The 119,058-nt window shown below is 42.2% G+C and overlaps 3 protein-coding genes across 4 annotated transcripts; 2 read left to right on the top strand and 1 right to left on the bottom strand.

Moving 5' to 3' along the window:
• The first annotated feature begins 244 nt into the window (after positions 1-244).
• Positions 245-28,814, top strand: dus1l (dihydrouridine synthase 1-like (S. cerevisiae)). The gene is made up of 14 exons (XM_055654172.1): positions 245-365; positions 3,711-4,002; positions 4,741-4,849; positions 7,607-7,657; positions 8,799-8,911; positions 10,712-10,794; positions 11,202-11,305; positions 12,754-12,898; positions 14,213-14,309; positions 15,952-16,040; positions 18,677-18,840; positions 22,237-22,274; positions 25,475-25,550; positions 26,730-28,814. The coding sequence occupies exons 2-14, from the start codon at positions 3,766-3,768 to the stop codon at positions 26,837-26,839; spliced, it is 1,416 nt and encodes a 471-aa protein (XP_055510147.1). The 5' UTR covers positions 245-365; positions 3,711-3,765; the 3' UTR covers positions 26,840-28,814.
• A 10,646-nt stretch (positions 28,815-39,460) lies between these two features.
• Positions 39,461-81,483, bottom strand: gps1 (G protein pathway suppressor 1). Its single transcript, XM_055654170.1, has 14 exons — positions 81,379-81,483; positions 71,636-71,728; positions 67,124-67,305; positions 59,996-60,160; positions 58,749-58,884; positions 56,062-56,139; positions 54,226-54,286; positions 53,650-53,735; positions 51,548-51,642; positions 50,368-50,473; positions 46,848-46,928; positions 45,689-45,826; positions 44,210-44,344; positions 39,461-40,685 (listed from the first exon to the last, which is right to left on the bottom strand). The coding sequence occupies exons 1-14, from the start codon at positions 81,421-81,423 to the stop codon at positions 40,611-40,613; spliced, it is 1,476 nt and encodes a 491-aa protein (XP_055510145.1). The 5' UTR covers positions 81,424-81,483; the 3' UTR covers positions 39,461-40,610.
• A 3,044-nt stretch (positions 81,484-84,527) lies between these two features.
• rfng (RFNG O-fucosylpeptide 3-beta-N-acetylglucosaminyltransferase) lies at positions 84,528-117,039 on the top strand. Of its 2 annotated transcripts, none has more exons than XM_055654169.1 (8): positions 84,528-85,927; positions 104,307-104,355; positions 105,839-105,941; positions 107,441-107,576; positions 109,369-109,454; positions 113,281-113,446; positions 114,584-114,669; positions 115,171-117,039. In XM_055654169.1, the coding sequence occupies exons 1-8, from the start codon at positions 85,424-85,426 to the stop codon at positions 115,232-115,234; spliced, it is 1,194 nt and encodes a 397-aa protein (XP_055510144.1). In that variant the 5' UTR covers positions 84,528-85,423; the 3' UTR covers positions 115,235-117,039. The 2 variants fall into 2 exon arrangements, with proteins under 2 accessions (XP_055510144.1, XP_055510143.1); XM_055654168.1 differs by having other exon boundaries at positions 84,533-85,927; positions 107,441-107,594.
• The last annotated feature ends 2,019 nt before the right edge of the window (positions 117,040-119,058 follow it).

Below are 119,058 nucleotides of genomic sequence, written 5' to 3'. Positions count from 1 at the left end.
CAGTTCATTGGCTATATTTAAGGGGGAGTTAGATGTGGCCCTTGTGGCTAAAGGGGATCAGAGCGTATGGAGAGAAGGCAGGTACGGGATACTGAGTTGGATGATCAGCCATGATCATATTGAATGGCGGTGCAGGCTCGAAGGGCCGAATGGCCTACTCCTGCACCTAATTTCTATGTTTCTATGTTTCTAAGGGTGAGGTTCACATCTGCAGGCGCTGCCTCCCTCGCCGATGCCGGGCGCGGCCACGGGCGGCGCTGCAGCTGGCGGACCCCCGCGTTCCGCCCGGAGAGGGAAGCGGACGGACCGGGCGGCGGCGGCGGTGGGCGAACGGGTTTGAGCGGCGGACACGAAGACAGCAGCGGGTAAGTGGTGTGGAGAACACATGGGGGTAAGGGGGAAGGAGGGAAGGAAGGAAGGAGGGAAGGATGGAGGGAAGGAAGGAAGGAGGGAAGGAAGGAGAGGGAGAGTGTGGGAGAGGAGGAAAGCAAGGTGGGAGGGAAGTGAAGGAGGGAGTAAAGGTATGGGAGAGTGAGGAGTGAGAGAGGACAGTGAAGAGGAAGAGAGCAGGGAAGTGGTGGGGAGGCAGAGGGGCTGGGGCAGTCGGAAAGAGAAAGGGCTGGGCTGTGTTAGAAACCAAAGCTTTTTTTAATTTAAATTGGTTTTACTTGGCTTCTTTCAGAGCAACCTGCCACCAGCTAAATCGTTTTTAAAGTATGAAACCTGTCATGAGGATAACACTTTTAATTCTAATGACGGAGATACAAGGAACTGCAGATGTGGGAATCGTGAGCAAAACACAAAGTGCTGGAGGAATACAGCAAGTCAGGCAGCATCCGTAGGGTCCGGCCCTGTCCGTTCCCTCCACCAGACGCTGTCTGTTCAGTTCCTCCAGCACTTTGTGTTTTGCCTTACATTGTCGAGGTGCTTTGTACAGTTTCTCTCAGCAAACTTAGAAATGACACGGAAGATAGGCATAAATGCTGGAGTAACTCAGTGAGACAGACAGCATCTCTGGAGAGAAGGAATGGGTGATGTTTTGGGTCGAGAGTCAGGGGAGAGGGCAACTAGAGATATGGAAGAGTAAGGTGTGAACACAACAGCTCAAAGCAGACAATGTTCATTGAAATATAGAATGATTCATTGTTAACTAAGGGGAAGATGATAACAAAGTGTACAAACAGTAATCAGGAGACATGGATGATTTATAGAAAACACTACATCTAAGTTCTCCAAAGAGAAAATACATTTTTATGCAGTCTAGATGGAAGCATTACACAACAAATAAACATTAAAAGTCTTATTGCAGGAAAATAGGAGATTCTGCAGTTTGGATTTGCAACCTATGGAACGGAAACGAAGAAACCATCAGTATTGGTCCAAACATAATTTGCTCAATGTTCATTAATTATTAAAATATCATGATGTGGAAAAATTACAGCTAATGGAAGTCTGGCTTTTTATCAAAGGACCAGAGTACAAGCAGATACAATATTTACTGTCCCTAATGAGAGATCAAGTGGGGTGTGCTATTCTGGGCGATTGGAGGGTAGACAGCAGAGATTTCCTGATATGATATCTGGATTCCAAGAGTTAAACTGAGGAAGGATGGCAGAAACTAAAGGTGTATTATGTGGAGTTTTAGCGAAAGGATGCTTTGACTGATCTTTTTAAGCAAACTAATATGACAAAGGTTGTGAGAGAGAGAGAGAGGGGAACTAATACTCTACCAGAATGCTGCCTGGGTTAGAATGTTTTTGCTATAAGAAGTTGGATAAACTTGCATTGTTTTTTCTGGAGTGCCGGAGGTTGAGGAGAGACCTGATAGCAGTTTATAAAATTATGAGAAGCATAGATAGCGCAGACAGTCAGACCTTTCTCCCAACTTTATTGTCGCATAAGCACAGAGGAAGCAGTGAGACCAGCCATCATTACATTCAGTGGCAGGCAGGTTGAGTGGTCTGGGGGCCTACTCCTGCTAGCGCCAGACTGGGTGTCTTGTCCAAAAATGAATAAAAAGGCTTTGAGGAGTGAAATTAGGAAAAACTCTGTGTGTAGACAAATTTGATCCTATCTCTGCAAATGACAGTTAATAATAGGTCAATATTTTAAATAGTTTTTTGATAACCATATTTATCGAGGGATTGGGGCAAGAGGCACGTACATGGAGTTAGGTTGCATATTCATCAAGATCACACTGAAAGGTAGAACAGATTCAAAAGACGAAGTCCTCCAGTCTTGTTCCTATTCTCCTGATGCCATGGAACCTTTTAAATTGAGAGCTTTGGATTAATGTCCCATTCATTTTAAGTTTATGTGACAATGAAGTACCATTGAGCCATTCATAACGAACAGAATACACTGTATCACCCCTTCAGTATAATACTGAATTGCTGGATTTCATATTTCAGTGCCTGGAGAGGCTTCAAACACAATCTTTGCCTCATCAATGAGAACATCATGTACCAACAGAACAAAAGGCAGGAAAAGTAGGAGAGAGTGAAATAACATTGAGAAAGACTAAGGAGTAAGGGGAGCTAAGTGGAAATTTACTGATGAGAATTTTCAAATCCAGCACATCTTTACACCGCAATGATTGCAGGTATTGCTGCTGGCAAATTCATTTCACTTGCACTTTATGTGCAATGTGACGAATAAAACCGTATTGTATTGTAGGTACTAGTTGGAGTTATATCAAAACTACAACACAAAGCTCTATGCCCAAACTAATTGTCTGCATGGGCTGCCTATGATGTGAACGATTTTTGTCCCTGAGCAGACTTGAAGGGTGTTTTCTAAATTTGGAACATTTAGGCAGAATAAATGCACAGCCACCATTAGTCGATGGATAATTAAAGAGACTGTGATGTAGGATTATCATTACTGGAATTTGTCCAGCCACTCAGCTCGGTAAATTACAAATGCCGCTGAACTTGGATGTTTGCAGACAGGGTGCTAGACTAGATGATCCCACATCTCTTTCCCTGCAAGTGCCACGCTATGTTGTGCTGGTGTCGCTGTCCATAATGAATTGGTGAAAGTGTTATAGGCTCTGACCCCCACGTTTTGCTATAAACTTATAAAAAGCACTGCAAAGTTTGATCTCAAGTTGCCACTAATAGAATGCCAATCCTCAATGTGGAACTGGACGGGTAAAAGCTGAGTGTTGGCGTGTGCAGGGATCCTGCCTCTGAACTGTTGATTCATGCAGAGTTCGGTTTGAGGAAAAATGTCACAAGCCATAACCAGAGTTTCATATTGCATATTCAATATTTGCAAATCTGGGAATAATGGAGGAAGGCATTTAGAGGAAAAACAAAGGAATTTTCAGGAACTGTGAAATGTGGGAAAATGTGACATTCTAGGTTGGGACCCTTCTTTAGACTTTGAAGTGGGTGGGGGGGGGGGGGGGGAGGGGGGGGGGGGATGGAGAGAGGTAATACAGGGCCTGGCAAGTGATAGGTGGGTACAGCTATGGGAGGTTTTGATTGGCAGATGGCTTGAGGAAGGCCAGAGATGTGAAGAAGACAAGAAGGAAGCAAGGTAAGGATAGAAGAGGATGGGATACAGGTAGAAGGGGACAGGGGAGAGGGGAAAAGGTGCCAGGATAATGGGAGCCTCCCACATTTTTTCACGCAGTTTCACTCTGTGACTATGATTTAATTTGACACAGATTCTGTTGACCATCACCTCTCGTTGACCTTTTGCAGGCTGTTGTTGGGATGTTTAAAAGTTCCGTGGTGCTACCCTTGCAGACAGGTCACAATGCCCAAACCTGAAGGGTTTGATTTCTGGAGGACGACGCTCAACGGTGCCCGTTATGTGGTTGCCCCCATGGTGGATCAGAGTGAGCTGGCATGGAGGTTGCTGAGCCGCCGACACGGTGCCCACCTCTGCTACACGCCCATGCTTCACGCCCAGGTGTTTGTGCGAGATGCCAACTACAGGAAGGAGAACCTCTACAACGAGACGAATGCAGAGGACCGACCACTCGTTGTTCAGGTATGGAGCATAGCAGGAATAGAGCAAAACAACACCTCGTTAACATTCAAACTTGGCCTTCTCACATTTAAACCCGTCAATTATATTATCGTTTGATTAAAAATAGATTGAGTATGTTAGTAGAAAATTCAGAACTAAAGTATTCACAATTAGTATAATGTTAATAACCCAGTAATTGTTGCCTCGTGTCCTAGTTACAATAATAGGAAGACTTCCTTGTGTTTCATTGGTATGCAGTAGCATCATCTGTATACAGAAGCGATTGGGCAGCTGGATCGCAAATTTAGTTTAGAGACACAACTTGAAAACAGGACCTTCGACCCAGTGAGTCCACGCTGACCATTGATCAACCGTTCACACCAGTTCTATATTATCCCACTTTCACATCCACTCCTTACACACTAGGGGCAATTTATAGAGGCCTATTAACCTACAGACCCGCACATCTTTGGGATATGGGAGGCAACCGGAACACTCAGAAGAAATCTATGCGGTCACGGGGAGAATGTGCAAACTCCACTCAGACAGCACCCCAGGTCAGGATCACTGTCTGGCATTGTGAGGCAGTGGCTCCACCCTCCACTGTGCCGTCCTGATCTGTTATTGACCCTGGTTTATGTTAATCCACTGTACATTGTAACCGGACCATTAATACTCCCAGGTTACAGAAACCATGAGAGATCAGGCTGGTTTTATAACATTTTTAACGTGTTTTGATGCCTTGTCTTTCTGTTTAAGTTCTGTGCAAATGACCCAGAAGTATTTGTCCAGGCCTGTCTACTTGCTCAGGATTACTGCAATGCTATTGATCTCAACCTGGGCTGTCCACAGATGATTGCAAAACGAGGTACCTGAGGCTTTTATTATTCTCCTGATGTATTAAATTGCAGTGATGCTGAAAGATAATAATCCACAGTTTTTTTAAAGTCAATTATACCATTACATTTGGTTATTATAGGGGTTAAAGCAATGCATCAGAAATTTCTGGTTGAATTGTCAGCAGTTTTTTTTATAAATGCTCAAATTGTTCGCAAAGAGACATTAAATATCTTGATATTTTACAAAATTTATTCGAGGATCTGAAACTCAATGCAAAACAAAATGTTGAAGAGTTAAAACCTAATGGTAAAAGGCTGTGATAATTGTAAAATGTGCTTGCTTTTGAGGTACTGGTAATATATGGTCGTTTTGTTCAAAATTGTACTTGGAATATTTTCTTTATTTAAGTGTTGCATTTATTTGTTAACTATCAGAACAATGGAACTGAGGGTTGTTAGTGCTTTTATAGACCATGCAAAGTTTATGAATGTTGCCTTATTTCTCGCATTTAGTTTTGAACCAATGGATTTGTAGGTGTGTAATACTGAAATCTAATAAATTCATGGTATAGGAGTACAATTTGGCCATTCTGCCCATCAAGTCTACTCCACCATTCAATCATGGTTGATCTACCTTTCCCTCTCAACACCATACTCCTCCGGCCTTCTCTCACATAACCGCTGACACCCTTACAAATCAAGAATCTGTCAATCTCCGCCTTTAAAATATCAATTGACTTGGCCTCCACAGCTATCTGTGTGGTCACAGTCAAAGATCCACCTCTCTCTCCCAAAGATCTTATAGCTCAGCTCTAAGATCTTTGCTCGCTCCCTCCCCCGGCTCAGCTCTAAGATCTTTGCTCGCTCCCTCCCCCGGCCCTACCCAACCCTCCTGCACCACCACTACCCCACTTGCACTACTCCCCTCCTCTCTCCCCGCTGCCCCGGGCCGCGCACCTCCCTCTCCCCGCTGCCCCGGGCCGTGCACCCCCTCTCCCCACTGCCCCAGGCCGCGCACTCCTTCTCCCTGCTGCCCCGGACCCCTTCTCCGCGCTGCCCCGGACCCCTTCTCCCCTCTGCCCCGGGCCGCGCACCCCCTCTCCCCGCCCAAGTCAAAGACCAAAGCGAAGATACGGGAGCGGAGGCGGAAGCAAAGATCCGATCTTTGGCTGGAAGCAAGATGGCGGAAACAAGATGGCGGAGGCTGGTTGCTAAAATGGGTCCTATAATCACCCATGAATCTGCCCATGACCGTACTACGTGTTTTGCGTAGGAGTAGGCCATCTTGCTCTGCTATAAGATCTTTGGTCACTGTATCAATCAGCAAAAACCATGAACCTGAATATAATGCTTCGGGTTGGTCACTAGGCAAGAAGCTGGTGAATATTCGTGGTTGAGTTGTGATGTCCTGTTATGTGTCGCACTATGTGGTCTAAGGTATTCTAAACATTTGCAGTTTGTCAAATGGAAGATTCTCACGGATTGTGTTCATTTGGTAGCATTAGTAGCTTGACTTGTTTCATTTTAACATAACAATTACAGAGGGTGGAATAGTTTGATTAAGATGATCAAGTTCAAGTGAGTTTATTGTCATGAGTCCCTGATAGGACAATGAAATTCTTGCTTTGCTTCAGCACAACAGAACATAGTAGGCATTGACTACAAAACAGATCAGTGTGTCCATACACCATTATATAAATATATACACACATGAATAAATAAACTGATCAAGTGCTAATAACAGATTCTTTACTAGGCATCTATATTCCTGGGATGGAGCTCCATCCAGTGAGTGATAGTGGGAATGCAGATGATGCTGCTACATATTTCTAAATAATAGAAGTAATCAACGAAGTGATATAAAATCATAAGAAATGATATTGAACTAAATGTTTTAATTGCAGAGACAAATCTCATTTAATCGAAGAAAAATAAGTTTCACTGGTATAAGGTGAAGCTACTTCTGAGCTACAGTTTCACATATTCTTATGAATGAATTAGCTACCAAACAGTTCATGTTTGAGTGGCTGAATCTTTCCTTGGAAGGTTAATCCTTTTCTATTTGAAAATTAGTGGCATTTTTTGGTGGGATGTAAGTAAACGTGAATACAATTAGAGAGACGTCATGGAGTTATTAATCACCATTAATAGGTCTTAATTGTTTTGTTTGCAATCACCTTAAAATATCTTATAAGCGAATTGAGCACTCTCCATTTTCCTATTATAATCACTTATCTACTTACATGAGTGTGTACAAAGAAAATAATTAAATTCAGGAATTTCTGGAATGCTGACATAACGTTCACTTGTTTACAGAGCTAATCTCTCAAACATTTGACTGTGATGATATGAGTATCATTTTCTATTCTCCTCATGTTTTCAAAAAGCTTTAATAATAATAATAGTATTTTAAATATTTTTTTATCAGCAGTAAACATCTTTTCTGATGCAATCGATCAATATATTTTTGACTTAAAAAACCCACCACTGATTAATTACTATAATGAATGGAAATATAAAGCCTCAATAGCAGTGAGGTGATGAGGAATCTGGAGGTGAGACTTGCACAACCTTTGATAAACATATATGAATGGGTGGAGAAATATTCACCTGTCTGCTTGAGTTCCTGCTGATGCTGAGAGCCACGCTCTTTACTGAGGTTGCCAAAAAAACATAATCTGAATCAGTAATACTTGAAAATAACAATCCTCTTTTAATTGGGCAGATACCTTTTTGTATGAGAATATACAATCTAGTGATGAACCTGTGCTTCCTCTTGTTCACAGGGCATTATGGAGCATTTCTACAGGACAAATGGGACTTGCTGCATAAAATGCGTGAGTTTTAGAATCAAAACATTCTTTGCAGGATCCCTGCAATTTCTTGGGGATGATTTATCATTTGTGTTTTAGTTATTGTGTATTATGTGCTTCAAGCTACAGAAACACATTCTGGGATATGCTTAGTTTGAGTGGATGCTACACAAAGAACATTTTTTCCTGTTTTAGCATTTGTCCCCACCTATAGTGAGGCAAATGAAAAATGATATCGGATGAAGAATGTTTATTTGAAAAAAACACTGGACGAAGTGATACCATCCTCTGATGGTCCGTATAACACGTAGAATCATACGCCATGGGAACGGGCCTTTCGCACAACTCATCCATGCTGACCAAGATGTCACATTTAAGCTAATCCTATTGCCTGGGTTTGGCCCCTATCCCTCGAAACCTTTCCTATCCATGTACCTGTCCAAATGTCTTTTAACTATTGTTCCTGTACCTGCCAAAACACTTCTAGCAACTTGATCCACATACCCACCTGTGTGAAAAGGTTGCCCTTCAGTCTCCTATTAAATCTTTCCACTCTCACTTTAAGCCTATGCCCACTGGTTCTTGATACCCCTACACTGGTGGAATAAAGCCTCTTGGCAGTCACCCTATCTATCCCCCTAAGATTTTGTACACCTCCATAAGATCACCCCTCAGCCTCCTGTACTCCAAGGAATAAGGTCCTAGGCTGCCCAATCTCTCCCTACAACTCAGGCCCTCGAGTCATGGCAACATTCTTGTAAATCTGCATTCTTACTCTGTAAGTACTCTGCAGTTTAAATCTGTTTAATAAAATCAGTCTGTTGCCAGCAACTAAAATGAACTGTCCAATTCACAAGCCACACGTCAGCTCAGGAGGTACAGCCAGTCGCTGACATGGAAAGGGGAAGTAAGGAACAATGATCTCTCTGATGTGGATAACTAGAAGGTGGAACTTTGTCTGGGCCACAATAATTATACGTTGATGAACTAACATTTCACAGATTAATAGAGAGCTTCTAAAGCTACTTGTATCCATCTGACAATTCCTGATTTTAGGAGAAAACTTAGATAAATGCAGCTGGGTGACTCTCCTGATGTATGGATTAAAGGGAAAGCCAAATAAGAACAGTAAATGTGTTACATTGAATGTATTCTGTTCTCTTAGTTTCTGAGGCACATAAGAGAATATCAGTTCCCATCACATGCAAAATCCGTGTCTTCCCCGAAGTCAGTAAAACTGTGCAATATGCAAAGATGCTGGAGAAGGCAGGCTGCCAGGTAATTAAATATTTATAGTTTGTTTTCTAATAATCTGAATGTTGCAGTGTGGCAAATATGTGACAAATGTTTAGCATCTATTGAGAGGTGAGAGGTTTTTGAGTAAGCGGTAGTGTTGCTGCCTCACAGCGCCAGAGACACAGGTTCGATTCTGGTTATGGATGTTGTCTGTATGGAGTTTGTACATTCTCCCTGTGACCGCGTGGGTTTTCTCTGTGTGACCTGATATCCAAAGACCTACAGGTTATAGGTCAATTGACTTCTGTAAATTACCCCTAGCATGTAGGCTAGATATAGTGTACGGGTGATCACTGGTCAGCACGGACTCGGTGGGCTGAAGGGCCTGTTTCCATGCTGTGTCTCTAAACTAAAAACTAAAGTTGTTAGTTTAGTTCAGTCATCAGTGCCACACCCACTCGAGAACATTGCTTTCAAACACATTATGATGAATGCGTCAGAGTTCCAGTCCTCTAGAGTACTTTATGACCAATTCAACAGAATATACATTGCTTATTCTCCCTGTATTCCCCTTGCTGGGGAAGATTCAAACAAGAGGACATGACTTCAGAATTAAGGGACAGAAGTTTAGGGGTAATATGAGGGGGAACTTCTTTACGCAGAGAGTGGTGGCGGTGTGGAATGAGCTCCCAGTGGAAGTGGTGGAGGCAGGTTCATTGGTATCATTTAAAAATAAATTGGATAGGCATATGGATGAGAAGGGAATGGAGGGTTATGGTACGAGTGCAGGCAGGTGGGACTAAGGGGAACAAAATTTGTTCGGCATGGACTTGTAGGGCCGAGATGGCCTGTTTCCGTGCTGTAATTGTTATATGGTTATATGGTTATTCCTTTACTACATAATCTTTGGAGCCACTTATTAGTCAATAATACAATCAACAATAATGTAAATTGGAAGTCCATATGTAACTGCTTAAATGTAGGGTGTATATTTAAACGTATAATTAATTTTTACAGTTTGCAAGAGGAAAAATTTAAGCATTTATCCTTTGCGCAATTAATGACTTATCCATACTCAGTGTATTAAATGATACCGATATGCTCCATTATTCATTTCAACTAAAGGTTCAGATGGTTCATTTAAGCAATGGGTGATTTTATAAATGACCTAACCACGCACACTGCAAAACAAATATGTTTTATTTTAGATATTATAAAACATTACTGAAAAACAAATTTTATTATTTTTATTAACGACTAGTCATTTTGAATTCTGAATCACGCAAAATTAAAAAGCCTTGTGCCCTACACTGAATTTTAAATATTTTCCCCTGGTGTAAAAGCTGTGACATTATTGCATGGTTTATTATATTAACTGTTTAAGGAAAAGATTGATACAACTTCTTTGGGGCAGATATTAAAATCAAGATTAAACCAACATGATTAAATTCAGGTTTCTATGTATTAGGCGCCCGATGATAAATTTGTATTCATTCTGCTCATTTTGTACAGTTATGGATTCCAAACACAAAATAACTATTTTAAACCTATTAAAATTTGGTGGAGTCCTGAATTTGTTTAAACTCTCTTTAGAAAAGTAGCACCTTTTGAAAATATGGAAGGTGAGGATTATTCCTTTTGCATTCATTATCCCGAATATTCACTGTAGTCAACTTAAATACAAAACTTTTAACGGAATAAAGAGAATGGCTTGTTTTTAGTTTCAACAAACATGTTATATTTAGTAGTTAAGCAAAAGAGTTCTATTGTTTGTTATATCCTTTCCAAATGTTTTGGTTTTATTATGCAAATACAATGCAAAAAAAATCTGATCCATTTCAGCTGTTGACTGTTCACGGTCGTACAAAGGAGCAGAAAGGGCCCCTGACTGGAATCGCTGATTGGGAACACATAAAAGCTGTGAGGTAAGAAGCCAGGAAGACTGGACATGATGCAGGTGACAAATGCATCATCAGTGGTAATAGAAGTCCCACTGGGCTCTCAGTGACGGGGCTCCAGTAGTCTGACCTGGTGTCAGGGCAGTGATGTCAATGGGGGACAAACCCTTACTCGGGTGTAGCGGACCACCGGCAATAACGGACACGCACCCCCCCCCCCCCCCCCCCCCCCCCCCCCCCCCCCCGTCACATCTTTCACTCCTGGGGTTATTTCTCACAGAGTAATGCTTGGTTGTCTTTCAATAAGAATAATGGGAGAATACATTCAAATTAACAGTTTCAACTTAAATTTAAACCTTCAAATAGTTGATATTAATGGATATCAGCTTGTTAACATTTTTTTTTAAATAAATGAAAATTCTGTTTTGACACAGGAACGAAGTGAACATTCCAGTTTTTGCCAATGGCAATATCCAATATCTAACCGATGTGGACCGATGCCTTCGGGAGACTGATGTACAAGGTGTAATGAGTGCAGGTATATGGTCACAGAAGATTTTCTTAGCCTTATTTCTAATTGGCCTTATTTATTTTTGCTCTTAAGTCCCCATTTCTTATTATAATACATCTCTCTGTGTACCCTGATTGTACATCCAGTTAGTTGACAAAACCTAACTCCCCTTGTAAAGATTTACAATTCTAAATTGCTTTCCCCATGTTTCTAATGGAAGTTGATGATTTAAGTACAGCTGCCACCTTGTCCATGCCGACCAAGTTGGCATATTGGGCTGGTCCCATGCTTGCATTTGGCCACAGACCTCCATTGTTCTCGCTTACCACAGTCTGGTACATTCATTGAATACCCTCTCCTGGTGAAAGTAACATGGAAGGTAATCGGGAAGAAGGTACAGGAGCCTGAAGATATGACCACCAGGTTCGAGAAGAGCTGCATTCCAGCAATCATTCGGCTCTTGAACACTGCACAACATTAACGTCAGCAACTGTGATCTTCTATGGACTGTGTCTTTGGTTGCACTACGGACCTCAGTTTACAATTAAGGTTCAGAAGTTTCAAAGGTCTTTTATTGTCACATGTACTAATTAAGGTACAGTTATATGCGAATTGCCATACAGAAAAAAAAAGCAACAAGACACACAACTACATAAAAGTTAACATAAACATCCACCACAGCGGATTCCCCACATTCCTCACTGTGATGGAAGGCAAAAAAGTCCAACCTCCTTCCTCGTTATTCTCCTGCGGTTGGGGCAGTTTAACTATCCGTCGGGGTGATCAAAGCTCCCTCGTTGGGGCGATCGAAACTCCCGCGTCGGGGCGGTTGAAACTCCCACGGCTTGGAGTTCCCGAAATCTGTCTCAGGCCCGAGAATGTGGCCTCCGTGATGTTAAAGCCTGTGTGCACCCACGGTTGGAGTTCCAAGATCGATCCCTGGCAAAGGGATTGCGGGCTCCGCAATGTTAAAGTCCCATAGGCTCCCCGCGGTGGAGCCCTCAAAAATCGGTCTCCAGCAAAGGCTGCCAACTCCTCGATGTTAGGCCGCAGTGCAGACGGAGAAACGATACGAAAAAAAGGTAAGAGATTAGAATAATAATAATAATAATAAGAAGAAGAAAAAGTTTCCCCCCCCCCCCCCCCCTCCTCATACCCCTGACATAAAACAAGCTAAAGCATACTAAAAACATACATTTAACACATACTATTAAAACACAAAGAAGGAAAGGACAGGCAGACTGTTGGCGAGGCAGCCATTGCTGGCGCCACCCGGTGTTATAATTGATTATTGTTTCATTCATGTGTTATTGCAGTATTGGGCTTGTAAACATCTCATTGTTCTCTGGTCGGGGCAGATGATAATTAAACACTCTTGACACATTAGTCTGCATATCATGTAACCTTAAAGCATGTAATGTGGCATTGAAAGCTATAACTTTAGAGTCACTGGTTTCTGTGTCTTTTTCCGACAGAGGGTAATCTACACAACCCGGCCCTGTTTGAAGGTCGAAAGCCACCCGTGTGGGAGATGGCAGAAGAGTACTTGGACATCGTAAGCCAGTACCCTTGCCCACTTTCATTTGTCAGGGCTCACCTCTTCAAACTCTGGCATCACACGTGAGTTCACAAATGAATAATCTTCCATGTTGGCTTGTTGCTGTCAGGCTAAATGATCATGTTGCAATGAGCAGTGGTGACGGGATCCTCTGCATTTTTGCACAGTCGGGTAGAACTACTTCAGGTAAACAATAATTCCAGTGGTATATCATAAAACTGTAGAGAGTGTTATTTACATGTTATTATAAAGCCCCTGTCCCACTTCCACGACCTAATTGGTGACCTCTGCCGAGTTTGCCCTTGACTCATACTCGCAGCATGGTCGCCACGAGGTCGTAGGAGGTCTTCGTAACTCTTCCTCATGCTCGTGTGTGGTCTCCACGTACTCGTGGCCTCAAGTAGGTCGCGGCGTTTTTTCCAGCCTGATAAAAATGTCCACGAGTAAAAAAAAAGGTTGGCATGGAAAAAATTGATACTTTTTACTCGTAGGTAGGTCGTATGGTAGTCGTGATGGTAGTCGTAGGTGGTCGTAGGTCGGTAACTGGCCCGAGAAAAAAAAATGCAAACATGACATCATTTTTTCACGTGATCATTTTCCACTCGTAGCTAGTCGTAGTTGGTCTTAGTTGTGAAAGACTGAGGTCGAGGGGGGTCGTGGGAGATCGTAGAAGGTCATAGACATAGTCGTAGGAGGTCTTTTATTTCGGCGAGTCAACACGACCTTGACATTTTTATCGTCTAGGGTCTTCTAAACTTGTGGATTTGGTCGTCCAAGTGGGACAGGCCCTTAAGATTGGCCATTCGTGTAGGCAGTTCAGGAAGAAGTGAATTTCATAGATTGCCTATAGAAATCGCAGCAAGAAGAGGGCATGGCCAAGATGCCAGGAATCCTTGATGAATGAAGGATAATTGCTGGTTGGCGTGGACTCAGACGGCTGAATGGCCTGTTTCCATGCTATCCCTCTAAACTACACTAATCTGAGGCAAATCACTTCACACTTGTTATTCAGCCTCTAATTTTAGAAACCCAAAACCAAATAAACTACTCTCCCACGTGGAGGTGTACTTGCCGTTCACTGTGCCTTACAATGGCCCGCATGATTACATGTGGAGCTCCAAGTATTAGCAGTATCCCAGGGAGCTGCTGCTTTTTATAATAAGAACATACAGTACCATTGTATCGATTGTACCATTCACAACAAGGAAAGACTTTGAGGCTGTGCAGTATTTTTTATCTGTTTTCATTATCTTTAAAAGCTTTACAGTTGGACTAGCGAATACATTTTTAAATTGAAACATTTTTGTTGGAATGTCCTGTTTGTTATCAGGCACCCTAATGTAATTTTACTCAACAGAGGTCTTTGTTTTTCACAGGCTACAGGTTTACCATGAATTGAGAGAGGAATTAGCAAAAGTGAAAACTGTAGATGCCATTGTAGAAGTCAACAGAGAACTTAAACGGAGGTGCCAGGTATGCAAACTCAGTTACACTATCACTTTGACCTTTCTGGTGGGTCTCTTTGTCACCAGAAGAGAAATTATTTCAGAAGTATGTTAGGCCAGAGAGAAAATAGTTCAAGTGGCAAGTGCATTGGTTCTGGAGTTTGTTTATATGGTCATGAAAGGAAGACGTAACAATTAACCTGATTGTCTAGATTAAGTATTGCTGATTGATACAGGAACGTGAAGAACAACACTGTGTTTGTGTCACTCAACAGTACAGAATTGAAACAGGCCCTTTGCCCCATCTTCCCCGTTCTGACCCAGTTGGTATACTGGGTCAGTCTGCCTGCATTTGGTCAATATTTTTCAAAATCTTTCGTATCCACATATCTGTCCAAATGTATAAGAAAGAACTGCAGATGCTGGTTTAAATCGAAGATGGACACAAGATAGACACTCAGTGGGTGAGGCAGCATCTCTGGAGAGAAGGAATGGACGATGTTTCGGGTTGAGACTCTTCTTCTGTCCAAATGCATTTTGAAAGTCGCAATTATATCCACTGCTTTGGCAGTTCATTCCAGATACTGACCACCCTCTGATTAAAAATATTACCCCTGAGTTGCCCTTAATTCTCTCCTTTCACACCTTATCCCCATGCCCTCTAGTTTTCAAATCCTCTACTCAGGGAATTCTGACATTAGGATCAGGAAAAAAACGAAAACAATTTTGACGTCCAATTTGGGAATGTAACATCGTAGGGGGAGGGAAGAGTCATTTATGTTAGTATTGATGGGGAGTTGCTGCCCAAATATAGAGGGGTTATTGTGAAGATGTTTGTAAGTGTTTGTAAGTGGAGTGAACCTCACTCAATCAAGAGACAGATTTTAAGATTCAAGATTCAAGAGAGTTTATTGTCATGTGTCCCTGATAGGACAATGAAATTCTTGCTTTGCTTCAGCACAACATAACATAGTAGGCATTGGCTATAAAACAGATCAGTGTGTCCATATATTTTATATAAATATATACACACATGAATAAATAAACTGATAAAGTGCAAATAACAGATAATGGGCTATTAATGTTCAGAGTTTTGTCCGAGCCAGGTTTAATAGTCTGATGGCTGTGGGGAAGTAGCTATTCCTCAACCTGGTCGTTGCAGTCTTCAGGCTCCTGTACCTTCTACCTGAAGGTAGCAGGGAGATAAGTGTGTGGCCAGGATGGTGTGGTTTGATGATTGATTGATTGGTTTGATGATTGATTGATGATAGTGCCAGCCTTTTTGAGGCAGCGACTGCGATAAATCCCCTCGATGGAAGGGAGGTCAGAGCCGATGATGGACTGGGCAGCGTTTACTACTTTTTGTAGTCTTTTCCTCTCCAGGGCGCTCAAGTTGCCGAACCAAGCCACGATGCAACCGGTCAGCATGCACCGTGCACCTGTAGAAGTTAGAGAGAGTCCTCCTTGACAAACCGACTCCCCATAATCTTCTCAGTAGTAGAGGCGCTGATGTGATTTGCCCATTATAAATAGTCTAGTATTAGGATTCTATTAGCTTGTTTAGGAATAAGCACTTGCAGAATTTAAGGGTTTTTTTTCTTGCATTTGTTCTATGGAAAAATGTACGCAAGTAAATATTATTGTTTATAGTTATTTCCTGATTTCTGTAGGATGAAATATCTAATTTAAAGGAATCAGAAGCCAGAGAAAATCATTTGCCTCTTCCTCATTGGATTTGTCAACCATATGTTCGACCAGGGTGAGCAAGAAATTGTACTTAATTTACTTACACATTTGAGGATTATCTGTGAGTGTCTGTATCCAAGTTGAATAGCTTTGCTACATGTTTAGCGATGACACTGCCAGGCATGTTTATAGACACAAGGAACTGCAGATGCTGGAATCGTGAGCAAAACACAAAGTGCTGGAGGAACTCAGTGGGTCAGACAGCATCTTTTAGACTAATGGTTGTGCCTCTCACCTTCTCCACCTTTGAGTGTAGTCCCCTCGCCTCAGCCTCCTCACTAAAGATTCTCGAGCCAACAACTGGCACTTTACTCACCAAGGCACTTCACCTCAACAAGGCCACTCCGCTACAGCTGCACCTATTTGTATCTGCTACCTAATCAACTACTTTTGGAGTAATTTGTAAATGACTCGAACCTGGGCCTTTGACGCTCTTTTTAAATCTTCGTTCCCTCTGACATCTTCTTTCAGCCTATACTCACCCTCGCTGCTTCTGGCAGCTGCTTCTCTCCGATCTTCACGGTAAAAAATAAATTGATAGGCAGATGGAATCTGTTGTAGGTGAGGATAGGTGGGTTAAGTATGGGGGTGATGGCCAGATGGTTACAAAATTGGGGAACGAGATCTTGCGGGGGAGTTAGAGAAAGGATGTTGAGAGAAACTTGGTGGATTAGAAGGAGGGTGAATGGAATACAGGGTGTGGGTGACCTGAAAAGTCACCTATCCCTGATGTCCAGAGATGTTTCCTGACCCACTGAGGTACTCCAGCGTTTTGTGTATATCTTCACTAATCAAATACTTGTTCTCCTCTCTCACATCGAGTAGATGGTACAGAAGCTTGAAAAGGGGCACCACCAGACTCAGGAACATAATCTTCCTCTCTGCTATCAGGCTTCAGAATGGTCCTTCCATTAGCTAGGGTACTGTCTGATTCACCTCTACCCCATTGCAGACATTGGACTTTGTCTCTGGAACTGGTGCACTACGATGCTGAGAGTACTTGAGTTTGACTTGATTGTATTTATATATGGCATTATCTGATTGGATCGCATGCAAAACAAAGCATTTCACTGTAGCTCGGTACACGGACAATAATAAACCTCAACCTTAAATGTTTACTTGACTTTGTCATGAGGTGGACAACTGAGGTGTTTTATGGAAATGGGATCTAGTGAAATCAACAGCGTGCTGAATACCCATAAATTCTGCGTTTTTTTTAAACTGCTTTCTTCTCAATATTCTCCCTGTAATATATTTATTTTAGACACTATTTTGAACATATTTCACAAAGATTTAGGAATGTAGTTAATGGAATTTGCTGAGTAGAAAATGTTTGTTATTTAAATTAAAATATTGGTCTTTAACATGAAAGTTTTCAACAAAGAGCTATCAGTTTGTAACTCCTAACACGGTCACCTTTGTGGTCTCTGAGTGCGTAGGTTTTGTACTCGTGATGGTTTTCTATTTGTGTCTTATACCTACAAGCAGTTGAGTGCAGTGTGGGTCACCTTGCTGAGGTCTACAAGATCATGATGGGCATTGATAAAGTGCACACTCACAGTTGGGTCCCATGTTCACACGGGAGGGCTGGTCCCCCGACGCAATATTCCACCTCTCCACCAATTCCACCTCTCCACCAATTACTTCAATCCAAACAACCATTTGCAGTACATTTTTACTTCAACCCAAACAACCATTTGCAGGGCATTTTTACTTCAACCCAAACAACCATTTGCAGTGCATTTTTACTTCAAACCAACCATATTTTCATTTTCAAACCACATTAAGGGCACTCACAGTTGAGTAGACATGTGTTCAGTGTTATTCGGAGCTCAGAGAGACATGACCCTCTGGCTTCCTCCATCTTGCAGAGACTGAGTGAGGCACACCACTTCCTGGTTTTATAGTCCCTCCCCCTCCCTCCAGCAGGGGCAGCAGAGAGAATGGTTAATTTTAAAAAAAACATTAATATCTCTCTGATTTTTCATCGGCCCGGAAGGCGGCGGGGGGCTCTGAGTGAGGTGGCCAAAAATGACGGCCATAGGTGGTGGCGTTCTCTCAGAAATCGCAGCACAGTGAGCCAAAAGTGGTCAAGATCAGACTTTTAGTAATATAGATAAGTTTAAGGTGAGAGACTACCCGATTAGAGGGTAGTCCGTATCTGGAATGAGCTGTCAGAGGAAGTTACAGAAATGGATTCAATTACCAGAATATGGACAGGAAAGGCTTTGGGGGTTATGAGCCAAATGTCGGTTTCTTAAAGGAACTACAGATGCTGGTTTATAGATGTATTCAAGAGAGAGTCAGATATATCTCTTGGGGCTAACGGAATCAAGAGCTATGGGGGAAAAAGCAGGAATGGGGTATTGATTTTGGATGATCAGCCATGATTGAAGCGTTGAAGGACGGAATGGCCTACTCCTGTACCTATTTTCTATGTTTCTATACCAAAATAGATACCAAATGCTAGAGTAACTCAGCGGGTCAGGTAGTATTTCTGGAGAAAAGGAATATGCGACGTTTCAAGTCTGAAGTAGGTTCCTTGAATCTATGTTGTACACTGATGTTCTTGGTTATATTTAAGGGACAATCTCTTTAACATATGACTTAATAACTTAAAATAAGTGTTATTTTTGTTTTGCTTGACAGACCCAAGGATATTAACTCTCAGAATGGAGAACACCCAACTGGTGGGAAATCCACTGGGAAAAGAGCTCTGGAAGAGGAGGATGGAAACCTTGAATTCCTTTCAAAGAATAAACAAAAAAAGAAAGCTCGGAATCCCAAAAAAAACTTTGATACCTCAGTGAAACGTAAGTTTACTAATTTGGCAATTGTGGGAAAATGTGCTCAATTTTATAGATAAATGTGGTGAATGATCACACCGGCTATTGCCACCAGCCCAAGCGGAAAGCATTGATCAGAACACACTTCAAATTGGCTTATTCGTAGTCTGCAGTTACAGCACAAAACTCCATCAATATCCTATCAACAACAAGAGAGCAGTCCTGAGCTGCCATTTACCTCATTGGAGACCTTCGGTCTAGTGTTAATCAGACTTTACTGAACCTAATCTTGCATTAAATGTTATTCCCTTTATCATGTATCTGTACACTGTGGATGGCTCAATTGGAATCATGCTAACTAGTCTTTCCGCTGACTGGTTAGCATACAACAAAAGCTTTTCACTGTACCTCGGTACACATTACAATAAACTAAACTAAATAATATGTGTAGAAAGGAACTGCAGATGCTGGTTTATACCGAATATAGACACAAAATGGTGGAGTAACTCAGCGGGTTAGGCAGCATCTCTGGAGAAAAGGAATAGGTGGCGTTTCGGGTCGAGAAGAGGAGTCTGGGGTAGGGTCTCGAGCCAAAATGTCACCTATTCCCTTTCTCCAGAGATGCTGCCTAACCTGCTGAGTTATTCCAGCATTTGGTGTCTAAACTAAATAATATCTTGAGTTGGAGCAAATAAGCAAATGTTTGTTGCTTCCCAGTGTCGTGAGCACTAATCCTTGCTTGGCCCGACAGGTTGTTGTCCATTGAATCTATAAAGGATTTGACTGTATTTCCACACGTAATACATAGAAACATAGAAACTAGGTGCAGGAGGAGGCCATTCGGCCCTTCGAGCCAGCACCGCCATTCATTGTGATCATGGCCGATCGTCCCCTATCAATAACCCGTGCCTGCCTTCTCTCCATATCCCAATACATCCTGCTAAAGCATTTTAATTGCACAAAATATAAGATATCAGCCTTAAAGGAAGATAATGTAGTTCATTACGCTGTTCCAGCCTCATTACGTATCTCAGTCCTTTCTCATGCCACACGATTAAATATCATGGCACAGTAACATGGCAGCATGTCTGCTTTTAAGGGCCATTACTACAGATTCCAATGTCTGTAGTCTTAGAAACATAGAAAATAGGTGCAGGAGGAGGCCATTCAGCCCTTTGAGCCAGCACCGCCATTCATTGTGATCATGGCTGATCGTTCCCTATCTATAACCCGAGCCTGCCTTCTCCTCATATCCCTTGACTCCACTAGCTCCTAGAGCTCTATCTAACTCTCTCTTAAATCCATCCAGTGATTCGGCCTCCACTGCCCTCTGTGGCAGGGAATTCCAAAAATTCACAACTCTCTGGGTGAAAATTTTTTTATCTCACCTCAGTCTTAAATGACCTCCCCTTTATTCTAAGGCTGTGGCCCCTGGTTCTGAACTCGCCCAACATTCGGAACATTTTTCCTGCATCTAGCTTGTCCAGTCCTTTTATAATTTTATATGTTTCTATAAGATCCTTCTAAACTCCAATGAATACAAGCCTAGTCTTTTCAATCCTTCCTCATATGACAGTCCCGCCATCCCAGGGATCAATCTCGTGAACCTACGCTGCACTGCCTCAATCACAAGGATGTTCTTCCTCAAATTAGGAGACCAAAACTGTACACAATACTCACCAGAGCCCTATACAACTGCAGAAGAGCCTCTTTACTCCTATACTGAAATCCTCTTGTTATGAAGGCCAACATTCCATTAGCTTTCTTCACTGCCCGCTGTACCTGCACGCCAACTTTCAATGACCGGTGTACAAGGACACCCAGTTCTCGCTGCACCTCCCCCATACCTAACCTAACCCCATTGAGATAATAATCTGCTCCCTTGTTTTTGCCGTCAAAGTGGATAACTTGTGCCTCCCTGATATGAGGAGGTATTGGGTAGGCTAGGTTACTATACACTAGTGTTACAGAGAGGATCTTGGAGACTTCTTACTAATGTAGAGGGTTCAACAGCATAGATATTTCCACTTGTTAACAACTGGGGCGTATAGTACCAAAGAATACAGTTGGTGATGTACAATTGAAATCAAGAGAAATCTCCTCACTGAGGGTGGTGAATCTTTGGAACTCTTTGCACAAGAAACCTGAGGTGCCTTAGGAGTCATTGATTGCATTCAAAACTGAGATTGATACATTTCTGGATATTAGAAGAATCAAAGGATAGGACAAGAAACGGTTTGTTGAGGTGATTAACCATTATCTTACTGAATTGTGAAGTGGGCTTGAGAGGCCAATGAACTGCTATTACTTCTACCTATGCTCACTCCTTTCCCACCCCACTCTCCCTGCACTGCATCTTGCCAAGCTTTATCCTATTTCTAATGGGGTTTGCAAAACTGCAAATGCAGCCTCAGTGATATCCTGGACACATTCTTAACTAACTACCTGATTTTTATTTTGTACTTTCCTCCAGATGTTATAAAAGCCAAATTGATCTCTTGTTTTGAGCCTTTTTTCAATGGTCCCCATGGCCTGATTTTACAGCCACTGGCATTGTGATAACATTCAGCAGTAAACTCATTTCAAAGCTCCACATAGTCCTCATGAGTCCTGCCTGTGACAATGAGTGCTAGCCGGTGTGTCAATTTGAATGACCATAAAGTGGGATATCAAAGGAGTGATCAAAAATATATCTATACACAAAGTGAAAACAGTCGTTTGAACTGGACTTAGATTTTCCCTCAGACTATAATGACAGGTTGGTACTGTTCCACCTCAAAGTTCAAAATTCCAGCATCTGCAGTTTCTTGAGTCAGTTTCAAAATGGTTGGTTGAGTGTCTGACTAGAAGAAGGAGAGAAGGGGTGGGAGGTTACAACCTTCACGTGGTCCGCCCTGTTTCGGCGAATGCAATCAACCCGGCGTGCACAATCAAATAAGATCAAATAGAACAAGTTGTCGTACAACTTTAGGCTGTGCACGCCATACGCAAGAAGAAGAAGGAGAGAAGACAAAAGATAATGAATTTGATCTACCCAGTATTTATTTGCTGATTAATAACAGTGAATGCAATTAGCCTTGCCATCATTTGGACAAACCAAATATGTTTCACTGTACCACAGGATGTATTGTGTGCTGGAAGAGGAGGGATCTAACGTGATTAATATTTGGAATATTAATTATGGATTAGCAGATCCAGAATAGATTGCTTCTTTTCAAGCTGACACTGGATCATTATTGGGGAGGTGAAATGTAATGGAGATTTTATTTACACCATAGAATCGGAACTATAAATGTTATTGGAACTGCCCTAAAAATGCGTCTGTTTTAACACTGGGCAACCATATTGTCAAGAGTTCTGCTGAATTAGCGAAATGTCTGATGGAATACGGCTCCTTTTAACTTTATTTTTCTTAACTTTCAGCTAAATATGTGAAATGTGAACAGTGTGGGAATCCAAAGGTAAGATGTTCTCTTGTCCATTTTTCAAGGTGTGTGTATTCCTGGTGAGTTCATCTGTTGTTGGGTGTCTCTAGTTACCTTCATGAAGTTGGCTGTGGGCCACTGCACTGCTTCTAGTGATGGTGCTTCCATGAAACTGTTGGGACAGGTGATGGGACTGATGAAGAAGGAACTTGTATTTCTTCATGTTTAAGAAATAACTACAGATGCTGAAAAAATCGAAGGTAGACAAAAATGCTGGAGAAACTCAGTGGGTGAGGCAGTATCTATGGAGCAAAGGAATAGGTGACAGTCTGAAGAAGGATCTCGACCCAAAATGTCACCTATTCCTTTGCTCCATACATGCTGCCTCACCTGCTGAGTTTCTCCAGCATTTTTGTCTACCTTGTATTTCTTCATGCTCGAATGTGTCTGATCTGGAAGTGAACCTGCAGGTGGTAATGTCCCCAAAGACCCACTGCTCTTATCCGCATGGTGATAGATCACAAGTTTGAGTCAAGAAAGTTTAATTGCCATATATACTGGCAACAGAACAATAACATTCTTACTTGCTGCAGCGTTACGGGTCCTGGATGCAATAACATACAGATAATTATGTAATAATCAATAATACAGTAAACCATAATACCAGGTAACCATAATAGTGCAAAACCAAAGTCAGTAGTGCATAGAAGACCCAGTCCAGAGAAGATCACGGTTGCTGAGATTAGTTTTGTGCAGTGTTCAAGAGCCTGATGGTTGTGGGGAAGAAGCGGTTCCTGAATCTGGAGGTCACATTTTTCAGACTCCTGTTCCTTCTTCCCAGTGGTAGCAGCGCGATGGGAGTGTGGCCAGGGTGGTGTGGGGCTTTGTTGATTTAAGCTGCTGTTGGAGAGTGTTTGATTCTGTGCCCTAAAGGATTATAGCCAGAGCCTAACCAAATTGTTGCTCATTTATAATGTTCAAACCTGGGTGTTTCTCCCTTTTTGAAACTTATTATGATTTGATGCTTGTGCAGCTGTTTAAAATTTTTTAAAGAAAATGAATATGAAAAAAAATGTCCCATTTGCTTCACATATAGAATGAATGGTCATAAACTCATTAATTTGCAAACCCATATTTATTCTGGGCTTTCTAAAATAAACAGATTTAGATATGTTTTTCCTAAATTTAGTTTTCAAAATGTTAACTTGCTGTTTGCCACATTAATCGCACTTTTATACGTTACCTTGTTCTTCCATCCCCTTTCAAAATGTTACGGCACACAACATTTAATAAAGTGAACTTGAGGAAAATCTAAATCAAATACTGGTTAGTGGAGCGGGATACTTCCAACAACAAAACAGGTTGAATTGAATGATTAGTTTAATTTGATATCAATGCTTTGATAACAACCTCTTGGGCTTAGTAGTTCATTTTGTGAGATAATGAACGAGGTGTGGACTCTATTTCTACCTCCCTAATCCGGCTGATCACAGCAGGTGACTTGTGGATGGCTGCCGTTCATCTCTTGCCCCCTGATGAGGATAAGTAAAAGGTAAACGTGCCCAAGGGTCCAGCTATTGACCCACCAAGTGTAGACTCGCGACCGTTTTGCCAAACACTAGCATCGGTCTACCACGGCTGCTAACCATTTCAACTCCCATTTGCTTTCCCATACTGGCCTTTCTGTCCTGGGCCTCCTCCTCCATTGCCAGAATGAGGCCACTCGCAAACTGGAGGAACAGCACCTCACATTCTACTCGGTGCAACGGTATAAACTTTGAATTCTCCAATTTCATGTAATACACTGAAATAAAAATCAATTTTCTTGAAGGTTGAAAAGGTTTAACAATTCTGCAGCATGAACAGTGTGAAAACGGGTCGGTTGGTGCGGAGGTCACTTTTCCAGAATACTATGTTGTATTTTTTGATTTTGCTGAACTTTATAGACTGCATGATGATGTTTGTGGCATCATTACATCGGGACACTGATGAATCAAGAGACAGCTTTAAAGCTGACAAACGACCGCTGACTGTGCAATTAGGAAATAAAGCTGCACGCTGCTTCAATTCTCCAATCACTGCGGGTTGGAAACGTTGGGCTTTGCACATTGAGACTCCTGATTGGTCTCGGTTTTAAGAGTATTCCTTGCCAGCACTGCAGGCTCTTTTAAATCACTTCTCAGTATCATCATCAGTATTCCCATCCATAATGGTTGTGTCATAATAGCGAGTGATGAGAAAAGAAAGGCCGCTGATTGTGGTTGAAACCCTACTCTTAAAACTAAGCACACGGAATTACCCGATAGCAGATGTGTGAAGTTTCCTGCTGTGTCTGTGCAGTAGATAAATCATGTTAAAGTCTGTATTATATCCACAAGCAACAAAGTAAGTCATTTCTGACAGCTTAAAAAATTGACTTTGGCTCTTATTTTGGTCCAGTGTCCCTTCCATTTTACAGTTTTTTTTAATGTAACATCCAGGTTCAGGAAGTGTCTCCCTTCTTGGGGGCATTGGTTTTGTCTTTGTGCACTATTATTTTTTGTTTGGGCCTCACTTAACTTAATTTCTGAAAGGAACGGCCAATATGTAGAGTTCCGGGGAAAAACCTTAGGCAGTGGTTTACGGGATTCATTTCCAATCCTTGGGACTGTACATCCCCTTGATCGGATGTACCACTTACATTTAATTGTAACTGAACAAAATCTACTTTGTGAGTGACTGACTGAGTATTTGGGATTATACACTTCTTAAAAAATATATAATTTAATATCACTCCTATCTAGTGTACTTTACATCTCATTTAAATTCTTAGTTTGGCATATGGGCAAAGAATATAGAGCCAAAAATAGACACAAAGTGCTGAAGTAACTCATATCTGGAGAAAAAGGATGGGTAACATTTTGGGTCGGGACTCTTCCTCAATTTGAAGGAGGGTCCCAACCCGAAACATCACCTATATATTATGTCGGCTGTCACTGAATGCCTAAGTCACTCCTGTCACTGCAGCCCTACTGTCTTCCTTTGGTATAAACCAGCACCTACAGGACCGTGTTTCTGCGTTCTAACAGTAGGACAGTTGGGGATGAACATGTGTAATAGTTGTGTCGTATTTATGATGATGGTGATGGTGAGCCTTCAAGTGGAAATCAGGGCTAGTTATTTTGGTGTTTGCAGAACTTTGAATTTAATAAGTGAAATCAACCATTGACATTTCAATGTGTATTTTCTAAATCTAGGGAACAAAATGTATTTTCAACTTGTGTCGTGGATGCTGTAAGAAGAAAGCTTTCAAAGAGTTGGCTGACTGTGTAGGTGAGTAAACACTGAGGACTGTACAACCTGGTATAGAATTCACAAAGTGAAAATACATCAGATTAAGCAGCGCCTGTGAAGACAGACAGAGTTAACATTCCACGTCAAGGTAGAGATGTCTGGTCGCCCCCACCTCCTTCTATAAAAAATCATCAAAGTTACAATCATCCACTTTTCACATCTTCTTCTGCATTTTGAATTTGAAAGCTCTTTTCAGGGACCATAGAGTAAGTTGTATGTACAATTATGAAAGTCATAGATAGGGTAGACAGTTTCCTGTTTCCCCCCCAAGGTGGAAATGTCCCAGCACTAGAGGGCATAGCTATAAGGTGAGAGTGGGAAACTTTAATGGAGATGTGCATGGCAAGATTTTTGCACAGAGAGTGGTGGAGGCCAGGAACGCATGGCCAGGGGTGGTGGAGACAGATACTATAGTGGCGTTTAAGGGGCTTTTGCACTGGCACGTGTGTGAAGAGAACAGAGGGACATGGATCATGTACAGCCAGATGAGATCACTTTAACTTGGTATCACTCAGCACAGACATTGTGGGCCAAAGGGCCTGTTCCTGTGCTGTGCTGTTCTATATTCTAAAACAAAGTGTAGTAGGAACTCAGCAGGTCAGGCAGCATCTGTGGAGGGAATGGATAGATGATATTTCAGGTCAGGACCCTTTCAGTCTGATGGAATAGGCCGGAAATGAGAGGTGGTTGTGGGACAAAGCCCAGCCAGTGATACGAGTGTGAGTGGCTGATGGATGGAGTAAGTGACAAAGACTTTGTAGCTAGGAAACAGGAGGGCATTAACCCACAGAAAGTGAGGCCCTGGTGATAGCAGCCACCTGGTCTGTATGCTTCAGCCACCTGGTCTAGTGGTTAATAGTTTTAAATAGATCCATTAGCCCATCACCGGCAATAAATCTGCCTTCTTCCTCTTTAACCCTTCTCAAAGTCCACTTTTCACTGAACATTTGCATCTCCTTGTATGGCTTTGGTCTTGCCATCCATTTTGTTTCTGATCACTCCCTAAAAATATTTGCTTATGTGACGGACACTAAGTAAAGGGGAGACTTTTGATTATATTCGAGACAGATACACCAATTACAGTGACACCAGACACCAGATCGTGATCGTTCCATTACCAGAGTATGGTTTTTAATACATTTGTTTTTGGTTTATCAGGTCACGGGTTACTCTTCAAAACCAAACTCGAGAAGCGGTTGAAATGGAAATTAATGGAAGAGGGAATACGAGAGAATGGAGACAGAAAACATGAGTGTTTGGATTCGTGAATAGTTTGTCCGTCCGTCCCGTTGACTTCTCATGGGAATTTGATTTGCCCCCCTTGCACACACCTACATGTTTTATAGACAGGGCTCAAGGTTCATTCTTTCACCATTCAAGTATTGATTATTTTTGAACTATGCTGAGAAACATTTTTGTCAACTCTCCGCACTTATCCTGCTGCAATATTTGCACGGTACTCCCATGTCCCAGTTGACTAATCTGTAGAAGGGCCTCGACCCAAAACGTCACCTATCCATTTGCTGCAGAGATGCTGCCTGACTCGTTGAGTTACTCCTGCTTTTTGTGTCTATCATTCATTCATATAAACTTGGTCTCACTTGTCTGATAAGCAAATGAAAGTGATCATTTATCAGTAACTATTGAAGCCACCAGCAAAAATATACTTCCAATAAATACTTATCTTGCTGTAGTCTTTGGAGAATAAAATCCAAAAGAATGCTAAAATAATCGGTTTATTTCCAAATGTCACAAATTACCCCTAAAACCCCAACATCTGCTTATTTTCATTTCATCATCCTTAAAGTTTAAAGACGGTTTCAAGAAGGAAGTTTCCAGTGTGTAAATGTTATCCATGATAATCTGCTAAATATGCACCCATGACATTTGGAGCAAGTTAGATATCTTGATTCTGACGGAGGCCGCTGCCATGTCCTCGGAGTTGATCAACATTAAACGCTGGTGATGGAAACTGTGGTGACCTCTGCTGTACTGTTCACTTGAGCCTCGCTGCGCAAGACTTGCTAATTCAACAAACACTGCCAGCCAGGAACGCACAGCACCGTCTGCTGGAAGGCAATGCTCGAAGGTACTCTGATTCTGTCTCTTGCTGTTGGGGAGAGCGCTATGGAGACGACTGCCTGACATTGCCAGTTGCAATAATTGAGCAAATCTTTTAGGACTGAGCTTAAAAAATGAAATTCATTTCCTCAAAATTGAGTGGCATCAAATAAATTGATATGCCGTCTTAAAATGAGTACATAGTTAAATTATTGCTATTACAGTGATTGGAATATTTTACAAAATGGAATGCAATTAATTCCTGCAAAACAACTGCAATATATTTGCTAGATGGCAGCTGTGTGCATATGTAACTCTCAAATAACCTTTATGATGGAATAGGATGGAGCAGTTTACCTTTAAAGACTCGTCTTTATTCTGACTTATTTTCATTGTATAACATTGGTTGATTAATGACTGTATTGTATGGCTGGTTATAGGATTCACTGGGAGGTTCTCTGTACTGGAAGTGACTTCTTTGTAATGTAATTTAATGCATGCAGGTCAACGCTTCTCGCCTAAGCTTGTTTTTAATCCATTTGACCCTGAAGATTGGAGTGAATCACCACCAGTACAGAAGGATACAGCAATCATGTAGCTTAATTGAATTCATGTTATTAGAGGTTCTCTGATCACACGCTGTAGTTCTCACGAGGTTCTACAATAGTTTGTTTCTTGCCATTAAAATAACGAGCAACGTTAAACAAAAGTTGCTGGTATTTCCAGATGTAAGCATGTGCTCACAGTCCTTGACAGGGTGGATTTGATCAACAGTAATGCCAAATAATCATTTCTGATCTCCACCTAATTCCTCGTTTGCTTCTAACCCATTGTGCCTTGCGTGCCCATAATGTGCAATAGGTCTTTACTGTTCCTTACACTTTGGATCTGGGCAAATGCAACTGAGCATGAAGCCTTTGAGGAAGCTCAAGAGACTCTACTAAGACTGGGTCTGAGGTTTGATTTGATTTTTACGCAGGCTTTCAGTTACAGCCGCCATAAGGAAAGCTTAATTTGCTGAATTAAGGAATTTCTAAAAATAAGTTTTAAACAATATTTTCTGTGCAGACTTTAAAGGAAACAAATTGTTAGATTGGCAGAAATGTTTAATGATAAATTTGTAATATTGGTGACTGCTAATATTTTCCTTTGAATTATTTCATAAAATTTCGATTTTATGTATCATTGTTTCTTCCACAATTTGTTGCGAACCATTGAATGGGGCACCTGACTCCCACCATTTAGATCATCTCACATCCGATGTTTCCTGTCACAAAGGGCTTCATTAAAGCACCATTGTGAAAAACTGTTCTTTCACAACTTGAAATACTTCAGTCCAAATATAAATGTCATGTATTAAACAAAAATTGTCCTTGGTCAGCAAAGTCCAGGTAGGTCATGCAGTTGGAATGATCATCTCGAAGGACATAAGATCCAAGCTTCCCATTTTGCCATTAAACATAGTGCTTTTTACATTCCCATTTTCTACCTTGTCCGTTGTTCCTCTTGTTTTCCACTTTGTGTATGGAATATAACTGGAAACACAACGGTGAAGAAGAATGGAGGCAATGAAAGCTGCCCTGTACAACTTCCATGGCAACTGATGGTTTCCTGCAGCCAGCTGTGGAATTTTGCACCTGTATTAAGTTTGGGATCACAGACAAAATGAACAACACCCTCCATTAAATACCACAGTCCCTTAGTCTGTATCGCCCCTGGGTTCCTTGGCGGCCACATTTAGTGTCAGTGGGGTAAAAACTGTTTTTTAGTCTGTTCGTCCTTGTCCTTGTAGATCTGTACCGTCTGCCTGACGGCAACAGTTCAAACAGGGAGTGTCCTGGAGGTCCTTTATTAATGGCAGCGGGAACTGGATGGAGGTACAGAGGAACGTTGTCAATTGCATCTTCTTTCCTCTGAGCCGCAGCTGGTGTATCTGATGGTTGCATGGCAACTGATCTGTGGAATTTTGCACCTGTATTAAGTTTTCTGACAGTTTGGTAGTCAGGAATAACACTGCAAACAAGAGAAGCCCCTTGCATGCTAGTTGAAGGTGACAGTGTGAATAAGGGTAAAGGTTGCTAGTTGAAGGTGGTTGCCGGAGGTTGCAGGTGGTTGCCGGAGGTTGCAGGTGGTGGAAGGTAAGACCTTCAACTACCTGCAACCTCTGGCAACCACCTTCAACTAGCATCGCAACCGCCTTCGACTGAAAAATTACTGATTTTTAAAACGGCAACCTATTTATAGTCGCAGCCGGTTTTGAATTTTTTGAAATAATCGCCCGAACATAGAAGAAGCGAAAACCACTTTCGACCATTAGGGAGACTGACAAAAACCTCCGGGAACCTCACGGAAACCTTGGGTGGGGCGCAACATCTCCAGGGGTTTCCGTTCAGGTTTCCTAAGTGGGACAGGGGCATAACTATGCATGCCTACAAATGGCAATGTGGTTTGGACATGGTGATCGGGGAGAAGACGTGGACAAGACACTACCGGTCGTCCTGATCATAATCACGTGTAATCTTTTCGCTGACTGGATAGCACGCAACAGGTTTTTTCACTGTTTCTCAGTACACGTGACAATAATAAACAACTAAACATAATTGCACCATGGCTGCTTCTATGTGCAATCGAAATACCAAAACTAGTATCAGTCTAGTGTCTCAGCTGAGAAGCAACATCTCAACTGTGCAGCACTTCCTCAGTGTCAGCCCTGACCTGGGTAAAATTAAGAGACAATAATGGTATTCAGGAGCAAGATAATGGGGTTGAGAGGGAAAAAATAGATCAGTTATGATCAAATGGCCAAATAACCTGATTCTAATCCTGTCATGGTCCAGTGAGCAACAGTTGACTCCGTGTGATTCCAGCTCAAATTCAAGGCTCACTGCATTGTCCCAGAGAATTTCAGTAAAGCATACCATGCTCACAAGCATAGGATTAATATATAGTAAGTGAACATTTTTAATATACACTCAGAGAGCTGATCAGAAATTGTCATAGAATACAGAATGGCTAGAGCTCTGGAGAGATTAATTTCTGTCACATTGGGAAAGTGTCAAATTTATTTCTGACCTGGAGTCTATGCAATGAATTTAAAGTGCGTGCCCCTGTTGTGGAAGTCCATCGCATCAGTGAGCTCTGAAGTATCTCATGAAGTCTGAAAGTATAACACAGCATTTCCCGAGCAACAGAATAATGAGAGTGCCTCATTATGAAATTGTTATATAATAATTGAGAATTTGATATATAGGTAGAGTTCAACGTCTGAATCATTCGTTTAAGAAGCATCTGGACAGGTACATGGATCGGATAGGTTTAGAGGGAGATGGGACTAGTGTAGATGGGGCATGTTTTTTTGGTTTGGGCAAGTTGAGCCGTTTCCGCTCTGTATGTCACTTTTCGAGATCAAGAAAAGGCAACTTAATTTCAGGTAAAAAAATCACAAGTGTGAAGAGACTATAGCAGAAAAAGCAGTCAAAATAAAGCACCCTTTTCCTGGTGTATTTGTCTATTTATGAAGACTATTAGAATCTCAACGGAACTTTCACATGAAAATACTTAAATGAGGATTACATACTGTTTTCATACATTTTCCAGCAACTACAATATCTTAACTGTACATCTTCTGGACATAGGTTCAGAACCACTAGTCGTGGACAGTTCCATCAAAGTCAGGACTTTCTATTCAATCTCACACCACGGCTGTCATTCTTCTTGTGTATTATTTGTAAGTTAAGCTTTCAGCCTACAGTGCTGGCTGGGTGCCACCTTTCTCCAGGAATGCCATGCCCATGACACCAGGATTATCCAGGAATACCCTGCCAGGAATGGGGTATCCAGCATAGGTCCAGAATCTGGTCTGCTGCAAACAAGCTGAATTCCCTTCACTGCATTGGCTCAAATGATTCCTTATTTATATACTACTTCTGGCCATTAAAAAATGTGACTATATTTCAATAAATGGAAATTGGATGAGGTGTGTGTGGGTGTATAATGTAAGTGCAGTAATACTCAATGACAAATTATGTGCAGAGATTTCTTGTCAAGGTTGGCACAGGGTCAAACTTCTCTTACCAACTCTTGCTCCTCTCTCGGTTTTGATCTGCTGGGAATCAATCCTTGGAGTGCCGGACAATTTCCTAGCTGAAGGTACAGCTGGGTCTGTGGGGGTCTGACTGCATAATACTTCGGTGGAGGGAATGTCCCCCTCCCCCCTCCAGTGGAGTGAGGGCAATGATGTATCGATATTAGTGTGAGATGGGAGGCAGCTTACAGTGGAGCTACAGTGGACAATCTGAGTCAAAAAAATGAATGCTCCACGAAACCTTAAAGCCATAGGTAGACAAAAATGCTGGAGAAACTCAACGGGTGCAGCAGCATCTATGGAGCGAGGGAAATAGGCCGTTTCAGCCCGAAACGTTGCCTATTTCCCTCGCTCCATAGATGCTGCTGCACCCGCTGAGTTTCTCCAGCATTTTTGTCTACCTTCGATTTTCCAGCATCTGCAGTTCCTTCTTAAAAACCTTAAAGCCACGGTGTGTTATGTAGAGAATTGGCACAGCACATAATTCAACAGAGTGATGTGTAAACTGACAAACACAGACCGATGTGTAGGAAGGAACTGCAGATGCTGGTTTAAACCGAAAATGGACACAAATAGCTGGAGTAACTCAGCGGAGCAGACAGCATCTCGAGAAAAGGAATAGGCGACGTTTCGGGTGGAGACCTTTTTTCAGACTGTCAGGGGAAAGGGAAACAATACAGTAACTAGGCAGTGATATATAGATATATATAGAACAAATGAATGAGAGATTTGCAAAAATGTATCTATCTTCAGTGTAAAACTTCCTATGATTTAGCATCAAGCTATTCATCAAAAAACATTAGAATTACAAGTGACAAATACTGTATAAACAATTCTTGATCAGACATAAACTGAAGCACATTACTTGGTGCAGATATTCAATTATACACCACAATGTGCCTGTCAGTATCCAACATCATTACTGAAACAAACTTTTGTTTGGTTTAACTACATCGCATAAACAATTCTGGAAAGTGTGTACCTTGATTGACCCATCTACATTATCCAGAAATCATGTCCTTTTTTTTAACATTCTGATATATTATCACAGATTGATGTAGGAACGGTTCAGTTCATTGTCACGTGTAGCGAGGTGCGGTGAAAAGCACTGCAAGAAATTGCAGAGTTGTGGATGTAGCCCAGTCCATCCCAGTAGCCCATACCAGGCTTCCCACCATCGATCCCATCTACACTTCACGCTGCCTCGCGAAAGCAGCCAACATAATCAAAGACCACTCACACCCGTCAACCCATATAACCATATAACAATTACAGCACGGAAACAGGCCATCTCGACCCTTCTAGTCCGTGCCGAACACATATTCTCCCCTAGTCCCATATACCTGCGCTCAGATCATAACCCTTCCTTTCTCATCCAATAACTATCCAATAAATTATAAAAACGAACCTGCCTCCACCACCTTCACTGGAAGCTCATTCCACACAGCCACCACTCTCTGAGTAAAGAAGTTCCCCCTCATGTTACCCCTAAACTTCTGTCCCTTAATTCTCAAATCATGTCCTCTTGTTTGCATCTTCCCTACTATCAGTGGGAAAAACTTATCCACGTCAACTCTGTCTATCCCTCTCATCATTTTAAAGACCTCTATCAAGTCCCCCCTTGACCTTCTGCGCTCCAAAGAATAAAGCCCTAACTTGTTCAACCTTTCTCTGTAACCCGTCTCCCTGATGGGCAGAATATGCAGATACTTAAGCGCACATTGTAGCGGTGCCTGCTGGCGCACGCAGGTATCGAACCCGGCGTTCGGAAGCCGCGGTCACGTGACTCGGGAGGGGCTGCTTGTTCACCGTTGTGGCCAGACGTGTGAGAGAGCCTGTAAACTGAAGAGTGAATTTCCCAATTAAAATTTGTTTAAAAGTTCAGTTGTCGTACTTGCGACCACCAACACACACCACTAATTTCAGGAACAACTTCCTCCCCATTGTTATCAGACTCCTGAATGTTCCTCCCATAAGCGAGGGCGGAGCCCCAATCTTCTAACCTATCTCACTGCAGATGGTGAAAGTTTCTTTGTAACTGTAATGCTATTACACTACAGTATATTATGCACTCTGTGGCTTTTGTCTTTGCACAACCTGTTGTACATGTGTATGGTATAATTTGATTTGACCATGTATCTGAAACCTTTCCTTTGAGAAGATTCAACGAATAGCTCAGCCAAATATATTTGTAACCAATTCTTTGATAGTGGAAGTGATAATGGCATTCACCCTCTCTATTTCCCTCATGATTCTATTCACCTCAACAAGATCACTCCTCGGTCTCCTGTGCTGGAAGGAATAAAGTCCTCGCCTGCCCAACCTCTCCCAATAGCTCAGGCTCTCAAGTCCTGGCAACATATTCAACTCATTTAAGAAGTGTAGAACAAGGGGCCAGACCAAGATTGAATGAATGGTTCACGATAGTCAAAAGGACCTTCCTCAGTTAAGTATCACATCAATATGACTTATGCTTGTGTTTTATTTCCAGGGAAATAATCATTCACAAATTCTAATTCCAGAGGACCAGATCACATTATTAACATTTTGTATCGAAACCAAGAGACTTCTCATTTGCTTCATTTATGTATGATTACAAATTACTTTCAATGTTTTCACATTACTGTGGAACTTGTAAAACGAGTAGGGTGGAGGGGTGTGTGTAAGTGTAAGTTACTTAAAATTAGAGAATTCAATGTTCATTATATTCAATGAACATTGAATTCTCTAATTATTAGTAACTACATTCCCCTTCACTTTCCCCTCTCTCCAGCCTAATTATTTTACCAGTTCCCCATGTTGTTTTCCTCCTGAGATCACACCATCCCTAGCCAACAATGAGCACCATTATTAGGCACCACCCTATCTGTAGTCACTTGGGGCTGGCCTTGATAGGTCCTGGTCTTTTCTCGCCTCCAGCTCTTCACCCTGCCCCCTACTGTCAGCCTGAAGGGTCCCAATCTGAAACATCACCTATCCGTGTGCTCCAGAGATGCTGCCTGTCCCGCTGAGCTACTCCAGCACTTTGCATCTATCTTTGTTATAAACCAGCATCTGCAGTTCCTTGTTTCTTTACTTCTGATAGTCCCCATTACCGATACTTCTATTCCCGCAGCTTTCCACTTCACCTCTTTAAATTGTGACATACAAGGCAGTGTGATATACAAGACTAAATAAAACCTATTCCAGAATGTAGGACGACAACATTCAAAAGTTTCAACTGAAAAAAAGCGGAGGTAAGGAGTTAATTTTGTTCTATACAATGCAATCTATGATTTCATCTTTTCAAGATGCTGTTACACCAAATCCAGCTCTATGTTTTTGTAATCATGTGGAGTAACCAAATGGAATATTATCCTTCCAATAAGCAAGTTCATTTAATACGAGATAAGTACATATTTTGTTTTAAAAGCTGGGCCAATTAGTTCCTGGCCATGTTTATTGGGTCCGTTTATTAAATCGCATTTTTTGACACTTTTATTCATATTTCAGTATTTATGAGGCAAATATTAGAAAGATTTTCTGATGCATAATTCTTTGTATGCTAGAATTTAAATATTTAAAACCAACTTTCTGCCATAATCATGTCGCTTATAGCCCTCAACCAGTAAATTAATAGGGAAGAATAGTGAAATAACACTGTGGGTCAGGCAGCATCTCTGGAGAACATGGTTAGGTGACGTTTCAGGCCAGTCTATAGAAAGGTCCCAACCCAAACCGTCACTTATCCATGTTCTTCAGAGATGCTGCCTGACCTGTTGAGTTACCCCAGCACTTCGTGTCCTTTTGTGTAAACCAGCATCTACAGTTCCTTGTTTTTACAAATTAACAGGCATGTATGGCCTAGAAAGATAATGTCTTAGAATTTACACCAACGTTGACAATAGCTCTATTGGAACATTCAAAATCGTGAATAGTCTATGTGCATGAGTCACTAAAACTTACCAAATGTTAATATGCACAATGTGCGCCTCAGCAGGAGAGGTGTGATTTGGGAGAGGACACCATTACACCTACAGGGCGAGTCATTGATAAACTGGGACAAAGGATAAACACGTGACAGTGAGATAAACCTGGCTTTACAGAGCCCTCCATAATGTTTAGGACAAAGATCCTTCATTTATTTATTTGCCTCTGTACGCCACAATTTGAAATTTGTAATAGAAAAAAAAAATCACCTGGTTAAATCACCTGTCAGATTTTATTAAAGGGCATTTTTATACAATTTGGTTTCACCATGTAAAAATTACAGCTGTGTTTATACATAGATTCTCCCCCCCCAACCCCCCACCTCCATTTCAGGGCAACATAATGTTTGGACACAGGTGTTTGTAATAGCTCAAGTGTGTTTAAATGCCTCCTTAATGCAGGTATAAGAGAACTCTCAGCACCTAGTCTTTCCTCCAGTCTTTCCATCACCTTTGGAAACTTTTATCGCTGTTTATCAACATGAGAACCAAAGTTAATGCTAATGAAAGTCAAAGTAGCTATTATGAGACTGAGAAACAAGAATACAACTGTTAGAGACATCAGCCAAACCTTAGGCTTATCAAAATCAACTGTTTGGAACATCATTAAGAAGAAAGAGAGCACTGGTGAGCTTACTAATCGCAAAGGGACTGGCAGGCCAAGGAAGACCTCCACAGCTGATGACAGAAAAATTCTCTCTATAATAAAGAAAAATCCCCAAACACGTGTCCGACAGATCAGAAACACTCTTCAGGAGTCAGGTGTGGATTTGTCAATGACCACTGTCTGCAGAAGACTTCATGAACAGAAATACAGAGGCTACACTGCAAGATGCAAACCACTGGTTAGCCGCAAAAATAGGATGGCCAGGTTACAGTTTGCCAAGATGTATTTAAAAGAGCAATCAGTTCTCTAACTTCTACAGGTGCACAGTAGAGAGCATGCTGACCGGGTGCATCGTGGCTTGGTTCAGCAATTTGAGCGCCCTGGAGAGGAAAAGACTACAAAAAGTAGTAAACACTGCCCAGTCCATCATCGGCTCTGACCTTCCTTCCATCAAGGGGATTTATCGCAGTCGCTGCCTCAAAAAGGCTGGCAGTAGCATCAAATACCCACACCATCCTGGCCACACACTCATGTCCCTGCTACCTTCAGGTAGACGGTACAGGAGCCTGAAGACTGCAACAACCAGGTTCAGGAATAACTACTTCCCCACAGCCATCAGGCTATTAAACCCAACTGTGATTATTAATAACCCATTATCTGTTATTTGCACTTTATCAGTTTATTTGTTCATGTGTGTATATATTTATATTATGGTATATGGACACACTGATCTGTTTTGTAGTAAATGCCTACTATGTTCTGTGTGCTGAAGCAAAGCAAGAATATCATTGTCCTATCAGGGACACATGACAATAAACTCACTTGAACTTGAACTTGAGTTCTGGAAAAAGGTCTTGTGGACAGACAAGATTAACTTGTATCAGAGTGATGGCAAGAACAAAGTATGGAGAAGGAACTGCCCAAGATCCAAAGCATACCACCTCATCTGTGAAACATGGTGGTGGGGGTGTTATGGCTTGGGCATGTATGGCTGCTGAAGGTACTGCCTCACTCATCTTCATTGATGATACAATGTAATGAATTCTGAAGTGTATAGACACATCCTATCCGCTCAAGTTCAAACAAATGCCTCAAAACACATTGGCTGGTAGTTCATTCTACAGCAAGATAATGATCCCAAACATATTGCTAAAGCAGCAAAGGAGTTTTTCAAAGCTAAAAAATGATCAATTCTTGAGTGACCAAGTCTATCACTTAATCTGAACGCAATGGAGCATGTATTTTATATGCTGAAGAGAAAACTGAAGGGGACTAGCCCCCAAAACAAGCATAAGCTAAAGATGGCTACAATACAGGCCTGGCAGAGCATCACCAAAGACACCCAGCAACTGGCGATGTGCATGAATTGCAGACTTCAAGCAGTTTCAAGCATGTTTCAAGCAGTCATTGCATGCAAAGGATATGTAACAAAAATACTACTTTTATTTACATGACATTGTTGTCCCAAACGTTATGGTGCCCTGAAATGGGGGGACTATGTATACACACTGCTGCAATTTCTACATGGTGAAACCAAAATGTATAAAAATGGTCTTTATTAAACTCTGACAATGTGCATTTTAACTACATGTGATTTTTTCCTATTACAAATTTCAAATTGTGGAGTACAGAGGCAAATAAATAAATGACGGGCCTTTGTCCCAAACATTATGGAGGACACTGTATATGTGTTTGATCTGTTTAAAGACAGTCAAAATACTTCCAATGTAAATACTCATACATTTTAAATATCGTGCACTGATAAGTATAACCCAAATCATACCAAATACTTGAAAGTTATGTGTTAACTTTCATAAAGAGATGGGGCTGATTTTTTTGAGGTACCCGCACCCAACTAATTGCAGATTAGCTGATGTTTTGTGTTGTCAACACATTTTCTGTTAAATAGAAAGCCTCAAGAAAACAATCATGTTTTGCTCATCTTTTCCCCAACAATGTTTTGACTTATCAATATGTCATTTCCCTGAACATTACTCAGCCCAAAATACATTGGAATTAAATTGATCACTGTGTTGTGAAGAACTTACACTGCCAATGATCGACTCAAATAGCTGGAATTGTGTTGAAAATTTAGGCAGCACAGCTCAAACGTGACTGTCTGTCGATTTACGCTCTATGCACGGGGAAGCGGACGCAACTTTGGCTGAAAGAAAGAGCTACTTCTATTTCCTATCTGCAATATGTTGAACAAGACTGAGTCCAGATTGGCACAGTTCGACACCTGCATGCAAGGGATGAGGTCTATTTATTTTCCAGCACAAAGAGAGGAAAAGCAAAACAGTACACTAACCATAACTCAGTCCTAGCGACTGTAGTTGTAACGGAATAGCTGGAAACATCAAGATATTGTTGAAGGATATATATTTGCCCTAATGACCACTTTTGGGGTCAAGGAAAATGACTTCAGATAACTCTTTCAGTTTTTAAAAGTGATAACCAGGCCTCGATAACTTGAATATTGTACGTGTAATTATAAAATATGATTAAATTAGTGTGGAAAAGATTGCATTGTTGATGTGTAATGTATTACAGATTAACAAGAAATACCATTTCTTTTATTCTGACATGACAATGAGTCTGTCCTCATCACAATTAAAAAGGTACAGGAACAAAAAAAGTGAAACTTGTCACCATATTGCCCATAAACAGAACAGTTAAAAGATCAGGGGACAGAGTTTTCCTTCTTGCTGGTGATGTGCTTATTCTGTGTTCCAAAGACAATTTACATCTGTCAAAACCAAAACAATTATTTGCTATTGTAGTGCTTCAAGAAGAGTTTGAGGAGCGTGAGACTCCACAAAGCTAAGCACATCCAAAGAAGAAACTACATTTCTCATATGTAACAATGAAGTCCAAGAGTTTACTCACATTAAAGCAACTCAAATCCCACCAGAACTCTCATGTTACCATCTGTCACAATTGTAAAACAAACCTGTAGCTCACTGCTAACAGCAAGACAGTCACTCCATATAATCTGTATATTTCTATTTTTGTGTTTTACTACTACTGAAGAATTGTATTTAAATTTTCTTTTATTAAATAAAATAAACCATACTTTTATTTTGAATGTTGCTTGGGAGTGATGCCAGAGTTGAAGGGTTTGTATCATACATACAGAGCATTAAGGTTTAAACTAAGGATGAATTCATACTATTCGTTGTTTAATACTCGTAAGATTGAGCCAACAATTACTGCAGCAATCTAACAACCAATTATGGATCAACTATGACATCATACATTTTCATGGTAAAATTTGACACCAGTCAGTAACATTTAGGATAATGACATAAGGGAACGTTCCTTTCTATAGGCATTGTTGGAAAGTATTAGAATCTGAAAGTCAACAAAATTCAAACTGATAATTCAGGACAGATCTGGTGCTACAGCAGTCAATTGCCGGGATATATTTGAATTCTGTCCCCTGATGATGGTTGAACCTTGTTCTTGCCAAGCTAAGAAACACTACCAGCTAACTGTGGTGTGTCAGGGTGGTGGCGGGGAGAGGAGAGACGGGGACGGGGATGCAATGGAGAGATGAGAGAGGAATAGCAGTGGAAAAAGGAATGCGTTTCCAGGTCTGACTGTGCAAGGACATAAATCATCAACCAATTTTAAAGCATCAGAAAATGTTGCAATGTACAAATGTCTGGCACAGCCTTGGCTGAACGAAAGATGCGGCAATGGCAAAGAATAATATAGAAACCCAACTATGGACTTTTTATTTAATAAAACAGTGCAAATTACTATTTTACACCATTATGACAAATCTTTAAAAGTACTTTTCAACAATGCCTTTAGAATGAATAGAATATTGCACCAATGATCGTCACTGCTTTTACTTGCACGAGAGCTTCCATAACTTTCTTATTTGTCCCATTCCATAGACGTGGGCTTTTACCTCTCTGGGACTGACAGTAACATATTCCCTGGTACAATATCCTCCATTTATTATTCCAACACTCTTTTCACAGTTTTGTAGAAACTAAAACCTTGCCACTTGGCTGTTCAGAGCCCTCTCCCACATATCACAATTAGGATCCTGAAAAGAATTTAAAAAATGTTTTTTAAGTAAAGATTCAGATCCTGTAGCACACAGTTCATCATCTTCTTTAATCCAAAGGATTTTTTGTTTAACTTAAACAACAAAACTTTCTTCGTGCCCCCAAAAACAGCAGGATAGAGGTTCACTTCTACAATTGTTTCAATTTCTTTAAAGCCAAAGAAGCAGTTCTTTGTTGAAGAACTGTGGAAGGCAAAGCACACAGCACCGGTTCTTCTTCAACAGGGTCTTTATTTCTTTACATGTTGGTGCTCATTCGAGTTTGACTGTTTGCAGAATTAAGTTCACCTTGGCTTCCTTCTCTTGGAGGAGACTGTAAAGAAATTAAAAAAAAATTGACCATGAAGTTCTGCTTTCATCACCAGGAATGCCCGTTACTCTGTGCCCAAAACGCATTAAACTGCAATAAAACTAAAAGAACTTTAAATAAATGACAGATTAATTGAACGCAAGGTATCACATGACCATAAACTACAGTAAGCATAGTACAACTTATAAGGTGACTTGCTCCTACTCAAAACTGCCAGATCACAACAATGATGTGTTGTAAACATAATTTCAGCTTTGATTTATTTTGGCTTGGTTTTTTCTGGGGTGTGGGGGTAAATTTTAGGCCTCATCCAACTATGGATTGCTGATTTTTTTCCAGACTTGAGGCCCTGAAAGCTGCACTCAAATGTTGGCACAGTAACGTATGTGCTGTATAGTTCTCTGTTCAATCATCTTTCCCCCTCTATTCATCTTCACAATGGATCATTTAGAGGGACGAACAATATTTACTTTCCTCTTTATCTGCCCCTATTTCCCACAAAATAGCCGACTTTCTTCATTGTTTTTGTCGTGTAGTTTAAAAAGAACACGCATTAATTGGTGATTATGTAAAACTGACCTTCAAAATGTTCTCAAGTTCATTAAAATGCTTTCAAGTAAGGAAAAGCTATTTACCTAATTAATGCCATTCAAAAAATGGCAGACATCGAATTGAAATGCGGAATATCATACTGATGCATGCAAATAACTTTTCCATGTTTGAAAATTCAGACTGCAATACTCTGAAATGTTGCTGTCCTTCAGTGACTAAGTATATGTGCCATGCAGTCAAAAACTCAGTTCAGTCTCATAAGAAAATATTTTCATAAGCACAATTTTAGACCAAACCCATTCAGATGATTATTTTGTTTTGTTTTTATTACCTTACACATTGTTCAGTTATGGAGAATAGATCAAAAATATTTTCAAGTTAAATGATCTGACTGAAAGATTCAAACTGAAAATGACAATTCTTAAACTTCATAATGAGTTTAAAATGTGTGCGTGTTACTTGATCAATGATACATTTCCTGTCCATATAGTTGCAAGTTAATCTCATTTTCTATATTTAAATTGCAGCACAACATGAATGTAAATAAATTCTTCAAATATCCTTATTCAAATGGCTTGTAGATGTACAGATTATATAAAATGCATAAAATGCAACTTCACTGTGGCATACGATGTACCATTGTACAAAGAAAACGAGACAACGCTATATAAAACAGATACACAAATCTGCTCATTAAGGCTGAAATATAAATATAAAGGTAACTTAAATACTGTTTTAAAAAAAAAATCTGGTCAAGAGAGCAGAATCCTTATTTTGATTGTGCAAGAGTTATATGATAGCACCATTCCAATGGATCTAGTTTATGCTTCTTTGTACCTGTTTTCCACTGTGATAAGGAATATTAACATAGGGAGATGAAACGTTATTCAAGATCGTGGCAGATTTTGAGAGGGTGAATAGTGGACATGTATTACTGTGAATCAGGAAGGTCATCAGTGCACTAGAGGCTGTAAAAACATTGCTTTACTGCTTGACTTAATTAAGCTAGTCAATAATTCATTAGAAAAGGAATTAGAGATAAATGAAGCAAACACTAAAAGGTTAAAAGAAAAGGACAGCATTAAGAGACTTGGGGGCCAGCTGGATAGTTAGTACTGAATTAGGCACATTGAGCTGAATGGCATCTGCCTTTGTGATAAATGACTGGTGTATAGCATGCTTCTCAGAAGAGCAGTACATTTCTGAAGGTTTAATCCTACAGAGCCTGGTCACTTTAAAAAGCATTTCACATTCAGTGTGACATTAACTTGGCATTTAGGAGGCTTTTAGAAAGGCACATGGATATGCAGGGAAATGGAGGGGATACGAGATCTTGTTCGGTAAAGATATTGTGGGATGAAGGGCCTGTTCCTGTGCTGTGCTTTTATATGTTCGATGTTGCATGGTCTATGCACTAACGCCATTGAAATATTTCATAAAGTGGGAGAGAATGTGTTCTCCTTAGTGCTATTAAAAACATGGAGCACTAACATTATTAAATTATTTAAAAAGCTACTGATGTAAAGTTTTAAACTGTAGGATCTACAATGGAGCAAGTAGGGTTAGCAGGCAGAAACATGACAATGGCCAACTGTGGCACATGCCACCATTCAAATTTAAGCAGGACCTGGGGTTATGAGGAATTAACCCAGGCCATGATGACAAATTCAAGAGACTTTACACTGAGCTCAGTGATGCAGCCCAATTACAATGGGATGATCACAGTCAGATTTGATGCAGGTTCAAAACCCATTCATTATAACAGGGAGTCTAGGTCTGTAAGTCAAAGTGAAATCAATGTTTATGGTTTTACTTATAAATTAATTTGGCTTTAGTTTAGTTTTTAATAAGTTTGAGATATTTTTATATTGCTCCTGAGTATCTTTATTTATTTTCTGTTTATATATAATTTAAATTCACTTAAATTATAATAGATTTATTGGCTCCATGTCAGAGAAATACAATAACTACTAGACTAAGTGGGACCCGTTGGGTCCCAGCATCACACGGGAGGGCTGGTCCCCCAACGCAATATTCCACCTCTCCACCAATTCCAATATTGGTGGCCAGTGGGGGGGGGGGGGGGGGGGGGGGGGGGGGGGGCATCCACAGTGATTCACTCTAAGCATTCAGTAAATGAGCAAAAGTTTAGTTTAGTTTATCATCACGTGTACAGTGAAAAGCTTTTTTGTTGCATGCTATCCAGTCAGCGGAGAGACTACAAGATTACAATCAAGCTGTCCATAGTGTAGACACAGGACAAAATAACGTATAGTGCAAGATAAAGTCCAGCAACGTCCGATTAAAGATAGTCCGAGGGTCTCCAATGAGGTAGATGGTACATCAGGACCACTCGCTAGTTGATGAGAGGATGGTTCAGTTGCCTGATGACAACTGGGAAGAAACTGTTCCTGATTATGCATTTTCACACCTGCACTTCTTGCCTGATGGGAGAGGGGAGAAGAGGGAGAGACCACGGTGATGCTGGTCCTTCATTATGCTGGTGGCCTTGCTGAGGCAGCGTGAAGTGTAGATGGAGTCAATGGAAGGGAGGTTGGTACGTGTGCCATTGAACACAAATGTACTTGACATTTTTTGGTTTTGTTTTTGTTTATCAAACAATATTTTAACCTCACAACTAGCCACCAAAATGAATACTGTTTAAAATACAAGGAAATATAGGTAAATTAAATTTGAACATTTAAAATGGACTAGATTACATACTATCTCACCAACTCCATGGGAATAAAACATTTGCATCTCTCCAATATAACAATATTCTTTTTAGAAACAAGTCATGATTTTTCTAATAAAGGAACTAGCTCCAAGCTTTAAATTAGTGCAAAAACAAAATGGACATTGTGATCACCTGTTCAAATAAATAACATTTACAACTGATATCTGTATTTAACAATGAGGCTGACATTGAAGGCAGAACAATACCTTGAAAGATTTATCATTTAATGCCCAAGTACCTTAACGTGGATTTGATTGCGCAGAATAGCAGCTCGGAGTATCATGGCTTTTGCTCTTCTTTGGAACTCTTTGCCCATCTGCAAAGACTTTTCAAATGTTGTGCTGCGTTGATCTACATCTCGGGCATACAGAATCTGGAATCAAGAAATAAATAAACTGGTTTACATTTCCTCTTGCCCATGTTTGTTTCAGACACAGAACTGTGAAGCAAATAAATTATTCCACAATTTAAACATCAATATTCTGTTGGCTGACAAAGTAGATTAACTAAAACCAATAATTTGCCTCTCTGACTCAAAACTCAAGCTGTTTCAATTATTTTTGCTGTGTTAGATTTGCAATAAAGAAAATAAAAATTTAACATTAATTTTAAAGGAAATTATTTAATGTTGTCTCTTAAATCTTAATGCCACTTGTGTAATGAGTCGACTGCCCTGTAATCAAACATGATTCTATTATGAGAAATGAAAACCTTTGCCCGTGTTTTAGAAGTATCTAGTCTATTTTGCCTGCATTCTGGTCAGTATTTATTCCTCATTGAAGCCCAGCTGTGTGAAAATGTTATATTTTCTTCATTAAAACAAAGAATTAATTCCCCATAAAAGAAATCTAATTTACGATAAAATCATTTTGGACTATGAGATCATGATAGGTACCATATACAAGAGAAGTCCCTTTTTCTTTTTCTATTTAGAACCCCATTCCATGAACTACCGAGGTGAATGCAGATGTGGCCACAGAGAGTAATTCTGACTAGCATATCCCATGCTGAATGATCCAATCTATTATATTCAAGCACTGGGTGTATGGTGATCTAGCATTTATATTTACTTGTGTTCCAAGATCATATTTTCTACAGATCTGCCACAAGAACCCAATGCTGAATCTTCAAGCTGCTCCTGGAGCATTTCATTTTCGTGGTAATGTAATGGCTGTAGCTTTATTTTGTGCCTACACAAGGGGCTGTAAAGTAGGACAATATTAAACTATAATTACAGATGAATAATGATTGTGCAAACAATTGAACTTCTTCCGCCAGAAAGATCTTGCAGTTTTTCTGTACAGCAAGTCACTGTTTCTTTGACAATGTTTTTGTTTCCTTCCACTGCTCTATTTAGATGCCCATTCCATGAACCACAAAGGTGAATGCGGATGTGACCAAAGATAGTAGTTTTGAATAACAAATCCCAACAAGAATAATCCGGTCTATTATATTCAGTAAATATGCAAACGTTTATTGAGCAAACTGATTACTAAAATAATCCCAGTCTCCGTCCTACTCCTGCAACTTAACGGCTTATCTTTGACTTATTTATCAAGTGTCATCTAGTTTCCCTTTTGAGCACAGTAGATGTCACCTGCTGCATTTCAGCCCAGCTACCGACTGTGCAGAGGAGGTTCTGCTATTCTCAGCCTACTTTGTTTCACTGTACTGATTGTTGGGCCCACAACGGATGAAACTAACAGCTCACACTCACCTTGCTATGCGAATCAATTCTACCATTGATTAATCCTTCCAGGATAAGGTGCGTCAGCTCATCCTCCAGTGCACCAACTGTGGTGTTGAAAGAAATAGCCATCTTGTTCATGTCAGCAGAAACATATGGGCTGAAATACTAAAAATATACAGGGGCTTTGAGGCAAAATGTGACATTCAGATCTGTTCTACCAAAACATAATACTTGGGCTTAGTTTTCATGTCTATGTTTATTACTTTGAGATACAGCCGGACTGCAGACAATTTGATGAATTTCACAATTGATTGTATTTGAAGTCTACATAAAATAAATGTTTAAATAAAAATCTGAAATAGAGCAACTATAACACACAATGGTGTCATCTGAAATCACTCCACATGCTGCTTTCTTGTAAATACATGTCAGCAAAATAATGATTTTAGTTTCAAAGATCAAGACGTATTGCCTTGGTAAATAGAGAAAGAAGATTTATCAACAATGACAACTACAAATAATGTTGCATTTTTAACTTTACTAAAAATATCTGAAGGAACTGCACATGAGAACTAGCAAACAAAAACGGACTCCAAGAAATAAGTGAAGATTAAAATATAGAAGACCAAAGGCTCGACCAAAGACAGGTTTTAAGGGGTATATGAAAGGAGGAAAGAAAGATAGAAACGCTAAGAAAATTTGGGAATGTATTACAAAACCTGCAGCCTTGGTAGCATAAGATATGGCCCCGGTGGTGGAGGGAATGAATTTGAGGCACAGGATTGTCGATGTACTGGACATGGTCCAAGTCAGGGCAGCGTTTAGATCACATCAGGTTCATGGAGGATAGAACAAGGGAGCCCAGAGGTTTGTGAGAATAAGCAGGTTTAGAGGTTAAAAAAGTTGGATGCTTCAGGAAGATCATTCTGCATGGGATATGTTAGTCAGAATTACTATCTGTGGCCACATCTATGTGACAGTCTGAAGATTGTACAGGTTTAAAAATTACATTTCACAGTCTCAAATTAAGGTTAGTGCAGTCAGGAAGGATTGGCCCATTGCAAACACAAACAGTACAACTGCCACTAAAATAAATCATTTATTACAAAATGTTGAGTAATTTAAAACTTAGGAATAATTAAGTCATAGATAGCATGCAATACCGGGTGATATCTTCTCCACATACCTGAATGAGGGCTCTGTTCCTGATTTGTGTATAGAGTGTCTTAACATGTGGAGCTAGGTACATATCCAGCAGAAGGTTGTCCTGTGGAAATGGAGGGACGGGGAGGGCAAGAGGATATTTGGTAGGAGAGATGATAAAACACTTGAAAGAGGCAAATAAATAAATGACATTCCAGCAATTTCAGCTTTGAAAATTTAAAATAAATCTAATAACAGCATCCTTTGTGTAGTAGCTCCTGAATGCCCGGGGCCTAAAATCTTGCCATGCTTTAAATTAACGCAGGTAAATGTCCTCTCAGTAAATTCTGCACTGAAACATGTTTTAAATTCTTTTAAAGGGAGAGAGGGGGGGGGGGGTGGAGGGGGAGGGAGAAGGGGGGGGGGGGGGGGGGGGGGGAGGGAGGGGGGGAGAGAGAGAGAGAGAGGGAGAGAGGGAGAGAGAGGGAGAGAGAGAGAGAGGAGAGGGAGAGAGAGAGAGAGAGAGAGAGGAGAGAGAGAGAGAGAGAGAGAGAGAGAGGGGGAGAGAGAGAGAGAGAGAGAGCGAGAGAGAGGGGGAGAGAGAGGGGGAGAGGGAGGGGGAGAGAGAGAGAGGGGGAGAGAGAGAGCAAAATGCAACCGTGCGTCACGCGTTCAGAATGTTCTGAAAATTAAGCGTGCGAGTCTCATGAACGAAAGTGTCAGCAGCTCTATGGAATGCAGGGGAGGAGCCTGAAACAACAACACACACACACACACACACACACACACACTCACACTCAGATTTAAGCTGTCAATGAAGACAGCAATTTTTTTTTTCAATCTGTCTTTGAAAATAAAAGTTCATGTTAAGAATTAGTGATGTTAAGTGAGAAATAATTAAATTAAATTCGATGAAAAACAATGGAATCAACAACCTGGCAGGGGGGGGGGGGGGGGGGGGGGGGGGGGGGGGGGGGGGGGGGGGGGGGGCTGGAGGCAGGTGGGCCAGGTGCAAAGGCATTGTGAGGTCAGCGGGCAGGGCAAGCTGGCAGGCAGGGGGGGCGGGGCCTGGAGGCAGTTGGGCCGGATTCAAAGGCATTGTGAGGTCAGCAGCTGGGCAACCTCAATATTTTTTTTAAATGTCAGTTTGGTGAAAAATTATAGTAAATATCTCAGGAAATAATCGACCAAACTTAGAGGATTGGATTTTTGAAATCATAAGGAAATTTTCTACCAGAGGTTGTACAAATATCACTGTTATTGTAACGTCAGCAGCTGGGAAGCGGTCAGATTTAAAAAAAAGTCAGATTGGTCAACAATTTTAATAAAAAAGTCAGGAGAATAATGTACCAAAGGTACAGAGGAGTGGATTTCTAAACCCGCAAGGAAAATCTCTACTGAAATATGTAAAAACTTTCCCATTCCGGCATCTGATTTTTGAGGAGATACGTTTCACATGCAAGGGAGGGGGTAGAGGGCAGAGAGAGAGAGAGAGAGAGAAAGATGACCTGGCAGGCTGGGGTATGGGGCCAGGCGGGGCCAGGAAACAAGTGGGAGGGCAGGGTCAGGCGGGGCACACACACACACACTAACCACACACACACACACTAACCACACACACACACACTAACCACACACACACACACTAACCACACACACACACACTAACCACACACACACACTAACCACACACACACACACTAACCACACACACACACACTAACCACACACACACACTAACCACACACACACACACTAACCACACACACACACACTAACCACACCCACCCATACACCATACACACACACACACTACCCACACACACACACACTAACCCACACACACACACACACACGCACACACTAACCACACGCACACACTAACCACACACACACACTAACCACACACACACACTAACCACACACACACACACACACACACACACACACACACACCACACACACACACTAACCACACACACACACTAACCACACACACACACACACACACACTAACCACACACACACACTAACCACACACTAACCACACACACACACACACTAACCACACACACACACTAACACACACAGACCCACTCTCGCACACACACACGCTAACCACACACACACTAACCACACACACACTCACACACACACACACAAATACACACACACTAACCACACACACACTAACCACACACACACACACACACGCACACCTAACGCACACACACACTAACCACACACACACTAACCACACACACTTACCACACACACACTAACCACACACACTAACCACACACACACACACACACACACACACTAACCACACACACACACTAACCACCACACACACACTAACACCACACACACACACACACACACACACACACACACACACACACCCTAACACACACACACACACACACACACACACACTAACCACACACACACTAACCACACCCACACACACACTAACCACACACACACACTAACACACACACACACTCACACACACACACTAACACACACACACACACACCCACACCCACACACACACACACACACTAACACACACACACACACACACTAACCACACACACACACTAACCACACACACACACTAACCACACACACACACACTAACCACACACACACTAACCACACCCACACACTAACCACACCACCCACACACCACACACACACCACACCACACATACACATCCTCGGCGCTTCAGACCCCGAGTACGGGGGGGGGGGGGGGGGGGGGGGGGGGGGGGGGGGGAGTGGGCGTGATGCAGAGTGAGCTTGCGGGGCCCGCCAGCAAGGACAGCAAAAAGCAGTGGGGGGGGACCAGCCATCCGCCAGCGTGACGGAGCTGGCCGTGGGGGGGGGGGGGGGGGGGGGGGAGAGGAGAGCCAGGCGGCACCAGCTGTTATGGTCGCACGGAGCACGCGACGAGAAGGTGGCCAGCGGGAGGCAAAAACATGAATGAGTGGGGGGGGGGGGGGGGGGGGGGGAAGGATTTTATTTTAAATGTGTACAGAAAATGACTAAATTTAATGAGGGAATGTAAAAGTGAAATCGCTAGTGAAATGGTAAAAAATCTCGCCGTTTTTACGTCTGGTTTTCGCGGAGTAAAGAATCAAAGGCAAAATCAAAATGACACACACACACACACAGTTTTTTAAAATTATATAGATATGATATGATATTTTTGGATTGATGGTGGATTGCTTGGCATTGTTGGACCATTCTGCAAGAGACCTGCACCAATCTCCAGAAATTGTTGTTCACCAATATCAAAAGGTGCAGTTAACATCTTGAGAGCACATTCATACATAACACAACATTTCAATGTCCAAACATGATTTGTAGCCTATTTCCATAAAAATATACAATAAATTTATAAAAACGTATGTGGACCTGCTGAATAGTTTCGAGTAAGAAACTGTCAAATCGTATTCAAACAAGGAAGGGAAGATCCAGCATGATCGACTGACAGAAGCCACCCACCCAGGATCATGCAGTTTGCTTTGTGTTTTATTCAAATTCTGACTCACCTTCATTTCGTCTAGCATTTTCAAACAGGAAGCATATTTTGACTCATAAAACTTGAAGATGATATCCCGCACTTGTGGCTCCAATTCAAGAAATAACTTAAAAGAGCTTGTGGTGAAAGAAATGAATGCTCAGATCAGAGGTTGGTCTTAAGTTTCATCAGTTTACAAACAACACATTTCAGCGACAAATTTAATTTTACATTCCAAGAAAATATTTGAGAGTTTTGGTCTCTCTTGACCAATTTCCATTTCATTTATTCCAATTTGTTTTGGCCACATCAGATCAGCAGCAACACATTCTCTCATTGTATTTTGTCCACTGTTGTGCTGCTTACAGCATACGCCATTTATACGGATCAACAATATGCTGATGTTACCCAAAACAAACATGGAACTGACCGTTATAGCAGTCATGGGGCCCGATCTAGGGAATATCTAACACACAGCTTATCATTTACATTAATAATAGACCAAATATTAAAATGTAGCATACATCAGGTATAAAATTGCCTAGCAAAAAACAAGAAAATACCAATACCCAATACTCAGTCATGCAACATTCAATCAAGCATGTGCAACTGATTTTTGTAAAGGATTATTTTAATTAGCAGGCATATCCATTCCCCACGATTCTTCACATTTCTCCATTAGTTGAACTGCCAAAGAATACGTATGTAAAAAGATCAAACTTATCACATTTTAATGGTTATTTTACCCAAGTTTTAATAATCATGAAGGATTGGAGCAGGAGAGATTAGTAGACTACTGGTACAGTCATAGTTTTGTTCAAATACTGAAGGACTGAATTCAGTCCATCATAAAGCATTTAGAATGCTAATAAAATTACATTCTGGTGCATTGCGAGGAGCTAGGATACTTATCGTAGGTAAATAGGTCATGAGCTAATGCAGACATATTTGGCATAATCATGAATGATTAGCTGTTTTTTTCCCCATTTTCATAAATAAATCACATTCTTGGCAATCATAAAATCCCAAACTGCCTACTCAAGGGGTTGCTATTCAATCATTAAATTGCAAAGAATTTAATGTAGTTCTTCCAGCTTTCCCAAACTCAGTGAATGTAACTGAAGGTGATCATACCTCTTTCCTATACTAGCTTATGGTTTTAAACTAATGCCTAGTGCGCACAGTTGGAGAATGTATTAGATTATCTTCACCTGCTGGAGATGACATTCCTTTGAAGTTCTTGCCTATCAAAAGTGGCCAGTGCACAAAGTCCACCGTAAACTGCTACGTTGCTGGGAGACAGCAGCTGAAAAATAGCAATTAAATTACATCCAATGGGTGTTATTTTAAACCTGTGCCGTGATTTGTTTCACTATTTTAATAAGATTAGATCAACTTTTTAATAAGCAGGACGATAAACAAAACTTCAAAGAAAAATGTTTAAATTTAGAAAGTAAGTTTAAATGTAAAACATTTGCAATACATATTAGATTTCTCCCAAAATAGACTCAAAAAGCTGGAGTAACTCAGTGGGGTAGGCAGCATCTCTGGAGAAAAGGAATGTGTGACATTTTGGGTCGAGACCCTTCCTCAGACTAGTTAGGGGTAAGGGAAATGAGAGATGTAGCGGATGATGTAGAGAGATAAAGAACAATGAATGAAAGATATGCGAAAACATTAACAATGATAAAGGAAACAGGCGATTGTTAGCTGTTTATTGGGTGAAAACAAGAAGCTTGTGCGACTTGGATGGGGAGGGATAGAGACAGAGGGAATGCCGATACTACCTGAAGTTAGAGAAACCAATATTCATACCACTGGGCTCTAAGCTGCCCAAGTGAAATATGAGATAAAGATTTCTCCCTTTATGTTCTGAAAATTAGCAGAAATATATTATTTTCAGACTTCATGAAAGTAAATGCGACCACAGGCCATTAGGTAGATGTAAAGTGCAATACCTGCTGAAATTTGATATGTGGGCCTGTTAGTCTAACTAGCTTGGGACCTCAGAGGTGCCAGACCGGCAGATGTTATGGACTATCAGATGTATTCCAATGAATACTTTTAATCAAGTTGCATAGCAACTTGCACCACGGTATAATTTTTCCAGTGATCTCAGTAATTCTAAAGGGAGCACAGAGACAGGGACCGCTGTGCGTTTCCAAGGGAGCATGGAACCAAGTAACATTCTGAATTGTGTTCTATTAATCTGGAAATATAATGCAGCGTCAGCTTTGCTTCGTGGGTCTCTACAAATATATATTATTTGAGGCTTAAAACAGTGTCAATGAATATAATTTATACTTCTATTCTACCTGCTAACTGTACCACAACTCCCTCCTGATTTACAGCACCAACCCAAACATATCTTAATAATCTCAAAGTAGTATCATCTGTTTAAAGAGGAAAGTTCATTTTAAGTAAATGTTGCCTCACTTGGATCTCTATATTCCTTGTGGTAGTTGCTCAAAATGAATCGTCTCATTTAACATTACACCAATCTACTCAGCTGAAACCTTAGCAGTACATTATGTTAATACTCTTGGTGACTTTACAGACGCTAATTTCTTTCCTGGTAGCCGAGTGTGGCAAGAACTTTAAGCTTTTGTCTTTAACACCTGAAATTGAAACCTAATTTAAATTTTCATTCTCCAAATCACTTCCAAGGTTTCTATATTCTTCTAAGTTAGTACCCACACTAAACAATTTTCTCTGCAGTGGTGTGGATAAGGTGGATGGTCAATCACCCCCCACCCCATTTAAAACCGAGACAGTTACAAGATACATGAGGGTCAATTTTATCTGCACAGTGAGTGATGCATAAATGGAACGCGCTGTCAATAGAAGCTACAATTAGAACATTTAAAAGACATTTAGACAGGTGCATGAATAGGAAAGGTTTAGAGGGATACGGGCCAAATGGAGCCAAATAGGACCAGCCCGGATTGACACATTGGTTGGCAATTGAGTAGTTGCGGCAAGCCGCCGTTTTCCATGCTGCATAACTCTCTTTTTGTTAAAGATTTATTTGAGTATTGTCCATACTAATAATCATCTGATAATTGTAGTAAAAACAATGAAGAAAATAAGCTGCAATGTGGGAGTGAGTTACCTACTCACTTTCAGGTAGGATATGGCAGTATGACAAACTGATTATAAATGGTAAAACAAAGGGAAATTTGTATTAAATGGAAAAGCATCATGAAACATTGAGCTGCAGTTTCACACAAAACCATAGGCTTGGTCGTCACCTTGTAGCTTTTAACCAGTTTATACAATTCACATGTTAAAGTTACACTGAACTGAACCTTACCTCAGGAAAGTCACAGTGATCAAAAGAAGCCAGTAAGAAGCATTTGGCTGCTTGCTTGTATTTTCGTGTGGCTAACTCTGCTAGGCCTATGGATTTAACATTGTGTAAAATTCAGAATTAAGACATTTGATACCTAGCTCATTTTTGTACAAGTATGCAAGTATTTTATTGAGAGTGTCGGTTAAAACAATGGTGGTACTCTTGCCTCCATGTCAGAAGCAGAAGTTCAAATAGCACATTTCACCACAACATCAAAAAATACTGCATTGTCTGGGATTCTCTCAAATGAGACAATATCTGTTCCTTTTCAGATGGACCCAAAATATCTCACAACAATTTTTCTCATAGGTAATTCTCCTGTTCACCTTACAACATTCAATCTTCAATAATATCAACACATGTAATTTATCTCATCGTGCATAACAAAATCGAAAAAACAATAAAATATATTACAGAAAACGATGGTTTCTATGTTTCAAAAGTTTTATGTTTTAAAATATTCCAAGAATGTGAAAAGTGCAACATAAATGTATGTTTTATAGGAATGAGAGGATAGAAAACAATATTCTCACTAACCTGCTGCACATTTCAACTTGGTCAGCACGGCCTGATTCTGACTGTCCCTCTCGCCTCTTTGCTGTAAAAAAATATATTGTTTGAGTAAAAAGGAAATTGAAGCAACCATAATCAAATCTTTAAAGGGCCTGTCCCACTTTCACGACCCAATTCACGACCTCTGCCGAGTTTGCCCTGGACTCATACTCACCACAAGGTCGTAGGAGGTCGTAGGTAGGTCATGATGCTAGTCATAGGTACTCGTGGCATCAAGTAGGTCGAGGCGTTTTTCTAGCCCGATGAAAAATGTCCACGAGTAAAAAAGGTCGTGAATTAGGTCGTGAAAGTGGGACAGGCCCTTAAAGCACAACTAGTCTCGAGTCTGACTTCATCAAATAAGGTTAGATCACATTCTTATGATTATATGCATTTGTAAAATTGTGTGGACAATAAATCACAAAGCATTGTGAGGCAGCAAGTGGAGTTGCTTCCTCACAATGCCTTGAGACCCAGGTTTGATCCTGACTGTGTGGAGTTTGCATGTTCTCCCTGTGAGTGTGTGGGTTTCCTCCGGGTGCTCCGGTTTCAACTCACGATTGACAGCAAACAGTTTAGTTATATAAATAGTACAGCAGTAAGGAACTAAGTATGATGCAATGTATTGCTTACTTCCCAGTACCACAAAGCCTCGCCAACTAGATGCAAGTCTGGCAGAATCTCTCTGCTGTGATAAGTGAGATTCGAGAAATGCTACATAAGGAGGACAAGACAGTCAACTTCATTAAAATTCCACTCACTACCTTTAACATTCACTTCTACCACCATGGCACAAGGTAGCTGGTGTTTATAGCTTCTGCATGATGCACTGCAGCAAGTCACTAAGCATGGCAAAAATCCTTCCAAACCCGTGACATATATAATCTAGGATGAAAAGGGCAACAAGGGCGCAGGAACATCACGTATCCCAGGTTTGCCTCCAAGTCACACACAATCCAACGCTGGAAATATATTTCCAATGCTTCATCATCATTGCTTCAAAATCCTAGAAATGCCTAAGATATTTGGGGGGGGTCTTTCAAAACATGGATTGTTCAAGGTGGCTCCCACATACCATGGAAGAAAATAAATGACTGTAGTCAAAAGTATGATTAGAAAACTCAGACGATCCATATCTCTATATTTTATTAAGGTAGACTATGCGGCCATGTTGGCCCCTCAAGTCTATGCCGATTCACAAAGCAATCTAATCGTTCTGCAAATTCTTCCTGTAACTTATTCTGGTGATAGATTAGGGTTTTGCTAGTGCAATTTTATATTTCCTTAGCAATTTTAATGCATAAAACTGCAAATGTTCAAACTGTACCTTAATTGGTGCATGTGGCAATAAATGTGAACTTGACCTTGAAAGTAATATCGCTTGTTTAATGGGTTTCTAAAATTGTCAGTAACAATGGGACTGACTATTGGAACATATTGTAAAACCTTAATTTAATAATTAACAAAGATTTAGCATTTCTTTTAAAATGTAATTGGTTATTGCATTACAATTAATTATTACTAAAACAAATCAAATTAAAATCCCCGATGCTTTGCCTAGCAGAGAACAACTTTTGTACGTTTTTTTTAAAAAATCCATGGAAGTTTTAATACAAGAGTTTCTGTGCAAAATCCAGAACTGTCCAAGTATATATACACGAATAACTCATATCTGCTATTTGCTCAAAACAAAATGCTGCGATTCCAAAATTTGAAATGGGTAAAACTAAGTGCATTATTATGAGAATCTAATGCTTTGTTTGCATAATTCAATGGCAAATAAGGCAAATATGAATACAATGCTCGGATTAATTTACTGACCTCTGCAATCTCTGGAGTAGACTCTGCTTTGCTTACATAACTGAGAACATGAGACCAATTTTGGAGGTAGATACTGACCTGCAACAAGCAAATTATATATCATTTAAATATTCAACACAGATATCAGTCTTTAACTCAAATGCCCCATTCAGTGATCTTCCAAACTTCAATTAATGTTTCAAAATGACAACTTTACCTACAGTTTCATGGGTACCGGACAGGAAGAAATGCAACACAACCAAATAATTTGTAGCTATATTAGTGTTTCCACTCCAGCATTCCTCACAAAACAAGTTTAAACCGAGGCATTTTGTTCGTGATTTTGACTATACTGATATGGATGGAAAGTGTAGATCAGGCTTAGGTCAGACTGATGTTATCATCGGATCAGACAGAACATTAATCCACATGGGGAATGAGTGCAGGGATTCTGTGGCTTGCAGCTGGCAAAATTCAATATATTTACACAGAGGCACCAAACCAAGGCTATTAGTTAGCATGAGATAAGGTTCATGATTGAAATTAGTTAATGGCCACTGGTTTTAATGACTGGGCATCATGTTCAAAGCAAGTGTTATCTGCCATTTAAAACCATTTTGGACTTCTATGCTGGCTTTTTAAGATGCTAAAAGCATCTTAAAAATAGGCTCATGAAGCAAGCAGGGAATGGAGGGATATGGATGAACAGGCTGTTGAAGTAAGCAATACTGTTAGCACACTCATCGTGGGCTGAAGGGCCTGCTTCTGTACTGTTCTGTCATTATTGTGTTTAGGGCATTTGAATCGCGTGGGACGTGCTGCAAAATGATGGAAGTTTTTAGCTGGCATAGTTGTGGGTTAAGCAGCAGGATCAACACTATTGATTTCCCACGAGTTGACTTTGCCGCTTAAAAAATAACATTCCTCATGATTTATTCAACATACAGTGCCCTCCATAATGTGTGGGACAAAGACCCGTCATTTATTTATTTGCTTCTATAGTCCGCAATTTGAGATTTGTAATAGAAAAAAAAAAAAAAAAAAACACATGTGGTTATTGTGCACATTGTCAGACTTTAATAAAGGCCATTTTTATAAATGTTGGTTTCACCATGTAGAAATTACAGCAGTGTTTATACATAGTTCCCCCCATTTCAGGGCACCATATTATAAATCTCAAATTGTGGAGTACAGAGGCAAATAAATAAATGATGGGTCTTTGTCCCAAACATTATGAAGGGCACTGTATTATTGAATATGCAGGGTGCATTCGTGACAATTAAATATAACAGGCTAACTTACTATTTGCATATTAAACATGATAACATGATATTGGTGTTAAGTACAAAATATAAATAACAATAACTCTGTTAAATAAAGGGATGTGTGGATAGGATGTAGCAATTCTACACAGGTCAATTACAATCATTGCTGGTCTTTGTTTTCTATTTCTATTTCCAGGGTTGACCTAAAGGAAAATATTGAATGAAGCAGAGTAAAGGGCCTGTCCCACTTTCCCGAGTTATTCACGAATTCTCCTGAGTTATTCACGAATTTTCCCGAGTTTTCAAACTTACAGAATGTTCGTAACGAGTCTGTAGGAGTCCGTGAATATATCATAGTGGCTCGTTATGCCAGCCGTTGGTACTCGGGGCATTAAAAAAGTCGGGACGTTTTTTCAGCATGATGAAAAATGTCCACGAGTAATAAAATAACCCCGAGTACCTACGGCTGGCATAACGAGCCGCTACGATATATCCACAGACTCCTACGGACTCGTTACAAACATTCTGCGAGTTTGAAAACTCGGGAGAATTTGTGAATAACTCGGGAAAGTGGGACAGGCCCTTAAACAAGTATTTTTTTTAAATAAAACAACTTTAAACTATTTTTCACAAGATGATGGTCCTTGACTGGGAAAATAAATAATTGACAAAGGGGGATAAAAAAAAATTTAAAAAGTAACCAGTAAGACACATCTTTTTAACCAAATTCCCATCAGAATGAAATTATATCTGGTCTAAATAGTTCTAGCAAGGACAGAAAGTAATTTCAAAAAATTCTTGGTGCATAAATAAATGAAGTCTTTAATTTATTTTGAAAATATGATCAGAAAGTTCGACAAACAAATTGATGGCAATAAAAACATTTAAAACTAAGGTGAGAAACATTAATACAAGGATATTAAAAAAGCAACAACATTAAAATAACATTTTCACCCATTTCATCTGCCCATGGGGTTGAACATTTGCCTCTGACAGTTCCCATTTTCAATTATACAAATATTTAATACTTAAAATTCATTTTCTCAATTTGGACAAAAATCTCAGTCCTTACCTTGAGAACGAGTCAGTGTATCTTATAGGGGAAATATGTTTCTCACATCAAAGGAGAGGAAATAAGAAAATGGAGCTCGAGTTGATACACTGACGACCACAAAGCAGTGGAGAGTTTATACCAGCAAAGCAATTTAATGTCAATATTCACACAAAGAGCAAAATAATTCTGATAATTAGAAATTCTGGCTGATTTAGTTGGAATTCTGCAAGATTACTCAATATGGTACGTATTCTTATGTTTTTCAGTTCACAAAATAATGAATTGTCTAATTTGAATATACTATACGAATAGTTCCTGTTCCACTTGTTGTGGAATGGCAACATCAATACTAATGTAAGAATGTTATATAATTGACTTTTGCCACTTACCTTAATGACATTCAGACACATGTTGATGACGTGCTTTGCACTTGTGCAATAGTCTCTGGCTCGTGAGTAACATTTCAGTGCATTACTAAGATCCCCGCAGTCTAGGTAGTGATCACCCAGGTCATCATGCCCTCTCCTGAGATAAAATTAAAAACATTCCAATCACTTCAAAATTCACATCTTTAAACATGTCAACAGTTAAAACAAAGTCCAGTATCTTAAAGGCATGTGTTTGCTTCTGCCTGAGCTCATGGCAAATTATATTAATATGTATTTGGGGGGAAAAGATGAAAAGTGGACGAAAAGGCAAAAAAGCCAAAAATTCACAGCATAGTTTGTATTTCATTTATAATTTTAAGCCTCTAAAGTTTAGAAAATTTACATCCAACAGTCTGACTTCAAGTAATGAATGATAACACACGCACACACATTATTACCAGCCCTCATTTCCACATACATAGAAATTGCTCTCAGTGAACTGTGCAGAGATTATTTTGGGATGCTGAAACCTGACTTTTGGTAAACCCCTTCTGATGCCTTGGGATATTGACTCAAAAAGTAGCATCACAGTCTATTAAAGCAGTATAACTTTGGTTGTATCCAATACCTCTGCCAGTCAATTCTTGCTCTTTTACATTCGAGGAGAGCCACAAGAATACAAAATATAATCTCTGTGAGATTCTACATTCAGATCAATTCATAAATCAAACTTCCTGTGAAATCCCAATGTTTATGTAAAACAGACAATAAAAATGATAAGTACCTGTTTATTAACCATTCACTTTTTTTTGTTTCAGTGACTGCAATGGCACACAGAAATTTCTAATTTGCAAGGAGCTAAATCCCCAGTTAATCTGGAGTCTAGGAAACTCTGCATTGAATTTGATTATAGATCAAATGAAAAAAACAGCAGCCCTGGCATTTTAAACTTCCTTCAGTTGCACACTGATGTATTACCCTGGACAATTTCTAGCTAGGCCAAGTAGATAGAATTTATAGTGCAGAAGCATGTTGCTTGGCCCAACAGGTGATAATGATATGCCATGTATTAGATCTGTAGTCTGGCCTGGCTCAGACACAGACAACCTTTAATAAACAATTTTCAAATTGATTGTTATCATCAGCACAAAAACGAATGTACGGGTTCGAAGAAGAACTTGCTTGCAGCAGCATTACAAATTGAGAATGGAAGACATTTGCCATTGGGTATGGAAGATATATTCCATATCTTTTTGTAAGTATTGTACCTGATGCTTTCTTTGATGGAATTTCCCTTGTAATTCTTCAGATCAGTGTCTAATTTCTCCAGTTTCAGCAAAGCTTTCTTCCGTGTAGACTCTGCCCAAGCTGTGTCCAGTGTAGGGGGCTCCAGACCTGACTCTGGCACTGCATCTGGAACACCCTGAGTTTCCCTGCAGAAGTAACAGCTCAATTTATAAATTATTTAACTCATAAGTAAATTCAGAGTTACAGCACTTAAACCATAACTGGCAACATACCGCACATAGTCAACATAATATCAAAGAACCCAATCAAGAAGAAATTAAAATATAAAAAAGTAAAGAAGTACAATGCCCTGCATGATCAGCTTCTTTTTATCCATTAACATTCTGGAAGCATTGAATAGAATCTCTCTAACCCATTGTGTCTCACATTCATTTCCCATTCGCCTGATGTGATCTATTTGTAACCTACACTATCCGATTCAACTAGCAGCAATCACGAACAATCAATACAACAATTTCTCATTCTCCCAAGAGATTACAAGAGCTTTTTAAAAAAAAACTTTACAATTCTGCCAAAGAAACTTAAGCATATTGAATACTTAGGCATTTTTAAAGCATTTAGCTCAAACAATGAAAGTCACGAACTGCCTTCTGCTGCGAAAATATCCCGAAAAGGACATTCATTTTAGCCTACATTTGTTCGCTCCAATTAAAAAATTATGCATTAGCACGAAGGTTGAGACAGAGGCAAAAATATAAAGCAGGACAGTAAAAGCTTCTTTAGGTATGTGAAGAGGAAAAAATTAGTTAAGACCAAAGTTGGACCCTTGAAGACCGAAAAAGGTGAATTTATTATGGGGAACAAGGAAATGACAGATGAGTTGAACAGGTACTTTGGATCTAAGGAGGACACAAACAATCTTCCTGATATAGTAGTGGCCAGAGGATCTGGGGTGACGGAGGAACTGAAGGAAATCCACATTAGGCAGGAAATGGTGCTGGATAGACTGATGGGACTGAAGGCTGATCAATCCCCAAGGCCCTTAAGGAAGTGGCTTTAGAAATCGTGGATGCATTGGTGATAATTTTCCAATGTTCTATTGACTCAGGATCAGTTCCTGTGGATTGGAGGGTAGCTAATGTTATCCCACTTTTTAAGAAAGGTGGGAGAGAGAAAACAGGGAACCAGCTAGCCTGACATCGGTGGTGGGGAGGATGCTGGAGTCAATTATAAAAGATGAGATAGCCGAACATTTGGTTAGCAGTAGCAGGATCGGTCCGAGTCAGCATGGATTTACGAAGGGGAAATCATGCTCGACTAATCTTCTGGAATTTTTTGAAGATGTAACTAGGAAAATGGACAAGGGAGAGCCAGTGGATGTAGTGTACCTGGACTTTCAGAAAGCATTTGATTAGGTCCCACATAGGAGATAAGCGGGCAAAATTAGGGCACATGGTATTGGGGGTAGAGTGCTGACATAGATAGAGAAGTGGTTGGCAGACAGGAGACAAAGAGTAGGGATTAACATGTCCCTTTCAGAATGGCAGGCAGTGATTAGTGGGGTACCGCAAGGCTCGGTACTGGGACGCAGCTATTTACAATATACATCAATGATTTGAATGAAGGGATTCAAAGTAACATTAGCAAATTTGCAGATGACACAAAGCTGGGTGGCACTGTGAACTGTGAGGAGGGTGCTATGAGAGCGCAGGGTGACTTGGACAGGTTGGGGAGTGGGCAGATGCATGGCAGATGAAGTTCAATGTGGATAAATGTGAGGTTATCCACTTTGGTAGCAAAAACAGGAAGGCAGATTACTAACTAAATGGCATCAAGTTGGGAAAAGGGGAAGGACAACAGGATCTGGGGGTCCTTGTACATCAGTCTATGAAAGTAAGCATGCAGGTACAGCAGGCAGTGAAGAAAGCGAATAGCATGTTGGCCTTTATAACAAGAGGAATCGAATATAGGAGCAGAGGTCCTTCTGCAGTTGTACAGAGCCCTAGTGAGACCACATCTGGAGTATTGTGTACAGTTTTGGTCCCCTAATTTGAGAAAGGACATTCTTGCTATTGAGGGAGCGCAGCGTAGATTTACCAGATTTATTCCCAGGATGGCGGGACTGTCATATGCTGAGAGAATGGAGCAGCTGGGCTTGTACACTCTGGAGTTTAGAAGGATGAGAGGGTATCTCATTAAAACGTATAAGATTGTTACGGGTTTGTACACGCTAGAGGAAGGAACCATGTTCCCGATGTTGGGGGAGTCCAGAACCAGGGGCCACAGTTTAAGAATAAGGAGTAAGCCATTTAAAACGGAGACGAGGAAACACTTTTTCTCACAGAGAGTGGTGAGTCTGTGGAATTCTCTGCCTCAGAGGGCAGTGGAGGCGAGTTCTCTGGATGTTTTCAATGGAGAGCTAGATTGTGCTCTTAAAAATAGCCAGGGGATATGGGGAGAAGGCAGCAACGGGGTACTGATTGGGGATGATCAGCCATGATCACATTGAATGGCGGTGCTGGCTCAAAGGGCCGAATGGCCTACTCCTGCACCTATTGTCTATAGCCTATTGTTAGATAACTGGACTATTAATCTAGAGACTCTAAATAAAGACCTGAAGTCACATTTTCAAATCACTTCAGGACAAACCTCTAAGATGGTAATTGAAGGAAAATCTTGTTTAACAAATGGTTCCTGTTCAAGGTTACTTGTTGGATAAGGATTTAGGTTTATTGTTGTCACATGTAACGAAGTACAGTGAAAAGCATTGTTTCGCATGCTGTCTAATCATGTCATATAATACGCTACATCAATACAGTCAAGTCAAACTCAAGTACAACAGAGAGCAAAGGGGAAGCTACAGAGTGCAGCTTTGTTCAGAGTGCAGAGTTCTCAGCATTGTAACGTATCAATTCCAATGTCCGCAATGGGGTAGAGGTGAATATGACAGTACTCTAGCTTATGAAAGGACTGTTCAGAAGCCTGATAACAGAGAAGAAGCTGTTCCCAAGAGGAGTGGAGCATGCCTCCAAACGTCTGCATCGTCTGCCCAGTGTGTGTGAGGAGGAGGAATGACCAGGATAGGACATTACCTTAATAATTGTGGCCTTGTAAAAAGGAATTGTAAATTTATATAGCACGTTTGAATCGACTCACGTTGAAACCAAAGTGCTTTACATAAAAGAAATAATAAATTTTCCGTACATCCATAGAAAAATTAAAAATAAGAAAATGACACAACATATTATAGAATTGAACATGAATATCCCCCCACAACAGAATTAAAAAATTTCACTGTGGGGAAAGGCATCAAAAAGTTTAGTCCTCTTCCTCTGTGAAACACCCGAGGTCAGGGCATATTTGTGGCCTCCACAGCCATATAACCATATAACAATTACAGCACGGAAACAGGCCATCTCGACCCTTCTAGTCCGTGCCGAACACATAATCTCCCCTAGTCCCATATACCTGCGACCATAACCCTCCATTCCCTTCCCATCCATAAACTATCCAATTTATTTTTAAATGATAAAATCGAACCTGCCTCCACCACCTTCACTGGAAGCTCATTCCACACAGCTACCACTCTCTGAGTAAAGTAGTTCCCCCTCATGTTACCCCTAAACATAGAAATTAGGTGCAGGAGTAGGCCATTCGGCCCTTCGAGCCTGCACCGCCATTCAATATAATCATGGCTGATCATCCAACTCAGTATCCCGTACCTGCCTTCTCTCCATATCCCCTGATCCCCTTAGCCACAAGAGCCACATCTAACTCCCACTTAAATATAGCCAATGAACTGGCCTCAACTACCCTCTGTGGCAGAGAGTTCCAGAGATTCACCACTCTCTGTGTGAAAAAAGTTCTTCTCATCTCGGTTTTAAAGGATTTCCCCCTTAACCTTAAGCTGTGACCCCTTGTCCTGGACTTCCCTAACATCGGAAACAATCTTCCTGCATCTAGCCTGTCCAACCCCTTCAGAATTTTGATAGTTTCTATAAGATCCCCTCTCAATCTCCTAAACATTCATCAATGGGGATCTTGTTTGGAATTTTAACCTAACCCTAAATTCTAGAGAGTATAAACCAAGTCTATCCAGTCTTTCTTCATAAGACAGTCCTGACATCCCAGGAATCAGTCTGGTGAACCGTCTCTGCACTCCCTCTATGGCAATAATGTCCTTCCTCAGATTTGGAGACCAAAACTGTACGCAATACTCCAGGTGTGGTCTCACCAAGACCCTGTACAACTGCAGTAGAACCTCCCTGCTCCTATACTCAAATCCTTTTGCAATGAAAGCTAACATACCATTCGCTTTCTTTACTGCCTGCTGCACCTGCATGCCTACCTTCAATGACTGGTGCACCATGACACCCAGGTCTCGCTGCATCTCCCCCTTTCCCAATCGGCCACCATTCAGTCTTCAGTCCCTTAATTCTCAAGTCATGTCCCCTTGTTTGAATCTTCCCTACTCTCAGTGGGAAAAGCTTATCCACGTCAACTCTGTCTATCCCTCCCATCATTTTAAAAACCTCTATCAAGTCCCCCCTTAACCTTCTGCGCTCCAAAGAATAAAGCCCTAACTTGTTCAACCTTTCTCTGTAACTTAGTTGCTGAAACTCAGGCAACATTATAGTAAATCTCCTCTGTACTCTCTCTATTTTGTTGACATCCTTCCTATAATTAGGCGACCAAAATTGTACACCATACTCCAGAATTGGCCTCACCAATGCCTTGTACAATTTTAACATTACATCCCAACTTCTATACTCAATGCTCTGATTTATAAAGGCCAGCACACCAGAAGCTTTCTTTACCACCCTATCTACATGAGATTCTACTTTCAGGGAACTGTGCACAGTTATTCCCAGATCCCTCTGTTCACCTACATTCTTCAATTCCCTACCATTTACCATGTACGTCCTATTTTGATTTGTCCTGCCAAGATGTAGAACCTCACACTTATCAGCATTAAACTTCATCTGCCATCTTTCAGCCCACTCTTCCAACTGGCATAAATCTCTCTGTAGACTTTGAAACTCTACTTCATTACCCGCAACCCCACCTATCTTAGTATCATCTGCATACTTACTAATCCAATTTACCACACCATCATCCAGATCATTGATGTACATGACAAACAACAGTGGACCCAACACAGATCCCTGTGGCATCCCACTCGTCACTGGCCTCCAACCTGACAAACAACCATCCACCATTAATCTCTGGCATCTCCCATTGAGCCACTGTTGAATCCATCTTGCTACTCCACCATTAATACCCAACCATTGAACCTTCTTAACCAACCTTCCATGAGGAACCTTGTCAAAGGCCTTACTGAAGTCCATATACACAACATCCACTGCTTTACCCTCATCAATTTCCCGAGTAACATCTTCAAAAAATTCAAGAAGATTAGTTAAACATGACCTTCCAGGCACAAATCCATGTTGACTGTTCCTAATCAGACCCTGTTTATCCAGATGCTTATATATATTATCTCTAAGTATTCTTTCCATTAATTTGCCCACCACTGACGTCAAACTAACAGGTCTATAATTGCTAGGTTTACTCTTAGACCCCTTTTTAAACAATGGCACAACATGCACAGTACGCCAATCCTCCGGCACTATTCCCGTTTCTAATGACATTTGAAATATTTCTGCCATAGCCCCTGCTATTTCTACACTAACTTCCCTCAATGTCCTAGGGAATATCCTGTCCGGACCTGGAGACTTATCCAGTTTTATATTTTTCAAAAGTGTCAGTACTTCCTCTTCTTTGATCCTCATAGTTTCCATAGCTACTCTACTTGTTTCCCTTACCTCACATAATTCAATATCCTTCTCCTTGGTGAATACTGAAGAAAATAAACTGTTCAATATCTCCCCCATCTCTTTTGGCTCTGCAGATAGTTGTCCACTCTGACTCTCTAATGGACCAATTTTATCCCTCGTTATCCTTTTGCTATTAATATAGCGGTAGAAACCCTTCGGATTTACTTTTACCTTACTTGCCAAAGCAACCTCATATCTTCTTTTAGCTTTTCTAATTTCTTTCTTAAGATTCTTTTTACATTCTTTATACTCCTCAAGCACCTCATTTACTCCATGCTGCCTATAATTATTGTAGATCTCCCTCTTTTTCCGAACCAAGTGTCCAATTTCCCTTGAAAACCATGGCTCTTTACAATTTTTACGATTTCCTTTCAACCGAACAGGGACATAAAGATTCTGTACTCTTAAAATTTCACCTTTAAATGTACTCCATTTCTCTTCCACATATTTCCCATAAAACAAACTGTCCCAATTTACTCCTTTTAAATCCTTTCGCATCTCCTCAAAGTTAGCCTTTCTCCAATCATAAATCTCAACCCTAGGTCCAGTTTTGTCCCTCTCCATAATTATATTGAAACTAATGGTATTGTGATCACTGGACCCGAACTGTTCCCCAACGCATACCTCTGCCACCTGACCCATCTCATTTCGATGCCAGTCCGATGTTTTCAGGCCCTCTTTGCCGGAAAGCTGGAACTCCGGCTCAGCAGCTTGGAAAATGTTTGGAGCGGCCGCTTCCTCCCCGGAGACTGCGGCACCCGAAGTCCTCAGGTCACGTTGGTTGGAGCTCCGACTCTGGCGATCTCGGATCCCATGCTCCAAATCCAACGCCGCCCGCAGCAACAGCTCCGCTATGTTGGGAGTTGGCGGTCACAGCACTCTGGGGCATACCGCACGGCGATGCGATAAGGCATCGCCCTCTCCCTGATGGTGTCCCAGCGCTGTGCCGCCGCCGAAGCTGTAATCCCGGCCGGTCCCGACAGGAAACGCCGCTCCAGTTTCAATCGTAGACCGCGTGGAAGGGGCGAAGAAGCAGCTCGGAGGGAAGCCGCCTCTCCGACCAGGTAGGGACTAGGAAATAAAGTTTCCCCCTTCCCGTCCCCCACCATCCACATAAAAGGCCTCCAACTAACATTTGTTTTTGTTTTTTTAACAGGACTAAAAATATATGTATTAATACCTGAAGGTTAAAACCACCTTCAGAATGAGTAGGAAAGTGGCACTGGCTGGATTATGTTTAAGTGTAACTGTTTTGTGATCCTTATGTGCTGTGCTTTTGAATTATGCAACCACTTTTGGTTAAAGCCATACCTTGTGGCTTCTGTCAACTTGCGGTGGATTTCCTCATACATATCTACATTAAATGTTCTTTGAACAAAGGACAGTGCCATCTTCAGGGCTTCAATGCGTAGCTGCGGACAGTGTTCTGCTATAAACAGAAGCCTCTCAATTCGCATCAAACCACTGTAACTTGCTGCATATTGCTCCAGATCCTGTAAAACACACAATACATACAGATGAGCACTATTGTACCTGAAATATGCAGATTAGCTTCAATATACAGTGACTTTTTTCATTTACATGACATTGCTGCATTCCATACATTATGGTGCCCTGAAATGGGGGGACTGTATAAACACAGCTACATGGTGAAACCAAAATGTATAAAAATACCCTTTAATAAAATCTGACAATGTGCACTTTAACCACATGTGATTTTTTTTTCTATCACAAATCTCAAATTGTGGAGTACAGAGGCAAATAAATAAATGATGGGTCTATGTCCCAAACATTATGGAGGGCACTGTATGTAGAAACAACGACAAACAAAATCAGAAAAGGAGCGAAACATTGTTCTTTGAGCCTCATCGACCATGACCTTACTGAAAGGCAGGTCCTGCATCTCAACCATTCCTCTGCTCCGTTCATAGAGCTTTTAATTCATCCAACTTCCAGAAATCAGTTCTTGTTTTTGAAATGCAATAAGTTACTGAACTATGACAGTTCTACAGAACAGTTGAATAAGTGGAAACAAACTGAACATGCAGGATTTCTGAAGGAAGGCCTGCTTCAAAAAATCCATCATTGTACCAGTACCAAAAAATGCCTCCCCAGCCTGTCTGAATGACTACCGTCCGGTGGCCCTTACCTCAGTAGTCATGAAATACTTTTGAGAGGCTGGTGAAGAAACACATCTGCGCCTTCCTCCCTCGGAACATGGACCTGTTGCAGTTCGCATACCGTCCGAACAGATCCACGGACGATGCGGTCTCCCAGGTCTTGCACACCGCTCTCTCCCATCTGGACAGCCAGAAGGGGGGCTACATGAGGATGCTGTTCATAGACTACAGTTCAGCCTTCAACATGATAGTCCCCACCAGACTGGCCGGGAAGCTAATGGAATTGGGGCTCAACACCTCCCTGTGTGCCTGGGTCCTGGACTTTCTCACCGCCAGGCCCCAGGTAGTCAAGATGGGAGGGAATACATCGCAGTCCCTCACCCCGAGCACAGGATCGCCCCAGGGTTGCGTCCTCAGCCCCATATTGTACTCCCTGTACACACATGACTGTGTGGCTAGGTTCAGCTCCAACTCAATAATTAAGTTTGCTGATGACACTGTGGTGGTGGGCCTGATCTCAGACAACGACGAGAAGGCCTACCGGGAGGAGGTGGCTGATCTAGCACTCTGGTGCCAGGATAACAGCCTCCTCTTGAACATCAAAAAAAACGAAGGAGCTGATCATGGACTTTAGGAGGGCATATCATCCGAGGACATACACTCCATTGAGGATAAATGGTAATCCTGTGGATAGGGTGAACTGTTTTTAATATCTGGGAGTCCACATCTCCGAGGATATGACATGGGCATCACACGCCTCAGCACTCGTGAGTAAGGCAAGGCAGCGCCTTTACCACCTCAGGCAATTGAGGAAATTCAGAGTGTCTCCGAGGATCTTCCAGTGCTTCTACGTAGCGGCGGTGGAAAGCATCTTGTCCGGGAACATTACCATCTGGTTTGGGAATTGCTCTGCCAAGGACAAGAAGGCTCTGCAGAGAGTAGTGCTTTCGGCCGAACGCACTATGGGAACTTCACTCACCCCCCTGCAGGACCTATACATCAGGAGGTGCAACTCCAGAGCCAACAATATCATGAGACCCCTTCCACCCCTGCAACGGACTGTTCCAGCTGCTACGATCAGGCAAACTCCTCCGTTGCCATGCGGTGAGAACGGGGAGGTTGAGAAGGAGTTTCTTCCCAGAAGCCATTTGGACTGTAAACGCCTATCTCACCAGGGATTAACTCTACTGAACGTTTTTCCTTCCATTATTTATTATGTAAAAGAATATGTGTGTTATGATTGTGTTTATAGTTTGTTTGGTTGTTTGTCTTTTGCACAAAAGTCCGCGAGCATTGCCACTTTCATTTCACTGCACATCTCGTATGTGTATGTGACAAATAAACTTGACTTGACTTGAATGTCTCAGGTTTGCCATGTTGAAATCGGGACATTTATAACACACCCATATTATAAACTAGACTAAGTGGGACCCGTTGGGTTCCAGCATCACATGGGAGGGCTGGTCCCCCAACGCAACTCCAATATTGGTGGCCAGTGGGGGGGGAGGGCTTTCTGGAGCGCTAGTATAGGTGTTGTGGGCTGAAGGGACTGGTGTCCAGAGGACTAGTGCGGACATTGTGGGCTGAATGGATTCTTGGGCTGGCGGCTCAGTCACTCAAGCCTATTGTGCTGGCAGCTCACTCACTCACGGCTGGTGGGCTGGCAGTTGACTCACGGCTATTCCTTGAAATTCCATTTCAAGCAGGGTGCAAGGCCATCAAATTCAAGTGCAGTTTCATACCATTTCAAGCAGGGTGCAAGGTCGCTAGACAGCGAGTCGTGACCTCTCCCTCCTCCATCTGCACACTTCTAGGTTTTATAGTCCCTCCCAGCAGAAGGGCCGTGGCCTTCTTGACGTGATTGACAGGAGAATCTCATCATTTTTTAAACACTAATAACTCTTTTATTTTTCATCGATGAGAAAAATCCTCTTGTCCTGCGCAGTGGAGGGGGACTTATCTGAGTAAGATGGCCAAAAATTACAGCCGTAAGTGGCAGCGTTTTTTCTAAAATCAATATAAAGAACAACAGGAAGTGGTCAAGATCAGACTTTTAGTAATATAGATAATATGGTGTGTTATATTATTTTTGATGTGCCAAGCAATAATGGTTGTTAATAATAATAATTAATTAACAATTTTTTTTTAAATGCTAGTGATATAGGTGCCATCATGGCACACAAAATGCTGGAGTAACTCAGCAGGATAGTCAGCATCTCTGGAGAGAAGGAATGGGTAACGTTTCGGGTCGAGACCCTTCTTCCTTCTCTCCAGGGACTCCATCATTTTATGTCTATCTTCGGCTTAAATCAGCATCTGCAGTTCCTTCCTACACATTTGGTAGCTATCTTTCTTCAGCACTATTCCATAGATATGCAGTAAATAGGCAATATTTGTTTTCAAGGGGGTAGTAATTAAAATAGTCAAGAGACCATAATACTTTCAGGGATACCAACTGAGAGTTAACCAGTCAGAAGAATCACTTGGAACATGAAACATAGTAGAATAGTTAAATTTTTTAACTCCTTTCAAATCCTTTCGTTAGCTTTCATTGCAAAAGGATTTGAGTATAGGAGCAGAGAGGTTCTACTGCAGTTGTACAGGGTCTTGGTGAGACCACACCTGGAGTATTGCGTACAGTTTTGGTCTCCAAATCTGAGGAAGGACATTATTGCCATAGAGGGAGTGCAGAGACGGTTCACCAGACTGATTCCTGGGATGTCAGGACTGTCTTATGAAGAAAGACTGGATAGACTTGGTTTATACTCTCTAGAATTTAGAAGATTGAGAGGGGATCTTATAGAAACGTACAAAATTCTTAAGGGGTTGGACAGGCTAGATGCAGGAAGATTGTTCCCGATGTTAGGGAAGTCCAGGACAAGGGGTCACAGCTTAAGGATAAAGGGGAAATCCTTTAAAACCGAGATGAGAAGAACGTTTTTCACACAGAGAGTGGTGAATCTCTGGAATTCTCTGCCACAGAGGGTAGTTGAGGCGAGTTCATTGGCTATATTTAAGAGGGAGTTAGATGTGGCCCTTGTGGCTAAGGGGATCAGGGGGTATGGAGAGAAGGCAGGTACGGGATACTGAGTTGGATGATCAGCCATGATCATATTGAATGGCAGTGCAGGCTCGAAGGGCCGAATGGCCTACTCCTGCACCTAATTTCTATGTTTCTATGTTTCTGGACCAGCAGCCAAGAAATCTGGCCAATTGATCGAGAGATTTGTTTGAGTTTGACCAAGATATTTGGGGGAATTTCAATTCAAGCAATGAAGTAGGATTTGCAAATTTTAAAAAAGCCAGTCACAGTAATTATAACCATAAAACTATCAGATTGTCTCAAAGATTCACCTGGTTCACTAACATTCTTCAATGAAGGAAAATCCTTACCCAGTCAAGACAAAACAGGACTCCAGACTCACCAATGTGGTTGACCCTTAACTGCCTTCTTAGTTCAGGGGCAAGCAGGGTGGGTGGGGGGAGAAATAGATTACCAGTGACATTCCTATCTCACCAAAAACAAAAATCACTGCTGATGTTGAAAGAGTTACGAAACTGCTTCCGCTCATCCTTGAACCCCCCCTCAATTTAACTCTTTGCAACTATATTTTCTTTATTTAAATAACTTCCATCATTCACTTAGCTAGAACATCCAATATCACTGCAATTTGCTAGGTCAACAAAAACCTTTCTGACGTACCAGTGTGGGATTCTCCACAACATAGTTTGTGTCGGGTGCATTCTGCTGATCATCCTGAGGGTCAGCATCTATTTGCATTGGTTCCACTGCTCCCTACAGAGGCACAGAGAAAGGTGGGGACAAAGCGAACAGTTAGTGGTGATATTGGTCATGCTAATCCTTGTCACTAATTAATACCTTGAATTAAAATAAAAGCATATAGAAAATGAACAAAGGTGCATTTTTAATTATAAAATAAAATGCTACTTGAAAGAAAATATTAATTCGGAAAATGTTATATAATATTACTTAATGCTGTAACATACATCAACATTAAAATATTTTGGCCCGAAAAAAATATGCTTTTTCAACCATGCTCGTCTTTCATTAACCTGAAGAACCATCTACTGCTAGTGAAACATCTTCAGGCCAAATATTATTAGAGCATAACTGCTGAACTTGTTTAAAGCAATCTAAAGAATTGTTTTTCCACTCTCTAGTCACTTGTGGCCCAGCTAAATATTCCAGTGAAGTTTGTTGTTCAAGAAGGAACTGCAGATGCTGGAAAATCAAAGGTAGACAAAAATGCTGGAGAAACTCAGCAGGTGCAGCAGCATCTATGGAGCGAAGGAAATAGGCAATGTTTCGGGCCGAAACCCTTCTTCCTCTGTCAAAAGTGAAGAAGGATTTTGGCCTGAAACGTTGCCCATTTCCTTCGCTCCATAGATGCTGCTGCACCCGCTGAGTTTCTCCAACATTTTTGTCTACCTTCCAGTGAAGTTTGTTTTTGCTTAGGAAGAGTTAGTATAGAGAGCTCCCTAATTTCAATGTTAATCATTCAGTGCTGTAACCCTAACAAAACTGTAGAACAACAATGGAGCTATGAATATTGTCATCTCATGTGATGCCACAAAGTATGGCTACCGGAGGAAGTTCTCCTCAAAGTGGGCCCCCATTTTCAGGTAATTTAATTAAGGGGGAGCATACATATGAAAGTGAGGATGAATCAAAGTAAGATAATTGCGGGCCTATAGTGTGTTTGTGGAGGTAGTTCCCTTGCCCTTGCTGTCATTGGGAAACTGCTAGTGAAGCCAACACTGCACTGAATGAGACAATGAAATGAGAACAATGAAGGACTGAAGATGGAATAGAACATGAAATGGTACAGGATAGAACTGTATCATGCCTCCAATGTACACTTGCATTTTAGATTATGACTTTTCCAATATTTCAGCAGGGGAAGAAATCCCATTTTGAGAAATTTAGATGCAGAGTTCTGAGAAAGACAGACATGATTTGTGAGCAACAACATTAGACTGGAGATGGGATAGAGATGTTGAGAATTTATGAGTATTTCTCATCAGTTACGAAAGAACGAACAATATCAATGGGGGGGAAAAGAGAAAAATAGATAATGTTTATACCTTGAGTAGTTTACATTAATAACATGAATTGATTCATGTTAACATGCATTGATTCATGAAATAATACTGATGAATATGCTAAAGACAGCAAGAAGTTTGCAAAAGGTCAGAATTAAAAATTAATGCAAGCTAAATATGGTTGTTAAATTAGCGATTTTAATTAATACTACCTGTAAAATTCAACGATTGCAGTCCATTCAGCACTGTCCAATAACTCATTAACAAAATGGGGCGGCATGGTGACACAGATCTATTGCCATACAGTGCCAGAGACCCAGGTTCGATCCCGACTACGGGGTCTGTATGCAGTTAGTATGTTCTCCGTAACCTACATGGATTTTCTCCGGGATCTTTGGTTTCCTCCCACACTCCAAAGGCGTACAGGTTTGTAGGTTAATTGGCTTGGTATAAACGTAAATTGTCCCTAGTGTGTGCAGGATAGTATTAGTGTATCACTGGTCGGTGCGGACGGTGGGCCAAAGGGCGTGTTTCCGCGCTTTATCTATAAACTAAATTAAAAGAAGTATTTGTGGGTTCCAGAATTTCCAACATAAATTGCCGTTCCAAAGTAGAGCAATTAACCAAGAAAGCAAAGGTTTATGTTTTATTTCACCTTGAATGGAAATCTAAAAAAAAAAAATCAGAAATGCTACCTACCCACCCAATTATGCAAACAACATCCCATTCCTTAAGGTGTTAGCAAACTATCATTTATTTTTAAATGACATCCCTCACTGAAATATGGTTTCTATTCAAATCTATTGAAATCACTTTATTTATTGATATTCCAAAGTTTGCTCTATATATGAAATGTTACACGTTGATTAAAATAACCTTTGAAACTAAATATACTTTGATGAAAACCGAGTTATTGAAAAGGTCACATTTAAACAAAATGCCCTGTTCTTTCCATTATCAGTTAATCTAATCCACCCATTAGAATACAAGGTTAATAACTTTCAAAAGTAACTGATTATGTTCTGGAAACATAATTGTCATAATGAGGTGAAGAAAGGAACTACAGATGCTGGTTTATACCGGATACCCACAAAATACTGGAGTAACTCAGCGGGTTAGGCAGCATCTCTGGAGAAAAGGAATAGGTGACGTTTCGGGTCCGTCAGTCTGATGAAAGGTTCCGACCTGAAACGTCACCTATTCCTTTTTTCCAGAGATGCTACCTGATCCGCTGAGTAACTCCTCTATTGATTTTATTTTAATTGCTGCAAACGACTTGTGTGGCTACGATGCAGTCAACACCTAGAATTATAAAAGTTGCATGTTTTAAAACAGCGAAACAAATCTAAATCCGCCTGTAGATGCATTTAAGAGATCGACAATGCTGTTTTTAAATCTTGGGTGACTTTACAACATCTTCAACCATTATGACTGTAGCATATGCACTATCAAAATTCAAAAGCAGCATTGATGAGAGAAATTTAATTGGGTAGCAACCTTAAAACTAGAACCTCATGGGCATGCATGAATAGGCACAGTATAAATTGCTGATAATTGTTTCTGGGAACACTGAAAAATAGTATAACTGGTTTACAAAAGTGATCTCTGTGCAGTTCATTAACCCTTCTGAAATGGATCCACAGAATTCTTTCAGAGGGATATTACTGTGTATGCCAAGGGTGCAAAGAATCATTACCTAATGATAAAATAGGCCTTTTGATTTGCTGCGTGGTAAAGGATTTCAGTAAAGTTATTTTTGTCTGCATTTCAAATGCTTTTCCCGGATAACTTTAATAACATCCCCACATAATTTCAAAAATATTTATGTCCAAATTTGGTTTATGTTCCCAATGTGGGAATGCGGGACGACAGATGGCAAATGGGCTAAGTTTTCCCGGAATAACTTTAATTGGAGGCATACTGTCGTTGTGTCCTTGGGGCAGATACTTTTCAAAAATATGTTATGTCCAAATTTGGTCACTTTAATAAGTTTATGTTCCCAATGTGTTAATTAAATCAGGCTAATCATGTGAATGCTAAGGATGAACAGATTCTTAGCTCTGTTCCACTAATTACTAACCCAAAGTTCAGTATCAATGCAAAACCAATGGAACTTTGTTACTGCTTTACAAATAAATGTACAGAATAAGTAAAAGGAAAACAACATTTTTTAACCTATTCAATGTGCATACGAATTAACCAAAGGAAGCCCTGCTTCAGAAGTACGCCACTAATTATTCCAACGGTGCTGGATTAAAATGTATCGTATATCATAGAATTATTGGCTCCAATAGAATACTTAATGAAATAACTATTAATTTGGATTTCGAACACTAAAGTTTAGAATAGATTTGGTATTTCACCATCATCATCTTCAGACGATCCTCAAACTTTTTCCAGGACACTATCCCAGTTCCTTAGCTCAGGTGCAGGAATTCCTGGTATCCAAAAGGTCCAAGGAGGAGCTCAAATTTTCATCAATCACAAAGATGATAATGGTATTATCAAATGCATTCCCAGTACTAACACCAAAATATGAACATCAAAAATGTTGGGCATGCTCATCATATCAGGCAGCACCTTTGTTAAGAGAAACAGTTAACATTTTAGCTGTTTCTCTCTCCGCAGATTTTATCTGACGTGATTGCTTCTAGCATTTTCAATTTTTATTTCAGATTTCCAGCACCGTGGTACTTTGCACTTGGATAAAATGTAAACTAAAATATCTTCATATAAACAGTATGCTTCCCTATCTCAAACCAGATTAACGCCCATTGTCGAGCAGTATGCTTTCTTCATCAGATTTCCTGGTGATTGAGGTACCTCATAGAGCAGAGTGCAGGCTGACAAGCTGGCGCTAAGGCTGAAATCTCCTGCCGTGCTATGTAGAAACAAGTCTGATCTACTGCTGTGTGGTGTCAGGTAAAGGTCTGAGAGCGAAGAGGTGGCTGAGCTGGGAGTGGAGCTATCTCGACACCCTTCCTGACTATCTGCATTCCCTGCCCCTGACACAGTGCTTGCCTGGGAAAGAGGAACGAAATTCTGGTCAGTTATTGCAGTTCCATACGTGCTTAGAATTTAAAAGTTCTAGCTATACTAATTCAGATGCAAGCCTCCTAACAGTTCTAAAGTTATAATTATATTATTTATTACATAATTATCCATTAATTTAAAGTATGGATTATCGACCTCTTGCAAATTTCATATTTGCTTATTGTAAAACTTTTATATCACATTCCTTTCACTACAAAACAACATACCTTTTAATTCATCATAATCATTAAAACCTTTGTTCCATATAATGTACTATAGATAGCAGCAGAGAAAGCATGATTGGTATATACATTCTTAAATTTGAATGCAACAAATTCAATGCAATGCCAATTACATCGCCAGAACGCAAGAGAAAACGTCAATGGCATGAATACAAAATGCACCACTGGCTCTTTTGATAACAGAACATACTATCAAAATAAACCTGTTTTAAGAAGGGACTGGAAAATGTTGGGCAAATGTTGGGCTGGAAAATCAAAGGTAGACAGAAATGCTGGAGAAACTCAGCGGGTGAGGCAGCATCTATGGAGGGAAGGAAATAGGCAACATTTCGGGTCGAGAAGGGTCTCGGCCCGAAACTTTGCCCATTTCCTTCGCTCCAAAGATGCTGCCTCACCCGCTGAGTTTCTTCAGCACATTTGTCTACCATCAAAATAAACTTAAGCCTTTTGATAAATTTATGAATTTTTTTCTCAAAATCTCAAGTCTAAACCAAATGCACATACAACTAAAATATTAGGTATTAAAATGGCAGTGATTCAGTACAGCATCACTGTATAATGGTTGCGGCACCATCATAAATAATATTATTTAAACCAGCTGAACAAAAATGCTTGATTATTAAACATGTACTGATTTTGAACAATTGTATTTACACTATAATTGTCTTGCATTTAACTGTACTGATTACTCCTTAGCCTAATGACATACAAAATGTAAAGCAATTGATTAAATATCAAACTCCTGAAAAAGTCAAGAATTAAAAAGTCAAGATCACTGGAAGCACATTGCTTGTTAAATATATGTGCATTTTGATAACATATTAACTGTAAAACAGTATTTCTATAATTCTTGTACAATGTGATTCATTGTTGAGTTTTCAGTGATTTTGTGGAAGCTCACAAACCTATTGCAACACAATTTTTTAGATCTTGGTCAGATGGGCTGGTGTTAATTTCAATCCCTGAACATTCACCACATATCTGGCTGCTGCATTTTGATCACAAGCCCTAGTAACTTAAAGTGAATGGCGTTTGAAACTGGGAAATACAAACCCAGGCTGCTTTCTCGGCTAAATGCACTCGACTTGCTTATTTTATGCCTTTTCGGTGACCAAAATATTCAACTACAAAGACTGGTGCAAAAATTCATTGTAGTACATATAATAAAGAAATAATTAAGAAACATATATTAATGAGAATTTTGTAAAAGCATAATTCTTCACATTGTATGAAGAGTACAATTGTCACTTTCAGGCAATTGAACCATCCCACCAACAACTAGGGAGCAGACCTGAGCTATTATCTACCTCATTGGAGACCCTTGGACTATTTTTGAACAGACTTTACTGGACTTTATCTTGTACTAAATGTTATTCAAGTATTACCCTTGATCATGTATTTATACACTGTGGATGGCTTGATAGTAATTTGTATCGTCTTTTTGCTGACTGGTTTGCATGCAAAAGCTTTTTACTGTGCCTTGATACACGTGACAATAAACTAAACACACACTCAAACATTTTAAAGCCCACATTTTCCCATTTGCCACCTGGTAGATCCTATCGCCAATACATGTTCTCCAGAGGCGAGTTTCTCCAGAAATTGTTTTTTTTTTACATTGTATCTATAGTTCCTTGTGTCTCCATGAAGAGGGAAGAAATGGGGGGGGGGGGGGGGGGGGGGGGGGGGGCAGACAAGAATTATTATAAATGAAATCATTGGAGATCAGGTTGATAGGACATGAGGGTCTTCTTCACATGGTCAATCTGGCCATTTGGAGCTTGGAAGCTCTGAGGGCAGCAGGAAGGGCAGTCAGCTTTAGAAGTGACAAGCCACATGCAAGGATCTAAGTCACAGGACAATTGAGGTATGGTGAATATTACAAAGGTTGCAGAATTAAATTTACATTGTTTTGGTGATGGATACATTTTGGCTTTCAAGCCGAAAAGGTCAGAACTGCAAACTGCAAGGTCAGGACTGCAAACAGGGATATTGTTGAAAGTGATTTAGACTATGATACAGTCACCACAGTTGAAGATGGGGTCAATGGTGAGGGTGCCAAGGCAATGGCTGACGTATTGTCAAAGCTGACCTAAATTAAGTTTTAATTCTTCCAGCCTGCCAGACAAGCAGTCAAACAGCAGGAAAATGATCAAAACTGCTACCGTAACCAGCTTTGAGCATTATCTGTGCCAATCTTCCCTTAAATTTCTATGCTAATGTCCCTTTAAAAGCTGCTCCCCAGCTATCTGATAAGAGAAAACTAAGAATGATACTTGAAGATCTCAGGGATGACGATGCTAGAAGGGCAATAACATTAATAAGGAACCATGCAGGACAGCTTTATGTAGCTGGATGATGGGAGCGATATGAGAATGTCAACCATATTGAACAGTGAAAAGTCAAGGAGAGTAAACATAGAAACATAGAAATTAGGTGCAGGAGTAGGCCATTCGGCCCTTCGAGCCTGCACCACCATTCAATATGATCATGGCTGATCATCCAACTCAGTATCCCGTACCTGCCTTCTCTCCATACCCTCTGATCCCCTTGGCCACAAAGGCCACATCTAACTCCCTCTTAAATATAGCCAATGAACTGGCCTCAACTACCCTCTGTGGCAGAGAGTTCCAGAGATTCCCCACTCTCTGTGTGAAAAAAGTTCTCCTCATCTCGGTTTTAAAGGATTTCCCCCTTATCCTTAAGCTGTGACCCCTTGTCCTGGACTTCCCCAACATCAGGAACAATCTTCCTGCATCTAACCTATCCAACCCCTTAAGAATTTTGTAAGTTTCTATAAGATCCCCTCTCAATCTCCTAAACATTCATCAATGGGGATGTTGTTTGGAATTTTGGTGAAGGCTATTCTGGTGCTGTGGCAAAAGTAGGAGCCAACCCAGAGATTACAAATTTGAGAGGGAGATGACAATGGAAGGGCACACCAAATTAACAGAAAGGTTAGAAGTAATGGGAAAAGAAATGGTCAATGATGCCCAGGAAAATGCTTTAGCGCTGTTTTTATTTCCAAAAAATGGGAAGGATTTATTATTTAATAATACAGCAAAGACTTCCATCCCCCTTCAAACAAATTAATCAGAAGGCTTATCGAGGAAGACATTTTTAAATTGTTCAGGGCAGAGAAGCAAAGTTTTCTCTTCACTATTATTAAAGGCTAGAAGCATTAAATTCCAAAAATAAAGTCCAGCAAAAAATATATATCGAACTTCTGATGGGCTTAGAACATCTTCCTTTCTTCGTTAAATAAGGAACACACAAAAATGATAAAGTCATTAACTATATAAATATTCAATTTCAAACTGGATAGTTTCATTCCACGTTGACCAACATGTGTGATGCGTACAATATAAAAATCAAGGTTTTTAAATCTGTGTTGATCAAATTATTAACCTAAAATTGTATACACAAAAGTCATAACAAAGAGTCAGTTGCTCTCATGTCAGGAATACAAACATATTTTTTCAAAAACATATTTGTTATTGTATTGAATCACTTGTAATATCAGCATTTATAGTCTATCTCATGTGCACCAAAGTCAGGAGGCAGGTAAGAGTCACTCACATTGCCGAACCTGGAGGGACAGAGGTCTGACCAGCATGGAAAATTTCCTTCTCTTAATGCCAATCAGTAGCTACACGATCACCATCCCTGATGATTCTTTCCTTTCCAGTATTTAAAAACCTCTTTAAATTTTAATCCCCCTGGCTGCTACATCCAAATCAATGCTATTGCCCTCTATAAAGGATACTTGTAACTTAGCCAGCCGAACCTATCACCACCTAACATAAATCAGTGCAGTACAGGTACAGGTTCTAAAGCACACAAAGTCTGACCAAATAGGATGTCAAGATAAACTAATCCCCTTTGCCTGCACATGATGTATATCCCTCCATTCCCCTCAAATCCACGTGCCTACTTCCTACATTTCAAAGTATTTAATAAATACTAGAAATGCTGCTTGGTTTATGATCCAATGCACCCAAAACAAGGTTAATCAGAGAAATGTAATAAAACACTACTAGATTAAACACAGACCTTACGAAGCAGTAGGGAAATAGAAGCTTTAAAAGTGGGTGACTGGTCAAGCATCAGGAAGCCTGAGCTGTTAGGCCCATCAACAGGCATCAGTCTGCTGAGGCTCCATCTGTTCCAAATTCCTCCATCCCTTTTATATCCATCTGCACATCTAAACTTCTCAAATTTCAAAGTATTTAATAAATAGCAGATATTCAGCTTGGTTTATGATCCAAAATACCTGAATATGATATATTAGCAGTAATGTTATCAGAGACATTTGCAATAAAGCAGTATAGAATAGCAGTATTAAGAGTGTGTTGTTGGGAGGGTGACATGAGCCCAGCCAGCTAGCCCGAGTTGTTCGGCCCATCAGTTGGCATCACTGTGCTTAGGCTCCATCTGATCCATGTCCCTCCAGTCCTTACATGCCTATCTAAACTTCCCACATTTCATATTGTTTAATACCAGAAAATTTGTTCAGTTTATGATTAAAAACACTAAAATATATGTATGTTTGCAGAAATTAAATCAAACAAGTTATAAAACAATTAGATTACTGATCTGAAGACACATGCAGTAGGGAACATTGAGAGTGGACGCCTGGATAACAGTGTATTATCATAAACACATTAAATAAAGATATATTAATTATATCTAATTATAAACCACAATTAGATTATTGAACTGCAGACGCATTTTCTGTAAAGCAGTGGGGGATAGGAGTGTGTTGCTGGGCGGGTAGCAGGAAGCCTGAGCGGTTAGGCCCATCAGCGGCATCACTGTGCTCAGGCTGCGGGGAGAGCGAAAGGAGGAGGGGGAGGGGAGGTGGGGAGAGGGCGGTCCGGGGCGGGCGGTGAGGGCACAGGGCCGGGGTGGACCGGGCTCCCCGGGCGGGAGCGGCAGCCTTGGTAACAGGTTCACTCTGCCAGCCACCAACTGTCATGTTGGCCCGTCTAGCGCCGCATCGCGGCTCTGCTCCTCTGCTCCCCCGCGCCCACGGCCGGGTCACCCTCCCTCCCTCCCCCATCGCGCTGTAATCCGCCTTCTGATGAGGCAGCGGTCGCCACTTTACCTGAAAATTTAACACTTGAACGGGAAGGGGCATTTTCTCCCTCATTCAGCGACTCGAAGCGGCCACAGAGCAGCTCCGCATCCGGGCACTCTCATCACTGGGGGGGTGACAGGTCAACCTCCACAGGCGGGCACGCTGCAGCGTCGTGACGTACCAGCGGTGGACGATGCCCCGCAGAGTCTGCGTAAGTTGTGAAGCGTGCGGTGGGGAAAGAGCACTCTGCCACGCACAAAGATGGCGGCGGGGGATAGTGCGTCATGACGTCTACGTGAACGGTGAAGCGCGGGATGGACGGGGCAAGTTTCTGCCCCGCACAAAGATGGCGGGCAGAGGATGGAGCTTAGTGACGTCTGCGCGAATGGTGAAGCGCGGGATGGACGGGGCAAGTTTCTGCCCCGCACAAAGATGGTGGGTGGTCACATTGTGCTTGTGTAGAGGTGGAGGTTAGTTAACTTACATTATTTGACGTTTTATGCACAAGCTAGTTGTGATAAAGTAAATGATTTATACACAGACGAAGAGAAGGAGGAATTAATCCGTTGTGGAAAAAGTGTTTGTGAATTATGAATACAAATATCACAGTCACACCTGTTACTGATGTTGTGCAGTGCTGCATCAACATATGGAACAACTACATTCTTACATTGCAGCTTAAAAGCCCATTAATGAAATAACATAGATAATAATAAAAAATACAATAAATTAATAGCCATAACATTAGGTAACCACAATAGTGCAAACCCGAAGTCCGCAGTGCAACCAAAGACATAGAAGATCACAGTTGCTGAGATTAGTGTTGTGCAGTGTTCAAGCATGATGGTTGCTGGGAAGAAGCTGTTTATGAACCTCGTGGTAACGTTTTTCTGGCTCCTGTACCATTTTCACAATGGTAGCAGTGAGTTGAGAGCATAGCCAGTGTAGTTTGGGTCTTTGATGATATTGGCTGCCTTTTTTAGGATTCTCGAGGGTGGGGAGGTCAGTACCCACGATGGACCGAGCAGTGTCTACCCGTCTCTGTAGCCTCCTATATTCCTGGAAATAGTTGTACTCTAGTGGAATTATCTCAAATATAGCTCTACAGTTTAACTGTAGACCTGGATAATGAACCATCTAGAGTCTAGGAATGCAGATGTGGAGAGGATACTTCTTGCATCCTCTTGCATTCTTCTTGCTCTGGTGGACATGGAACGAACATTTGTAAAATTATATTAGTCACTTGGCAAAGGGCAGCATCACACTCTATTTATTAAGTCCTTGAGATATCGTTGTAAGTCTTAACAGTTTGAAAGCTTAATTATTTCCTTCTGGTTCCATGATAGAATATCCACTCATCCTATTCCAAGTTATTGTGCGTTCCATATATATAAATAAAATGTCAGGTTTGAATTTTGGTCAGATTTTATACAAATCGGTAGGGGGAAAAAATCTAAATCACTAAACTTCCAAAGAATATTGTGATGACAGGGGAAACCAAAATGAACACAGTCCAGCTAGATATGTTTTCCTTATTCTTTGTACAGTAAAATAATGTGTTGAAGAAGAATATACCAGAATAATATTTTGCATTAATAGACACAAGATTCTGGAGTAACTCAGCAGGTCAGACAACACCTCCGGAGAAAATGGATGTTTGATGTTTGAGTTGGGACTTTTTCTGACAGACCCGCTGAGTTACTCCAACACTTTGTGTCTTTCTTTGGTACAAAACAGCATCTGCAGTTTATTTTTATTATATAATATTTTGCATTATTTTGTTCAAAATGAATATGAGCCAAGATGAAATAATTATTTTGCTAGGTCATGAATACATTCCCTCTCTGTGTCTAATACTTCCAGCATAGCTTTATTCATCCGTTGTGTGCTTATCTGCAAGGACCATTTGTCCTGAATGGCTAGGTTTTCACATTGGATATTCTATGTAATATTTATAAATGTATTGCTTATGCCACGATGTACATGAATAATGATACAAAGCCAAGTAAGAAAATGAGTGGGACACCCAGCAGCTGCAAATTGTATTGTATTGTATTTTAATGACCACACAGCCAGGCTGGTGGAATTTTGGGTTGTCAGCAGCGATACAATAATAAAGAACACAAACCACAATAAAAAATGTAACACAAACATCCACCACAGCATTCAACAGTGTGGTGGAAGGCACAAAAATTTGGCCAATCCTCCTCCATTTCCCCTCCGTGGACAGTAGCAGTCCAGAGTCAGTCCAGGATCGGCTCTTCCTCACCGGAGACTGCGGCTTTAAGTTGTTACAGGCCGCAGGCCGGCAGTCCAGATTTAAAGTCTCCACCGCAGCCAGAAGCACCGTAGACTGCAGGGCCGGCAGTCGAAGCTCCCTCCAGGGGTGTTGGTAAGTCCATGCCGGCCCCGCGGTGGAAGTTGGCCGCGGGCCGGCAGTGATGGCTTCTTCTTCCCCCGGGTCCCCCACGAGGGATCCCGGGCTGTAGACGCGGCACCAGCTGGAGCTGTTCAGACCGCGACTTCAGGCCGCAACTTCAGGCTGCCGGCTGCCCCGGGCCAGCGAAACGGAGCGCTCCCCTCCAGCGAGCCGCTGCGAGGGCTCACCCGCTCCACGCCGAGAGTCCACGCTGCGCCCGCCGCTGAAGCCCCGGGCGCATCTCCGGGAAAGGCCACGCCGATCCTTGATGTTAGGCCACGGGGGAGGCGACCTGGAAAAAAGTCGCCTCTCCATGGAGGAGGCGACCGAAGCGGTTTCCCCCTTACCCCCCCACACCAACCCCCACACAAAACACACAAAATACATACTTTAAAACATACTAAAAAATAAGAAAAAGTTGAAAAAAAACCTGACGATAATAGATGATAGATAAAGTTCAGTGATTTAGATTATTTTGTTTTCTACCATATTGTATGAAATCTGACCAAAATTAAAACCTGACATTTTCAATAAACTTGTATAGGATTAGTGGACATTGCTATGGCTGGTTATGAGAGATGGAATAGAACAGATCCACTTTAATAGGAAGATTAAAATGCTGAATTTAAAAAAAAAGATGAAATGTAGCAAAATGATGGTATTTAAAGAGTCTGGGGCCTTCCTGTAAATGAATCAAATAAAAAATAACAGGACCCGAGCTATAGGGAGAGGTTGGGCAGGCTAAGGCTTTATTTTTTGGAATGCAGCAGGTTGAGATCATGGGGCTGTATTACATCATGACGAGAATAGATTGGGTAAATGCTCAGAATCTTTTACCCAGGGCAATTCAGACAAATTCAAATTGGTTTCTAAGTTAATTTGGGGGAGAAAATTTGTAAAGTTAAACAACAGGTTATAATGCAGAATTGTTGATTGCTTGGCCATAAATGCAAACAGTGCAGTAGAAAGTGAAAATCAGACTGCACTGTTAAAACGGAGAGGTGTAGACGCTCGAAACTGCAGATGATGTGTCTGAGATGTTGGTTGACCCACTGAATTACTTCAGCACTTTGTGTGTTTCTTTGTGTTAAACCGAGAGTCAAGACTGTTTTATTGTCAGCGGAGATATGTCCACAAGACAATTTCAATAAAAAACATAGACAATAATGCTGCTAAATTAAAAGTAATGCCCCCAAATCTATACTGTGCTGAGCCTATGTGGTTGTTGTAGTGTTTAGAAACTGCAGAAGGGTGTGAAGAAACGTCTCCTATCCATGTTTTCCAGCACTTTGTATGTTTTTTCTGTGTTAAAACAAACTCGGAATAAAGGGTCTGAAAAAGGGTCCCGACCCCAAATGTTGCCTGTGCATGTTCTCCAGAGATGCTGCTTGTCCTGCTGAATGACTGCAGCACATTGTGTGTTTCCCTGTGTGAAACAGACTTGGAACAAGCTAGTCCTCCACCCGAGGTGGCGATCCAATGTAACGCAAGGGCTGAACACGCCCGCAGCTTGTGGACTCTTGTTCGCTGGCTGGGTTCGTCTGCAAGGGGAGCAGCCCAGCGCTGGCAGCGGGCAGTGGTGACAGCCGGGGCTCGGCGATGGGTCCGGGCTGCGGCTCCTTCGCCCGCGGGGGCTCGGGCTAAGTTCGGACCATGCGTTTCCACGGCTCTGCCAACGTCCGGCTCTGCTTCCTGCTCGCCCTCAGTCTCTGCACCTCGCTGCTGCTGTTGGTGGGGCTCCAGCAATGGGCACGCCAGGACCTGCTAGCCTCCATCCCCTGGAGGTCCGGCAATGCCACCCGGCTCAGGAGCTCCTTGCACGGGCAGGGACTGGCTGCGACCTCCGCCGGGAGCTCCAGCACTCGTCCCAGCCCTATCCCAACAAGGGGACCCCCCTGGCACCAAGTGGCCGAGGCACTCAGAGGTTCCCAGAACAGCCTCGAGGAGAAGGAGCCTCCATGGAGAGAGAGGGCTGGGGTTACACCAGAGGAGGAGGCAGCTCTGCTGCTATGGGACACCCCCCTTCACCGCCCCGGCTCCGGAAAACACAACGTGAAACTCAGTGACATCTTTATTGCGGTGAAAACCACACGGAAGTATCACAAGGCCAGATTGGATCTGCTCTTTCAGACCTGGATATCTCTGGTCCAGAACCAGGTGAGGATTTGCCCGGGACTTTAAATGAAGTTCAAAATCTCCCCCCTGATGATGCTTAATAATGTAATGTTGATACTATAACTGCATTTTAAGGACACTTGGACAGGTACATGGATAGGAAAGGTGTGGGCCCATCGCGGGCAAATGGGACTAGTGGAAATGGGGCATCTTAATTGGCATGGGCGAGTTGGGCCGAAGGGCCTGTTTTCATGCTATGGGACTTTATGTCTTTAATCTCATACCTTGAGCCTTCTGTCATCTCACCTCTCTTGCATCCCTCTCCGAACAGGGATCATTTCATAGCGATCAATATTGGGCATCTATTTTCTACAGAGATGCTGCCTGGCTACACTGAGTTACGCCAGCACTTTGTGTCTATCATCAATATTGTTTGATTGATTGTTGAAAGATAAAGCATGGAAACAGGCCTTTCAATGACAATGTGCGCAGCGATAGAGCTGCTGCCTTATAGCTCCAGAGACCTGGGTTCAATCGTGACTACAGATGCTGTCTGTAGAGAGTTTGTACGTTCTCCCCATGACCTGCGTGGGTTTTCTCCGGGTGCTCTGGTTTCCTCCCACACTCTAAAGATGTGCAGGTTTGTAGGTTAATTGGTTTTGGTAAAAATTGTAAATGGGCCCTTGTGTGTGTAGGATAGTGTTAGTGTGCGGGGATAGCTGGTTGGTGTGGACAGTGGGCCGAAGGGCCTGTTTCCGTGCTGTATCTCTAAACTAAACTTTCAGCCCACTGAACCTGCGCCGACCATCGATCACCCGTTTACACTCGCTCTATGTTATCCTACTTATTATTCACGTGATCTTATTGATCTTATTTAATTGTGCACTCTGGGTTGATTGCATTCATCGAAACAGGGTGGACCACGTGAAGGTTGCAATCTTCCACCTCGGTAGAGTTGCTGCCTTACAGCGCCAGATACCCAGGGTCGATCCTGACTACGGGTGCTGTCGATACAAAGTTTGAATGCTTTCCCTGTGGAGTTTCTCTGGGTGCTCCGGTTTCTTCCCACATTCCAAAGACATGCCGGTTTGTAGGTTAATTGGCTTCTGTAAATTGTCTCTTGTGTGTCGGATAGTGTTAGTGTGTAGGAAGGAACTTCAGGTGCTGGTTTACACCGAAGATAGACACAAAGTGCTGGAGTAAGTCAACGGGACAGGCAGCATCTTTGGATAGAAGGAATGGGTGATGTTTCGGGTGGAGACCCTTATGTTAGTGTACAGGGTGATCACTGGTCGGCGTGGACTCAGTGGGCTGAAGGTCTTGTTTCCACGCTGTTTCTCTAAACCAAACTAAAAGCTACATTTAATCACATCCTTCTTGTAGCATAGCGACTAGAACTGTACATAGTATTCCAGAGAGTGTCCTCAATGTCCTATACTACTATAACATACTACTATAACATGAATGTCCCATCTCTGGTACTCTTGTTCGATGAAGGCAAACATGCTAAATGCCTTTTTCATCACCATGTCTACCGCCATTTCAGGAAATTATGTACTTGTACCCCCAGGACTCTAATTTACAACGCTCACCAGGGCCCTGTCATTTACTGTGGAAGTCCTGCCTTGGTTTAATTTTGCAAGTTGCATCACCTGAAATTTCATCTGCCATATGGTTTGTTTCCTCCAAATGTGATCTCCAATATGTAAAATTCTTATTATTTTGAAAGCGCATTTTCATTGTACAAGAATGTGTTAATATGTTGGAACAAACAAACTCCGTGTCACTGCTTCTATTATTGCTTATTTACAATAGTCGCTCAGAATTGTTTCATGATGTTTAGATTTTCTGATTGGAAGCACGCGTTTCCTTTTAATACTTTTCATATGTTACAGGTTTTCAAAACATGCTAACCACTTTAACAATGAACAAAATTGCTTTTCTGAGTCTGATGCATATTTGACCAGACAATTGATCCCTTGCTTTTATAATGACAATTGTCCATTTCCATTGCATTTATTTGTTTTACTGGGGTGAAACCTCAAGTGTGAAATCCTTCTTCAAGAAATCATTATTAATGAACATTGTCATCAGTATGACTATTTTTCAGATGCTGTATATTTCTGTAATCTTCACAATAACTGCATTTCCAGCAGCTTTAAATATTGCAATTCCTCACCAGAAATCTATGAGGGTGGCTCAGTGGCGCAGTGGTAGAGCTGCTGGCTCACGGCGCCAGAGACCCGCGATCGATCCTGACAACGGGTGCTGTCTATACAGAGTTTGTACGTTCTCCCCGTGATTGTGTGGGTTTTCTCCAGGATCTCCGATTTTCCTCTACACTCCAAAGACATACAGGTTTGTCAGCTAATTGGCTTTGTTTAATTGTAAATTATCCCTAGTGTGTGTAGTATAGCGTTAGTATGCAGGGATAGCTGGTTGGCGTGGACTCGGTGGACCGAAGGTCCTGTTTCCATGCTGTATCTCTAAACTAAACTAAACATGAGCTGGATATGGCTGAGGCTATACGTAACGTGTGAGTTTTTGAACCTGTCAAAGGTTACAAAAATATTTTCAAATGAGAAGGAGCCTTCTTTAAAATATTCAATAGTTTAACTTATTGTAGGGATAACTTTCATTGAGAAGTTACGCAGAAATGCTTCAGTAGAAACAACATTTCTAGTCGAGGTTATCAATTCGGTCCACCAAGTCCGCGCCGACCAGCGACCACCCCCGAACACTAGCATTGTCATGCACACTAGGGACAATTTATAATTTACAGAAGCCAATTAACCTACTAAGTCCCTGTAGGTCTTTGGAGTGTGGGATGAAACCAGAGCACCCAGGGAAAACCCACGCGGTCACAGGAAGAACGTACAAACTCTGTACAGACGGCACCCATAGTCAGGATTGAAACCGGGTCTCTGGCGCTGTAAAGAGCCTGTCCTACTGTACGAGGTCATTCAAGAGCTCTCCCGAGTTTAAAAAAATCAAACTCGTGGTGAGTATGTAGATTTCACGTAGTGGGTACGTCGGAGCTCGGGACGTCTCTTAGCGGCTCGTAACGCTAACGGCAGGTACTCCGGAAATGCGGTAAGCTCGTGAAGTTTTTTCAACATGTTGAAAAATGTCCACGAGAGCCCCGAGTACCTATGAATGGCCATTACCGTAATTCTCCGAGTTCGAATCAGGGCAAACTCGGGAGAACTCTTGAATTAGCTCGTACAGTGGGACAGGCCCTTAAGGCAGCAACTCTACCGCTGCACCACCTGTGCCGTCTCTCTGTAATTGAAGATTATGTTACTGACACCACTTCTTTCCTGGAGATTTCCAACCCTTTTACTTTAGTTGCTTTATGTAGAGGAGCCTTTCTGTGGAGCAACCAAATTAACATTTTAAGCTTTGGGCAACATGAGGTTTTGCAGTGCATTGAAGCATTAGTCTCAGAATATTGTACCCAAATGAAGAATAGAATTGAAAGCTGTGTGAGCCTCTTTGTAAATAAGTTCAGCACAAGTAAAGGATTTCCAAACTCAACACCGGTTTTATTTTTTTAATTATGAAGCCTTCACAGCCCCAGATCTGCATTATGAAACACTCACTGTTGTTAAATTGGATGCAGGGCCTGTAAAGTGGTTTGTGCAGTGATTTTTAAAATGCCTCATTGTTCTAAGTTTTTCTCTGCTCATTACTTTGTCCTCCCTCCAACCTCCACGCTACCCCCTCTGGTTTCTTTTTTAAATGAATACCAGATGTTAGTTTGCTGAAGACTGGAGGATAAACAGGCAGATTAAAGGTTCTGTGAACAGGATTGACACCAATACCACTGTAAAGTAGCACAGTGGAGAAGGTGAACTCAGTCCTAATTTAATCGCATTCTAGAAAATCGTTCAAAAGGGCAGATAGGTTTATGATGTGGTTCAATGGTTAAGTATTGTTTTAATCAGAGAAGAAATAGTTGTGGCTCCTTTGTTTTACTAATCTATAAAGAGAACATGACTAGCTTGATGGATAAGTGGGCTTGAGTTTGGATTTAGCAATTGACACAGAGTGTTCAATTCTGTGAAGATTTGTAGATGCAGTTTCCAATAACACAATAGACAATAGGTGCCGGAGTAGGCCATTCAGCCCTTTGAGCCAGCACTGCCATTCACTGTGATCATGGCTGATCATCCACAATCAGTACCCCGTTCCTGCCTTCTCCCTATATCCCCTGACTCCGCTATCTTTAAGAGCTCTTTCTAACTACCTCTTGAAAGCATCCAGAGAATTGGCCTCCACTGCCTTCTGAGGCAGAGAATTCCACAGATTCACAACCCTCTGTGTGAGAAAGTTTTTCCTCATCTCCATTCTAAATAGCTTGCCCCTTATTCATAAACTACCACCACAATTGTCTCCACTGGATGCAATACCACAATTGATGAATTGGATGAGAGATGGAGTCATGCATCATGGAAACAGGCGCTTCGGCTCAATTTGCCAATGCCCACCGAGATGTCCCATCTACCCTTGCCCACGTTTGGCCATATCTCTTTAAACCTTTCCTATCCGTCTCCCCGAAACGTCACCCATTCCTTCTCTCCAGAGATGCTACCTGTCCCGCCGAGTTATTCCAGCTTTTTGTGTCTATCTGCCTATAAATAAATGGGAGCATTTTGGTGAGGAATTCAGCGAGTAGAGGCAGCATCTGTGCAGGGAATGGATAGGCAACGTTTGTCAGTTTGAGGAAGGCACGCGGCCTGAAATCATAATCTAATTGAATCAATAATGAAAATATCGTTGAAAATTGGGTAATTCCAAAGGGATGAAAGCTAACGGGTTATTAGTAGAGGCAGATCAAACCTACAATGGAAGTAAACAGTAAGAGTTATAAAAGATTGAGAGATGAAGCAAAATAAGAAGACGAAACGTGTGAGGGGAAACTGCAGCAACATTATTGACTGAAAACCAAACATCATAAATAGTTGAGAGAACACAAAACACAGTGAGACAGGCCCTTAAGGCAGCAACTCTAGCGCTGCACCACCTGTGCCGTCTCTCTGTAATTGAAGATTATGTTAACACATTATGTGAAAACACAAAATGCTGGAGGAACTCTGTGAGTCAGACAGCATCTGTGGAGGGAATTGATGGGCAATGTTTGTCAGTCTGAAGGAGACTCAACCGGAAATCAGTCTGAAGAAGCGTCCTGACCTGAAACGTTGTCTGTCCTCTCCCTCCACAGGGTGTTGCTCCAGCACTCTGTGTGTTGCTGAAGATTCCAGCATCCACAGTTTCTTGTGTCTCCTTCATAAACTGTTAATATTAATGTAACTTGGGTGTTAACGTAATCTGGCAGAAATCTTCACTGTAGATTGGCCATGGGAATGGTAAATACTGCCCCTGCATTCATTGACATGACACTGAAACTCCTGACAAAGTTCAAGGAACTGAGGAAAATAAACCTCAAATAAATAACACATTTGTCCCCTGCCAGATTTGATGCCATGTGAATTCCAGTGGATCAGTGGATTCAATTTTAATTGTCATTACACACTCGATCAGCAAGCAAGGCACTTTTATCCCAATGTGTGATCTGTAAATTAGAGATATCACTGACTTAAGCCCCTATCCCACTTAGGAAACCTGAACGGAAACTTCTGGAGACTTTGTGCCCCACCCAAGGTTTCCGTGCAGTTCCTGGAGGTTGCAGGTGGTTGCCGGAGGTTGCAGGTAGTGGAAGCAGGTCGGGAGACTGACAAAAACCTTCGGGAACCTTGGGTGGGGCGCAAAGTCTCCAGGGGTTTCCGTTCAGGTTTCCTAAGTGGGACAGAGGCATAACTCTCTGCCATTTCAGTAACATCTCTGACGAAGGGTCTTACACCTGCAACGGGGCTAAGACCAGTTTCTCATTCCACAAATATCACCTGATCTTCTATGTATTTCCACCATTATCTGCTTTTATTTGTTTGTAATGTATGGCTGCAGAAACGTAATTTCGTTTGGACCTCAAGAGGTCCAAATGACAAATAAATTGTATCTTATCTTATCTTTATTTCAGATTTCTAGCATCTTCAGCTTTTCTTTGATTTCCATACCATTTTAGCTGTTTAAGAAAGCCAAATGAAAGCAAAAGAGGGAGATTGTGTGTGTGTGTGAGAGAGAGAGAGAGAGAGAGGATTGTGTGAGAGGGAGATTGAGAGAGTGAGGGATGGAATGAGGATTGGGAGAGAGATTACTCATTTCAATTAATTGTGCTTTTTGTAGCCTGTAAATAATCTTCAAACCCCAAAATATCCAGCTTCAGCTGAAAGGAAATAAACTAGATGCCTTCAAACTGCACCAAAAATTAAAAAGCAACAACTGTCTCTAGATTTGCACTGCTGAAGGAGGCTTCTTTCTGATCAGTGAATGGGCAGTCCTAGCTGCAATGTTAATCAGAATTTTGTGAATGGCTACAGGGAATAGTTCATGTTCCTTGCCAGCTTTTCGCTGCCTTGAAGGGAATTGGCTCACTCTGCATTTTTGAATCGTCACAGTCTGTAATACACTGGTCAGAAAGTACTAAAGAGGATTGGATGATGGATAGGAAAGGTTTAGGATATGGGCCAAATACAGGCGAATGGGACTAGCTTAGATGGGGCACCTTGGTTGGCATGGGCAAGTTGGACCAAAGGGCCTGTTTCTGTGCTGAATAAATAGGATACAAGTCATGTCTAAGCAATATATAGTCAAAGCCACCACGCCACCACAGAAGATAAATACATTCATGCATGTTCCCACAAAAGCTTTGTTTAATTCTAAAATGGTAGTGGTAGCTCGGGTTTTAGTTTATTTTATTTTTGAGATACAGCCTGGAAACAGGCCCATTGAGTCTGTGGCGTCCATGTTCACCCGTTCACAATAGTTCTATCGTACATACAAGGGACAATTTACAGAAGCCAGTTAACCTATAAACCTGAAGGTACACAAAATTGCTGGAGAAACTCAGCGGGTGCAGCAGCATCTATGGAGTGAAGAAAATAGGCGACGTTTCGGGCCGAAACCCTTCTTCAGACTGATGGGGGGTGGTAGGGGAGAAGGAAGGAAAAAGGGGAGGAGCAGGAGCCCGAGGGCGGGGGAGATGGGAGGAGACAGCTCAAGGGTTAAGGAAGGGAGGAGACAGCAATGGCTAACAAAATTGGGAGAATTCAACATTCATGCCATCAGGATGCAAGCTGCCCAGGTGGAATATGAGGTGCTGTTCCTCCAATTTCCGGTGTTGCTCACTCTGGCAATGGAGGAGACTCAAGACAGAGAGCTCGGATTGGAAATGGGAGGGGGAGTTGAAGTGCTGAGCCACCGGGAGTTCAGGTAGGTTATTGCGGACTTACCATACCAGGGCATCGGAAATGTCCTCGTTCTTCAGGGAACGGGGATTCCCCTCCACCACCATAGATGAGGCTCGCACCAGGGTCTCATCCATACCCCTCAACACTGCTCTCTCTCCCCATCCCCGCACTCGCAACAAGGGCAGAGTCCCCCTGGTCCTCACCTTTCACCCCACCAGCCGGCAAATACAACACATAATCCTCCGCCACCTCCAACGTGACCCCACCACTCGCCACATCTTCCCATCTCCCCCCCATGTCTGCCTTCCGCAAAGACCGCTCCCTCCGCAACTCCCTTGTCAATTCTTCCCTTCCCTCCCGTACCACCCCCTCCCCAGGCACTTTCCGTTGCAACCGCAAGAAATGCAACACCTGTCCCTTCACCTCCCCCCTCGACTCCATTCAAGGTCCCGACAAAGGTTCACCTGTATCTCCTCCAACCTCATCTACTGCATCCGCTGCTCTAGATGTCAGCTGATTTACATCGGGGAGACTAAGCGGAGGTTGGGCGATCGATTCGCCGAACACCTCCGCTCAGTCCGCAATAACCTACCTGAACTTCCGGTGGCTCAGCACTTCAACTCCCCCTCCCATTCCCAATCCGACCTCTCTGTCCTGGGTCTCCTCCATTGCCAGAGTGAGCAACACCGGAAATTGGAGGAAACAGCACCTCATATTCCGCCTGGGCAGCTTGCATCCTGATGGCATGAATGTTGAATTCTCCCAATTTTGCTAGCCCTTGCTGTCTCCTCCCCTTCCTTAACCCTCGAGCTGTCTCCTCCCATCCCCCCGCCCTTGGGCTCCTCCTCCTCCCCTTTTTCCTTCATTCTCCCCTCCCACCCCCCATCAGTCTGAAGAAGGGTTTCGGCCCGAAACGTCGCCTATTTTCTTCACTCCATAGATGCTGCTGCACCCGCTGAGTTTCTCCAACAGTTTTGTGTACCTTCGATCTTCCAGCATCTGCAGTTCCTTCTTGAACCTATAAACCTGAACGTTTTGGGAATATGGAAGGAAATGGAGAAAACCCACGCAGGTCACGGGGAGAACGTATAACCTCCGTGCAGGCCGCACCCGTGCTCTGCATCGAACCCATGTCTCGGGCACTTCTTGCGTATGGCATGCACAGCCTAAAGTTGTAGGACAACTTGTTCTATTTGATCTTATTTGATTGTGCACCGTGTTGATTGCATTTGTCGAAACAGGGTGGACCACGTGAAGGTTGCAATCTCCCACCCCTCTCTGGCACTGAGGCAGCAACTCTACCGCTGCACCACTGTGTGGTAAACCCTTTTGTTATGGGAGTGGATAGATTTGGTTAATCCTGTTTAATTATACTTCACAATTCATAATATTCCAATTTAATATTAGCTCTGAGTAATTATTCTTTTTTGAACAAATGTTTTTCTTTGTGTTTCTCAGTTATCCAGTTCACTCTGCAATTGTCACCTCATGGGTGTCGTTCATGTTGATATCTTGCACATAAGAAATAGAAGTAAGCCATTTGGTCCTTCCTTCCTTCTCTGCCATTCAATAAGAACATGCTTGTCTGATCTTGGCTTCCTGTTTCCTCCACTTTTCCTCCTGTTTTCCATAATCCCACAATGCAAACACTTAAACCTGGAGTATATTCACAAGTTGTTTGTGTTTTCACAGGTCTCTTGAGTAGAAAATTCCAAAGATTCAGGACCTTCTGAGAGAAGAAATTCCTTCTCGTCTCAGTCTTAAAGGACCTACTCCTTATTTGAAGACAATGCCCTCAATTTTAGATTCACTTACATCCTCTTAGTATTTTTCTTGTCTAACCCCCTCAGAATCTCATGTTTCAGCACATCAAGATTTTAATTATGTTCGCAGACATGTTTTTTTTCTGCAGTGAGTTTAACAAATTGTTTGAAACAGGTCAGTAGAGACTGGTGGTTTGCTTGGTGGTTTGAATTTGTATAAATTAGAATTTAGAGGCTGTGTTTTATCTCCTGGAAAGGAATGAGTCTAGCATCTGTTTGATCTAGTGTATACACTCGTACATCTGCTGTGCCACCCGTTAATCTTTGGAGCTATTCTTCGGTTACACATGCTGTGGGAATGAAGGGCTAGGAATCTGCACAGTCACACTGTAAATGTGCTGCTGAACATTGGATTAATTTAGGGTATACCATGTTTGAACGTACAGATCTCCAGATGTTTTGGCTTTGGACTTTAGAGATATAGCACGGAACCAGGCCTTTCGGCCCACCAAGTCCTCACGGATGAGCAATCACCCCGTACACTAACACTAGGGACAATTCTTTTTTTTTTACTTAAGCCAATTAACCTACAAACCTGTGGGAGGAAACCAGAACACCCGGCAAAACCCCACATGGTCCCAGGGAGAACGTACAAACTCCGTACAGACAGCACCCATAGTCTGGATGAAACCTAGATCTCTGTTGCTGTAAGGCAGCAACTCTACCGCTGCACCACTGTGCCATCCTGATGGGAAATTCTTCTTGTATATAGGCAGGATTTTAATTTTCCCCAGGCGATGTTTTATATAAAACTCCCCGAAAAGTAATTGACTGAAGGGCAATGTGCAAAATTCATCTGTAATTACGTTTTCTACATTTTTTTTTGAACAGCAGCTGCTCTTTCCTACACATAAAACAGTCACGTTTTTATGACTCCAGGAAATTGTGATATCTTTGTTCTCATCCCTTATGTGTCCTTTTGAGTCGGTTGGGGGCAATATGGGATCCACAGACTTTGCCAGAGGAGGTGTCCTGATGGGGCAGGCACAGGATGGCGTTCGGGGGGGCGGGGGTTGCAAACTGTCTGCTATCTACACTGGGTTTCTGTGTGGATTGATTAATGGATATACTATTCCCAATCCATCCTTATCACTCCTTCTCAACTTTAAACAGTCGTGGGCCAAGGATTCCTGTTAGTTAGTGCGCTGTGCTTCTTCAAGAAGGCATCCTTCAAACATTTAGGTTCCGGTTAATAGTTACCATGTGCCACAAGGTGCAGTGAAAAGCTTTGTTTTACATGCTATCCAAACAGATAAAATAGTAAGATTAACCGAGAACTTACCCGTTTGAAGTTTGATCTGTATTTTATGAGGAGTTACGATGAGGGATTATGTGAAGAACCCATCCAGCAGGCATGCGCGACATACTTCAAAGCAGCGGTGTGGAATCACAGAAATACACAGTAATTGGAATAAATATAGTAAAGAAAAAGGAGAGCTTAGATACCAGTTTGATCTCTATTATTGAGGGTAGGAGCGGAGGGCACGTAATCCCTCATCGTAACTCCTCATAAAATACAGATCAAACTTCAAACTGGTAAGTTCTCGTTTAATCTTACTATTTTACTTCGGAGTCACGTGAGTGACCACGTGAAGATTTTAAAGCTCTGTGATTTCAAACCGTGTAACAGTTCATACTTCACTCACTGCCGAAGTCATTTGAGGGAGGAAGTATGTTATCGTAATCGACCATGAATCTGTTTGTAAAAATCAATAATTGTGTTTATTAACAATAACAAAAAACAAATTGCTCCCCCGGGCTAAATTATATACTTGCAGATTGTAATATTTTCTCTGCTAATGAAGCAGGTTCTGCCAACGGCTTATTATAAAAAGTTTGGAACGTTCCTTCCCCAGACCACCCCGCTGTAGCCAGGATGTGGTCTATTGGTACGTCCATTCTCTTAGCCGCCGACGTGGATGCTGCCCTGGTGGAGTGAGATTTATACATGTTAGTATTTATACCAGCGGCTTTCAGCACCTGCTTGAGCCATCTTGAAATGGTTTGGCTCGTCACCCGACCATAAGGTTTCTTGTGGCTGACCCATAAGGCTTTTTCACTCCCTCGATGGATTTTAGTTGTGTCAATATAGTTCGGTAGGTGGATCATGGCACATAACCGTGGTTCTGGTGGGTAGGCCCGGAATTCCATGACTGGATTTGATGTTCCTGGCCTGCTCTGTTTGACCAGCCCCTGGATAGTAAATGAGACATGGTCTGGAGTTATGATCATGTTGTCCAGTCGTAATAAGTGAAGTGACTGGACTCTTTGTGCTGACACAAATGCCATCAGCATGACCGTCTTCATAGTTAATTGTTCCAGGGTGAGGGACCTGGCTGGTGACCATCCCCTGAGGTATGTCAGGACCACACTAACATCCCTGATATGGGTGTACCTTGGTCTAGGGGGGTTGGAGTTGAATATCCCCCATCAGTTTGACCACCAGCGGGTGGGATCCCATGGCCTGTTGTCCTGGTGCCTGTATTAAATAGGCAGGCAGAGCACTTCTGGCTGTGTTAATGGCGCTGTAGTTTAGTCCTTCATTGTGGTGAAGGCCTGCCAGGAACTCCAGTACATCGGTTACTGTTGTGGTTGAATAAGTGGTTCCTGTATCCGAACAGTATTTCTCCCACTTTTTGATACTTGATAATTATTGTTTCCTTGTGGATACACGGTGCGATGCTGTCATGGTGTTGATGGTGTTTTCTGACAATCCCAGGCCCAGCAGAGGCCTTTTCAAAATCTGCAACCCAGGAGTTTAATTATATCGTGGCGTGGGTGGGTTATGCCAGATACTGGGTGGGTTAGCAATTCTGGGCTACTGGGAAAAGTCATTGGGGTCTCGACGATCATGTCGAAGAGCACTGGGAACCATGGCTGTGTAGGCCAGTCGGCTACTATCAAAATACCTGAAGCAGAGTCCATTTGTATTTTGCGTAGTACCCGACTGATGAGGCAGAAGGGAGGAAATGCATAAAAGAAAAAATGTCCCCAGTCCAGCGCGAACGCATCTACCGCTGCTGCCTCAGGGTCTGGTTCCCAAGCGACATACATAGGAACCTGGTGATTTAGTCTGGATGCAAATAGATCGATATTTGGCGTGCCATATTGCTTGGTAATTTTAGCAAATACTTTGGGATTTAACATCCATTCGGTGTTATCATTGAATTTGCGTGAGCTGGTGTCTGCCGCTGTATTTAGCTTACCTGGCAGGTAAGTTGCTGATAGCCAGATATGTCTGTCGACACACCATTGCCAGATTGTGTTGACCAATTTGTCACATGATATCGATTTTATGCCGCCCATATGGTTAATATAGGCCACCACCGTAGTATTGTCTATTTGTTACCGAACATGCAAGTGATGCATATTTGTTGAATATGCTTTTAATCCATAAAATGCACCCAACATTTCTAGACAATTTATGCCCAGTGTAAGTAGTAACAATGACTCTAGGTTAGTCCATCTACCACCTGTGCTGGATATGGAATTAGTTCTGTTTTGTCTTTTGGCAAAGTTACAGACATGTGGACTGAGTTAATTGTGAAGCCCAGATAGTCCATGGTTGTGGATGGCTTCAACTTAGATTTATTTGGATGTAAGACAAATCCCAAGGTTTCAAACAATTGTTTGGTAGCTGACACAGCTGATATAGCCAATTCCATGGTTTTGCCTACTATTAAGATATCATCAAGATATGCCATGACAATATGTTTTTGTCTTCTTAATATTGCCAAGGCTGGTTTTAGAATCTTGGTGAATAATCTTGGGGCTGATGTTAACGCGTTAGGCAACGCTTTAAACTGCCATTGTTGCCCCATCCAGGTAATTTTCAGGTATCTGCGATGATCCTTATGAATGGGTACTGAATAGTAAGCGTCTTTAAGGTCGATGCTTGCCATGAAGTATCCTTTGGAAATCAGCTGTTTGGCAGTCACAAACGTTTCCATTTTGAAATGTATATACTTATCAAACATATTTAGTGAAGTTAAGTCAATGATGATGCGACATCCACCATCTTTTTTGGGTTTTAGTGAACATATTAGAGACAAATTCCAAGGGTTCATGTTTGGTTTTTTCAATGATACCCTTAGTGATTAGCCTCACCAGTTCAGCTTGTCCCTCTCGTTTTTCTTTAACTGAGAGGGAAAAGACCCTTTGGGGTGAGTGCTGAACTGGTGGCAAGTTTTCTAGAGTAAACTCTATTTTGTATCCACGAATGCTGTTGAGTATATACTTGTCATTCGTGATAGACTTCCATGCTTGCACAACAGATGTAATCTCCCCCCCTGTTAGTATAGAGCCCCCACTTTTTATATGCTGGTAGGAACCAGACCCACCTACCTCAATGGTTACGGGTGTTTCTTCTGTTTCTTTGTCGGGCGATGAGTCTTCTGATGTGTTGCTGGTTGGGGGTGGTGCATTTTCCATGGGGTCCGCTCTGGGCCTTGGCCTAAAAAAGGCTTCCGGTGGTGATGTGCGGACCCCGAGCTTTCACCAGTCCCATAGGGTTGACGTCGACTGGTGGACGCGGTGGGGTACTGCCGCTTGGGTTTAGTGAGTTTGCTCGTCCCATGAGGCCAAATGTTTTGGACTCCTCCTCCATGTCTTTTACTTTTTTGGAGAGGTCCTTGCCGAAGAGCAGGATTTCTGGCCCTGTGGTCGGCGTTTTGCACAAACCCGCGAATTTCGGGTTGAGGGCAGGTCTTATGATCCCCTTACGGAGGTTGTTAATTTCGAACTGGGTATTGCACAACAGTGCGAGTGTATCCTGCTGATTCGTGGTCATTTCCACCCCATCCACGGAACGAGCATAAGAAGTGATGGCTGACGTCAGGAGCCTGAGGATCCGCTGTAGTTTGAGCTCTTGATTGCGGATGTTTGGCCCAACGTGCCCCCAGATTTGGCTATTGACAGCCGGCACGTTGAACGAGGCACAATTCTTAGGGGCCGAATACAGCTCTAGGGCCTCATTAACTACCTGCTCCTGTAGGGGTTTGAAGGACAGGTAGTTAATGCTGGTCACCAGTTTTGGCTCTAATGGCCGTCCTGCATGTGGAGCTGCCACGTAGCGGTCTACCACGCCCAGCAGCTCTTCCTGGTCCTGTACCCCAAGCGTACTCCCGACATAGAAACATAGAAACATAGAAATTAGGTGCAGGAGTAGGCCATTCGGCCCTTCGAGCCTGCACCGCCATTCAATATGATCATGGCTGATCATCCAACTCAGTATCCCGTACCTGCCTTCTCTCCATACCCTCTGATCCCCTTGGCCACAAGGGCCACATCTAACTCCCTCTTAAATATAGCCAATGAACTGACCTCAACTACCCTCTGTGGCAGAGAGTTCCAGAGATTCACCACTCTCTGTGTGAAAAAAGTTCTCCTCATCTCGGTTTTAAAGGATTTCCCCCTTATCCTTAAGCTGTGACCCCTTGTCCTGGACTTCCCCAACATCGGGAGCAATCTTCCTGCATCTAGCCTGTCCAACCCCTTAAGAATTTTGTAAGTTTCTATAAGATCCCCTCTCAATCTCCTAAATTCTAGAGAGTATAAACCAAGTCTATCCAGTCTTTCTTCATAAGACAGTCCTGACATCCCAGGAATCAGTCTGGTGAACCTTCTCTGCACTCCCTCTATGGCAATAATGTCCTTCCTCAGATTTGGAGACCAAAACTGTACGCAATACTCCAGGTGTGGTCTCACCAAGACCCTGTACAACTGCAGTAGAACCTCCCTGCTCCTATACTCAAATCCTCTTGCTATGAAAACCAACATACCATTCGCTTTCTTTACTGCCTGCTGCACCTGCATGCTTACCTTCAATGACTGGTGTACCATGACACCCAGGTCTCGCTGCATCTCCCCCTTTCCCAATCGGCCACTATTTAGATAATAGTCTGCTTTCCCGTTTTTACCACCAAAATGGATAACCTCACATTTATCCACATTATACTGCATCTGCCAAACATTTGCCCACTCACCCAGCCTATCCAAGTCACCTTGCAGTCTCCTAGCATCCTCCTCACACCTAACACTGCCCCCCAGCTTAGTGTCATCTGCAAACTTGGAGATATTGCCTTCAATTCCCTCATCCAGATCATTAATATATATTGTAAATAGCTGGAGTCCCAGTACTGAGCCTTGCGGTACCCCACTAGTCACTGCCTGCCATTGTGAAAAGGACCCGTTTACTCCTACTCTTTGCTTCCTGTTTGCCAGCTAGTTCTCTATCCACATCAATACTGAACCCCCAATGCCGTGTGCTTTAAGTTTGTATACTAATCTCTTATGCGGGACCTTGTCGAAAGCCTTCTGGAAGTCCAGATACACCACATCCACTGGTTCTCCCCTATCCACGCTACTAGTTACATCCTCGAAGAATTCTATAAGATTCGTCAGACATGATTCACCTTTCGTAAATCCATGCTGACTTTGTCCAATGATTTCACCACTTTCCAAATGTGCTGCTATCCCATCTTTAATAACTGACTCTAGAAGTTTCCCCACTACCGATGTTAGACTAACTGGTCTGTAATTCCCCGTTTTCTCTCTCCCTCCCTTCTTAAAAAGTGGGGTTACGTTTGCTACCCGCCAATCCTCTGGAACTACTCCAGAATCTAAAGAGTTTTGAAAGATTATTACTAATGCATCCACTATTTCTGGAGCTACTTCCTTAAGTACTCTGGGATGCAGCCTATCTGGCCCTGGGGATTTATCGGCCTTTAATCCATTCAATTTACCCCAACAACACCACTTCCCAACTAACCTGGATTTCACTCAATTCCTCCAACTCCTTTGACCCACGGGCCCCTGCTATTTCCAGCAGGTTATTTATGGCTTCCTTAGTGAAGATGGAACGAAAGTAGTTATTCAATTGGTCCGCCATATCCTGGTTCCCCATTATCAACTCACCTGTTTCTGACTGCAAGGGACCTACATTTGTTTTAACTAATCTCTTTCTTTTCACATATCTATAAAAACTTTTGCAGTCAGTTTTTATGTTCCCTGCCAGTTTTCTTTCATAATCCATTTTTCCTTTCCTAATTAAGCCCTTCATCCTCCTCTGCTGGTCTCTGAATTTCTCCCAGTCCTCCGGTATGCTGCTTTTTCTGGCTAGTTTGTACGCATCATCCTTTGCTTTGATACTATCCCTGATTTCCCTTGTTATCCACGGATGCACTACCTTCCCTGATTTATTCTTTTGCCAAACTGGGATGAACAATTTTTGTAGTTCATCCATGCAGTCTTTAAATGCCTTCCATTGCATATCCACCGTCAACGCTTTTAGAATTAATTGCCAGTCAATCTTGGCCAATTCACGTCTCATACCCTCAAAGTTACCTTTCTTTAAGTTCAAAACCATTGTTTTTGAATTAACAATGTCACTCTCCATCCTAATGAAGAACTCAACCATATTATGGTCACTCTTGCCCAAGGGGCCACGCACAACAAGATTACTAACTAACCCTTCCTCATTACTCAATACCCAGTCTAAAATAGCCAGCTCTCTCGTTGGTTCCTCTACATGTTGATTTAGATAACTATCCCGCATACATTCCAAGAAATCCTCTTCCTCAGCACCCCTGCCAATTTGATTCACCCAATCTATATGTAGATTGAAGTCACCCATTATAACTGCCTTGCCTTTGTCGCAAGCATTTCTAATTTCCTGTTTGATACCATCTCCAACTTCACTACTACTGTTAAGTGGCCTGTGCACAACACCCACCAGCGTTTTCTGCCCCTTAGTGTTTCGCAGCTCTACCCATACCGATTCCACATCCTCCAAACTAATGTCCTTCCTTTCCATTGCGTTAATCTCCTCTCTAACCAGCAACACTACCCCACCTCCTTTTCCTTTCTCTCTATCCCTCCTGAATATTGAATATCCCTGGATGTTCAGCACCCAGCCTTGGTCACCCTGGAGCCATGTCTCCGTGATCCCAACTATATCATAATCATTAATAGCTATCTGTACGTTCAACTCATCCACCTTATTACGAATACTCCTTGCATTGAGACACAAAGCCTTCAGGCTTGTTTTTACAACGCTCTTACCCCTTATACAATTATGTTGAAAAATGGCCCTTTTTGATTTTTGCCCTGGTTTTGTCTGCCTGCCACTTTTACTTTTCACCTTGCTACCTATTGCCATCTTCGGCCAGTGACCCCTCTTCTTGACCAGCCCAGCCCTGGTCGCCAAAGCTGCCCTCGGATGAGGGGGAAGCGATGGCCAGTGTGTTGTGAGGCACTGTGGTGGGAGTGCCTGAACTCCCTTTGCGAGACTGCTCCTCTCGAAGCAAGTCTCGCTGGAGCATTTGCTCCACGAGCCGCTCCAAGCGGCTCAGGCGGCTGTCTCTGCCCCGCGCGGGCGGTGAGACGTCCTCGTCCGAAGAATCGGATACCACCGGCCGGTTGGTCTTCCGTGCTGCTTTACATCCAGTCCGCTGCTCAGGCTGCGCTAGCGAGACTGGGCTCGGCACGGTGTCGGGGATGGCGGATCGCTGGGTTAGCGGTCCTACCGCCTCTTGCCCCCCACTGATGGAACGCTCCTCCGTTGGAGTCGAACGGGGGGAGGATTTCTTGGTTTGTCTTGTTTTGCTCATGTTCTCCCTGGTGAGACAAAACAAAACACTTCTTTTTCGGAAAAAACGACCTCAGAATAAACTTACCTGACAGTCCGTCTTTTTTAAGCTGCAGCGGGAGCGCCTGATTCCCGCTACTTCGCTGTTGCACTGCGTGAACGCTCATGTCGCGCATGCATGCTGGACGGGTTCTTCACGTAGTCACTCACGTGAGTCCAAAGTGAAATATACTATACAGAAATACCATCGTCAAACTCAAGTACAATTGACAGAGCAAAGGGGAAGAAGCAGAGTGCAGAATATAGTGTCAGCGTTGCAGCGCACCAGTTCCATAGCTTTCCCTCAGCCTCTTGGGAATCCCTTGTTGCGGTGGACAGTCTGTTTTGTTTTTGGACATTGTGTTTTGCTCAAGTTTCCAGCATCTGCAGTTTCTTATGTCTCCAAATGTATTTTGCTTGTAGTTTTGCTAATCGATGTCCTGCCAGACAAATTGCACATTTCAGTAAGTTTTATATTTAAAATATAAACTTATCCATTCCATGAAACAGTTGAATTTGGGCATGCAAACTAATTAACCAGCGATGAATTAAATATACCAGACAGCCCCTTAATACTATTTTAAGAGATGCTGCCTGTTCTGCTGAGTTACTCTAGCATTTTGAGTCTGCCTTCCCTTAATACTCTTCTTTCTTTCCACAAGACATTTATATTCACGGATGGCGAGGATAAAGAATTGCGGGCAAAGGCTGGTGAGTACAGCAGTAAAAGTATTGTAGTGTGGACATTGACCAAGTGCTGGAGGTCCAGATGTGACTTGCTCCACGTGGAAGGAGAGTTGATGACCCCCAGCCTCTTGCTCGGTTGCACTGAGCGTTTCAATAAACCCATTCATTGAGTTTATCAACAAATTAGTTAGAAATCTTCAGAAACTCTTCATGCACCATTATAGTTTGTACCCCATGACTGCCACTGGCAAAATACATTAAGCAAATTATTTTGTGATGGATCTGGATATGTGCATTTAATTTGTGTCATGCCTTGTAACATGAAATTATGATATTTGATCGAAAGATACAACATGGAAACGGGCTCATCGGTCCACCAAGTCCATGCCGATCATCGATCACCCGTTCAATGATTCAATATTTTTATTGTCACGTGTGTAAACGCACAGTGAAATCCTTTTCTTACATACAGTCCAGTAAAGTATTGGCATACCTAAGCGCATCCACGATTAGCTTAGTGTACATAAATAGTCTACTACGCCCGCATGCAAGAGGCAGGTTTGATCCTGAGTCTGACCAAACTCTGTACAGGGTTTGTATGTTCCCACTGCGACCGCGCATGTTTCCTCCGGGTGCTCCGGTTTTCCACAACATCCCAAAGACGTGCAGGTTTGCAGGTTAATTGGCTTCTGTAAATTTCCTCTAGTGTGTAGAGAGTGGATGAGAAGGTGGGATAACTACTAGTGTGAGGAGGACCTGGTGGGCTGCAGCCTGCAGGGGGAGCCCGCCGAGCGGCCCGTGCTAGTTCCCCCGAAGACCAAAGGCGGGAGGATGGAACCAGTAATGACGGCAGATGCAAGGAGCGAAGCTGGTAGGAGAGGAGACCGGAGTCTGGCCTCAAGATCAGCTGCTGGAGGCCCTCCTGGGGCACAAAAGTGGACGGGTGAGAAGAGGGATGTCACGTCTAAGGGCGGCAATAGCTGGAGGCCCACAGCAGCCTGGGGCTTGCCTGGATCAGGCATCACTCAAAGACCTAGAGCGTGGACTGGACTTTGAAATTGGCGCCAAAACATAGTGCCTCTTTCCTTGCGGGCTCAGTAGACTATTTCTGTACACTTTGCTAATCGATAATGTGGTTGGGTATGCCAATATTTTGCTGTGGAGGGAATGGACAGGCAATGTTTCTGGTCAGGACCCTTCTTCAGACTCTCTTGAGCAAAATGCTAGAGGAATTCAGCAGGTCAGGCAGCATCTGAGGAGCAAATGAACATACAACGTTTCTGGTTGGGGCTTCTCTTCAGACTCACTGCATAGGCAATTGAAGGGTCTGAAGAAAGGCTATCATCTCTCAGTTCCTTCACAGATGCTGCCTAACCTACTGAGTTTCTCCAGCACTCTTTTTGCTCAGGATTCCAGCATCTGCCGTTTCTTGTGTCTACAAGTAAATAGATGTTATGGATGTTTTTCAAATGGTAAACCAACTCTGCACTTCTTTCTCTTTGTTTAGGAGGCAACATGATCAATACTAACTGCTCTGCTGCATATACACGCCAAGCACTTTGCTGTAAGATGTCTGTGGAGTATGACAAATTCATTGAATCTAAAAAAAAGTAAGCATGCTGAGTAAGTTATTATTAATATATAATTGTGTATTGATAGTCATAGAGTCATACAGTACGGACATAGACCTTTCGGCCCATATCGTACATGCCGACCATGTTGGCATATTGGACATCCCATTTTGCAGTGTTTGGCCCAAAGCCCTCTAACCCCTTCCCATCCACATATCTGTCCAAATGACTCCTAATTGTATTCAGTTCTTCTGCTTCTGACAGCTTATTCTAGAAATAGACTACCCTCTGGTTGCAAAATATGCCTTCACGGCCCCTGTTGAATCTCTCCCCTCACACCTTAACCCTTCTAGTTCTATCCTCAGAAAAGTACTGTGAGCATTCACTTTATCCATGCCCCTCACGATCCTATACACCTCAATAAGGTCACCCCTCAGCTTCTTATGCTCCAAAGAAAGAAATCCCAGCCTATCCAACCTTTCCCTATAACAAGCTTGCAACCCAGGTAACATCACAGTGATTCTCATCTCCACTCTTTCCAATTAATGACATCCTATCTACACGTGGATGACCACAACTGCACTCCCAGTATGGACTCACCAACAACTTGTACGGTTGCATCATTATGTTCTGATTTTTATATGCTTTTTATATCTAATTGGTCATTTACTAGTTTTGAGTCTGCAGTCCCAGATTCCATAACTTCTCTTCTACATTTACATTTTTACCTGTAATTTTTAACTTGCTTTTTATCTCAGGATTGTTGTATGGCAATTTCAATTCTCTGCGATGTTTTGGGTGGATAGGCTATTTCCTATCCAAAAGAAAACAATGAATGTCTTTATTCCAAAGATCTATCTGCGTGGTAAATTGCATGGTACACAAAAATGCTGGAGAAACTCAGCGGGTGCAGCAGCATCTATGGAGCGAAGGAAATAGGCGACGTTTCGGGCCAAAACCCTTCTTACAGCATTACTGTAGTGTTTCTTAAATTGAGACATTAGGGTGGCACAGCAGGTATAGCGGCTGCATCACAGCACCAGAAACCATGGGTTCGATCCTGACCTTGGGTGCTGTCTATGTGGAGTTTACACGTTCTCCCTGTGACCGCTGGGTTTCCTCCCACGTCCCAGTGACATGCGGGTTTGTCGTTTAATTGGACTCTGTAAATTGCTCCTGGGTGTAGGGAATGAATGAGGAATGCAAAATCTTCAAATGTAATATTTATGTTGGTAAGTGTATTTTTGGGATTGCAGTTTATTGGCAGCCAAAAGTTATGTAATAATGTTTAAATGTCCCTGGTGTACGACCAACTAGTACATTTTGGGATGTGGGAGAAGTTTGGAATATCTATGAGCAACGCACGCGGTCACAGGGTGAACATGCAAACTCCACGCAGACAACAGCAGACATCAGGATAAACCCAGGTCACTGGAGTTGTTGGACACAGCACCATCATGCGGTCCTGCAAAACATTTCCATTTAGTTTGGGGTTGACTAAAATATTAATTTTCTCCTTGTTATATGATGTTTTCTAGATGGTTTTGCCACTTTGATGATGATAATTATGTAAATATTCGAAGTCTGGTCCACCTGTTGTCCACATATTCGCACACCCAAGATGTTTATATTGGCAGACCAAGCCTTGATCACCCTGTTGAAGCTTTGGAGAGGGTAAGGAGTGGTGGGTCGGTAAGTGTTCCTAATTTACACCAACGTGAAGAATGAATGAAACAGCAGAAGAAATAAGGGCGACACAGGGGCACAACTGGGAGAGCTGCTCCATCGCAACACCAGAGACCAGGGTTCGATCCTGACCTCGGGTGCTGTCTCCGAAGTTTGCACCTTCCCCCTGTGTTTGGGTGGTCAATGGTCAGCATGATCTCGGTGGGGTGAAGACACACACTAGGGACAATTTACAGAAGCCAATTAGCCTACAAACCCGCACGTCTTGGGAATGAGGGAGGAAACGGAAGCATTCGGAGAAAACCCAGGCGGTTACAGTGAGAACATGCAAACTTGGTACAGACAGCACTCGTGGTCAGGATCAAACGTGGGTCTCTGGCACTGCAAGGCGGCAATGCTATCGCTGTGCCATTGTGGCCCGTCATTGGAATTTATCTGTTGTCCTGCTCACCAATATCTCTAGTGTTACATTATTTACCGGCATTTATTTCCTCCAGCATCTTTTTTCTCATTCCAACATGCTCACACACCCAAGATGTTTCATGGAAAAATGATAAGATAAGCAGTACTGCTTGTAAACAAAGATATCTGGGCACTGCCCAGGATGGGCAGTGCCCAGATATCTTTGTTTTCAAGCAGTACTACTTATCTTATCATTTTTTTTTCTCTCCAAGTTTTGAAAAGTTGGATTGTCAGGGATGTCCTGATGATTCTGGCACGGGTGATAACCACATTTCGAGTCATAGTTATGCAGCAAGGAAACAACTTCAGCCCAGCGCGCCCATGCCAACTAAGATGCCTCGTGTAAGCCGGTTCCATTTAGAGTCATAGAGTCATAACGTCTACGGTTGCCAACTTTCCTCATTCCCAAATAAGGGAAAAAAGGTCAAAATAAGGGACAAATTCCCCACGGCAATACGTTGACCGGGTCGACTGTGGCTGGGTGAATGATGAGTTGGCTCGGGTGGTGGACTGCACACAAAGCCCAGCCGGTGGGCCAGCGGAGGAGTTTTGGCCTGGGCGCCGGACTTTGCTGCCCGCGATGTTGCGCTCAAGGCCCAGCACCCCATCCAACTCATGAACCGATGATCAGCCATGAGAAGGGGGGGGTGGTGATGTTGGCAGTAAGCGAAGGTCGGACAGCTGGCCGGGCTGCCGACCGATGAGGCCACGGCGAGGTGCTGCTGCTGTGCTCCATGGGATGCACTACGTCAGGATGGGTGAGATGGGGCCAGACGCAGCACTACGACCCGACAGTCCCCTCGACCCGAGTAGTAGCAGTCAAATACGGGACACGAGCAGTCCCGTAAGGGATAAACTAATTTAGCCCAATATACGGGATGTCCCGGTTAATACGGGACAGTTGGCAATGCTAATAGGGTCGTACAGCATGGAAACAGGCCCTTCGACCTAACTTTCACATGCTGACCATGATGCTCCATCTGCACTAGTCTCACCCATATGCATTTAGCCCATATCTCTCTAATCCTTTCCTATGTCTGCTAAATGTTGCTATTGCTTCTAAATGTTGCTTCAATCACTTCCTCTGACAGCTCATTCCATGTCCAGCATTTACTGTGTGAAACAAGTTGCCCGTCAGGTTCCTTTGCCCTCAGCTTCTTGATTTCCCAACTCAGGGCAAAAAAAACCCACTGTGTTCATCATGTCTAATCCCCTCATGTGTAACTGGATGTTTTGATGAGAATACGACATAATGTGCTCATTTCTTTGGTTATTTTTATGAATGGTATGGACGAGTTGTGCTCTTTGTGTCCTTTAGACCTCTGTGAAGTTTTGGTTTGCTACGGGCGGTGCTGGCTTCTGCATCAGCCGTGGGCTGGCATTGAAAATGAGTCCCTGGGCCAGGTATTGTCTTTAACTGTTTATCCATTGGCTATTTAGTTTGGTGCATGCATCAGTCATTCTACTTGATCTGCCAAGTTTTCCCTCGATTCCCAGTAGCCATTTCCTTTACGTGTTTAAAATCATAATTTTAAGACCAGTGTCTATCTGATTTAGTTGACTTCAAAAGTCCTTCTATGGTTGTAATGCCACTGGTAATTACTCTGGACACTCAGACGCACAATGTAAAATGTAAATCTTCTTATAATTAATTGGGTCAATCTGATTGCAGCTGAAGAAACACTCAATTGTGACTGTGCCAGATAAGCTCATTGATATTGGTCCTGGCTCTGTTTCTAAATGCCCTGGTTCCAGCTGACTTCAGATTCTAAGCACTTGTTCCTGTGCTGTGCTAAAAAAACAACTGTCCTGTTGCTTAATGTTAAATCCTTCAGATGGAATGTAAAATCTCAAGTATAATGTATAATCGGAGTGGCGGCGCGGCTCTGGCTGCGGCGGCTCACCGGCAGTCCCGTTTGTTTGTGTTGTTTATTTTGTTTTGGTTAGTCTAGTTTTTGGTTTTTAGTTTGTGATTTGGGTGGGGTGGGGGTTGAAACGGGGTTTGCAGTCTCTCCCTGCGGGGGAATGCGACCTTTTTGTCGTATTACCCCTTCTCTGCCTCCGTCTGCGCTGAGGCCCAATGGAGCTGACGACCTCGAGGCTCCGGAGGCAGAGCCCGTCAGGACTCGCCCTGAGCTCGCTCCCGTGAGGGTGGTCCGGCTCGGGGCTGGAAGAGGTTGGGACGCTCCGGTGAGGGCGGCCAGCCCGAGGGTGGAACGAGGTTCCCGTCGGAGCGGCCGAGCTCGGGGAGGTGCGGCGCTCGCAGCCCGAGGGAGGTTCGGCGCCCATGTCGGGGCGGCCCAGCCCGAGGCTGAAGACGGTGCGGTACTCACGTAAGGGTGGCTGGGACGGTGTTCTGGCGGTGGTGGCCTGAGTCCGGGGTTCGGCCGCGGGCCAGCGGCTGCGTCTGCAGGACTGGTGGGCGGCAGCTTCGACCACCCCGGGCCGCGGTGTTTGAGCCGCGGGACTGGTTTATAACATCGCTCGGGGGGTATCGCCTCAGCACAGAGGGAGAAGAGGAGGGAAGAGACTGCAGACCTAAGACTTTTGCCACCATCACTGTGAGGAGATGCTGGGTGGACTCACTGTGGTGGATGTTAATATGTGTTTATTGTTGTTTTTATTGTATTATATGTATGACTGCTGCAATTTCGTTCAGACTTCGGTCTGAATGACAATAAAGGCTATCTAATCTAATCTAAAAGACCCTGCTACTTAAGCTTGTGTGACAGGAGCAAAATTAAGCCATTCAGCCCATCAAGTCTACTGCACCATTCAATCATGACGGATCTATCTTTCACTCTCAACCCCATTCTCCTGCCTTCTCCCCCATAACCCGTAGGACACTCTTACGAATCAAGAATCTATCAAAAGTGTCCATTGGCTTGGCCTTCACAGCCTTCTGTGGCAATGAATTCCACAGATTCCCCACTGCTTGCACCATCTCTTCAGGATAGAATGAGTACAAGGCTGAATGACCTGGTACTGTATTTTCTTATGGCATTGATAATTGAGTTTATATATTAAACATTAATTCCGCTTGTTACTGAACCATTTGCAAACTTGCAGGGAAATGAAATTCACTGATATCAACATGGACTATAAGTTGAATCCCTCAAGTACACACTCGGTTAATTCCATTGCACCATATTGCATTCTGCTCACACGCTTCAAGTGTAGATTTTCTCAGGAAACAAGGCTGAAACTGAACTAAGTAACTACTTGTAGCACATTAAAGATTCATCACATCACATAAGCTGGGATGTAATGTTAAAATTGTACAAGGCATTGGTGAGACCAAATCTGGAGTATGGTGTACAATTTTGGTCGCCCAATTATAGGAAGGATGTCAACAAAATAGAGAGAGTACAGAGGAGATTTACTAGAATGTTGCCTGGGTTTCAACAACTAAGTTACAAAGATAGGTTGAATAAGTTGGGTCTTTATTCTCTGGAGCGCAGAAGGTTAAGGGGGGACTTGATAGAGGTCTTTAAAATGATGAGAGGGATAGACAGAGTTGATGTGGACAAGCTTTTCCCTTTGAGAATAGGGAAGATTCAAACAAGAGGACATGACTTCAGAATTAAGGGACAGAAGTTTAGGGGTAACATGAGGGGGAACTTCTTTACTCAGAGAGTGGTAGCGGTGTGGAATGAGCTTCCAGTGGAAGTGGTGGAGGCAGGTTCGTTGGTATCATTTAAAAATAAATTGGATAGGCATATGGATGAGAAGGGAATGGAGGGTTATGGTATGAGTGCAGGCAGGTGGAACTAAGGGAAAAAAAGTTGTTCGGCACGGACTTGTAGGGCCGAGATGGCCTGTTTCCGTGCTGTTATGGTTATATGGTTATAACCATGATTTTCAACATTTATACATCATTATCTCAGCAAATACGTAAACAAAGTGGATAACATGCTGGAGGAAGTCAGCAGGTCAGGAAGCATCTGTGGAGGGAATATACAGATAACATTTTGGGCCAGGATCTTGTTCAGACTGATCCAAAATGTTGTCTGTCCATTCCCTCCACAGATGCTGCCTGACCCGCTGAGTTCCTCCAGTACTTTGCGTTTTACTCAGGATTCCTGTATCTGCAGCTCCTTGAACATTTGTGTGAAAATTGCATGTTGATGATCACTAAATGTTTTCTATAAGCTGATTGACATTAAATTTAAAAAAAAATCATCTGGATTAATGGATTGATACATTTCAGTCAGACTGAAAGGTATGAAAGCTGTTTACTATTTGGTCTTGAGGTGCAGAGTTTGATTGTATATTGCTTGGCTCCATGCTGATTCAAAATCAGCTCAAAAACATGACATGCTCATTCTCGCTCACTCTCTTTTTTTCTGTTGGCCTTTAGAGCCCTAAAAATAAACTGACATCTTTTTGTTTCTGCTGACTGCAGTCACTTCCACATTATTTGCTATCCAGTTAACCATATCCAAGCATTTTCTCTGGTTTGTTCAATTTTGCTAGACCACGCTGCTTCTTGAGTTCTGCAGCTGACTGATTCACATCTCCTTCCTGCAGGCCAGTCATGGTGTTATTTTTTAACTATCAGAAGCTGATTGGTACACCATGACATCCAACCCAAACCATTTACTATTGTGACGTTCATTATTAGCAATTAACATCAAATTCAGGAAGTCACATAACGGGGAATGTGTACAACTCAAAAGCCTATGCGTCTAACATATTCAGAGAAGATATAGTGGCGTTTAAGAGGCATTTGGATAGGCACGTGGATTTAAAGGGAGTGGAGGGTTATGGATTAAGTGCTGGCTGATAAAAATGTGTCTTGGCATCACGTTCAGCACAGACATAGTGGGCTGAAGGGCCTATTCCAATGCTGTACTGTTCTATGTTCTATCATCTTTTCTCCTTCCATCATTACTCTGATTAGATCTGCTCAAAATGGATAACGTCTAAGCAAATGACCAATAATGAGTTTTGAAATAAGAAACGATAATAGGACTGAGTTGGATGATCAGCCATGATCATATTGAATGGCGGTGCATGCTCAAAGGGCCGAATGGCCTACTCCTGCACCTAATTTCTATGTTTCTATGTTTCTATAACTGTACTGTCATCTGATTAGAGATACACTGTACACTCTTCAAAGCTAAATTTGAGCTGATTCTCTTGGTTCTAAAAATCAATGTGTTTCGATTGTAAATATGGATGAAAGTCCCAATCGGTATAAGAACCACATTTCCGTTTTGTTTAACAGTTTTGGGAACTTTATCAGCACGGCGGAGAAGATCCGTCTGCCAGACGACTGTACGATCGGCTACATCATCGAGGGCCTGCTGGAGGTGAAGATGATCCACAGTGACCTGTTCCACTCCCACCTGGAAAACCTGCAGCAGCTCCCTGCTCCCACCATCCTCAAACAGGTCGGTTCCCCGAACTTCACCCTACCTTCCTCTTTCCTCCACGCTTATAATCATGTATTGTCTTTCCACTGGTGACTGGTTAGCACGCAACAGAGCGGCACGGTGGCACAGCGGTAGAGTTGCTGACTTGGTGCTAGAGAGCCGGCTTCGATCCTGACTAATGGGTGCTGTCTGTACGGAGTTTACACGTTCTCCCCGTAACCTGTGTGGGTTTTCTCCGGGTGCTCAGGTTTCCTCCCACACTCCAAAGACTTACAGGTTTGTAGGTTCGTTGGCTTGGTATAAATGCAAATTGTCCCTAGTGTGTGTGTGTAGGATAGTGTTAGTGTGCGGGGATTGCTGGTCAGCGTGGACTCAGTGGGCCAAAGGGCCTTTCTCTAAACTAAACCAAACACTTTTCACTATAGCCGAGTACATGTGACAATATATTAAACTAAAAGCAATTGTAGGTGTTGGCAGTATTTATTTGTGACAATATAACATACCGACGACACCTCTGAAAAGTAAAAAAAAATAGATTTTCAAATTTTTTAATGTTACAAAAAGAGTAATAAAGTTTAAAATATAAGGTGTTAATTAAATTGGGCAGTCAGGCCCCCAAACAGCTGAAGCAGCTTATTGAATGAGCATTTGCATGGACACCAACAGCAAGGAAGGATATGTGCACTGCAAAGCCTTAAAGATGCTTTTATCAAAAAATGCAGTGGGTTATGTATGTGCCACCAGCATTTCACCCACGTGGGCAGTCCTCACGAGCCCAAGCAGTGAATGACAACAGATGATTTGACTAATTACTAATTAATCAGAAGCAAGTCTAATCATACCATGGAAAGACACAAACTGCTGGAGTAACTCAGCAGACCAGACAGCATCCCTGGTGAACATGGATAGGTGACGTTTCGAGTCAGAGGCCAATTGACCTACAAACCCTCACGTCTTTGGGATGTGGGAGTACACCGGAGCACGGAGGAAACCCACAAGGTCACTGAGCACGTGCAGACTCCACACAGACAGCACCCGAGATCATGATTGAACCCAGGCATCTGGTGTGTGTTGCTGAGGACCAAAGATAATCTTGATCCCCTTTTCCCAGGTTTCTATACGTGATACTTAACTTGTTAATCATAACTGTTTCAGGTTACCTTGAGTTACGGGAATTCAGACATGAAGCGGAACGTGCTGAGAGTCCAGGGCCCCTTCAGCCAGGTCGAGGACCCTTCAAGGTACCGTGACCCCTCTTATATCCTGAGACGTGTGGTGTGAGCTTTTGCCTGATAGGAGCAGGGAGAAGAAGGGATGACTGGGGTGGGACAAGTCTTTGATTATGTTGGTTGCTTTCTTTGGGTGGTGTGGATGGAGTTAGTGGTGGGGAGTCTGGTCTGTGTGATGGACTGAGCTACATCTACAACTCCCTGCAATCTCTTATGGTCTTGGGCAGAGCTGTTCCCAAACCAAGCTGTGATGCAACCCAGCTTTGCTTTCTATTAATGTCATAGAATTATAATAGTGTGCTTTCTCTTAGGGAACTTTCCAATTACAGTCAGTATATGAAGCCATCTGACTGTGTTCTGCTCCTCAAATTTACTGTCTTTCTGCTTATTGTGTGTAAAAAGAAACAAGTGTGTCTCAAATTAGAATTCAGTTATAAGTGGGACCTGCAAGTAAGAATTTCATTGTTCCGTTTAGGTAGATATGACAATAAAATACACTTTGTTTTGCTCCAGGTTCAAATCTATACACTGTCTCCTGTATCACGATGTCTGGTGTCCCCCAGAAGATGGAGAGTGATCGGCAGAACGAGTTGTGCCTCTTTTTTTTCCACCAGCTGATTTACTTTTGGAGAAACTTCCGTGGAGGGGGAATCGAAGGGCCTCCTTTTATTGGGAAGGAAAAGTGTGACGCTGCGGGAGGTGTGATGCAGGAATTGGACCAGAGATTATTCCTGGATGAGCTGCACATGTTCTGTAAAACAACTAAATCTTGATCTGCCAGAGACAAAATGTCATTTCTGTCCATTGGATTTGTGGACTAAAACGAACCGTGAGAAAGCTGAGTGCCAAAGTGCGAGACTTATCGCATCAAAACCGAACCTACTCTTCTGTGTGTGATGATGACTTGAAATTTGATCTCAATGCAATGACTTGGAGTCACTGAAGATCACCACTCCTCACATTTCTGTTTGCTGGGTACACAAATATCTGCTGCAAAATGTTGAAGACTTTTGCCAACCTGCTCACATTGGAAATGTAGACTCTGTTCACTCTGTGTGTTTGCTGTGTGCAATATGTTCAAGGATTTCAAATTGGCTGTGTTGGGCATGCAGTTCTCTGCTGTGTCAGTTATGCAGTACTCTGCAGTCAAACTCTGCATTTGCAGGGATGCATTGTTGTAACAGTTACATCTCCATGAGATGGTGGTTTCCTAGTGGTGAATATCACTGTGGCTTCACGGTGCCAAACAGTGTCATAATTTGAGGGATATTTGCCACTGAGTCGCTGAAATGAGCAGACTGACAAGGTAGCATTCAGTTCAAATGTGGACCTAAATTTGTACTGAGCAAACACAATTTTAGTTACTGAATGGTCAGGTAAAACGATTTGATTACTCCGGTAAAAAAATCGTCTTGCTTCTTAATGAAATGTGTTGACACTACCAGCACAGTATTACGGTACCACTGCAATTCTAAATAACTTGTTTAGTTCTCTGTTTCGCCTATCGAGCCAAAGACAAAACCTTGTTTTTAATGATTTGTTTAAAACAAAGTATGACTAATCCACACTGAACAATCATTTCCCTCTGGAATTACTTCAGCTCAGTAAGGGTGGAATCGTTTAAACAGAATTTATTTTTTGGATATACTATGATTTCTGAAATTGCAAGTAAAATAATTACTGGTACTTACTTTCCACCTTGAAATGATGAAGAGAAAGGACTGTGTATGCGGAACGATGCACAGAGCTATCTAAATATTCCCGAGGTTTCTCTAGTTTTTAAATTCTCATCTCAGTTAATCAGAAAAATGTAAAGTGATGGAGTAACTCAGCAGGTCAGGCAGCATCTCTGGAGAACATGGATTGGTGATATTTTGGATTGGGGCCCTTGCTTCTTTGCTCCCATAGATGTTGCCTGATCCACTGAGTTGCTCCAGCATTTTTTTTTGCTCCAGAATTATGCAGTCTTTTGTGTCTTCAATCACAGTTGTTTTGTCATCTGACCACCCTTGTTCCTTCACGATGTGGGTAGATTAATCCCACCACTCCTGGTATCAGTCCTCCACTATCATCGAACCAGAACTTCCAACTCTGGGTCGAAGATCATCTTGATGGAGCAAAATTGACCTTCCAGTTTCCAGCCACTAGTAGGTCCACTTATGTGTGACTCTGACAGTGACTCTCCTTGAATGCTACACCCCTGCAGCGAGACTGTAACTTCGGTAAGTACCAGCTGTAACCCACAAATATACGGACTTCAAGCCTTGGGGGTTGCAATGTCTACTCTGTTTCGGTAAAATACTGGGCTGAAGTTCACAGCTCGGGCGAGAAAGCTGCCGCTGTGGTAAACAACTTCATTTTGAATAAAGGGAACATTTCATATTCTGGCATTTGCCTGCATTACGTAATCCTATAAATGTGATTATAGTGCAGCTGGAAGCACTAGAAATTGTTGCATTGAATACACAAATGAGAAGCTGATGCCACATGTAGCTGGAGGCTGGAGGCTGGTGCAATCCCTTCAGTGTCTGTGCATCTGAATCTCAAGTTTACTTGTTCTCTTAACAGGTCACTGTGTCTTGAAACAAAATTTAATCTTTTGTACGTTAATTACAGTGTTATTTTATTGATATCACTGATTCCCAAAAAAACATGGTTACATTAGTTTATTCTCATGTACACTCGGGGGCAATCAAATTCCCCATTCACATGAATCACACAAAGCAAACTAGTGATAAATATCACAATAAATACTATGACAAGTGCAAAACAGCAGAATGATGCAAGATTGTAGCGCAAAATCTGTGGTTTAAAAGAATATTAAAGTGGAATAAATGGATAACGGAATGAGGTGGAGTTGAGAGTAAGAGTATGTGGCAGAACCTCGGGGAAGAGGTAGTGAAAGAGGTGATTGCTTCAGGAGTCTGATAGCAGTGGGGAAGAGACTGTTCTTGCGCCTGGATGGCCAAGTTTCCTAGCTCCTGTATCTTCTCCCAGGCGGTAGAGCTGAGAAGAGAGAATGGCTGGGGTGGCAGCATCATCGACAACACTTCTGGCCTTCCTGATGAGCCGCACCATGAAGATGGACAGGATGGAAGGAAGTGACGAGCCTGTGATGGGCTGGGCTGGGCTGTGTTTACCACTCTCTGCAGGTTCAGGCGGGCAGTTGCCAAACCAGCGCTGAGATGCATCTTGCCAGAACACTTTCTAAAGTATATTTTGCTTTAGATACACTAAAGCACCCAAAGTACTCTTTATTCTCGTTAGAATACTTTCTAAAGTGCAGCTGGAGATTTACGAGAGAATCCTTCTGGACATGCCAAATCTTCTCAGGGATCAGGTTTGTTTGCTGGTGACGTGGTTGCCCAGGAACATGCAGCTGTGACCATCTCTACAGCAGCTCCTGTTGCTGAGGGTAGGGGTGTGTTCGCCACTTTTGCTTCCTGAGGTCAACAACCAACTCTTTCGTCTTGCTAACATTAAGGGCTAGGTTATCCTCCTGACACCATGACACTAGGTTCTCCATCTCTATCCTGTACTTTCTCCCACTGCTGTTGTAAGTCTTGTTGACAACAGTGGTGTCATCGGCAGGCGTAAAGATAGAGTTGGTGTTGTACTTGGCTGCACAGCTGTGGGTGTACAGGGAGCAGAGCAGGAACTGAGCACACAAGCCTGAGAAACACCAATGGGTCAGGGGAGAGGAAATGTTCTGACCAATTCTGACAGATCAAGGTCTACCGGTCAGGAAGTTAATTAGAGACAAATGAACAGTCCGTATACTTTACTCTCCGAGCTGTCCTAAACACTACGTCTTCCCAACCTCACGATTCTTCTACCAAAATATTTATGTGGTGGACTTGTCAATTAGTCAAGAGTCAAGAGTCAATTTAATTGTCATTTGGACCCCTGGAGGTCCAAACGAAATGCCGTTTCTGCAGCCATACATTACACACAAATAGACCCCAGACACAACATAATTACAATTTTACATAAACATCCATCACATAGCCGTGATGGAAGGGCCAAAAAAACTTATCTCTCCACTGCACTCCCCCCCCCCCCGATGTCAGAGTCAAAGTCAAAGCCCCCGGCTGGCGATGGCGATTGTCCCGCGGCCATTGAAGCCACGCCGGGTGGTGCGAGGTCGCACACCGGGTCTTGGTGTTGGAGCCCCCAGTGTGCGCTCGCAAAGTCCCGCGGCCATTCCAGCCGCGCGGGGCAGTGGTGTCAGGCCCCGCTCCAGGAGCTCTTCAACCCCGCAACTCGGGCGGGAGAATTCGCCGTTGCAGGAGCCCCGAAAAGCGGTCTCCCTCCAGGGATCCGCGGGCTCCCGGTGCCGCCGTCCGCAGACCCGCAGTAGCAGCCTTCGCATCAGCAGCGGCATCGGCAGCAGCAGCAGCA

Source organism: Leucoraja erinacea, chromosome 23 (assembly GCF_028641065.1).
Source record: "Leucoraja erinacea ecotype New England chromosome 23, Leri_hhj_1, whole genome shotgun sequence".
Taxonomy (NCBI): domain Eukaryota; kingdom Metazoa; phylum Chordata; class Chondrichthyes; order Rajiformes; family Rajidae; genus Leucoraja; species Leucoraja erinaceus.
The sequence above is the reverse complement of the archived record's forward strand: the minus strand, read 5'-3'. Positions and strand labels throughout refer to the sequence as shown.

Coding starts and splice junctions, on each gene's coding strand:
- dus1l (XM_055654172.1), top strand. CDS start 3,766: ATGCCCAAACCTGAAGGGTTTGATTTCTGGAGGACGACGCTCAACGGT. Junction 7,658..8,798: donor GGACTTGCTGCATAAAATGC/GTGAGTTTTAGA, acceptor CTGTTCTCTTAG/TTTCTGAGGCACATAAGAGA. Junction 22,275..25,474: donor AACAGTGTGGGAATCCAAAG/GTAAGATGTTCT, acceptor TTCTAAATCTAG/GGAACAAAATGTATTTTCAA.
- gps1 (XM_055654170.1), bottom strand. CDS start 81,423: ATGAGGGAGAAAATGCCCCTTCCCGTTCAAGTGTTAAATTTTCAG. Junction 60,161..67,123: donor AAGTTGACAGAAGCCACAAG/GTATGGCTTTAA, acceptor TTACTTCTGCAG/GGAAACTCAGGGTGTTCCAG. Junction 58,885..59,995: donor TCCATCAAAGAAAGCATCAG/GTACAATACTTA, acceptor ATTTTATCTCAG/GAGAGGGCATGATGACCTGG.
- rfng (XM_055654168.1), top strand. CDS start 85,424: ATGCGTTTCCACGGCTCTGCCAACGTCCGGCTCTGCTTCCTGCTCGCC. Junction 104,356..105,838: donor AGAATTGCGGGCAAAGGCTG/GTGAGTACAGCA, acceptor CTCTTTGTTTAG/GAGGCAACATGATCAATACT. Junction 105,942..107,440: donor TTCATTGAATCTAAAAAAAA/GTAAGCATGCTG, acceptor GATGTTTTCTAG/ATGGTTTTGCCACTTTGATG.